This window comes from Mus caroli, unplaced genomic scaffold (genome assembly GCF_978045245.1).
Source record: "Mus caroli unplaced genomic scaffold, Mus_caroli_1 scaffold_3, whole genome shotgun sequence".
Lineage (NCBI taxonomy): Eukaryota > Metazoa > Chordata > Mammalia > Rodentia > Muridae > Mus > Mus caroli.
Window position 1 is genome coordinate 64903861 of NW_028227258.1, and position 108942 is coordinate 65012802.

General features: G+C 45.4%; 11 protein-coding genes and 2 non-coding genes across 13 annotated transcripts; 5 read left to right on the forward strand and 8 right to left on the reverse strand.

The window, feature by feature from the left end:
• Positions 1-5585: 5585 nt before the first annotated feature.
• On the reverse strand, positions 5586-5659 carry Trnan-guu (transfer RNA asparagine (anticodon GUU)). The gene has a single exon. It is a non-coding gene; the product is annotated as a tRNA-Asn (tRNA).
• A 3984-nt stretch (positions 5660-9643) lies between these two features.
• On the reverse strand, positions 9644-9714 carry Trnag-ccc (transfer RNA glycine (anticodon CCC)). The gene has a single exon. It is a non-coding gene; the product is annotated as a tRNA-Gly (tRNA).
• Positions 9715-25060: 15346 nt separating this feature from the next.
• Positions 25061-35130, forward strand: Fcgr1a (Fc gamma receptor Ia). Its single transcript, XM_021158147.2, has 6 exons — positions 25061-25128; positions 25680-25700; positions 26742-26999; positions 31987-32235; positions 33114-33398; positions 34656-35130. Exons 1-6 carry the CDS (start codon positions 25071-25073, stop codon positions 34994-34996), a joined length of 1212 nt encoding a protein of 403 aa, XP_021013806.1. The 5' UTR covers positions 25061-25070; the 3' UTR covers positions 34997-35130.
• Positions 35131-47730: 12600 nt separating this feature from the next.
• Positions 47731-49112, reverse strand: LOC110291049 (histone H2B type 2-F). Its single transcript, XM_021157993.3, has one exon. It carries the CDS (start codon positions 49046-49048, stop codon positions 48668-48670), a length of 381 nt encoding a protein of 126 aa, XP_021013652.1. The 5' UTR covers positions 49049-49112; the 3' UTR covers positions 47731-48667.
• Positions 49113-49653: 541 nt separating this feature from the next.
• LOC110291881 (histone H3) lies at positions 49654-50815 on the reverse strand. The gene has a single exon (XM_085835649.1). It carries the CDS (start codon positions 50114-50116, stop codon positions 49706-49708), a length of 411 nt encoding a protein of 136 aa, XP_085691775.1. The 5' UTR covers positions 50117-50815; the 3' UTR covers positions 49654-49705.
• A 4862-nt stretch (positions 50816-55677) lies between these two features.
• LOC110291270 (histone H4) lies at positions 55678-58689 on the forward strand. The gene has a single exon (XM_085835650.1). The coding sequence runs from the start codon at positions 55720-55722 to the stop codon at positions 56029-56031; it is 312 nt and encodes a 103-aa protein (XP_085691776.1). The 5' UTR covers positions 55678-55719; the 3' UTR covers positions 56032-58689.
• An 11573-nt stretch (positions 58690-70262) lies between these two features.
• On the reverse strand, positions 70263-72012 carry LOC147005514 (histone H3-like). The gene has a single exon (XM_085835651.1). It carries the CDS (start codon positions 71925-71927, stop codon positions 71382-71384), a length of 546 nt encoding a protein of 181 aa, XP_085691777.1. The 5' UTR covers positions 71928-72012; the 3' UTR covers positions 70263-71381.
• Positions 72013-72560: 548 nt separating this feature from the next.
• Positions 72561-73174, reverse strand: LOC147005515 (histone H2A type 2-A). The gene has a single exon (XM_085835652.1). The coding sequence runs from the start codon at positions 73101-73103 to the stop codon at positions 72711-72713; it is 393 nt and encodes a 130-aa protein (XP_085691778.1). The 5' UTR covers positions 73104-73174; the 3' UTR covers positions 72561-72710.
• Positions 73175-78310: 5136 nt separating this feature from the next.
• LOC115030641 (histone H2A type 2-A) lies at positions 78311-78924 on the forward strand. Its single transcript, XM_029475541.2, has one exon. It carries the CDS (start codon positions 78382-78384, stop codon positions 78772-78774), a length of 393 nt encoding a protein of 130 aa, XP_029331401.2. The 5' UTR covers positions 78311-78381; the 3' UTR covers positions 78775-78924.
• Positions 78925-79471: 547 nt separating this feature from the next.
• Positions 79472-86718, forward strand: LOC115030640 (histone H3). The gene has a single exon (XM_029475540.2). It carries the CDS (start codon positions 79558-79560, stop codon positions 80101-80103), a length of 546 nt encoding a protein of 181 aa, XP_029331400.2. The 5' UTR covers positions 79472-79557; the 3' UTR covers positions 80104-86718.
• A 5865-nt stretch (positions 86719-92583) lies between these two features.
• Positions 92584-96713, reverse strand: LOC110291269 (histone H2B type 2-E). The gene has a single exon (XM_021158312.3). It carries the CDS (start codon positions 96709-96711, stop codon positions 96331-96333), a length of 381 nt encoding a protein of 126 aa, XP_021013971.1. The 5' UTR covers positions 96712-96713; the 3' UTR covers positions 92584-96330.
• A 315-nt stretch (positions 96714-97028) lies between these two features.
• Positions 97029-97422, forward strand: H2ac20 (H2A clustered histone 20). The gene has a single exon (XM_021158311.3). It carries the CDS (start codon positions 97033-97035, stop codon positions 97420-97422), a length of 390 nt encoding a protein of 129 aa, XP_021013970.1. The 5' UTR covers positions 97029-97032.
• Positions 97423-97567: 145 nt separating this feature from the next.
• On the reverse strand, positions 97568-98024 carry LOC110291267 (histone H2A type 2-B). The gene has a single exon (XM_021158309.3). The coding sequence runs from the start codon at positions 97958-97960 to the stop codon at positions 97568-97570; it is 393 nt and encodes a 130-aa protein (XP_021013968.1). The 5' UTR covers positions 97961-98024.
• Between the last annotated feature and the right edge of the window lie 10918 nt (positions 98025-108942).

Here is a 108942-nt window from a genome sequence, read left to right on the forward strand (position 1 = left end):
GCCTCTGCCCTAGTTCTGGGATTAAAGGCGTGGGAGACCACGTCCGCTCCCAGTGAGCTTTTGATTAACTTGTTGATCCAATTAAGTCCTTTCTGTTTGCACAGTTAACTACTAAACAAATGTTGGTGGGGTGCTCAGCGGTTATAGAACATCTGCTCAGAGAACCACTGTTCAATTCCCAGCAAAGCCATGCTCCTGACAAATGGATCTGATGCCCTCTTCTGGCATGCCTGGGTGCCGACAGAGCACTCTTTTTTTTTTTTTTTTTTTTTTTTTAATAAACCATCTAAATAGAATTAGCAATCAGTTAACCAGTAATGGGCAACTTCACTTAGACAATTTTACTATTGCTTGATGAGATAACCTGTGGAGTGTCTTAATACTTGAGCTGTTTTGTTATTTAGGGGAAAAGAGCGAGAGATCTATTACGTTCTACTTTCAGAATAAGCGGGGGCCAATCAGGGGCACCGTTGTTAAGAGTGCTTGCTGCTCTTGCAGAGGACCAGAGTTTAGTTCAGTGCCCAGCACTTACACCCACAGCTCCAGAGGACCCAGCACCTTCTGTCCTCTGTGGGAACTTGCAGGCATGTGCACCTAACAGACACTCACAAATAAATAGTAAAAATAAATATGAAAAAGAATTATGAACCAGAGCAGAAATTCTAGTACACTAAAAACTGGTGAAATGAAGAATTATGGATAGAGCTGAGTGTGGTGGTGCAGGTCTTCGCAGCACTCGGGAGGCAGAGGCATACAGATCTTTGAGTTTGAGGTCAGCCAGGCCCACTACTGCAGTCAGCACAGCTTTGGGACCAAAGAAATGACAGACAGGCATACAGAAGAACTGGGATCAGATGGGCAGGGTGCTGGTGGAGACAGAAGCCTGGAAACTCAGCCCGTTTGTTGTACACGGTTGAAGGGGGACTAGCCCACATTAGGTTCTGAAGAGAAGCTAAGCATCGTGGTGCACACTCTAATCTCAGCCCTCTGAAGTGGAGGCAGGAAGTCTATGAGTCTGAGGTTGGTTGGATTCCAGAGTGAGATGGCGGGTAGGGGGTGCCTTAGGTTTCCATTGCCATGATGAGACATCCTGACCACAGCGACTCTGATAAAAGAAAGCATTTAATTGGGGCTGGCTCACAGTTTCAGAGGTCTAGTCCATTATCATCATGGCAGGAAGCATGCTGGTGGAGAAGGAGCTGAGAGCTCTATGTCTTGATCCACAGGCAATGAAAGAAAGATGAAATTTCAAGACCTGTAAGTCCTATATAAAGTACTCAGAAATTGCTGGTTGTTTGTGAGCCTAGAGGCTGCCTGGGGCTGAGAAAAAAAGAAAAACAAACCCGAGTATGCCCTGTAGTTAAAACATTCCTGGGAACACCTTGACCATTAAGATAAGAGGAATGTGAGGACATAACAGGGCAACTCACAGAACTCTGACACCCTGCACGTACATGTGATTTTTCTGCTGATGTTTGAATAAGCCAAGAGTGTGTCGCTATGCTGAATTCCACATAAGCCCCTTACCCCATAAAAGCCCCTAGCTTTTTTCGAGCCTCGTGGCCTACATTCGTTATCTCCTGTGTGGGATGCATGTCGGTCCTCATGTAATTACATACATGTAATTACGAATCGGGAATTGAGTGGGGGGTTTCCCCACTAGGTTCTATCAGCAACAGAAGGAGACTCTGTGTCACACTGAGCAGAGCTTGACCAAAGATCGCAAATCCTACCTCCACAGTGACACACTTCCTCCAACAAGGCCACACCTACTCCAATGAGACCACTCCCTATATCCCTATGGGCCAAGCATTCAAACACGTGAGACTATTGGGGGGGGGGGGCTATCAAACCACCACAGGGTACTTTTGTTTTGGTTTTTTTTTTAAAGATTTATTTATTGATTGATTATATGTAAATACACTGTAGCTGTCTTCAGATACACTCCTCACATGGAGGGAGTCAGATCTCATTATGGATGGTTGTGAGCCACCATGTGGTTGCTGGGATTTGAACTCCGGACCTTTGGAAGAGCAGTCAGGTGCTCTTACTCACTGAGCCATCTCACCAGCCCCCACAGGGTACTTGTTAAGTACAAAGCTCTGGGTTTTATCCTCAGCATAACAAGGAAGAGAAACTAGTTTCTATTTTAGACATTAGACTGCTGCCTAGGTGGCTGTGCCCATGGTCCAGGCGGCTGCTGATTTTGTGATCATCAGAAAGTGGTTGGGTTACTCACAGTAGTTCAGATCTTAAGTGTCTCTCAAAGGCTCCATGTTAAAAAGTCTTCGTCTCAGGCAGGCATGGTGATATGAGTTCCAGGACGGACAGAGGTACATAGAGAAGCCCTACCTCAAAAAACAGTCTTGCTCTTAGTTTCTAGCCGTGGTTTATGGGAGAGGAAAATGGAGATGAGGTCTTATGGCCACTGGAGATCCACCCCTTGATGGGAACACTGGATCTCAACCTCATTCTTTTTCTCTCGTTTTTGCTTCCACATCATGGAATAAAGTTTTGTTCGGACACACCTTCCCTCTAAGCAGTGCCTCGGCCCCGCTATGCAAAACCTGGAAGCAGTAGGTCGGCCAGATCATGAACAAACTTTGAAAAGTAAGCTATCTTCACTCAGAAACTAATTTATATTCCTCCAACAAAACCCCTTAAAATTAATGGGTGCTTTGAGAGAACTAATTGTATTAGTAACTAAACCTTCTCTCAAATTGTAATTAATTATTATACAAATGCTTGTTAATTCTTTGCTCCTTCCATAGCTGCCAGAAGCTCTCATTTTATCCTCTGGGGATCCCTGAGGCAGACCTTATATTCACTCACTGCCATATAATGACAGAGTCTCTCTTCCCTCCTTCCTGCAGCACACTTTAAACTATTGTAAAGTTATTCAAACACTTGGGAACTTCACTGTACTAACATAGTAGCTATTGGAAGCCAGGGGCACTCTCTCCTTTAAGATCACCTTCAGGTAGAGGGCTGTATTGAAGCTAGTGTTCTTAAGGGAGAAGAGTGTGACTGGAGAGTGTTCGTGTTATATATATACATATATATATACTGACACCTACTGGGCCCCTAGTGTGACTGGAGAGTGTTCGTGTTATATATATACATATATATATATACTGACACCTACTGGGCCCCTAGAATTTTTATCCAATATCAGATAAAATATGAATCACTTTTCTTTCTACACAGCAGAGTCAAATACCAGGAAGTACCAAAACCAAAACATAACAAATACCTCAGAACAAATCAACTGCCAATCCAAACAGACCCATAGATTGCCTTTAGCTGTCATGTGTCACCTAACAGAGAAAGGAACACTGCTAGCCACTGCTCAGCAGAAAGAGCATCCCTAGATGTTCATTTCATAAAATCAAACCAGAAATCCATATGTACACCACTGATGGGTGAAAAAGAATCTGCAGTATACAGGTAGAGATAAAAAGTTATTGTCTAATAACAGCTCTTAGAGTCGAAAACCCAAAGGCTCGGGGAGAGGGGTGGTGTACACCTTTGATCCCAGCACTCAGGAGGCAGAGACAGGAGAATCTCTGAGTTTAAGACCAGTCTGGTCTATAGAGTGAGTTTTAGGACAGTCAGGGCTCCACAGAGAAACCTTGACTCAAAAAAAAAAAAAAAAAGTAATGAAAATGAACTCAAATAGCTAAAAATCAACAGATAAAGGAACAAGTTTGGTGTGGCTGTTTCTACACAGGGTGTAAACAGGTGTGGGAGTCTATTGACTATCATCTGTCTCAGATAGAGAATTCATATAGAAACAGCACTCCCTCCAATTGAGGGATAACATAAAGACAATATCATAGCCAGCTAGACTGTCTAGGTCATCATATAAAGATTTTTGGTCCAACATGATGCTAGATGTTTTGGCAAAGGTATATTCAATTAAATTACTTACTTAGGTTTGTTTTTTGTTTGTTTGTTTTGTTTTTGTTTGTTTGTTTGTTTGTTTTAAAACAGGGGTCCTCTACATAGTCCTGGCCATCCTGAACTCACTATATAGACTAGGCAAGAGTGTATTTTAAATGAGATCAACTTTTACATTGGTATATGCTAAGTGAAGCAGAACGTGAATGGGCTTTATCCAATCAGCTGAAGGACTTAATAAAAACAGGTGGACCTTCCCAAAGAGGGAGTCAATTGTATTTATTATATAACATAATTATAATACTACGTTACCTGTTCTAGAAGACCCAGTTAAACCAAAATTCTTCCAGGACTCATTTGCTGGGATTCATACCTTTAACCTTTGATTTGCCACAATGATGTGAACCAACATCTTAAATTAAATATTGATTGATCAACATGTAGCTAGGTGGAAGTCTGCTCCATCCTTCTGGAAAATGCTGAAGAACAGAGCACATTCTACCAATTCTCTCCTGTTGCCCACAGCAGACAGAGAGGAGGCACAAACATCAGGGGTCAGCGAGCGAGGTTTTTCTCCTTGGGGGAAGATGCTGGGCACAGAGCTCTTTAAGAAGTCATTCTGACCAGGCCCCTCTATCCCTGGTTGACCAGGTCACCAGAGAAATAATCACAATTATATAAAATGTCTTGGAGATGTTATCTGATGACCAGACAGGGAGATATCCTTCTCACTTCACAGAAGAACAACCACGCCATTCCTGGATGTATTTCTATAGTTTGTAGTTTACCACACTATCAGGAGTATGAAGATTTTTTTTTTTGATTTAATGAAATAAATTGGTTCCACATTTCTGGAAAGTTATTTTATAAGGTTGATTGCTTAGAAGTACATATACTATAGTCTCCGATGCATAGCATTTGTAAGCCTAGGGTTCAGATTCTCAGCAATACTTGTACAACTGGCAGAGTATTTGTAAGAGAATGTCTGTGGTAGCACTGTGTGAGCAAAAGAAGCGCAGGAACAGCTGAATTTAAAAAACAACTCGTATAGGGATAAATAATGCGACAACGGAGGAAGAGAAGCGGAGTCACTAGACTTTTAAAAAGGGATTTGCATATGTGAGCACAGATACTACAGGTGACAGGCTGGTAAACCGAACTTGGTTCCTCTGCAATAGCAACACACATCTCTATCCTCTCAGCCATAACTCCAGTCTTGCAGTAACTCTCCAGGGATCAGGAGGGAGTTTAAAAGGAAAAAAAAATTTTTTTACTGATTTAATGAGTTCTATTGGGGCTGCCTGGGTGCTAACTTGACCTAGGTCCTACCTGCGCAGAGCCACGTGGCAGACCTGTCCCAGGGAGGGGCGGGGGAATCAACCTAGGACTCAGGAATATTAAGCAAGCATGATAATGATGAATTTTGCCTTTCCTGGTAGCATGGAATGGAGCAGTTACTAAAGCCAGTGTGTCCTGTGGATAATATAGTACGTATTATTATCCTCGCTTTACAGTTGACAAACAAAACCAAAACAGTATCGGTACTCTTGTCTCTGGTCCCCCTGCTCCAGATTACAGTTGGCTTCTCAAATTCCCTAGAACAATTTTTTGTTAGGATAAAAGACCATAAGAATGACTCGTCGTGGAGAAAACAGCCTCTGACATATATAATAAAAACCACACGACGTCCCTGGGTGGGCTTGAACCACCAACCTCTCAGTTAACAGCCAAACGCGCTAACCGATTGCGCCACAGAGACACAGAAATGCTGGTACCTGTATGCTCATGGAGAGTGAGTTGTTGGGCTAGCCAGTATCAGCCGTTGCAAAACTCCTGGGTCAGTTCCAGTGCCTTGAAAATCTGGAGTTTAGAGCGACGAATACAATTGTTCTTCTCCTTTGAAGCCTGTGCTTTGAGTCCGTCCTACTAAAACTGAACTGAACTGCGTTCTTAGCGCGCCCAGGCTCAGAAGCCTCGCGTCGCCCTGTGACAGGTCCGCCACCGGCTCTGTGCATGTATGACCTAAATCAAGATCTCTCTCTCTCTCTCTCTTAAACATTTTTTTGGTCGAGATTATCATGAAATTTCATCATTTTCCTATCCAAACTTTCCCATATAACTCCTTCTTACTCTCTTTTAAATTTATGGACTTTTAAAAAATTGTTGTTACAGATACATACACACGTGTATTGCATATGTACATATACTTCTAAATACATGAGAACAACCTGCTCATTTCTGGATAATGTTACTCGTTTGTATGTTTTCAGGGCTGACATTTGGCACGGGATAACCAATTGGCGTACTCTTCTCTGGGAAAGGATCTCAGAGCCCCAGAATTTCTTAGTCGCCTGTAGTTCTTTGTGTAGGGTCGGTCTTGTTAGCTCTCCTGTCCACTTTGGCATGTGTATTGGACTTGCTCAGCTCATGTTTGTGCAGTCATGTTGGTGAGATATTATGGGTCTAGCTTCTGACATTTCTAGGCGACACAATCTCACGGCAAGCTCCCTGATTCTCTGACTCTTCCAATCTTTGTGTTTCCTCTTCACAACGTTCCCTGGGCCTTAGATGTGAGAGTGTTTTGTGGATGTAGCCACTGGGACCGTATCCACTGGGCTCCACAATTTTGCATTTTGATTGGTTGTGATTTTTAATAATGGTCTTTGGCAATATTTTCATTACTTATTTTATTTTATTTTTTGAGATTATAATTGCATAAAATTTCCCTCCCCTTTCCTCCCCCGCAAACCCTCCCATATAGTCCTGCTTGCTCTCTTTCATATTCATGGCCTATTTTTTTTTCATTTATTGCTGTAACATGCATTTGTGTGTTTGTGTACATCTATACAGATGTATATATGTATATACTTATATAGTTCTAAATACAACCAGCTCAGTTTTACCGTAAGTTCCATCAATAACACACTTAAAAGGGGCCCTGCTTAAAGGGACTGTAGTGTACTATTCCCTTATTCGGCCACTTCATCCCCCTGAGGCTGACTACCAAGGCCTGCTATCAAAGTACTGAAGTCCAGCAATCAAAAGCTGGTTGTATTTAGAACTATATAAGTATATACATATATACATATGTATATATGTATGTAGTGTAGTTTGTGTATGGGAAACTCAGCTTTTTCTGATGTGTTGCTATTCTTTCATACCTCGAATTCCTATAAAACCCATCAGAAATCATTTCTGTGTCCAAAAGAACTCACAGTATTTTTTTTTCAAATAAAGATAATTTTAGACATCTGGAATTCATAGACCGCACACGGAGAGATGATTGCCATTTAAGTTTAGTGGCTGCCCACCTGCGACCATGCTCCTTGGAAGTAAGGCCGAAGAGACAGGATTTCTGTTCAACAGCGACTGGGCACTTCTGGTTTCCGAGGAGGCTGGTTTTAGCTTCATGGTGCCTGTTCTTTAGGACACACCACGGATTCCTGCCCTTTTAAGCAAAACTGAAAGGAAAAGTATTGGCTTGGGACCCCCAAGACTATGTTCTCAGCACAAAGGAGAGAGGGAAGCAGGGAATAAGACAGGAGACAGAGGATGAGGGAGAAGGGAAAGAGAACAAAGTAGAGGGGGCAGGGGTATTTGTCCTGGACTGGGACACAGGACTGCCTCTGGATAGAGAGGAGACAGATGTGGCACATAGGCAAATGGCAGTTTATAAAGGCACAAGAGGATTGGGCGTATGAATTAGGTGAGCTAAAGAGGGCTTTTGATTGCTGGACTTCAGTACTTTGATAGCAGGCCTTGGTAGTCAGCCTCAGGGGGATGAAGTGGCCAAATAAGGGAATAGACCATGGTGGCCAGCTTCAGGAGTGTAATCTAATGATTTTTAGCAAGGCGGAGAGAGTGGAGGAGAAAGACAAGGCCTGTCTGAGTCATGCTTACCACACTCAAGCTGGCCAGAGTCTCCTCAGAAACTACCACCATTCACAGTGGGGAACAAACCCATCACGTAGTCAAGCAACCCTAAGGAGGCAGCACTGGTCAGACTTGCATTAAATGTTCTAGTACAGAGACAGTGAACTCAAACGCAGTGAGGGAATTTATACCCACAGCGGCAGATTCGCCTAACACCCACAGTCCCACAGATGACATCAGAACCGAGTAGATAGCACAAGCAGTGGGCACGTCTGTCCTGCAGGAGCCAGCTTTACACTACAGCTCACTGGTTGTATCCTAGGAACACGAGGCAAGCGGGGCGTTTCCAAGGCTCAGTAGAACTAGACAGGCGGGCAAGAAACTCGCAGGAGGTGCTCAAGAATAAGGGCTTCCCACAGCAGGCAGAGAAGAGCAACTTCTGCCTTGGCTGCCAAGGTCTGGGTCAGATTGTGGCAACCGTGCCTCTGGGGCTTAGCGTGAAGTGTCAGAGTTCCAGGGCTCTCTGCCCTGGAACCTGCAAGAGGCCAGTCGGGTGTAATATCCCTGGCTTGCAATCTCTTTGCATAATGTCTGAAAATGCTGTTCCAAACTAGAGACAGAGAAACTAAAGTGGATGCCTTTCCTTTATGGCCTTGACCTGGTGCACGACTAAAGACAGAGAAACTAAAGTGGATGCCTTTCCTTTATGGCCTTGACCTGGTGCACGAAATTCTTTTGTAACTCCCCGGCATTGCCCAGAGGACTGGAGGCTGTTTTCTTTCTCTTAAAATCTGAATTTTACTGTATTGTCTTGAGGTTGGTTTTCCTGTTAGTTTGATTTCAGTTGCTGTGATGAAGGCTGGGATTAGGAGCCGGTCCAGGAGGGTTTATTTCACTCACATTACTTTGTTTGTTTAAATAAGAAAGCTTTTAAAATCTTATTTGTTGTTTGTATATGCTTGTGCGTATTTGTTTAGGGGCAGGTGAGGGAAGGGCAGAGGTCAGTTTTTGCCTTCCACCGTGGGGTTCCCAGGACTGAACTTAGATCGCCAACATTTGATGACAAGCTCCTCCACCCTACTGAGTCGTTTCACCCAGAACCTTATTTCTGTTGTTCACTTTTCATGAAGCCTCCCCAAGTTCTAAGAAGTATAAACAAACCTCAAAATCCGTTTTTTTTGTTGTTGTTGTTGTTTTGTTTTTTTCTTATTAAGAGTATAGATCTCGGGCTGGTGAGATGGCTCAGTGGGTAAGAGCACCCGACTGCTCTTCCAAAGGTCCGGAGTTCAAATCCCAGCAACCACATGGTGGCTCACAACCATCCGTAACGAGATCTGACTCCCTCTTCTGGAATGTCTGAAGACAGCTACAGTGTACTTACATATAATCAATAAATAAATCTTAAAAAAAAAAAAAAAAGAGTATAGATCTCGGGTCGACTCTGTTGGCGGGTATTGCTAGGAATATAGACTATTTCCTTCTTCAAACTCCAAAGGGCCGGAGAGTACAGATGCTAACCGTGGTGAGTGGCTTCTTATGTCCAGGGTCAACCTCCTCCCCAACCCCCACCCTCGACCTCTTGTCTGGGTTTCCAGGGCTCTGGATCTGCCCAGGTCCTCCTCCTGCAGCTGCTCTCCCATTGGCCAGCCCAAGGTCCAGCTGGAATCATGAACCTTCTAGCTTTTGGGATTTCTAAGGTTTTGTTGGAAGAAAACAATCATTTGAGGTGTCTGAATCAAGTTCTACTCATGTACACCATCGTAAAGTTGAACTCTGGTCTGGTCCAAGAGCAAATCTAATGGGCTGTTTTGTAAGTTGGAGACACAGTGCTGCTAATTGGAAGCTTAAGAAATTTTGAAAAGGGAGATTTTGCATTGGCCGGGAATTGAACCCGGATCTCCCACGTGGGAGGCGAGAATTCTACCACTGAACCACCAATGCTTCTCAAGTATCTAGCTTTGAAGGGCAGCATAATCTAATTTAACAAGATATGTGCTTTCCTATGATCTAAAAGCAGTTAACACATTAAAAACAAATGCTTTTCTATAAGAACTATACTAGAGAAAACCATAAGCGTCTGATTCTCCTGACCCTGTTCTACTCGGAAACCTGCTCTTCCAGGCTCTTCTTCACCAGCCTCTTATTTCTGATCCCCAGTCTTCAATTTTTTTTTAATATTTATTTATTTATTTATTTTATTATATGTAAGTACACTGTAGCTGTCTTCAGACACTCCAGAAGAGGGCATCAGATTTTGTTATGGATGGTTGTGAGCCACCATATGGTTGCTGGGATTTGAACTCAGGACCTTTGGAAGAGCAGTCGGCACTCTTAACCGCTGAGCCATCTCACCAGCCCCAGTCTTCAATTTTTAACTTCAAATGGTTGCTTCGGTGTTTGTCTCCGGTTTATGAGATAATCAGTCTGTGGGTGAACGAGGTAAAAGTCTAATTATGGAAGAAATAAGAGGAATTAAAATTAAAGACAATACAGGGGCAGAATCAAGACAGACACAATCGAATTTTGGCTTGAAGACTTAGTTTCTGGATGTTTCCATATATTAAAAACTCCAGTCTCAATACTGCAATTTCTGTCTAGTTTAGTTGTTTAGATTTATTGGACTCCTCTACAGACGCTCCACCTCGTCATCACTGTAGCTGTCTTCAGACACACCAGAAGAGGGCATCAGATCTCATTATGGATGGTTATGAGCCACCATGTGGTTGCTGGGATTTGAACTCAGGACCTTAGGAAGAACAGTCAGTGTTCTTAACTGCTGAGCCATCTCTCCAGCCCTTGCAATCCTATTTTTATCACAGACAAAATCACAATCTTTTTTTCCCCAGCTAGTCTCACTCTGCATATATACTGTTATTATTCAGCATAGGTCCAAATATTTTTAACCCTCCATAGTTTTGACCTTGAATATCTTCCCAAAGCCCATGTGTTAAGTAAGGACTTGATCCCCAGCCTGTGATGTTTTTAGTGGGCCCTTTAAGAGGTAGGACCTACTGGAAGGAAGTTCAAACACTGGGGTGTGCCCTTGATGTGGATACTAGCACCCTGGCCTCTGTTTCTTTGCTCCTCTGACACCATGGTAGACAGGCTTCCTCCACCAGCCCACTCAGTGTAGTCACCATGCCGTTGCAGGCTGAAGCAGCCAGGCTAAGTGACTGGAGAGAAAAGCCGGAGATGAACAACTGATAAGGAAGAAAATTGGTTTTGGCTCACAGCATTTTGTCACAGTGACAAAAAGCTAACATACACAAGAAAATTCTACATTTCTATATAGTTAATATGTGCTGGACAGTTTTATGTCAACTTGACACAAGCTAAAGTCACCTGAGTGTGGGGAATCTCAAGATAATGTCTCCCAAAAAATCAGGCTGTAGGTAAGCCTGTCGGACATTTTCTTAATTAGTGACTGATGGGACAGGCAGGGCCCAGCCCATTGTGGGTGGTGCCATCCATGAGCAGGTGGTCCTGGGATCTATTAGAAAGCAAGCTGAGCAAGTCAGTAAGCAGCTCCCCTGTCCATGGCCTCTGCATCAGCTCCTGCCTCTGAGTTCCTGCCCTGTTTGAGCTCCTGTCCTGACTTCTATGATGAACTGTGCTGTATAAGTGTAAGCCAACTAAACCATTTCCTCCCCAACTTGCTTTTGGTCCTGGTGTTTCATCACAGCAACAGTAACCCTGACTGAGACTTAATAGCAATTTAGATTTTTCCACATGGCTTTACTTCTCTCCTGCCCTACACTTCATTTTGTATCTCTCTCTGAGTGAGACTATTTTCCCGTTTTGTAAGAAGCAATATTACATTTTTTTTTTCTCTTCATGTTGGTCTGTTGTCTGCCAATGGTGAGTTGTTTCTGGTCTCCTTCTTCCCTGAAAGCATCATTTTTTTTTTTTTTTTGCTTTGATTATTGAAAGGTATGTATATTCTCTCCTTCAGCCTTCACGTGGGTTCCAGGGACTCACAGAGTTCTAAGAGACAGACAGACGGTTACTTTCAGCATACTGAAGCACTTGCACTTGGTGTTTGCGTTTACGAAGTCAATAGTTCTTTACCTGCTGACTGGGGGAGGGGGTTGGAATTATGAATTTCTCTCTATTTATGTTTGATGGGTTAGCCTTATAAAATCTGTTGACTTATATTTTCGTTTATTTTAAACTTATTATTATAACATGTGCAAATGCCTGCATGCATGTGTGTGTGTGTGTGTGTGTGTGTGTGTGTAGAGGTGGACTCAGTCCTCCTTCAGCCTTTATATGGGTTGTAGGGATTAAACTCAGATCATTCTGCTTGCGTCAAGCATCTTTGAGCTATCCTGTCAGTCTGACATGTACTTTCATATTGGTTAAGGACTGAGAAACACGTCTTCAGTGGGCCTCAGTCTCTTGTCTCATTCTTGCCCTGTTTGCTCCTTGTTAGGGTGCTGTCTCGGGTTGTCTTCTGTTTTATCTGTGTCTGGGATTTTTCTTTCTTTCTTTCTTTTTCTTTTCTTTTTTATTTATTTTTTTTAACACTTTACTGACTCTCAGGAATGGTTGCTCTTTAGTTAAACTCTTCCATTGAGTTGTTGATTTTGTTACTTTTATTTCATTTAATAATTTCTATGTGACCCTATAAATCTGTTTTTATAGTTTCCAAGAATTTGTGTGCACAGTATTAACAAAACCCTTTGACTTTCACAGTGTCAATCCCAAAGATTCAAGAAAGATGACGCACTCAAATCATCATTGGCAAATTAATTAAAGCACACTTTTTTATTCATGTACACAGGCTGCCTCCCACTAAGGCAGGGTGGCGAGGTCAGCTTTGGACAGGAGGAAGACAGGTGTTTATAGACAGAGGTTTCCAGATGGAGGATTTGGTGGGCGAAATCTGTGAGGCTACAGAAGCAGAACAGAACAAGTTAGTTGTAACAACCTCCTGAAACAAAGACATGGTTGCAAGGTGTTTGGAAACGTGGAGGTCATAGCAACGTTCTGAAGCAAAGGAGGGGATACAAGATGGTTATAAGAACTTTTGAGACAAAGGCACGGCTGCTGTTTCCTGAAACAGGCAGTACAGAGCCATTTGTGGTTAAGGTTATAGGTGAAGCATAGCCCAATCCTTGAGAAACAGATTTAATTATTAACAGTCAGAACCTAGTTTATCTTTACTATAAGATGGCTTTCAAGCCCAGATGGAGGCAGCTGGTTCATCTTATTGAGACTTTACCTCAATTGACTATGGATTGCACCTGACTCAGGGAAAAAGGAGCAGCCTCTGCTAAAAGGACATCATTAGAGTTTCTGACTCAGAGATTCCAATAACCTTGTATACACCTGTGCGGACATTGGAAGCTTCTTTGCTGTTAAGTCCCATCAAGAGATTATGGCTCCTGTGAAACCAGAGTACCCCCCTCAACCCCTAGAGCTCCCAATGCTGCCCCTCCCCCCTTTAAAGCCAGCTGTGGTTCTTATGCTGTTTCTTTCTAATAGACTGGTATCATCTTATGGTCCATAAGACTCTCATGATCCTGAATGTTTAGTGGATACTTAGGAAAACCTCTTTCACATCTGGTGATCCCAGCACTCAGGAGGCAGAGACAGGTGGATCTTTGGGAGTCTGAGGCCAACCTGGTCTACAAAGTGAGTGCAGGATAGCCAGGGCTTGTAATATACACAGAGAAGCTGACTCAAAAAGCCAAAAAGGAAACCTCTTTCTAGGCAAAACTCCTCCAGATCCTTATTGTTTCATTAGCAATTTTAGGTGATGTATTTTATGACTTTTCTGAATTTTTCAACACTGCTGACATATTGAGAATCAATTCCTAGTACCTGTGTGCTTGTTTTTAATCTTTGAGTATGCACTGCCCAGAACACATAAAGCGAAAGCACAGCTTTTCAGCAGGTGCTCATCTCTCTCAGTGTAGGCTTTAGGAGCTGGGTCAGCACAGGAAGTTGCTGTGCTGTCAAAGTAACTGCAGCTTGTACAGAATGCGGTAAGGGACGAGCACTTACTGAACTTTACTGTGTTTGTGACTCCAGTAAACCGGCAGGATAATTTCCCATTATATCCCGCAGATGCTGTGGGAATAGACCTGGGCCATGATATAATCCTGGGATTGTTCCCAGCTGTGAGGAAGATGTCAGACTATGACACATCAAGAGACCTATGCTTGGTCACCCCTGCCATCGTGGCACCTACACCACAGGGTCAGCCATAATTTATCGTTGGGTCTGGCAGTGATCATTGGGATTGTTTTCTTGGGGCTCACTATGTGGTCCCAGCTGACCTTGAACTTTCGAGGTAGCCCACACTCTTGACCCTTTGACCCTTCTGTTTTAGCCTGTTGAGTGCTGAGTGCCATGGCCAGCCATTGTTTCCTGGTTTGATGGTTTACACATTTCCTGTCTCAAAATGACATTTATGAATGTGCCTGTGGACCACACTACCATTTTAAAGAAATAATTCTATTTTTAATTATGTGTTTGTGTGTTGGGGCATGTGCACATGAGTGCAGATGCCCAGCGAGGACAGGAGTACTGAATCCTTCTGGAGCTACAGGTGGTGGTGGGCTGCCCAGTGTGGGTTCTGGGAACTGAGCCTGGGTCCTCTGTAAGAGCATGAAGCACTCTTAACCCTGAGCCGTCTCTCCAGCCCCTGCATTGTCATCTTTTAAGAAGCAGGTGTCTTCAAAGATACCAGATATTAAAGAATACTTGGGCATTGTTTTTTTTTTTTTTTGCAGAGTCTACAGTGTTTTAAGGTAAGCAGCGTCTATGAACTTGCAAGCTAAAGAAGAGTTCCTGAATGGTGAGTTACATCAACTGGAAGCCAAACCATGAAGATGTTTTCTTGGGACTTAGAAAGATAGAAATAAAGAGTCACTGAAATGATTGGACTCATCCCTCTCACATCCTAAGTGGGAGGACATTTTTAACTTATTTAACCAGAGAGCCCCTAGCAATGGAGTTATCAAAATGAAAAAATGAATTATAGCCTGTCTCAATTCCTTTTTAACCTATAGGCTCTTGAAACTAAAAGCAATTAGTTCTTTTTAAATTTTAGTGTGGATAATATTTTTGAAAAGTCAAAATAGACCTAATGGCATTTTCTAGAGAAATGGCTCTCAACTTGTGGGTCACAACATCAGAAAACACAGATATTTACACTATGATTCATAACAGTAGCAACATCACAGGTATGGAGTAGCAATAAAAATAATTTTATGGTTGGGGCCACCACAACATGAGGAACTGTATTAAAGGGCTTCACCGTTGGAAAGCGTGAAAACTATTCACTTAGAGGCTAGGCAAATAGCCCAAGTTGAAATGCCAAATTTTGTAGAGAAGGGAGGGTGAATCTATAGCAAACTCTGTTGTTCCACACTGTCTTGAGCCAGGGCTTTTGCTGCATCCTTGCTCAGCTCTAGTGATTTGACTTGACTGGAACCACAAGGGAGTGAAGAAAAGACAGACACACAGACACACAGAAGAGCTGGGCACAGGAGGAAGGGACTCTGAGGGAGAAACCACAGCAGCCTGGAAGCTCTGTGTGTTCATCAGTTAGAGGGGAACAGGAGGACAGGCTTATTACAGGCGATAAACAAAGAGGAAGGTTTGTGGCATACAGTTGGATCAAGGAGACATTTAGCTAATCTCAGTGGGTGCGGTCTCTGCCGGGAGCAACCCTCAGGCCATGAACAGGGGGGCGAAAGCTGGGGTGAACATTTTCTTCTCACATTATGTGGTCCACACCCAGATCAGGATGGCATTGTTTGTTGGGCTTTTACTCAAATCTGCAGGGGAATAAAGAAGGCTAGAATGGTTAGTCTCTTAGTTAGGACTCATCTCAGAAACCTGGACCAAATAACAATCATTTGGTTCAAAGGAGAAAGAAGGGCTGGGACAAAGGGAATCTATCTGAGCATGAGACAGAAATTGTTCGTAAGCCCAGGGGCTTGAAGGAGAGGGGTGTGGAAGGTCTTACATTTGTGAATTGTAAGGGTAGGAACCCTCCTGGGGGGTTCTGAGCTGAACCGATTGCTATAAGCAAGTGGGGAGCATGAGGATCCAGGCAGTCCTTGCTTTCACAGACTTCCAGTCTGTCTAATTTGGCAGCCATTTGTTGACTTCTGAGTCAGGACTTATGTATGGAATGTGTTACTTACAGCAATGCCTCCAAGGTAGAAAGACCTGGGTCTAACGGTGACTAGTGCCATGCGAAAGAGTATGAGCACAACCTAGGAACCACATCAGCTCTCCCCATCCCCTCATATGTGCTACGGCCAGGGAGAAAGGGTCCCACGCAAGCCTTGGGTCCCAGCAGTGGGCATAGATGCAGTTACACCCTTGCTTCCAGGCAGGGCTATTACTTTAGTTTGTCTTGTGTTGCTGTGATCAAAAGCAAGTTGGGGAGGAAAGGGCTTATTTCACTTTATAGTTACAGTCCTTCATGAAGAGATGACAGGGCAGGAATGGAAGCAGAAGCCGTGGAGGAGTGCTGCTTACTGGCTTGGTCCTCATGGCTTGCTCTGCCTGCTTTCTTATACCACTCAGGTCCACATGCCCAGGGTGGCACTGCCCCGCAGTGATCTGGCCCTTCCCACATCAATCAATTCATCCATCCATCCATCCATCCATCCATCCATCCATCCATCAGCCAAATGCCTTATAGGCTTCCTTACAGGCAATCCAATGATGGTATTTTCTCAATTTTCTCAATGTAAGGCTGTGGATAAGGTTGACCTTTACTCATGGTCTGACTTGTTCCTTACCGCCACCGCTCAGTTTCTCTTCCTGTAGTCTAGCCTCTGGACTGGTACTCAGATAACTCTGGCTTGTGTCAAACTGAGAAAACACTAACCAGAGAGTGGTGTTTCACTTCAACATAAGCTGCGTCTTACATTATACCAATATCGTAGCATTTTCCTGGAAGCAAGAGAGAAGAAAAACCTGGAGTCCTAGCTGTATCTCAGTCGCTAGATTCACCTCGTTGTCTTAAGCGATAGCTATGAAGAGAGTCCCCATTGGAGTGCAAGAAGGCCGTACTCAGCTCCTAAAAAGTCAGAAGACATACAACATCGACTGTCCTTAAAGTGCTGAGCCAGCAAGAAGATAGAAATGTCTTATTTCGTGATCCTCTTCCGGTCCCTACTGCAGAGAGTGCCCAGCTCTGACTGAATTCAGCCCACTTCTACTCTGCTTAACAAAGCTGCTGGTTGCCTGCGACCACCTTGCTGAACCTCTGTGTAGAAAGAAGCACGCTCAGAGTTAATCAGCAGGGACGTCTCTAACATCTCACAGCCGCGCTCGCTTTGGACCATGAGGAAGCTGCTTAACTTATTTATGTCACATAGGACATTGGCTCAATGAGAGGATGTAGTAAACCAGGAATGTTAGCGTTCCGCTTCCTTAGGATGGATTTGCTTTCGTTTCTGTATCCCTGACTCCCCGTTGAGATTCATTTTCACTTCCTGCTAAGTACCAGTCCAGAGGCTAGACTACAGGAAGAGAAACTGAGCGGTGGCGGTAAGGAACAAGTCAGACCATGAGTAAAGGTCAACCTTATCCACAGCCTTACAAAGTAAAGCCACCGCGGAGACCGCAGGGAAGTGCCCCGCTGTGTGCATTCCTACTCATGCTCTGAGTACAAACTTCTCCCAAAATAACTATTTCACAGCAAAGTCTTGCTGAATGCTTTAGCCATACTAGTTCTGTGAGCTGAGAGCGCTTTGGCCACAGGACGAAGGGTGCTTGTTGCCGGGATTGTTTGCTGGAGGGATTGTGATTGGGTTATCAGCGGGCTCACTAATGGAAGCTTTGAAATAGTTCTGCGCTGTAAATTTCGCTTCAAACAGCTGATTTCATTTACAGTGAAGTTCCCTCACGATTCCTCCAAGTCTCTTCCCATAGGTCGCTCTACAGAGAACATCATCAGCTTTATCCATTCATAAAATCCTAAGAATATTATGAAGGACAGAACTCCATTGCCGGCAGAAAATGTCTTAGAGATTTTGGGCTATGGTGTCTTAAAGCAGGTTATTTTTCTTGTATATACCATCCAATGTTGAACAGTTTATAATCATTTTGAATATACACATATATGCTAGACACACACATACACACACACACACCCCATAGCCAGCATTTTCACAGATGGGTTCTCCATAGTTGAGATCGTTTGAAGGGAAAGATGATTAAAAAAAAAAAAAAAAAAAGCCTCTAGTAAAACCAAACAACAAAAGCCCAAACAATGACAACAAAAACCAATCCAGGGGGCTAAAGAGATTGCTCAGTGGAGGACCTGAGATCAGCTTCCTGCACCCACTTCAGGTGGCCCACAGCGGCTGTAACTCCAGCTCTGGGGGCTCTGATGCCTTCTTTTGGCCTCTGTGGGTGCTGTACTCACACACACAAACCCACACACTTATACATAATTAAAATAAAGGATCAAACAGACATACTGAATCAGGTATGATGTTGCTCACCTGTAATCCCTGGACTCAGAAGTTCAAGGCTAGCCTCAGCTACACAAGGATCTTGAAGCCAGATTGGACTACCTGAAACTCTGTCTCAAAAACAACAAAACCTACATTAGACTTCCATGGCCAGGGACTCTGGGTAATAATCCTGTTGCCAGTATCCAGAGCTTGAACATGGCGGTGGGCTCCTCTCTGAGGATTTCATCCTCAGGATTACCACCATTACTAGTTCTTTTTTTTTCTTCTTCTAATTCTTATATAAACCATCCCTGGTGCACTTTTGGCAAAATCACCATAGAATAGTGTGTAACATTCTGAATGTTTCAGGAAAGGGAAGGAAGAGGGAAATGGAAATAGAAACACAGCATAAAGGGTAAGACCGTCTTAAGTATTTATATATAAAATGGTAAGAGAGCCTATATATAGATTATAGAATGGGTATAACTGAAACAGAAATTAAGAGGAAACTCATTATCATATTAGAAATGAAAGAAGATTAGAATTACCCTGTAAGTAAAGGACTGAAGTAGAAAAGAACCAGGTGGGTCAGGTTGCATACCTGTCATGCAAGCGTTTGAGGGGCTGGGGTGGGAAGACTGTAAATGTGAGGCTAACCTGGGTTTCATAGCAAGACCCTGTTGCGAACCAAACAAAACAAAAGGATGGGACAGAATCCCAAACAGAAGCAGGGACAGCCCAAAAAAGATAAAAGCAAAGTTAATTAAAACAGGTCATAAAACTGGAAAGTGGAGGTGGGGAGGAGTCTTGACTAGGAGCTAGAAAGGGGCAGGGATTGAAGAGACAGAAAGAGAGTAGCTGCAAGAGAAGCTGGTAAGGGAGCAAAGGGTCCAGCAGGAGGCGGCAGGAGGGAACCAGAGGTAGTGAGGAAAAAGAAAATGTGTGTGAAGATTTGATGAAGCCTGTTTCTTTGTATGCTAATTAAATCCCCAAGTGCTTAGAAATAGCTTTGTGGGAATACTGAGACTAAATGTGAGGAAATTATCAAAACCCCATAAAGAAAAGAAGAATTGACCAGATACAGACACGGCTCCACATACTTAACACAACCTACCACAAAGTCCACACTTCACAGCTCCTCGTACTTAGCAACACAACTTACGGCAAAGTCAGCGTTTCACATTTTAAAAAATTCTGAAGCTAAGCCAAGTGATATTTAATGGGCCTCCTAATTTCATAGAAGTTCAATATGTAGCCGGGTGTGGTGGCGCACGCCTTTAATCCCAGCACTCCGGAGGCAGAGGCAGGCGGATTTCTGAGTTCGAGGCCAGCCTGGTCTACAAAGTGAGCTCCAGGACAGCCAGGGCTACACAGAGAAACCCTGTCTCAAAAAGCAAAAAAAAAAAAAAAAAAAAAAAAAAAAAAAAAAAAAAAAAAAAAGTTCAATATGTAATAAAGATGGGCTCACAAATAGGAAAGTAAAACAGAAAAGCCAAGGTATAAAAAAATAGAACCTATTAAATCTAATGTTGATTCTTTGAAAAGGTATCATGAACAACATAGGTTGAAATGTTTTCACTTATCCGATTTTATTTATTATTGTGCACACACACGTGTGTGTGGGTGCCTAGGGTAGAGGTTAGAGTTCACTTTGTGCACACACGTGTGTGTGCGGGTGTGTGATGATGTGTCTAGGGTAGAGGTTAGAGTTGACTTTGTGCACACACACGTGTGTGTGGGTGTGTGATGATGTGTCTAGGGTAGAGGTTAGAGTTGACTTTGTGCACACACACGTGTGTGTGGGTGTGTGATGATGTGTCTAGGGTAGAAGGTAGAGTTCACTTTGTGCACTTGGCTCCTCCTTACAGCTCAATCTTATCCTCAGATGGAGCTTGGTGCAAAAATACAGTTATGTGAGATCGACTTTCTTTCTTTTCTTTTTCTTTTCTTTTCTTTCTTTTCTTTTCTTTTTTTCTTTTTCCTTCCCCCCATCCCCCCAAGACAGGGTTTCTCTCTGTGTAGCCCTGGCTGTCCTGGAACTCACTCTGTAGACCAGGCTGGCCTCGAACTCAGAAATCCACCTGCCTCTGCCTCCCTAGTGCTGGGATTCAAGGCGTGCAGCACCACTGCCCAGTTTGAGACTGACCTTTGAACCCCAGATTTAATAGCAGATGCTGGAGAGATGGTTGTGTTCCCTTTTCTGGGAAATACATCCTTAGTTTTTCCCCCTCTGTTGACAGGTCTCCTGTAGCCCAGGTTGTCCTCAAATTTACTGTGTAGCCAAGGATGACCTTAACTCCGGATCCCCCTGCCTCTACCTCCCAAGGTAGTGCTAGGATTTATAGCCTTATGCCACCAGAGCTGCCTATATTCAATGCAGTGGTTCTCAACCTTCCTAATGCTGTGACCCTTTAATCCACCCCAACCATAAAATTACTCTCATTGCTACTTCATAGCTATAATTTTGCTACTGTTATGAATTGTAATGTGAATATCTGTGTTTTCCAATGGTCTTAGGCAACCCCTGTGAAAGGGTCCTTTGGTCCCACAAAGGGTAGAGACTCACAGGTTGAGAACCTCTGCTTTAGTGAACTTGGGAGTTTTAAAAAAAATGCAGAGGCAGGGGGATCTCTGAGTTTTAGGCCAGCCTGGTCTACAGAAGGAGCTCTAGGATGGCCAGGGCTACACAGAGAAACTTTGTCTTGAACCTCCTGCCTCCAACCCCTCACAGGAAGGAAGGAAGAAAGGAAGGAAGGAAGAAAGAAAGAAGAAACTAGTCTCTGTGAACCCCCCCCCCAGACACCCCCAGTGCATGCTATACCAGTCTCCTAGCTCTCAGGCCAGTGGAGTAGACAGTCAAGAGAAACCACCACAACCCAGTTTGTTGATACTGATTTTGTTATCTGAGCAGCCAAAGTCCTAGCCAATATTTTAGAGCACTACCCTGTTTTCTACCAAGAGTTTCAAAATTTCAGGGCTTACATTATATATATGGTTGATTATTATGCAGAATGAGAGACCTGAAGCCCAGTTTAAATATTCTACACGTGACTACCCAGTATCCAGTTTGGTCCACACAAATGAGCTGATTGAAGTTGTGCAGACTTATTTCCTGGGTCTATATTCTTTCCCATTGGTTTATGTGTCTGCTTTTGTGCAATGCTGGTTTTGTTACCATGATTTTGAAGCCAAGTACTGCAATGCCTCTGGGACTGGTCAGGGTCGCCTCGTCAGGATCTTTTCTTTCTCCATAGAAATTTTAGGACTTATTTTTTCTCATTCTATGAAAATTGTCATCGCTTTGAATCTGTAGATCACTTTGGATAGCTCTTCCAAATTAACAAATAGAAAATAGCATGGCCCATCAGCATGAGAACATTCTGCTCACCGGCGTCTTTAATGTCTTTCTTCTTCTTCTTCTTCTTCTTCTTCTTCTTCTTCTTCTTCTTCTTCTTCTTCTTCTTCTTCTTCTTCTTCTTCTTCTTCTTCTTCTTCTTCTTCTTCTCTCCTCCTCCTCCTCCTCCTCCTCCTCCTCCTCCTCCTCCTCCTCCTCCTCCTCCTCCTCCTCTTCTTCTTCTTCTTCTTCTTCTTCTTCTTCTTCTTCTTCTTCTTCTTCTTCTTCTTCTTCTTCTTCTTAAAAAACACTTATCTGTAGCCGGACGTGATGGTGCACACCTTTAATCCCAGCACTTGGGAGGCAGAGGCAGGCGGATTTCTGAGTTCGAGGCCAGCCTGGTCTATAAAGTGAGTTCCAGGACAGCCTGGTCTACAAAGTGAGTTCCAGGACAGCCTGGGCTATACAGAGAAACCCTGTCTCGAAAAACAAACAAACAAACAAAAAACAAAACAAAAAAACCCTCATTTGTTCTTATTTTACATGTATTGATGTTTTGTTTGCATGTACGTCTGTGTACTGTGTATGGGCCTGATGCCCACAGAGGCTGGAAGAGGGTGTTGGAGCGCCATGAAACTGGAGTTACAGGTAGTTATTAACTACCATGCGAGTGCTGGAAGTCAAATACACAGCCTTAGGAAGAGCAGTCTGTGTACTTCCCTGTGGAGCCACCTCTTCAGCCCCTGCATTGTTTCACTGTAGAAACTTCTACGTTGTTAAGAGTCAATGCTCTTAACAGCAGAGCCATCTCTCCAGTCCCTCATTTCTTTTTCTTGCCTGACTGCTCTGGCTTGAATTTCTAGTTCCATATTCATTGTTTCTGATATTACAGGGAAAACTTTCTATTTTTCCTCGTGTTATTCAGAATCCTCTCAAGGAGTAGAAATGATTAAATGTCCATTAAAAGAGGGCTTATTGGACTGACTTCCACGATGCAGTCTGCGTAGTCCAGCAATGGCTGTCTTACACTGGAAAGGCCAAGAGCTCACTAGCTGTTTCTCAGCCCGTGGAGCAGGCACCGAAGGCCTGCGGGTTCCTCCAGAGCAGATGTTCTTTCCTGCTTGACGGAAGTCTAAGGCTGGGTTCTAATATAAGCAAATGAGTGAAGCCGGAGCAGCAGTGGAGTAGCTAAACTTACTGGGGAGAGTGTAGGCAAGTGGACAAAAAGAAAAATATTTCCCTTCTCATCTCTATTTGGGCTCTTCCCACTGTCAATAAACGGATCACAGACTGAAAGACCCCTGGAGGGCAGACCCTCACTCAAGCCTCGGGACAGCCGCGTACCCAAGAAGACACTGAGACCGAACTTAAGATGTAGAGAGTAAGATTTAATAAAGCAACAACAAGAAAGCACATAAACCAGAGCTCTGGGGTCGAAACTCATACACCCAGCATGGTGTAGAGGAGAATCGACGCCCGGCCCAAATTTTTCACAGGCTTATATAGGAAAAAGCCAGGGGGGAGCAGGGTAGGAAAAGTACAAGTTTTGCGTAACTGAGGGTTTTTGCCAAGGGTTTTTCCAAGGGGCTTTCCATAACCAAGGGGTCGTGTCCTATATTTTGGCAATGTACCCGATCTATTGGAACATTCTGAGGTGGTTCCAGGAGGCCCTTATCTCAAAAATGTTCTTGGAACAGTCCTCAGTTGGGAGGGGGTCGGACTCTGAGTTGAAGAGTTCAGGAATGTACTCTGGGGTGAAGAGTTCAGGAGTGTTCCGGGAACAATCTCCAGATGGGAGGGGTAGGACTCTGAGTTGAAGAGTTCAGGTGGTCAGTAATTTTCCTCCTTCAAGACATTCCTCAGAGCTTGCCTTTACTCTGATTTCAGATCCATCAGGTTGACAATCAAGGGTAACCACCACCTCCAACCACACACCCACCCAAACTCAGGATAATGTTGGCTGCAAGTCTGTCACATACAGACTTTATTATGTCGAGGTGTTATTTATTCAGGGATTTTTATCATCAAGGAAGAATTCCAAACATCCAACAGTCACAAAAACCATCTGCAGCTGGCAAAATCATGCCCCTGCTAGAGCATGAGGCAAATCACAGTCAGCTGCTATGGACGATCTGAAGCAGCCCCATGTCCAACACCTGGGGATTAAAATGAAAACATATTCTTATAGTATTTCTGTGTTTTTTAAAAAGAAATCAAAATTCCAAAATTGTCACTACAGGCATTGGTGAAGGTTTATTTCTAAAGTTGCTCTCATTTTGAAGATGTCCAAAACAGAAAAGATTTGATAGATACAGTGATAAGAGTAGAGAATTCAATGGTTTCTGGCAGGGGACTTTTTGTTAACATGAATGGTAGTCAAAGGAAAATATATCTGCTTCATGTGAATCTTCTGATAGAGTTCTTTTAACGTTACATTCAAATTACATTTCAAATTCCAAATAAGTTAAAAACTTATAAGACTGAGGGTATATAATTCAGCAGCAGATCACTGACCTTGTTTCAATTCTTAGCACTGTTAAAGCAACAAAACAAAACAAAGTTTACAAAGGGATTATTTGCCAACAGCCATCATTGAACTCATCCCACTTTCTGTCTAACCGTCTTTCTCTGCTGACAGAATCCCTGGAATTGTTAGCCTAAGTGCTATAAATCCATAATAATTTTCTGGACAATGGCTTATATGTTATTGACCCCACTTTTTCCTAAAATGGAAGGCTGATTCTTCTGTGTGTCTAGAGGAGCAGAGGCTTGTCTATGTTAGGGGGACTCTTTTCATGACTCTCATACAGACTGACGTCAGAAATCTCTGGATTCAAATGAGAAAACTCTCCAATCCTTGAATCGATTTCTAAAATGCACTTTTGCCATAACCATTCCCTAAGAAACAGAAATAGTAGGAGAAAATAACCAGAATAAAAACACCCCCTAAAGCGTAGATTTGATTTTCCATTGGACTCTGAGCATTCACAACTCAAAACAAAGGAAGCAAACTAATACAGCATTTAAAAGAGACAGACAGACAGACAGACAGACAGAGAGGGGCTGAAGGCTTTGAGAAACCATGCTTTGGGAAGCAGGCATGTAAAGCTGGGAACCGTGCTGGATACTTTCATCGGATCCTTTGGGAGGCAGAGACAGCTGGATCTCTGTGAGGTCGAGGCCAGCCTGGTCTGCATATGCGGTTCAGGCTATCAGAGCTACAGTAAACCCTGAAAGAGTGAGGTGGGAGGGATATGTAGCTAGTCACGGTAGCACAAGACTATAATCCTAGCGCTTGGGAGGTAGAGGCAGGGGGATCCGGAGTTAAGATCATCCTTGGCTACACAGTAAATCTGAGGATAACCTGGGCTACAGGAGACCTGTCAACAGAGGGGAAAAAAACTAAGGATGTATTTCCCAGAAAAAGGAACAGTACCAGAATGCAAGCAGGCAGAAATGGCAACTTCCTTCCTCTTTTCTAATCTTGGTCCCCAGCCCTGAGTAGAACCTCTCAGTGTCTTGCACGTTCCATGATGCTTACCAGCTTTGTAGATCACATGTGGCTTCTAACAACCCTGCTGCTTTGGGGTGAGTAGGGCTCAGAGAGGCTTGCTGGGGGATGCGGCTTCTGACCACGGCCAGTCAATACTTTTTGTCACTGTTTGTCACATTAGCCTGGAACCCTAGTTTAAAGGCTGTTCATCAACGATCCAATAGTTTATTGTTGCTTAATTTCCAAAGGATGGAAAGGGAGCCTCTGGTGGCATTAAGCCTGCGAGCCTCCATCAGAATAAAGAGAGCATCACGAATAACCATTCATTCTGCTGATGCTTGACTTTGGGAAAGAGGGACTGAGAGGGCTCAGCTGGTCCTGGGAGGCGATGGGACCTCTCTTCCTAGCCTGCTCTTTGTCACCACCGTCTTTTTTTTTTTTTTTTTTTTTTTTTGGTTTTTCGAGACAGGGTTTCTCTGTGTAGCCTTGGCTGTCCTGGAACTCACTTTGTAGACCAGGCTGGCCTCGAACTCAGAAATCCGCCTGCCTCTGCCTCCCGAGTGCTGGGATTAAAGGCGTGCGCCACCACGCCCGGCCACCACCGTCTTCTTTCACCACTGATCTCTGTCTCTCTGGTCTCTTGCAGTTCCAGTCGGTGGGGAAGTGGGTGAGTGACCTCTCTCTTATCCCCTCACCCTCCTCTACTTTCCTGCTTTGAAACGGTTGGTTCCCTTAGCTTGGAGGGAAGAGCACAGAGAAAGACAGGCCAGAGGAGGATTTCTCAGTTACACTCTCTGTATTTAGAGTGGGTTTTCTGCAAAACTGGTTTTTAAGGTTCCTGTCCAAAGTTTTCTGAGCAAACCCCGGCTGCTCAACTCAATGCCTAGCACAGTGGTTCTCAACCTTCCCAACGCCGGGACCTCACTGACACAGTTCCTCATGCTGTGGTAACCCCCAACCATAATGCTATTTATTTGCTGCTTCATAACTGTAATTTTACTGCTATTGTAATGTAAATGTCTGTATATTCTGATGGTCTTAGGTGACCCCTGTGAGAGGTCATTTGACACCCCCTCCCCTCAAGGGGTTTGCAACTCACAGGTTGAGAAACGCTGGCCTAGTGAGATTAGAAAAGCACAGAATTTTAGAAAACCAGAGGCAGCCCTATTGGGCTGGATTCTCAGTGCCCCCAAATCTGTCCCTTTCATAAGAAAGCAGAGACAGGTTTTTCTCCTCAGTAGCTAGGAAGGCTTCAAGGGCCTGAGTCTCAGTTTCCAATGGACAAGTGGATGGAGGTGCTTTACCCAGCCCCCAGCCCAGAGCCAGTCTAGCGCTGAGTGGAGAGAAACTGGCTTGAGGCGGTTTACTGTGGTTTGAGACCCACTTCATTAACTCAGGTGCTTCTGTCACTGGCAACCAAACCCTACCATCTGGATCCAAATCAAACAACCTAGAAAAGCTCCCAGGACAGTCTTGGTACTGAAAGGTGGGCGGCTTGCTTCCTGGGTTCTCACTTGCTAATCTTTTAAAACTAATGTAAAAATACATTTCCCTTTTGTGCTCCCGATAAAACTTCACCAGTGGCTCAGGTTCTGCCTTTAACTCACTCAGGGTTTTCATCGTCGTCATCATCATCATCATCGTCGTCGTCGTTGTTGTTGTTGTCATCGTTGTTGTTTCTTTGTTTGTTTGTTTCTCTTTTCTACAGTTAATGCCATCAAGGCTGTGATCACCTTGCAGCCTCCATGGGTCAGTATTTTCCAGAAGGAAAACGTCACTTTATGGTGTGAGGGGCCTCACCTGCCTGGAGACAGTTCCACACAATGGTTTATCAACGGAACAGCCGTTCAGATCTCCACGCCTAGTTATAGCATCCCAGAGGCCAGTTTCCAGGACAGTGGCGAATACAGGTGTCAGATAGGTTCCTCAATGCCAAGTGACCCTGTGCAGTTGCAAATCCACAATGGTAAGCATAGCATGGGGGTGAGGGGTGGGGCGGCACGAAGTCTTCCTGTGTGTGTGTTAGAGTCCCTCCCTGCCCCCCAGAGTGAATGTGAGATGTAATCTGAATGCACATATCTGCACTAAGAACCTACCAGTTCAAATCAGGTCAGACAGCTAGAACACCACAGCAAGGCCCTATTTGCCTGCAACATCCCCCTGCTGGACCAGTTTGGGTGACAGTGTCTCAAGAAAAATCCTAGGCTCTGATATTTTTATCTTTGCTCAAAGTTTATGCCCCCGCTTCTCCAGCTTCATCCACAGCGGTTCTTTCCTGCAGTTTTTATCTTTGCTCAAAGTTTATGCCCCGCTTCCCCAGCTTCATCCACAGCGGTTCTTTCCTGCAGTTTTTATCTTTGCTCAAAGTTTATGCCCCGCTTCCCCAGCTTCATCCACAGCGGTTCTTCCCTGCAGTTTTAGTTGTGTTGTTCTGACTATGTACACTGGCATCACACTGTGGTTTTAATTTATATTTCTTTGCTGATTGTGTATTGACCACTTTTAGTGTGTTTATTGCATGTCTTTATAAAACCTTTACAAAGTACCTGATGAGTCTTTTGGGAAATGTTTTTCTTTCTTTTAAAAATATTTTGTGCTGGGCAGTGGTGGCGCACGCCTTTAATCCCAGCACTTGGGAAGCAGAGGCAGGCGGATTTCTGAGTTCGAGGCCAACCTGGTCTACAAAGTGAGTTCCAGGACAGCCAGGCCTACACAGAGAAACCCTGTCTTAGAAAACAAAACAACAACAACAACAGAGTTTGTTTTTTACTTTAGTGTGTGTGTGTGTGTGTGTATCTGTATGCCACCCATGCAGGTACATAATACCCTTGTGGCCAGAAGGGGGTGTTGGACTTCCTAGGACTGGAGTCTCTGGTAGTTGTGAGCAGCCAGTCCTGGGTTCTGGGGACTGAATGCAGGTCCATTAGAACAGTGGTTCTCTACCTTCTTAATGCTACGACCCTTTAATACAGCTCCTCACGCTGTGGTGAGCTTCAACCACAAAATTATTTTCATTGCTACTTCATAACTATAATTTTGCTAGTGGTATGAATCATAACATCAATATTTGATATGCAGGATATCTGATATTCAACCCTTGTGAAAATCTTTTGACCTTCAAAGGGGTCTCGACCCACAGGTTGAGAACCCCTGCTCTAGCAGGTGTCCATGCACTCTTAACTGCTGAGCTCTCTCGCCAGCCCCTCTCCTCCCAGCACACCCCATCAGCGCACAGGAATTCTTTCTGTATTCTGGGCATTCTCAGGTGTTGGGGATTTCTCTGAGACAGCCTTTTCCATGTTGTAGTGTCAGGTCTTCTAACCGCCCCCCCTCCCCAGCCAAGGAACAAAAGTTCCCGACTCTCACCTAATACACCAGATTTTCTAGCTCTCCCTGTCCTATTTATAAAATGTTTTGCCATGATTAGGCAACAGTGGAAGATTCCATTGTGGTTACATTGATGCTCAGTCAGTTTTAGTCAGTCTGGGCATGCTAAGACACTAGAGTGTTAGACAATCCATGGCAGGCAGACAGAGAGAAGCCATCTATGTTATAAAGGTGGCAAACTTTCAAGATGGCTGGCTTATTCCTCATCCTCCTGGTCTGAGACAAAAGCCTTGAAGGTGAAAAAAAAATGTCTGGAGGACTTTATTCATTTTTTTTCTCACCTGTTGGGCCCTCTGCTGATGGACCAGCCTAGGAGTTCAACAGAATCTGTATAAGCTTACATAACAGTTGTGGGGCAATCAGCTGCCAGTCCTAAATTCGAGGAGAAAGACTCATCAAAGACTTAAAACCAAACAAAAACAAACAAACAGACAAACAAACAACCCTCCAAAAACCAAATCCCAAAACAGCTTTTGAGTAGAGACTGAATTTTTTAGCTCCCAAGTCCTACTCTGCTTTGCAGAGAGAGTCTCTGGGTAGACTTATTGTGTGTGCAGAAGATCTCTCTGTGTGTAGACAGAGGGTCTTTGTGTGTGCAGAGGCTCTCTCTCTGTGCTTGCTATATGTGGAGAAGCTCTGTGTGTGTGTGTGTGTGCTTGCTGTATGTGCAGAGACTCTCTCTCTCTGTGCTTGCTGTATGTGCAGAGACTCTCTCTCTCTGTGCTTGCTGTGTGTGCAGAGGCTCTCTCTGTGCTTGCTGTGTGTGCAGAGGCTCTTTCTCTCTGTGCTTGCTGTGTGTGCAGAGGCTCTCTCTGTGCTTGCTGTGTGTGCAGAGGCTCTTTCTCTCTGTGCTTGCTGTGTGTGCAGAGGCTCTCTCTGTGCTTGCTGTGTGTGCAGAGGCTCTCTCTGTGCTTGCTGTGTGTGCAGAGGCTCTCTCTCTGTGCTTGCTGTGTGTGCAGAGGCTCTCTCTCTGTATGCTTCTGTGTGTACATTTCCTTACCTGTAATAACATCTCCACAGCTGATGCTGTCTGCTGTGTTCACAAATTTCCCTGCTGCTATCTGTTTGTTGCACTCAAGCTATTGTAGCTGCCTGCGGCCACACTAATTGGGTTCCTGCGTGGGAGGCTGGAGCTGTAAAGGAGAGAACGGCGAGAGAGAAGTAAACAGACCAAGACAAATTTTCTTATCATGGCCCAAAGTTTACTACAAATCTGTGCTTATATAGAGGGAAAGCCCATCTCTCACAGATCCACTCTTGATGCCTGTGGCCAGCCTGTAAGCAATCTGTCTGGTAGTACTGGTTTGGCAAGAAGGCGTCAATCACTGGGTTGCTTGCTGTCTTGGGAATCTCTCAGGAATCTCTCAGCCTCTCAGCAGGTAGCAGTATCTCGGAGAAGAACAGTTCAAGTGACAGAACAATAGAACCATCTAGGTGGGAAGGCTCCACCCCAAGTGGTCTCATTCTCAGTGGCAGCAAGGTCTGAGCCAGCGTACTCAAGGCTGGGGGAGGCTACAGCTATTTCCTGCCTTTTAAATCTGTAATGGGCAGAACCTCACAGAGACCCCAGGACCAAGAAAATGAAGCCAGTTGATGGTTCCAGGTTCTAGTCATGTGACTCAAAATGAATGTCACTTTCCTACTCAGAGGCAGTGAGGACAAGGGACGGATATTTGAATAGGAAATTAGCATGTGTGTTGTTGAGATGGCTCAGTGGTTAAGAGCATGGACTGCTCTTCTGAAGGTCCTGAGTTCAAATTCCAGCAACTACATGGTGGCTCACAACCACTCGTAACGAGATCTGACGCCCTCTTCTGGAGTGTCTGAAGACAGCTACAGTCTACTTACATATAGTAAAATAAATAAATCTTTTTTATTTTATTTTTTTTGTTTTGTTTTTTTGTTTTTTCGAGACAGGGTTTCTCTGTGTAGCCCTGGCTGTCCTGGCACTCTCTTTGTAGACCAGGCTGGCCTCGAACTCAGAAATCCGCCTGCCTCTGCCTCCGGAGTGCTGGGATTAAAGGCGTGCGCCACCACGCCCGGCTATAAATCTTTTTTAAAAAGGGAAATTAGCATGTTATGTAGTACATATAGCTAAAAGCTGTATCTCATGTGTTTTTGTATGCAATACTCTCATTTAAGGTTAAAAAGCCCCACATTTCCCCTTAGATGTAGAATCTAGCCAAAAAATATGTAAACAAATGTACATTTGGGTGCAGTATAACATATAGAAGAGAAAACAAGAGAGGGTACATATTAGGGTCCAGGAAGGACAGACTGCAGGTAAAGGACATGTTGCATGACAGAGGACAGAAAGCCTATGGTTTTTCTAGTTCTAGGTCTTTCATGATTTTTTCACTTTCGTTGATGAATAGTAGCATAAAAAATACATCACATAGTGCATAGTTGCAACCCAGATGTGAATCCCCACAGCTGCCATTCAGAATGGCTGTTCTTGCTGTATAAACGTTCATTGAGATATTGAGACTTTGAGTCCAGCTAATTTCAGTGTATATTTTTTACTTGTGTTTTGGTAATTTCATATGGAGATATAAAAAAAACCTTCTACTGTGTTTCAGACATGAAGCAAAGACATGAGTGTGTCTAGACAGTGCAGGGTGGAGTTTCTTGGTTGGGGACAGGAATAGATACAAGAAGGAATTGCATTTAGAAGGAATGTAGCAGTGGCTGAGACCACAGAAATGGCTGCACACTGCCCACCACTTTTCTTAGATGAGTTCTGTGGAGTGAAAGGCCCCCCTTCCCGGAACACCTCATCTTTACTAACAGGGGCTTAGCAGTTACAGCACACCACTATCTACCTCAGCATAACAGATTGCCACAACCACACACATTATTATGTTTCAGTTTCCATCGATTTGCTGTAGAGTGTTTACTGTGTTCCTTTTGGGTCTTTCTTCAAATTTACAAAGTCATTGGCAGAATTCAATTCCTCAGGATTACAGGTCTAGTGTCCTCGTTTTCTAATTGTCTGTCCACTGGGGGACCACATGACCAGAAGCCCTTGCCATGGAACCCTCACAGGTTATGTGTCACATCGTGGCAGCTTACTGCCTCAAGGTCACCAGGAACGTCTCCATCCAGCCTGCTGAGGAAGAGCCAGATAGAGCAAATGTGCACCTGGCCTTTGTCATAGTTTCTTGGTTATAGAAACCAATCATAGGCCTTCGTCACAGTCAAGGGCCTAGGTATGATTCTCTGGGGGTCATCTAAGAATTCTTTCTATCATGCAAAGTAAACTTTGTACCAACCAACTTCTGAGCCCTGAGAAGGGATGATGTAAGAGGGGCCTAGTGTGAACAGCTATTGAGAAGGGACGATTAAGGGCGCTAGTGTGCACAGCTGCTGAGAAGGGACAATAGAGGGCGCTAGTGTGCACAGCTGCTGGCAAAAGTCGATTTTCTTTCACTGAGCGAGACAGGTGTGGGCCATAGTGGAGATTGGGGTTGGGATGTTTCAAGTAAAAGATATAGAAATCTCCAGGGCCAAGATTTGTCGGCCTCATACTTCCTCTGTTGCAAACACTGTGGGCCCTCACTTTTCAGATTGGCTGCTACTCCAGGCCTCCCGCAGAGTCCTCACAGAAGGAGAGCCCCTGGCCTTGAGGTGTCACGGATGGAAGAATAAGCTGGTGTACAATGTGGTTTTCTATCGAAATGGAAAATCCTTTCAGTTTTCTTCAGATTCGGAGGTCGCCATTCTGAAAACCAACCTGAGTCACAGCGGCATCTACCACTGCTCAGGCACGGGACGACACCGCTACACGTCTGCAGGAGTGTCCATCACGGTGAAAGGTATCCAGTCTAGATAGCAAGAGTTACAGCTGTAAGGACCGGAAGAGCCACTACAAAAGCATCCATGGTCCTCACTTAAACTTACAAAGGAGGAAGCTGAGTCCTACGAGGCAAGCAGCCTCCCCAAAGACCACTCAATGACCATTGGCTGGGTCTAGTGTCGCAACCCATTGCTCTTTGCAGATCTACAATGGCCCAACAGTGTCATGGGATAGTGACTGTCCCTTCATCAACTTATTTTAGCCCTAAAACCAGGGACTCAAATTAGTCAAGAGTTTGTTGTTGTTATTTGTTAGTTTTTTTTTTAATCCAGTTAAATCTCATGAAATTTCCATAGAAATAAAAACCAGAAAGGCATTAGGAACCAGTTATATTTTGTGTTTATATGTCAGGGACATGTGTCGTCTCTGGGCCCACTTCTCTTTAAGCATCTGTAAAGCAGTTTTCTCTACTCAAGTTATTCAAGGTCTTTGTTCTCTTTCCATAGCTTATCTCTCTCATCCTCTTGTTCACTGGCAAGGTGTTCCTGTCCTAAAAATAGTTTATTTCTGTGGGGAGGAAATTCTTGTCCCAGATTCTTTTTTGAATAGCACAAGTAATGAATGACCTTCCTATCTGGCAAGTGCATCTTAGTGCTGACTCGGGGTGGCTACTAACCTGAGGCTCTATGGCTTCATAATAAATAGAGCCATGCAGTGAAGCTCCCTTTTGCAATGAGAAGCCCCTCTGCTGGAGGCCACAGTCACGGCTTTTAGAAATTATGACTCTCTGCTGGCAATGGGGAAGACCCATTTTCTTGAGGATAAAGGGGAGGGAGTCTCATGAAAAGAACAGTGACACAGAATGAATACCCTGTCCCTTGTCAACTTTCTCTTTAGAGCTGTTTACCACGCCAGTGCTGAGAGCATCCATGTCATCTCCCTTCCCGGAGGGGAGTCTGGTCACCCTGAACTGTGAGACGAATTTGCTCCTGCAGAGACCCGGGTTACAGCTTTACTTCTCCTTCTATGTGGGCAGCAAGATCCTGGAGTACAGGAACACATCATCAGAGTACCATATACCAAGGGTGGAAAGAGAAGATGCTGGATTCTACTGGTGTGAGGTAGCCACGGAGGACAGCAGTGTCCTTAAGCGCAGCCCTGAGTTGGAGCTCCAAGTGCTTGGTGAGTACAAGGGAAGTGTTCCTCCAACCCCCAGGCTCACTCAGGGGTTTGTAGTCCAGCCTGGAAGAGGAACACCCCACGCCTCTTTCAGAACTGCAGTCACCCTCCAGCCTTCCCTGAATTTCCTCTTCTCTCTTCTCCTTCCTCCCTGTCTCTCACATTTTACTTTCTTTATTCCTTTCCTTTATCTTATTTTCCCTCCTGATGGTTTCCTTCATTTTGTCCCGCATCCCTCTCTTTAATCTCATTTGCTACCCCCACTCACTACAGAAGACACTAGGATTGTCTTAGGGTCTCTATTGCTGTGATGAAACACCAGGACCACAAGCAAGTTGGGGAGGAAAGGTTTTATTTGGCTTACACTTATACAGCACAGTTCATCATAGAAGGAAGTCAGGACAGGAGCTCAAATAGGGCAGGAACTTGCAGGCAGGAGCTGACAGAGGTCATGGAGGGATGCTGCTTACTGACTTGCTCATCGTGACTTGTTCAGCCTGCTTTCTTATAGAACCCAGGACGGCCAGCCCACCTTACCCACAATGAGCTGGGCCTTTCCCTATCAATCACTAATTAAGAAACTAGCTGGGAGCTGGACAGATGGCTCAGTGGTTAAGAGCGTTGACTGCTCTTCCAGAGGTTCTAATTTCAATTCCCAGCAAACACATGATGGTTCACAACCATCTGTAATGGGACCTGATGCCCTCTTCTGGTTTGTCTGAAGACAGCTACAGTGTACTTGTCATATATATAAAATAAGTACAATAATAAAATAAACAAATCTTTAAAAGGAAAGAAACTAGCTGGGTTTTATGGAAGCATTTTCTCAGTTGAGGTTCTCTCTTTTAAGATGATTCTGGCTCGTGTCAAGTGACATGAAAGAAGCCAGGACAAGGGCGCGCCTTTTGATTTGATGAACTTACATTATGGCTTTACAGTGTCCTCACACAACATAGTCTGCTGCCTATATCTGACTGGAGTGGAGGGTTCATAAGCCCAGAACCAAGACTCTGGCAGGGAAAAGTCCTCAAACCTGCTTCAAGCATTAAGGACACAGAACTAACCATGGTCTCTAAAGTTCACGAGTGACATTCCCAAGGAGCTTGCGCCACCTAGAGGGCTCATATGGAACTGCTGGAAGTTTCTTTCCTGTCCCTTGAATTTACTCTCTGGAACAGACAGCTTTGTCAGGCTCTTTTTCTTCCAAACGTAACTTGGCTGGGTCTCTCCGATGTCTAAAGGATTTCTTCTCTGTTTCAGGTCTCCAGTCATCAGCTCCTGTCTGGTTTCACATCCTGTTTTATCTGTCAGTGGGAATAATGTTTTCGTTGAACACGGTTCTCTATGTGAAAATACACAGGCTGCAGAGAGAGAAGTACAACTTAGAAGTCCCTTTGGTTTCTGAGCAGGGGAAGAAAGTTAATTCCTTTCAGCAAGTTAGAAGCGATGGCGTGTATGAAGAAGTAACAGCCACTGCGAGTCAGACCACACCAAAAGATGCGCCCGACGGACCTCGAAGCTCAGTGGGTGACTGTGGACCTGAGCAGCCTGAGCCCCTTTCTCCCAGTGACAGTACCGGGGCACAAGCTTCCCAAAGTTGACCCTGAAACTGTGGGACCATGGCATGCAACTCTTAAATAAAGCAAATATACAAACTGGCTCTGGCTGAGACAAGCTGGGTAATCAGACATCTGAAAGGAGACCAAAGCGATCTTGCAACACGTGGAGTCAGGTCACAGCGTGGGTTGTCGAATGTTTGACCTTATGGAGCAGGGAAACAGGAAGTGAATCCCGTAGGATCCCCCCCCCCCGCCCCCCAAGGCCGCCCGGGACAGGACCCAGCTCTGGAAGACTCCAGTCTGAGACGTGCGGAACCAGAGCAGGGGTGAGATTCCTGCCCAGAAGGGACAGCTGTGCCATCCCTTCACAGGGTGGATGGGTTCAGGGAAAGGCCTCCCCAGGGACGGCCTGTGTGTCAGGGGAGCAGACGCTGATACAGACAGCTCCATAGCCTGGGCTAAAGCTGGCTAAGTAAGACCCGGTGTTCATCCTGGGAGCATCTGAATTTGTGTTCTCCTTCCTACCGTCTCTCTTTATGCACCCTCCCCAGATTTGCTGCCCACACCCCTCAAAGGACATAGTGGCAGCAGCTAAAGAGTGAAGTGTCAGCAGTGATCCATCCATCTAACTTCCCTCAGGTCCAGATACCCCCAACCCCAAACTCCCACACTCTAGGGGCCTTTTCAGGCAGCCTGCATGTGGTGTCTTAGCAGAGCTATGGAACAAAGGCTTTTAGCTCTATCACTATCTGACAAGCAGACAGCACCCTCAGGTGCCCTCATTGGGTGGTGAGAGCTTTCTCCAGCCAGTACCACCTGTAAGCTGGAGAGTGGGGCGGGAACACTGGCCCAAAGCGTCCCTATTGGAAGGCATGGCTCACATGTGTGCCACAAATGCCCTTAGACCACACAGGAAGACCGAATTCTAGAAACAAGGAGTAGATCATGTCTCCACTTACTGTCACTCCTAAGGGCCTGCTGAAGGTCTTGGTGCTTCACATCCCTGGAACTCTAGGGTATGCCGTGCTAGAGGTCTCAGTCCGCAGAGTGGGTGTGGCATAGCCTGAGCCTCCCTGGATATGAACATTAGCAGATATCAAGGTATATTGGGACCTTTATAACCAGGGACCAATAGGCATGAGAGGGACCGGGATAATGGACCACAGTCACGGGAGGAGATACACTCTGTTGTACAATGCATGCAGAAACTGTTAAAAACAGTGTGGGAGCTGGAGAGATGATCAGGGGTTAAGAACACTTCCTGCTCTTCCAGGAGACCTGAGTTCACTTTTTGTAACTGCTTGTAAGTCCAGATGTCGTCTTCTGATCTCTTGCAAGCACCCACATGTGCAGGGTGTGCAGACACAGACATATGAACAAGAACAATTAAAAAATAAATTATAACTGCAGTAGCTGAGAGTTTACATCTTATTGACAAATGGAGGCAGGGAGGGGGAAGGGAGAGAGACAAACATGGGCCAGGCCTGGGCTTTTGAAACCTCAAAGCCTGGTCCCCAGCGACCTCCTCCAACAAGACCACATCTCCTAATCCTTCCTAAACAATCCATCAACTGGAAACCAAACATTCAAACATATGAGCCTATGCGGGCTGTTTCCATTTGCACTGCTCTTCCAGAGGACCTGAATTCCCAGCACCCACGCTGGCAGTGAAAGATCCTGACAGAATGTAAAAGGTCACAGAAGCCCTGAAATTGGCAAAATAGATTTCATTGTTAGTAGAACTAGCTTCACTGATTTAGAAAAATAGAGGTGCACAATGCTCTGGCCGCTCCTCGAACCTGTGTGTCTGCCAATGTTCTGACCAGGTGTGTGCCCACTGCTGCACCTCACTGCCAGGTGTTTGTGATATTGGTTGCTGGGAAAGAGTTGGGAAATCTCCCCAGCAACCATAGGACCAATCTGGAGTGCTGCACCTTCATTAGACTCTTTCCCTCCCATACCCATTTCTTGAGGAATCAATCATTTTAGAATAGAAATTGTTTAGATCTGGAAATCCCCTACTCTCCCCCTTCTCCTTTCCCCCTGAGGGCCTATAAAAACTGGGTCCTCTTTCCCCTCGAGGTCGACTCGTCTACCCCTGCATGGGATACGAGTCGTCCCCAGAGCTTTGGCTTTCCCTGAATAAAGCCTCATGTGGTTTGCATCAAGCTTGGTCTATCGTGAGTTCTTGGGTGTCCGCTATTGCCCTGAGGCCTGAGCGAGGGGCTCCTCTCAGAGTCTTTCAGCAGCTCTTAACAATAACCACCTGTAGCTCTGATGAGCACACATTCGACACACTGACACATAGATAAGCATAAATCTTTTTTTAAAAATAGCCTTACAAAACCACAGCCCTTGTCTCAAATGGGATGAGAGGTAGTTTATCGTGGAACCGGTCTGGGTGAGCAGAGTCTGGGAATACAATCTTAGGATACTCCAAATTCCATGATTCGATGCGGTGCCAGTTGGGTGAAGGGGCAGGCAGATCACAGTGAAGAGCTCTCTGCTATAGGTCTCATGCTGGGTGATGACAGGCATGCTGTGGGAACTAGGACTCTGTGCCTTTTGTATAAGTTAGGGTTCTCGAAGGTTACAGAACGTATGGATTGTCTCTATATTGAGGGAATTTCTTGTAATGACTTACAGTAGTCCAAGTAACCCAACGATGGGCAGCTGTGAATGGGAAGTCTGAGAATCTAGCAGTTGCTCAGTCCCACCAGGCTAGCTGTTTCAGCTGGTCTTCTGTAGAAGTCGGTTCCAACAGGTGCTGGCAAGTAAGTGAAGCAGGTGAAGAAGAGTGAGTCTGCCTTCTTCCAATTTCCCTATGTGGGCTTCCAGCAGAAGGTGTGGCCCAGATTAAAGGTGTGCACCACCGCTTTTGGATCTGGGACTTGCTTTGTCCTTGGCTGACCTTGAACTCAGAGATCTGCTTGCTTCAGTCTCCTGGAATTAAAGGCATGTACTACTTTGCCTGGGTCTAAGATTTTCATGGCCACTATACCTCAAGATCTCCATGTCAAGATCCAGGTCAGAAACTTGTGTCTTTCAGCCTCAAGATCTGGATCACAGGTGTGCCCTCCAATTCTGGATTGTAGCCCTTGAAGATGTAGTCAACTTGACAACCAGGAATAGCCACTGCACCCTTTCCAAAGGATTTATGTATTTGTCACAGAGATGTTATGTCTAAGGTTTTACAGCTGTGAACAGACACCATGACCGAGGCAACTCTTATAAGAACAACATTTAATCGGGGCTGGCTTATGAGTTCAGAGGTTTGATCCATTATCATCAAGGCAGAAGCATGGCAGCATCAGGGCAGGCATGGTCCAGGAGGAGTGGAGCGTTCTACTTCATCTGAAGGACGCTATAAGACTGACTTCCAAGCAGCTGGGATGAGGGAGTTGGATGGCGCACCCACTTCAACAAGGCCACACTTCCAAATAATGCCACTCCCTGCACCAGGCATATTCAAACCACCACAGTTAGATCACAGGCAATGAATGGCTAACAGGCCAAGAGCCCAAGACGATTTTGGCTCCCATCTAATGTTCTAGCTCTCCACAGCCAGCTAGTTTTGTAGACAGCTATCATGGGAGTGGCTTTTTTCCTAGGAACTTCAGTTAACAAAAGATCTTTTCCAAAGTACAGTCTGAAGTTTGATCCCCTTGCGCTCCTGTCTTGCGTCCTTGCTGTGATACACCGGTGTTCATTCCGATAAGTGGCTTTGCATCTCAAACACTTATAGCCCATTTTCAGAAAGTATGAGACAATTAAATAGCACAATGACTATTTATGAGACTGATGCGCTACTGAAAGAACCTAGTGGGGAAACCCCCACCCAACTCCCGATTCAGCATGCACCCAAGAATCACGAATAGAACACAACACCTTGATGTAACAACACGAGGTATTTTAATGGCGGAGCTCCGGGTCGAAACGTATCTCACACAGGAGACAGTGGATTCGACCACGAGGCTTGGAAGCTAGGGGTTTTTATAGAAAAGGAGTGGGGCTGGGGGAGGAATTGGCGCGGTTTTACATGATTGGTCCATTTAAACATCAGCAGCCTGAGGTCAGAGGGGTGGGAGATAGGGAAGCCATGGGCCTGCCCGGGCATGTCCTGGTCTGTTCTGCTATGTTCTCAGCCCCAGGTTTCAAAGCTCACAAACAACTCTTTGGGCTATTTGACATACATTACATGAATCACAGGTCTCAAGTTTTATTTCCTTTCACTACCTACTGCGCTAACGAGGCACCTACAATGACTATTTATAAAGCCTTTGGAGTCTTACAAGATCCCTTTGCTCAAATAAAACTTATAGGGACTGTTTATACATTTAGTGTAAGCATGTACATATGTGTGTGTGTGTGCACAGGTGTGTTCACCATTTGTGTGTCAAAGACCAGAGGTTGCTTTCCAGTGTCATTTCCAATCACTCTCCACCTGATCTTTCTCGACCGCAGCTCCCACTCGACCTAGAGCTGGCCAGCAGCGCCTCCTCCAGGATAACCCCTGTCCTTGCACCACTGGGCTACAGACATGGGTTACAGACAAGCCTTGCCATGCCAGTCTCTTAGGTGGAAGCATGAACTCAGTATAGCGAGCACTTTACCCATTGACCCTTCTCCCTGGACTGACAGTTCCTTTCTTCAGTGAGTCTGTAAGGTGGATGTGTGCGTGGGTGTGAGTGTGGGCGTGCGCACACCCTTTGCTGCAGGTCCTCACAGGGTCTCTGCTGTTTGCCCCCGCACACGTGAGGTATTCTGGAGACTCTCTCTCTCCACTAATGCCTTAGTGTAGGAAGTGGGAAATATAGACGCTCACCTCTATGTCTGCCTCTCTATGGGTTCTGGGGATTCGAACTCAAGCCTTCATGCTTGTGTGGCAAGTGCTTTTACCCAATGAGCCATTTATTTTATTATTTTAAAATAATTTATTATTTTTATGTACATTGGCATTTTGCCTGCATGTCTGTCTGTCTGTGTCTGTGTGAGAGTGTCAGATCCACTAGGGCTGAGGTTACAGACAGTTGTAAGCTGCCATGAAGGTCCAAAACCAAAAAACAACAAAAAACCCACCCACCCAACCAACCAAAAACATTCACATCTGATGCTATTTTGTACCAGAAAGCAAGCTCGATATTTCTGAATGATCAAATCTAATAGCTTGCCATATCAGGGGCTATACATAACTTATAAAGCAAACTTACTTTTCCTCTAATGTGCAAGGGGACATCTTTGTTTCTGATTGTATTTCTGTGAACTAGTTATTGTTGAGGAGTTTGGATCAAGTTGTTTTTCTGTCAATTAAAGAATTAAAAGGCACAAGAGATCTCCAGTACAACAGTTAGCAGCAAGGAGGATCCCAGACACAGCAGCAGAAGTAATGAGTGAAAACCACTTTTACTAGATGGGTTTTATTAAAACTTTTATTCAAGGCAAGGGAACTCACACACACACACACACACACACACATGCACCCACACCCACCACATGCATACACACACACCACACACACACCTCACATGCATACACACACACACACACACACACCCCATATGTACCACATGCATACACACACACCACATGCATACACACACACACACCACATGCACACATACACACATAAACACACACACATACCACATGCACACACACACACGCGCGCACACATACCAGCAGGGCAGCAAAGGTTCACACAGTCTTTGGTGGGCTAGAACTTGGTGGGAGTCCCCTCCCCTGTTTAGAGTTGCTCAGTTTAGACAAAGAAATAAAACCAGATTCTGGAGGTGCAGGTCGGAGAATCAGAAGTTCAGGTTATCTTAGGCTACTCCGTGAGACTGGGGCCACCCTGGGCTAGATGCTAATAAACTTTGGATAAATAGTCAAGGTCAGGCCTTTTGCTTACTTGAGCAGCACAGGGAGTGTGTGGAAACAGCTAGTGGGAGAGAGTAAGCCTGCTGGCCTTTTGTTTCAAGCTGTCGGGCCTTGGCCTCTGGTCAGAAGGAGGAAAAACAAGCTAGAAGTTCCCGTTTTGTTTTGTTTTTTTTTCAATTTTAATCTTATTTTATTTTTAAAGTCTGTCTGTGGCTCCTATCTATCTGTCCATCTGTCCTCCATAAAGACTTGCATCTTTAAGGTCAGGACTTAGAATTTCTCTGGTTATCATTAGAAGAAAAAGCATGCAGGCAAATGACAATTGGGTTAGCAGACACCTCATCTGTCCATCACTCCACCTAGTTGTCTGTTGCATGCAGGTGTGTTCAGCCTTTTGGACAATGTGACACCTCCCAATCAGGTTACAAAATAGAAAGGAAGAAAACAAAGAGCTAGGATTTAGATATTTGATAGACATGTGTGGGAGGTAACAGACAGTATGGCAAGCCACTTGCCTTTTTTTTTTTTTTTTTTTTTTAATGCTCCTGACCTGAGGCAAAGACTGGGTGGACTTTTTCTCTTGCCAGCATGGGCAGGCAGCGCAGTCCAAGTACAGGGCCAGGCTAGTACATGTTTATCCAGAAATGTGGGCCTATCAGTTTCTCTGTCTTTATTCAAACTGACAACTCCTAGACTAGGAGAAGATTCCCCTAAAAGATCCTCAAGCCCCCCACTCCTCCAGAAAAGGCCAACTTCCTGAGATCACGCTCAATCTTTCTGTGTGCTGTACTCTGTGTGCCTGTGTTTTCTCAGCCTAATAATCTTTCTTCACGGGTTGATTCTGTCTGCTGTGTCTGAGATTTACCCTTTGCTACCTGCTCCACAACATTTCCCCCCTGCCGTTTATTCTTTAACTGGCAGAGAAAACAAACTCCAATCAAGACCCCCTACCTAGATACATAGTAAAAGAAGAGAAAATAGGACTTTGGGGCGAAGTGACTCGCTGGCGCCATCGCGTGGTCATCTGTGTACAATGCAGGCAGCGTGCGGTTGGGTCATCATTGCCAAAGCTCGGAGACCCCCGTGACCCGAAACGCTCCTCGGCGGACTTTTTCAGTCTCCCGCAAACCTTACGATTAATTGCTTTCACCTAGCAGACAAGAGTGAATGATCTCTACTGAGTCTGCGGCAGCAGAAAGCCTGTGGAAAAGGGTGGTGCGTGTCCGATTCCCTCTGGTATAGGGAAGGGCCCCATTCCAAAGCAGACTCAGCTCTTGGTAATGATGGTTCACTTTGCATCTGCGCGAGCACAGCATCACGAGAGGCTGGCAGTCTCCGCGAATGCGCAGCTGCAGAACGACTCACCCCAGCCCGCCAGTCTGATCAGCGCGGTCGAGGACCCACATAGCGACCCCTGGTGGCTGCCTTTGGGGCTCGCAGCTGCTGCTGCCGCTGCCGGGAGAAGATTCAAAGTCCCGCCTAGCCCGAGGCTCTGGTGGGTAGACGCCAAAGAGCAAGCAGGAGGAGACTGCGACCTCTGCCTCCTCGGTGTCCAGCATACACGGCCTCCGCGCAGGTTCCAGCATTGTTGGAGCTAGTTAGGGAGGGTCAGCCGAGCCAGAGAGCGGGCAGACAGGTAGCTCAGTATATCCTTAGTGCAAAGTTTCCAGAGCTGAGAACGAGGCATCCCGAAGGGGTCTGATGCAGCTGGTGAGGAGGAGCGTGTGTCCACATGCCTTTTGGGATAGGAGTGGTGTGGTCGTGGGGAGTCTTCATTCCTAGAGCAGTGCAAGAAGCTTCCTGGATCGTCAGGGTCTTGTAGTTAATTACCAGGCCTGCCAGGCCTCAGTACAAAGTAGGCAATTAGGGGTTGTCATTTTCCAGGCTTGCTAATAGAGAACCGTACTCATTCCCAGGGGAGAATCTAGGCCCATTTCAGAAGGCTCAGCGATTTCTAGCCTGGTTTGGGGATAAAGCCGGAGTAGCCAAATGTATTTGGGGGCCTGCTATTACTTGGCATCTTTTGAATTTACAGATTGTCCCCTAGGAGGGGCCGACGATTAGCCTAGATCTTCCTACCCAGTGATGACAAGTCAGAAAAAAGAATGGAGATCTTGTGGGTAGCTGGCCCTCAGAGGTCTTACAGACTTTACTGCCAACCCAGAGACTAAGTCAGGGGACTGTAGGAAACTAATTAGGGAGCCGGAGTGGGAGGAGGGGCAGCGTGTGGCCGTGGGACTTCTGAGAAACGGTCACATTTACAGTATTTTGGAGGAAGGATCAACAACCCCTTCTAATTCACTAGCAGGAAACGTGGGAAGGTTAATGGTGGGGTCAGAGTTTTGGCTCAGAACATTAAAACTTGCAGTCCCTGCACTAAGGAGCAAGTTGGCAGGACAGGGCAGGGCAGGGAGGTGGAAAGAGCTCTGGATTAGTCTTATTACTTGAGATACTTTTTAGACATGGTCTCATGGTCTGGAACACACTCTAGAGACTGCTGAGCTAGTGCGGGGACTACAGATGCGCACTGCCAAGTGATTGCAGGTGACTGAGCCCAGGACTCCCTGCAGGCTAGAGAGGCACACCCCACGCAGAACTGAACCCTCAGCTCCCTTAAGACGCATATTAAACCTACACATTACTGTTGAGTCTAGAATGCTGGACTCCGGAATATGTGACAACCATCGGTTGAATGGACAAGTGCACATAGAAAGCTGAAAAATCTAAGCTTTTTGGTCAGTAAATTTGAGGGGTTGGGGAGAATCGCAGTGAAGAATTTGATAAGCTGCTGGGTGGTGGCACATACCTTTATTTCCAGCACTTGGGAGTGATCTCAGGGTGTTCAAGGCCAACCTAGTGTACAGGGAAGCCAGAACTACATAACAGAGACCCTGTCCTAAAACAAAACAAACAAACAAACAAACAAACAAACAAAAAACCCAAACTTCAAAAATATAAACAAAATGGAAAATATGTGATAAAGAATCGCCAGGGGGCTGGTGAGATGGCTCAGTGGGTAAGAGCACCCGACTGCTCTTCCGAAGGTCCAGAGTTCAAATCCCAGCAACCACATGGTGGCTCACAACCATCCGTAACGAGATCTGGCGCCCTCTTCTGGAGTGTCTGAAGACAGCTGCAGTGTACTTACATATAATAAATAAATAAATCTTAAAAAAAAAAAAAAAAAAGAATCGCCAGGGAGGGAAGAGGAAGCGGTCTCAAAACTACTGAAAATGAGGCTGGTTTCCACGAGATGATTTAATATGGAGGACTGCACTATCAGGGCGGGAGGGGGGGCGCTAGGGAAAAAGGACAGGCCTGATGTTGACTTTCCTACACATGCTAAAGTATTTCTGCTTACTCACTTACTTATGTAAGTATCTCTGCTTACTGTTTATATCTCACAGTAGTGCTAGAACGTTCCTTCTAGAAGTATTGTTAGAACCGTTCCTACATCTCCCATTTGTGTGAAGTGGCATAGGCAGAATCTTCAGAAGTCATGCCTCATAGCTGCAACAGTTTAAAGGCTAACCCTCAGAAAAGTTTATGTTAAGGTTGGCAATGAGAAGGCCAGTCTTCCCCCGTCCTTTCCCATACCTCGCAGAACACTAGTACGTATGTAGACAATTTGGGACTCCATAAGGTTTCAGGGTTGGGGAGTACTGAAGATGTAGTTCCACTGACAGCGTGCTTGCTCAGCATGCATGAACAGCATAAACCAAGCATAGAGACACATGCCTGGGATTCCAGCACCAGGGAAGTGGAGGTAGGGGGACCAGTAATTCAAGGTCCTCCTCGATACTTATGGAGTGTCAGGCCACCTGGGTAGACGAGACACATAATGTAGATTAGTCGGTCCAAAACTCATAGACAATAAAATTGCTCTTCCTCATCTTGCCCACTGGAAAGGTACAGAGTCAAAACCAAACCAAACCAAACCAACAATGAACCAGGCAGATGGCTCATTGATGGAGAACACTTGTTGCTCTTACAGAGGACCCAAATTCAGTTCCCAGCAACCACATGCGGGTTTATAACCATCTGTAGCTCCACTTCCAGGGGATCTGACATTTTTCTTCTAAACTCCCTGGGCACTGGATATGCATGTAGATACAGACAAAACACTCATGCACAGAATCCCAAACAAAACAAAAACCCAAGCCCCAAGTTCATACCACTTACAAGCATCTCATGCATCTAACTCCACCAGCTATATGCCTTTTCTCTTTCAATGTTGACTGTTCAGAGGCTATGTTAGGGAAGCCTTTGGTTTTATGGTTAATTCAGCCTTGGTAGACTGGGGAAGTCTGCTCTCCTGTTGCTTTTCTGATTTACCCTTTCGACTTTCCTTTTTTTTTTTTTTATTCCTTTTTTTTGTTAAAAGTTTAACCCATTCTAACCTTCCCTTAAATCCATTCTTCTTGTCTGCCTGTGCCTTCCAGTTCAGTGATTAAAGGCATTCACCACACTGGCCTTTCTTCAGTTCAGACTCAGCACATGCCATCCCCTGCTCACCTGTGGAGAGTCTGGCACACAGTGGTCTATCTTATTGTTATTCCCGATGAATGAGAAGATTTTATTTTGAAATCCCCTCTAACCTGTGTACTTTTTGGAAAAAGAAGAAGAAGAAAGAAGAAAAAGAAGAAGAAAGAAGAAGAAGAAAGAAGAAAGAAGAAGAAAGAAGAAGAAAGAAGAAGAAAGAAGAAAGAAGAAAGAAGAAAGAAGAAAGAAGAAGAAGTAGTAGTAGTAGAAGTCAGGTTGTGGAGAATTTGTGATTGGTTTGTAATCACTGAATGGGTCTTTTATGATTTTGGTCTCCCAAAAGTGGTGGTCAGTTTTGATCAATGTTCCCTGTGAGTTTGAAAACAATGTAAACTTTTCATTTTGAACACAATATAGTGTAGGTATCAGTCTTGTGAGATATGCTTCTCAAAATCCTTATGACGATGGCGGTTTCAGTCAACTTGGTCACTTCCTGAAGATTGTATAACTATTACTATTATTCTCAATTTGAAGATGAGAAAATGCATATTAAGAAACATATCCAGGGCTGGAGAGATGTCTCAGTGATTCAGAGCACTGACTGCTCTTCCAGAGGTCCTGAGTTCAATTCCCAGCAACCACATGGAGGCTCACAACCACCTGTAATGGGATCTGATGTCCTCCTCTGGTGTGTCTGACAGCTACAGTGTACTCATGTACATAAAATAAATAGATCTTAAAAAAGAAACAATAACCAATCAGACCTCAGCGAAAGCCACACAGCAGCTAGTTTGTTGCAGTAGTGTCTGCATGGTACCCTGGCCCACGCAGGTTTTAGGCATTACCCTTCCATATCTACACTGTTTTTCTATAGTGTCAGGGATGGTCTATGATGTAGCTTTATTGACAACTGCAAGTTGTATGGGGCTACTCAATCCTTTGGACTCAATCAATGCTTATAATCTCAAATACAACTTCTGGGTTGTTTGTGAGGTAGGGATCTGTCTTAGAACTCCAAATGAAGACTAGACCAGGCTGGCCTTGAACTCATAGAGATCTACCTACCTCTGTCCCCCAAGTGCTTGGACTAATGGCTTGTGCTACCAGACTCAGCCAAATACCATTTCTTCCTGCTAGGAAGAATTGTTACAATTTGTTTTGGTTTGTGTTTATAATCTATGCAACCTGGCTTTTCTCCTCAGAACAGAGCCAGAACTTCTCAGTTATGGTCTTCTTCTTTAACCGCCCCCCACTCCCCCAATCACAAATAAGATAGTCAAGGGAGCGGGGTGGGCATTCTTTTTCTTGAAAGCAAATGATTGGAAATCAAATTTTACGGTGATGAACTCTCCTAATTCTAAGAATCATATTTGCTTATTTATTGTGGGGTTTTTTTTGTGTGTGTGTTTGCTCCCAGGACCAAACTCAGGCCACTGGGCAAATACCTCTACATACTGGGTCATCTTGCCAGCCCTAAAATGGTATTAACATACTTTTGTTTTATTTTTCACTGGGGGATAAGGAATGGTCATTTAAGTACAATTTCTATCACCTAGTGCCTGGAAATCACTATCAAAATATGAGTCATTGTTTAGATACTTAAAATGACTCAGGAAACAAGTCCCCAACAAAGGAATTGACAAGCAAATCCTTCAGAGTTTCACAGTGTAGACACCGCAGAAGACCAGGTGCCCCTGCGTGATTTAACCCCAAGCCTCATATGTACTAGCACATTATTCACCACACCCTTTTCTGCTTATTATTCATGAATCCTGACTAAATAAACAAGCCAAGCTAGATAGAATACAGACAGTATCAATCAGAAATAGCAGAGATGAATTATAGGTAATTTCTTTTTGCTTGGCTCCCTTTTGTGTTAAATCATCAAAACTCAGAACTGTCAACTAAAAGCTGGGAAGGAGTGTTTAAATGTACTTTTCCCCTAAGGGCACTGATGTGAACTGTTTTGGAGACAAGATTTCTTTGTGTTGTCTTAGTTAGGCCATAGCCCTGGAACTAGTTCTGCAAATGAGGCTTGTCTTGAACTCAGATGTCCATTTGCTTGGCTTCCTGGAGTGCTGGGCCACCATCATTTGATTGTAAGCTATAACCAAAAGTCATGCTGGCCTATCTCATTAAGAATCTGCTTCCTAAGCCGGGCGTGGTGGCGCACGCCTTTAATCCCAGCACTCGGGAGGCAGAGGCAGGCGGATTTCTGAGTTCGAGGCCAGCCTGGTCTACAGAGTGAGTTCCAGGACAGCCAAGGCTACACAGAGAAACCCTGCCTCGAAAAAACCAAAAAAAAAAAAAAAAAAACCAAAAAAAAAAAAAAAAAAACCAAAAAAAAAAAAAAAAAAAACCAAAAAAAAAAAAAAAAAAAAGAATCTGCTTCCTAGAGCGCTGGGATTAAAGACATCATCAAACCCACTTCAAGTGTCTACAGAATGACGCCCTACAGGTCTAGATGTCTCACCGCAAACATGTCTTATGCAGTAAGGAGGTCAATGCAAGAGCTTAGAGAACCAAATCTGTACGCACACTTGTTGGGAAAAGGGTGCGGGAACCGCCGAGGTGGCTGCATGGCTTCCTACCACAGGATGCACTGTTAGCTGCTTGTTACAGCTGGTACCACTATCTCATCTAACCCTAACCAACCTAGAAAGGGCTCCACTATTTTTATTGGCCAGAAAAGAATCAGAGAAAATGTTTCAAGAGCATTCTGCCTTGAAGGGTAAGACTCCAAGCAAGGTGAGCCTCATTCCCGCTGCGTACACCTCACTTTGGGTGCTCAGAAGATTTAGGAAAAAGCTAGTCAGTGCTATGAAAACTGCAACTAGAGCCGATGCTGAATAAAAGCACGGATGTAGTTAGGCAGCGAAATGGCGCAGCAAATAGGATTTACCGCCAAGCAGTCTTCACTCAGCAGGAAGTGGAACGTGAGTTTCCTGAAGATAACCCTGCTCAGCATTGCTTGGGATACTTATGTTTGATGGCAATAGCTGACCGGTTAATAATGATCTAGGCAGAGCATAGATGCTCAGGGCAGTGAGACTGGTCTCAGCTTTGAAACCATAGGAAATGGTGAGGTGGTCTCAGATAAGTGGGAAAGATACGTTCCCAGCCTTAAATAGACAGATCACCCCACTAGTGATGCGATAACCCTACACCGCGCCCTACTCGCCCAACACTTTGAAACGCTCGATATTGCACCAGAGCGCTGCAGAGTAAGACTCATGGCTTAACCTTACCTGCTAGATCATAGACCCTTAGTGCTTACAGTCTTTTTTTGAGAACTTAAGTGGCTCTGAAAAGAGCCTTTTGGGTAAAGCCGATCAATCACGTCTCTGCTGCACTTCACTTGGAGCTGGTGTACTTGGTGACGGCCTTGGTGCCCTCCGACACTGCGTGTTTGGCCAACTCTCCCGGCAGCAGCAGACGCACGGCCGTCTGGATCTCCCGGGAAGTGATGGTCGAGCGCTTGTTGTAATGCGCCAGACGGGAAGCCTCACCTGCTATGCGCTCGAAGATATCATTCACGAAGGAATTCATGATTCCCATAGCCTTAGATGAGATGCCCGTGTCCGGGTGCACTTGCTTCAGCACCTTGTACACGTAGACAGAATAGCTCTCCTTGCGGCTGCGCTTGCGCTTCTTGCCATCTTTCTTCTGCACTTTCGTGACAGCTTTCTTGGAGCCCTTCTTGGGGGCAGGAGCAGACTTCGCTGGATCCGGCATTTTCCTCCGCGTTTAAAGATGTAATGTAAGGTAGACCGAGAAACTACGGACTGTTGCAGCGCGGCTTGCTATGCGGTACTTATAGAGCTTGTATGCAAATGAGGTTTCACACGGTATTCCATTTTTATTGGTTAATTTACAGCAGTGTCAGCGTCAAGGAGGCGGAGCCTACTCAAACCGCTTCTGGTTGCGCGCCTTGGTGGTGCTTAGAGGAAAGTCTTTCTAGCCAATCGCAGCCTCCCATTTCATGTTAGCCAGTTAATGAGAGCGGCAGTTTTGCCTCAGCTGTTCTTTATGTTCCCTTCGCTCAGATCCTTAAAACACCAGGTTGAATTAAGTTAACTATCGCTCTTAGGTATCTCGCTTAGAATTATGGGGCTACTTTTCAGGTTCACAGTTTTGAGAACCTAATTAGAACTCCTTTTCTGGACTGGCCCATATTTGAGTAGTGAGCCCAAGACCAGCTCTAAATCGAACGAACCTGAGAATGAGGTTCAATGTTACTGAGTGATTACTGGCAATTGTTAGGCCTGACACACTTGAGGGTGTATTTGAAACATTGAAAATACAATTGCAAAGGTGACACAGCTACTCTTACTGACAACGTAGGTGGCTCTGAAAAGAGCCTTTGTGGGGGGTGGATGGGAGACGGGGCGCTCAAGCGCGCTCCCCACGGATGCGACGGGCCAACTGGATGTCCTTGGGCATGATGGTGACGCGCTTGGCGTGGATGGCGCACAGGTTGGTGTCCTCGAACAGCCCCACCAGGTAGGCCTCGCTCGCCTCCTGCAGCGCCATGACGGCCGAGCTCTGGAAGCGCAGGTCCGTCTTGAAGTCCTGCGCGATCTCGCGCACCAGGCGCTGGAACGGCAGCTTGCGGATCAGCAGCTCGGTCGACTTCTGGTAGCGCCGGATCTCGCGCAGCGCCACGGTGCCGGGCCGGTAGCGGTGCGGCTTCTTCACGCCGCCCGTGGCCGGGGCGCTCTTGCGGGCGGCCTTGGTGGCCAGCTGCTTGCGCGGGGCCTTGCCGCCGGTGGACTTGCGGGCGGTCTGCTTCGTACGGGCCATATTTTCGCGACTTCGGCTTGCAGACGCCAAGTGGCCATACTTATAGACTTATCTTCGTCTTGATTGGGCCCAGAAAGCAGGAGTTTCTGGACTTGCTGTCTGATTGGGTAGAATTCGATCCTATTTGCTGAGTTTCAAGATGGTTACACTATTCCTTCTCTCCTGATACTTTTCCTTCTTGTATTTATGAACCACAGACGGTTTTAAAAAGATAGTGCTTTTCAGTTGATGTAACTTTCCTAAATGCAGTGTTTAAAGTGTTTCTCACGCAGTGTGCTCTTCTAACAGGTTTCTTTGGAAACAAACTTGCCCTTTTCATGTTCTGCGATTCACTTTGTAGCGAGTCACCAGATACTGTAACTCTTCCCCGACAGTTAGCATTTATTTAACCTCAGGCATTGTGCCCAGCGATTTGAACGCTTTGTACCACGGCTGAAGGATGACATAACGATGTATAGTGAAAGGAACCAAATGCAAACTTAAGTTTTACCTACTTCGAAACCCTACCCAAGCCGGTCTTACATTTACCGCACACTGACTATCGTTATGTATGGCGCTCCCGCCTTTCCTTCCGTCTAGAGTGCGTTCTTTCCACCTCCCTTCTACACTAACGGCCAATTAAGTCCTGCAGATGAAATGTTTATATAACAGAAGGATAAGACTAGAAGTATTAATACCGCCTTTCCAGTGGAGAACAGTTACTAAATAGTTAAACCTGTCACCTAGATGTCAAATCAAAATAACTTTCAAAGCAAATGAGCATTTACTTATTTGATTCTTTTTCCTTTTCTTTTCGAGACAGGGTTTCTCTGTGTAGCCCTGACTCTTTGACCTCACTCTGTAGACCAGGCTGGCCTCGAACTCAGAAATCCGCCTGCCTCTGCCTCCCAAGTGCTGGGATTAAAGGCGTGGGCCACCACAGTATTTCTGTATGTAGCCTTGGGTTCCTGAAACTCCATCTGTAGACCAGGCTGGCCTGTTTCTGCCTCCTGAGTGCTGAGATTAAAGGTGTGTGCCACTATGGCCTGGTTCAAAGTAAAGCTTTTAATAGCATGCCTGATTTTTTGGTAAAAAAAAGCATTGTATACCAACCTTCTTAAAATTCAAACCCGAAAGTAAAAATAGGCCCAAGATATTTAAAACTTTCCTTGAGGTGACAAAAATGTATTATCTTTTCGCTGAAATCCAAGTAAAATGAAATTGATTTTAAGGAGATTCCAAAATACTAAACACAGGTAGAAGTTTGGCAGTTTAATTAATTTCTTTAAGAATCCTTCAGGAGCAGAAGTAACCTCCAAAATATGGCACAAAAGTATCACTGATGGGAACTGTTACTTCTTCCTGTGGTCATTTCTTAACAATGTTTTAAGCATAGTCAGCAATGCTTCCTATAGAAGTGGATCTAGGGTGAGATGGATCAGTCGGCAAAGCCTTGAAACACAGAAACATCTTCTTCATATCGTACAATCAAACCATTCAGGGCTTCTCAAACGCTGCTGACCTTTCCCATCAGAAGGGGACCTGCCCTGTGGGGATGGATGGTGCCCACACCAGGTATCGTGTTTCCTGGTAAGATTTTCTTTGTAATGTATGTACTGGAGCACAAAGCATGTGGGTGTTTATTTAAATCAGAAAGAGATTCTCAAACTTCAGACTCTACTTCCCTGATCTGAGATTTTTATTTCTGCCCTCATCAGTGTTTAGGTAATAATAAGTGAAAAATTCCAGAAAAGAAGTCAGGAGTTTTATTTTACATTGTAAGCCTATCCTCTCATGCCCTCTCACCTGGACATAAATCGTCCCCTTGCCCAGCATGTCCTTGCTACACATGACTTATTTACTTAGTAGCAGCCTCCATTCAAAACACCTGTCAAGGCTTATGTTCAGGTAACCTTGATCTTATGCAATAAGGGCTCCAAAGTGCAAACAAATTTCACTATTATTGTCTGCTTTTATAGCTTTGACCTATTTATTGAGCCAAATTTATAAGTTAAAATTTACCATACGTATTTACACATATACTAAAGGAGACATACAGTGCTGTATATGTTTATGTAATGTACAGCATTGTCTGTATACTTAGCCACTGGCTGGGGATCTTGGACCACTTCCTCTAAGAGGAAGAGAAAGCTGCTGTATTCAGACACAGAGTCCAGGAGTTGTAGGGTTTATTTTAACAGACAGCAAAAAAGTCAAGAGTCTTCCTCTTGTCTAGCTTCTACAATTATACTTGTAAGAGGTTTGTACTCTTCAGAAATGAGGATGCCATTGTAGATGTGAATTCTATGGCACGAAACTAGAAATCAAGAAGTAAACTTTGAAGGTTATCAGTGTCCCTTCCAAAAAAGATAATCCTCGCTGCCCAGGCAAATTTAATCTGTATTCCTTCTGCTGCACATTGACTTCATCGACAATCCAGTCATGTCCCTCCGCTGTGCTTGGTCTCTACCTGACACTAGAGTGATATTCATGGGAAATTCTGGATCGAAACTTTGACCAGAACAGGGGTTATGATACAGAAGAAACTGTTTCTCTCCAGTTATTTCTCAGAAATGTCCTGAAGTTTTTCATTAAAAATTAGCCCCCCCCCCCAAAAAAAAAAAAGGCCAAGCAAGGTATAATGGCACAGAGGCAAGTAGATCCAGGTGAGTTCCAGGGCAACCTGGTCTACATAGAGAGTTCCAGGATAGCCAGAGCTACACAGTAAGACCCTGTTTCAGAGAAAACAAACCACATTGCCAGGGCCTAAAGTTTAGAGACAGAGAACTGGTATCTTATTAATTGGGGGTGGGTACAAGAAGCTCAACTTTTTCCATACAGTGAAAAGCAAACAAAAAAAATTAAATGAACTATTAGGCATGCAATATTTTATATGTACTTATATAAACAAATATATATGTATTTTATATATTTGTTTTTAATACAAAAGCATGGACTAAGTTTTGTGTTTGGGCTCAAGAACCCCCAGAGTTAGAGTCAAACACCAACTTGGACCAGGTGAATTTTGGTCTGTTTACCTGGTTTGCTTTGATTTTGAATGGTCTGAGACCTAGGACCAAACTAAGAAACCACAGGTATTTGGGACCTTTTTCTTACTCCTTTTTGAGGTGGGCCAGTACCTCCAGTATCCTGCCACTGGATAGAAATCAGTTCAAGTCTCCTTCCTACTGATCAAGTCACCATTACTGCCTATACATGACAACTTAGTATAATTAATAGTTCACCGAATGTTCTCAAGTGTAAAAGTATAATACAGTATTTCAGAGCTGTATAAGGTGTTGGAGATCTGAAGAAATGTTATCAGTTATATATTTTAAGGGCATTTTTTTTAATTTAGGGATTTGTTGGTTTGTTTGTTTTGTTTTTTGCTTTAACCTCCATATTTCTTTTCTGTTTTCTTTTTTTTTTTTTTTTGGTTTTTCGAGACAGGGTTTCTCTGTGTAGCCCTGGCTGTCCTGGCACTCACTTCGTAGACCAGGCTGGCCTTGAACTCAGAAATCCGCCTGCTTCTGCCTCCTGAGTGCTGGGATTAAGGCATGCGCCACCACGCCCGGCTATTTCTTTGTTGGAATTGAATCTGACAAGAAAAGATAGGTCAAACAGTTGTTTCCTTCTAAATATGTGTATTGAACATAGACATGGGAATTCTCAAAAACTGAGTAATTCAAAGGGGGTGGTTAGAATTTGGGGTCCACATACCTAAAGTAGGGGAAAGAGAATGGAAGAAGGGACACTTATGGGAAAGTCAAATGACTTTGGGAAAATAAATCGCCCTTAGGAGAATAGACAGGGACAGGATAGTCCTGAGACAGTGTCTACTCAAGAGTGGTCTCAGGTCTCACCCCTGAAAAAGAGAACAACGTTATTGTTGCCCACTCCTGTCCACACCCCCTTCCCTATCCTCTTCCCATCCCCTTCCCCACTCCGGGGATTTTCTGCAAACAGGATAAAATGTTGATATCTTTTGCAGGGTCCACTCTTAAACAGATCTCAACCCTTCTGCTCAAAATGATTCTCATGTCTGAAGTGGGAGAATATTCTTGATTCCCTTCAACTGAAAAGATGGTAGACTCTGAGTCTGCCTCAGGCCCTGGTACCAAAGCCCTGTCAGCCTGGCACATGGTTGTTTTATTTTACAAGGAAAGAGGCAAAGGCAGGAACTGTCCACCCATAAACAATTATTGAGCCTCTACTGCACTTCACCTTAAAAAGAAAGAAAACACAGAAATCACATCCCATTAGGGACATAGTCAAGGATGTGGAGAAGTCCGCACAATACAGAGATGTGAAGCAACACAGCTTCCAGGGGTCGCCATGGGAATCAGAAAACAGTGCCTGCGGGATGGAGAGGCTCTGAATTCTAGGGTGCTAGTTTGGGCATGGAGGCATGTCTATGCATTGGTCCACAAACAGGATCTATCCATCAAGAGACCTGTATGACTGCCCGAGGTTACTGGGGTAGGAGGGAGCTCTCTTCCCTCTAAGATGTACAATTCACAGGTCTTAGGTTTAAAACATTTGAGTTGAGAGGGGGGTCTGAGCCCCCAGCCTAAGGTGACTCAAAACCTACATCTATCTACATGTCTGGAGCCAGAAAATCTGGATAGAAAAAAGGTGGTGGTGGTGGTGGTGGTGATTCATGAGCACATATAGATGTTAGAATAAAGGAACAGTCAGAACAAGGCCTATCAGATCACTTTAAAAACAAGCCCCAACCAACCCACTACGGTTCTGATGCAGAATGCTTTCTCATGATTCTTCCATGGGCGGCCCTGGGAACGACAGACATACTAGAAGTACAGACTCCAGTTCATTTCCCAGAGCGTGACTGTATGAAACAGACACACACTTGAAAAAAGTGAATTTTAGCCTACTGCATAGTAGAGACAGTTTGGGATAACTGAAAACAATGGGCGGGCCTCAAAGGACTTGTGGAAACGAGTTTAGCAGCATTCCCGGGCTCCTCGGCTTGTCAGCGGGCCTTTGGGTAGAAGAGCATGGAAACCCACTGACCTCGGTGAAAAGGATCGGCGGCATCCTCAGTTTTCCTATGATCTAGTTTCTGCTTGATCTGAATACTGTGTCTATATCAACGAAACAGGCGACTGTACGCAGAAACGCCCGCGACCTTTCTCTTCCACACACATTCCTGGGTCCGCTGCTTTCGATTGTCACGCTGGGTATTGGAACTTTTGCTGCGGTTTTTATCTAACAGGAGCTCCGGGCCCTTCAGTGCAGCGCTCTCCCCCCTCATCTCTAAATTTCTCTTTCTCCGGTCTTTTGTCTTTTTAGCGTCAGTGCTTTCCAAAGTCTGTGTCATCTCTAAGTTTTATTTGGAGGAATCTGAATTCTCCGAGGGACTTCGGCACCATAATTTAAGAAAATCGAAAATAAAAAAATAAAGGCTTGAGACTGTAAGGAACCGGTAGAGGGCAGAGAAGAGAAAAGAAAAACAGGAAGATGACGCAACATCCAGAGCCGGGATAATTTAGAAAGGTTCCCGCCCGCGCGCTTTCAGTTTTCAATCTGGTCCGATCCTCTCATATATTAGTGGCACTCCACCTCCAATTCCTCACTAGCTGGTGTTTCAGACTGCATTAGCCATGTCTGGCAGAGGAAAGGGTGGGAAGGGTCTAGGCAAGGGTGGCGCCAAGCGCCATCGCAAGGTCTTGCGAGACAATATCCAGGGTATCACCAAGCCCGCCATCCGCCGCCTGGCTCGGCGCGGCGGTGTCAAGCGCATCTCCGGCCTCATCTACGAAGAGACCCGTGGTGTGCTGAAGGTGTTCCTGGAGAACGTCATCCGCGACGCAGTCACCTACACCGAGCACGCCAAGCGCAAGACAGTCACCGCTATGGATGTGGTGTACGCTCTCAAGCGCCAGGGCCGCACCCTCTACGGCTTCGGAGGCTAGACGCCGCCGCTTCAAACCCCTCCCGCATCCCTAACGGCCCTTTTTAGGGCCAACCACAGTCTCCTCAGGAGAGCTGACACTGACTTGGGTCGCACAAGTATAACCGTGGGTCTAGACTCTAAGGTAAAGGCGCTAGTTTTCCTTGTGACTCAACGCTACTAGGTGTTGCAATGGCTATGTGGGTGTGTCCCTGTTTCCAGTGAGTGGCTGTGCTTGGCCGGATATTTGGTATTGTTTCTATGGCCCCACAACCCACCTTCTATCCTTCCTCATCTTCCCAAAAGATTTTCTCAGGCCATGTTAGAAAGCTAGCTGCCTAGGTGGAGGTCACGTAACCCTCTGCGCCAAAAGGCTACGTAAGAGAGACCGGGCGTTGTCCTGCTGCTGATTGGCTCAGTGGAAGTTAGGCGTGTGGCCTCCTGCAGAATAAAGAGCTGGCAGCAAAAGCTTGGGCAGGACAGGCGGGAGACAAGCAGGGACAAGAACGGAACAGGGATTTAAAGAGACAACGTGGTGGGACACAGTGGCAAGAAGTCGGTCGGGCTAGGTAGATGGGTTAGCTGAGGGACTGTCAGGAAACAGGCCAACAGCCTTATTGTATCCAGATGTCTCCGGTGTCTTTACAATTAAACACCAAGCAGGACCCCCAAAAGTCCTCGCAAAACTCCTCAGTTTAGGCAAGGATCTAGGAAATAGTGGACTGGAATCGAAGCTCTGCAATTGCAACGACATTTTAATGTCCCATAACAGAGGCAAGCCAGGTGGTGACAGCTATAATCCCAGCAAGTCAGGGAGGAAACAAGGGTTAGAGGTTCAAGGACCACTTATGCATGATTTGGGGGAAAGCCTGAACCACAAGACCCTGTCACAAACAAAACAACAAAACAAAGCAAGCAAACAAACAAAAAACCCTCATGAGGGTTGGAGAGGTGGCTCAGCACTGACTCTTCCAGAGGTCCTGAGTTCAAATCCCAGCAACCACATGGTGGCTCACCATTTCTAATAGGATCCGATGCCCTCTTTTGGTGTGACTGAAGAGAGGACCAGTGTATTCGTATACATAAAATAAAATCTTAAAAACAAAAAGAAAAGAATGTATAGTCAAACAAACAAACACAAAACAAAAACACCGTGAACAATGAGTGGAGGCACACTATATTATTTAGTGGAAGAAAATCTTAGAAGTCACTCAGGTGTGTGGTGTGTTGGGACCTGTTTAGAAAGAGACTTGCCAAAACGTGTGTACCATTGATCAGATGGTACATTTTAATTTTGATAAGGCAAAAGCAAATTCTCAACATGGCCAAGAACGCAGTAAGCCATTCTCTATGTATGCATCTATATTCTGTAGCACGCTGATTTGGGTTGAACATGTTATTGGCTGTGGGCTTGTTTTTATTTTATTTTGGCTATTGCATATTAACCTTTTACTCAGGTGAGATGACGTGCAGCCTCTGCTGCATTCCGTTACACAATCACTTATGAAAATCCAACTTCCAATCAGAGAAGTTGGATTTTAGTGTATATCACCTCGGGTATACTGTGAGGATCACCATAGGAATATAGTTGTATTGATCCGCCTATAATTATTGTGGTTAAAGGAAATACATTTTAGATAACTATATGCAATTGTAAGAAGCATAACTCAGACCGTGTTTAATGTGCTCTTCCCCAACGGTAATGTTTTACAAGACCATATGAGGCAACCAGAAATTGTCTCTGGGAAGAGTCAAGGTTCGGAAGCTGGCATCGGCCTTTGCTTATGAAGGAAGAGGGGAAACTGACTTACTAGAGAACACTAGAGTCCCTGGTGAGCCAAGCAACAACATCCTGATTGGCTCTTTCAGCCAGTGGGACCTTAATAGGGAAATTGGTGAAATGCAATGAGTTTCTCCTATTGTACCAATGTTCATTTATTTGGGTTAAAGGCAATGCGTTACATCAGGAGAATTTAAGGGAACGGGAGAGAGAATCTCCTTTATTATTGGGATACTTTTTGTAGGCATAATTTTTTGCAACCTACTTTTAATAAGGGTTCAATCTCTCTTCTAGCGACCACCCAGCAGAGGTAGTGGAAGAGAAAAGTTATTAGGATACGGGGGAGTGCTCAGCAATAGTTCTTTGGGGCGAGCTTGAACTTCAGTCCCATAGCAAACACCAAATAAGACTCAGCAGCTATAGACCAGTCCTCTAGGCAGGCAGACACCAGACAACTGTAGTTCAATCCTGAGGAAACCACCAGGCTCCCCAACTGGCCTGAGGTGAGGCTGCTGAAGTGGCAAGCTGCCCAGGAACCTCATGAGCAGTGAGTGGGTGAGTTTCTCTCAATGTCTCACAAGGCGAATGTGTGTGTGTGTGTGTGTGTGTGTGTGTGTGTGTGTGTGTGTCTTTAGTGAAAAATACTGAGGCGGAGCAAACCAAACCAATGCTCAGTGCCTGTCTTCCACTGTTTGTGAGGTCACATTTATACTCCTTCATCAAGCGTTCTTTCACGTGTTCCCTGTATCCAAATATCCTTTCACCTGTGTCTGCTTCAGGAAAACAGTCTTTCATGTGTTTGCTTTAGCAAGACGTCCTTTCACCTGTGTGCTCCCTCAAAACATCATTTGGCATAACTAACTTTCCAAAAAAAACTAGAAGTTTTCACTTCAACTTTTTTTCCCCACTCTTTATTCTTTAAATTTTTCATGCATATATATATATATATATATATATATATATATATATATACACACATACATACACACACACAATGTGTCTTGGCCATATCCACCCACTTCTCCTCAGACCAACCCCCATCTCCTCTCCGTGCCAACTTGATATCTTTTAATCATTCTTTCTTTTGAGGTGGGTGGTTGGGCAGCAGAAACGTTGACTAAGCTCTGGTTAGCAAATGGTTTGGGACAGATGATCAAGGGGAGCTGGGTGTCTAGGCAGGTGGCCTATCTGGGCAGCTAGAACTTACGCTAGATCCCTGAGGAGGGATGGCATATGAAGAAGCGAACCTTGTCTGAGTTTGGAGATGGAAGATCTCAGAGGAGCAGAGGAGCCTTGGCAGCAAGTGAAAATAAGATCCCCAGAGAATCCATGAGACCTTTGAGGTAATGTAAAAGTAATTTCTATTCTGATATAATTGTGGTTTGAGAGGCTTACTGCCTCTGGCTGCTGACCTAGATCTACTCCTGGAAGCTTCTAGCTTCCATACAATCTAATCAAGGCCTAGAATGTTTTCAGTGTCTGAGACTTGCTGTTGAATAAGCTCACCTCTTCCTAATTCTTTCTGAACTTTGGCTGGCTGGTCCACTCAGCTGTTCTGGCTCCAACACCTCTCCAAGCTGACTGATTCAATCTGGATTCTCTCAGCCTCTGATCACTCTGCTTTGCCTCGTACTAACTTGGGCAGTCTGTTCCAGTCCTCTGGCTCCTCCTCATTCTCTGGCTTGTTCTCTCTTTCTGCAACCTGTCTCTATACAATTATCCCAGTAAAACTGTCTCCTCTCTCTCTACCCCACCCCTTAAGTAACTTCTCTTCCCTTTCTTCTCTCTGTAAGAGCTGGGCACATCCTATTCTGTCAAATCTTTCTCTCATTCACTACTTTGTCTGCCACATGACTTTCAAACTTGGTGTTTCCTTCTACAAACTAACTTTACCTATATTGTTTGAGATTAAAGGTGTGTAAAGGGTGTGTCTGTATTCCAGCCAGAGGGATTAAAGGTGTGTGCTAAGAAGGTCTGAGCCACACCATAACACAGCCTCAGGGTTCACAGTGTGATCAAATATCCTGCAGCAGGGTGAAGCAGAGGGGATAGGTGCCTACTGAGGGGGCTCCCAGCCTCCAGATCACAGAGAAGCTGGAAAGTCTAAAGGGTACAGCCTGCCTGATGGGTGGGGAAGTTGACTGGAGGATTCTCTCAGGCCTGTAGGGTAGGGAGGAGCAAGCCCTGCTTGGCAGCTTGGGGAATGAGGTCTCAGAGGAGTGGGCCTATGCGCTGGAAAGGAGCAGACTGACCTGATTGGCTCAGGATGAGAAGTTGTGGAGGAGTTTAGGGGTGGGAAGGAGTGAGGCTACGTCTTAAATACAGTTTTCAATTAAATTTGAGTGCAGGTTTGTTGTTTGTTTGTATTTTACCTTTGCATTCTTTTGAGGTCTTCCTGACTTAGTATAGCTGTAACCCACCAGCTATTCATATTGTTACTGTAATGTGTCTTCCAGTCACTGCCACAGAAAAATAAGGACTCAGAGCAGGGCCATGCTGACCACATACCCCGTTATATCCTGTATGTTTTAAGGTTTGTTAATATTAAGAAATTCCACAACTATAAGCTTCCTGAAGGACCCATCAAACTAAAGGGCAACATAAAGTTATGAATAAACTGACCCGAGTCGGGGCCGCCACCAGGCAACACATCCTGCACCTGTGTTTGAGCTCATTGTGACTTTTGTGGTTTTAGCCTTTATAAGCTGACACAGAAAAATATTCCTGGTCATGGCCTCAGACCCCGAATTCTGAGCTATAGCCCTGATCGATCAGTGTTAGGGTGTGCATTCAATAAACCATCCCTGTTTGACTGAGATCAGTGTTCATGTGGTTTGTGGGCGTCTCCTGGACCCCAACACATTCTAGTTTTTATTTGCAAAATTTGGTGATATGTGTAGGTTGGAGGAAAAATAGTAGGCCTTCCCCTCAATAAAATGAACTATATTTTATTGGTCTTCACTTTTGGTGGCTCTCAACAGCATTAAGTACTACTATAGAGTGAAGTAGATTTAAGCACAATGCTTAATAGACATGCTGTCAAAGGAAGGGATCAAGACTTGACCTTGACCTCCAGAAGAAATAGATGTTGTACACACACACACACACACACACACATAGAGAGAGGGAGAGGGAAGGGGGGGGGGGAGGCTCGGCAGTTAAAGGTACCAAATACTGAATACGATGAGGAATCTAGATACTTTTCTGAATCTCAAACTACAGAAGTCAGTATGTTTTGGGGAATTAGGGGAGTTTGGGCAGAAGGATTGAGCTTGTGTCAGTCTTTGGGAAATCCAGAGTGCCTGCCATCCTAGCCAGTTAGGTATTCAGTAACCGAGAAGCAGGGACTGAGGGGAAATTGCAAGGACAGCATTTGTGACCCTTTGAGCTGAAAAAGAAATGGGCTTCCCTTTACAACCTCACCAACAGCTTGCTATTCCAGTTCATGTCATGCTGTAACTCTCACTGCTAAGGGCCTTGCAGATAAACACATCTGATCTTGCTCAACTGCTCTCAAACACTGGCTCACAAAGGTTTAAAGAGAACTAAGCAAATAAAAGAAGCAGAGAACATTTCCAGACTGAAGTCAGTGGTTATGGAAGTGAGATCTTACACCGTCAGCACGGGGCACCTGAGCCTTGCTGCAGTCTTACTGAGACTGATTTGGAAAACCTGGGTTTGTGGCCCAGCGATTTGTGGTTTAAGTAAAAAGATGGAAAGGGTTGCTTTATTTGCCAAGCATTTGAGGCGAATGTAGAGGATGGAGGGATTAGAAAAGTAAAGGCTTCTTTTTTTGTTTGTTTTTGTTTTTCCAAGACAGGGTTTCTCTGTGTAGCCCTGGCTGTCCTGGAACTCACTGTGTAGACCAGGCTGGCCTTGAACTCAGAAATCCGCCTGCCTCTGTCTCCCAAGTGCTGGGATTAAAGGCGTGCACCACCACGCCCGGCAAGGCTTGTTTTATTAAATCTTCCTTTGTGCTTTTTATAACACAGAACTGAATTTAATAATCAATGAATATGTTTTCTTTTCTTCCCAAGTTTTTCCAATATCCTACCTTTAAACCATTATTATACCTTTTCTTTTCTTTCCTTTCCTTTTCTTTTGGGAGAGGGTCTCAGTATATATTCCTGGCTGTCCTGGAACTGTAGGTACACCAGGCTTGAACGTACAGAGATCCACCTGGCACTGACTCTGGATTGCTGAGGTTAAAGGCAGTGCACTACAGAGCCCAGCTGGGTGACACCTTTATACATCTTTCCAGAGAGATTCCTTTGGATGACCTTGATGGTGACCTTTGCCCACATCTTGTCAGTCTCACTAGTACCATGCTATGGCATGACTGAAGCATTTAAGCTATGCTGAGTCTGTGAAGATCAAACCAGAGAATCAGGCTTCCCTTTGCACGAATACATTTCTTCTTTATCACCTCAGCTATCTGTAACAGGAAGGCCCATAGAACCCTGCTCAGCCACTATTACCAACGAAGAATGTAAGATGTAATCATACTTTGGAGGGGGGAGGGGCTTGCTAGCAAAATAGTTTCCTTTTCATTTCCAACCCTGAAAATTCTCCAAGAGGTAAACTCTAACTTCTCTTTCATCTCTAGAGTAATTCAAAACATCCACTAGAGATAAGTACAAAGGACTGTGGGTCTATTCTATGGTTCTGCTTCTAATATAATGGCGTCAGGGAGCTCTCCTGCCCCCCCAATCACATACATTTCCTGGAAACCAGTTACAAGTCTGACTTCTCCTCTCTAGGCTCTCTCCTCTGACTTGCTGCAGCTTCCTCATGAATAGCCAGCTAGCCACCTTTGAGTCATTGTTCTCCTCTTTTGAAATCCTCTACTTTACGGTAGCTATTAATTTTTTTCTAGTTGAGCCAAAAGACCAGAGTTTAAACAAACAGAGACTAGTACACATTTGTATGGATATACAGAGAATTACTAAGAATAGTCACAAAAAGCTAACAATGACTCACGGGTGTAAGTTTTCCCAGCTTTTGATTGTCTGAGTTGTTTGATTTCCCTACACTGTGCATGAATGAGCTCCTTCCCCAGATAATAAAGCTGAGAGTCTGCTGAGAGCAGCCGTGGGGATCCTAGTTTGTCAAACTTAAATGTCCTCATCTTTAGTGTGGTGAAAGTGTTTTCCTTCCCAATAGGAATACTTTAGAGAGCAAGTTAAAATCTATGCAAAGTCAAGCTGAGGACGTGAAATTGCTGGGAGGTGGGGGGGGGTGGGGGGTGGTTCATGCCTTTAACCCCAGCACTTGGCTAGGAGGTGGGCAGACCTGAGTTTGAGCCAGCCTGGTCTACACAGCAAGATCCAGAACAGCCAAGGCTACACAAAGAAACCCTGTCTGGAGAGAAAGGAGAGAGGGAGAGGGAGGGAGGGAGAGGGAGAGAGAGAGAAAGAGAGAGAGAAAGGGAGGGAGAGAGAGAGGGAGAGAGAGGGGAAGAGAGGGAGAGAGAGAGGGGGGGGGAAGAGAGGGAGGGAGGGAGAGAGAGAGAGAGCAAGCAAAAAGTGGTGAAGTGATGTTTATTTTCCATTTTGGTTTTCCCTTTGGTTTTAGGGTAAACATCTTCACTAGTTTCCTGTCACCAGATACTTAGGTGGCACAGATGTCTGCAAGGCCATTCTTGTGTCCTTGAGCCTCTCTGCCCCAGCACTGCCTGAAGCTCACCTGCAGCCCATCTTCCAGGCCCTGAACAATTAAAGGCCATAGGCTCAGAGTTGGTTTTGATCAGTTTCTACCCATGCAGGTGAGTTTTATTTTAACTTGGCACAAGCTAGAGTCCTCAGAGAGGAGGGATCCTCAGTAGAAGAGATGCCTCTATAAGATCAGGCTGTAGGCAAGCCTGTAGGGTATTTTCTTAATTAGTAATTTATGTGGGAGGCCCAGCCCATTGTGGGTGATGACATCCTTGGGCTGGTGGCCCTGGGTTCTAGAAGAAATAAAAGTTTTTCCCGCCTTGCTTTTGGTCATGGTGTTTCATCACAGCAATAGAACGTAAGTTCGCACCACAGCCTTTCCCTCTGCCAGGTTCAGGCAAGCCTGAGGCAGCAGTCGCTGTGGCTGCTCATCGATCTCATCGCCAGACCCTCATCTGCTATTGTCCCGAAGCCTGAGACTAGGCCTCCTACCTCGGAAGCTCCTCGGGCCCCTTCACACCGCCGCCTGCTTACTAATCTCCATGGACAGCTTGATTTCTCATTTGCTTAAGCAACTCGTTTATTCTCTTTACACTTAGTTCCTAAACTCCCACCCTTGTAAAAGGCAATTTTATGTTTAAAATGTCTTCTCTCTGTATATTATAATAAATTATATTAATAAAATCGGATTTTAAAAGATTAGTTTCATTCTTTTTTTTTTTTTTTTTTTTTTTTTTAGATAAGGTAGAATTCCAGAATGGTCCAAGCTGGCCTTGAATTTGTAATCCTCTTGCTTTAGTTTCCAGAGCACTGGGATTACAAGTTGGTACCACTTCACTTGGCCCAGAACTGTGTTTTTAAGGTCTACTTCTGTTTTTAGGTGTCGTTTTCTGAACATAGTATCCTCTTTCCCACACCACATACCTGGGTAAATGTGCATATTAAGACTTATTAGCCAATATGATAGTGGTGGGGGGAGCTTTATAAGGTCTCCTAGCATTTCTATGTTGGGTTCTATAATAAATAAAACACCAAGACTGAAAGCAAGCTGGGAAGGAAAAGGTTTATTTCATCCTTGTAGTCCACCATCCAGGAAAGTCAGGGCAGGGACTCCAATAAGGCTGGCATCTGGAGGGAGTCACATAAGCAGAGGCCATAGAGGAGTACTGCTTACTGGGTAGTCCCCAGGGCTTTCTCAGCTGCATCCTTATCCCAGGACCACCTGCCCAGGGACAGCATTACCTCCAACTGGTTGGGCCCTCCAAACAAATCATCAATTAAGAAAACACTCTAGAGCACCCGACTGCTCTTCGGAAGGTCCAGAGTTCAAATCCCAGCAACCACATGGTGGCTCACAACCATCTGTAACGAAATCTGACTCTCTCTTCTGGAGTGTCTGAAGACAGCTACAGTGTACTTACATATAATAAATAAATAAAAAAAAAAAGAAAACACTCTACAGGCTGGTCTCACGAAGGCATTTCCTCAATTAAGATCCCTTCTTCCGAGATGACTGCCTTATGCCAAGTTGGCATAAGAGCCAGTACCAGAGACAGTTAAGTCATGAGAGTGGATCCCTCATCGATGGGATTAGTGAGTCAACTGTTTACCCCTCATTCCATGCTGAGGACTTTTAAAAGCACCATCCATGACAAATACCCTCACCAGACACAAATCTGCTTGCTCCTGCTCTTCTGAGCCTCTACAGCTACCCACAATGCACTTCTGTTTATAAATTACCAAAACATTTTATCATTGCAGCCCAAATGAAGACAGTGTATCTATATTTTGTTGGGTTCCAGGAACCACCCCCAAAACCACACAGACATGGATCTCAGTCAGACAGGGAGAGTTTACTGAGCATACACCCCAGGACTGAGCAAGCAGGCTCAGGGTCCAGATTCAGAAACTAAACCATGACACTGAGTTAAAGTCCTACAGACTTTTAAGCCTGATATCTACATCTGTGCCAAGTTATCCTGTCAATCAGATCTAGAGATGGATTTCCTTAGGAATATGTCTTTGTCTATATGTATCCTCCCATTGGGTTATTCAACTGTGGTAGGGGACTTGCCCTTGTCTAATATTTATGTCTTGTCTACCAGGATAGGACTTGTAACGCTCATGTCTTAACTCGCCAACTGGGATGTCAGTTACTCACATAGATGTCTCTTTCTGCCAGGTAGGATGTCAGCTCCCAGGGAGGTTTTGGGAACTTAAACTTTACTTGACCACCACTCAAAATGGAAGTCTTATTCCAAATAGTTCTACTGACTTCTATAGTGACTGGTTTCTAAGAGCACAGAACATAACAGAATATGTAATCAACTTGGTATTAGAAAGTTTCCTTGTAACACCAGAAACATGAGAAATTTTCCTTTTAATGGCAGGCTATCCAGACAACAGTTACTTAGGCCTTAACCTAACATATATGTCCTTCCTCCTGATGAGGAATGCCCACATTGTTTCCAGTGTCTTACCATGCCTTCTGATAAACTTGCATGAGAATTTCTTTTGAATAAATATCCAGGAACAGAATTTCTGGATCGATGTAAACTTGTCTTAAGCACCAGTGGCTGCCTTGCATGATGGCAAGGTCTACATGCTGCCAGGGCAGCCTCAAGCATACACACCCTCCATCCTGGCCATCCCTGCACATGATTCAACTTTGCAAACTTCAAGTGATATCCGTTACTGGTTTAACTTGCCTTTGTCTGCGTTCTAGTTTTATCTTTTTTTTTTTTTAAAGATTAAATATATTATTTCTGTCTCTGAGGGTGGTGTGGGAGGTTCCTATGGAGGCCAGAAGAGGGTGTCAGGTGTATATGAGCATATCTTTCTTGTGTGTGTTTGTTATAATTTGCACTTTCTGTAATGAATCGTTCATAATTCTCTTATCCTATTGACAGAAGAAAGCCAGCCCTAGTTAGCATTCAGGACCCTAAAGAACCCGCCCTACCGAGAGTTCATCTCTTAGCACTGCCTCTACCACACACTGTGCCCTGGTCACCAGTTACAATTTCTCCTTTTATCCTACTGAATGAAACGGTAACAAGTTCTTATATGCGGGCTGATTTTACAGTGTTCTTAGTGATTTTCTCTGTTAATTTTTAAAAAAACTTAAAAATAAAAACTCTTTTAAAATACAATTTTACAGCCTGGTCTACAGAGTGAGTTCCAGGACAGCCAGGGCTACACAGAGAAACCCTGTCTTGAAAAACAAAAAACAAACAAACAAACAAAAAAACCATTTTTATTTTCTGTGTGTGTATACATGCTATACCCAGTGCAAGACTGGAGGTGAGAGGACAGCTTGCTGGAGTTGTTTTTCTCTTTCCATCACATGGGCTGAGGGATAGAACTCAGGTCACCAGGCTTGGCGGAAGCACCTTTAACCACTATACCATATTACCACATGTGAAACTCTTAAGTATTTAGTCTGAAATTTAATTATAGCTCTGGGATGTTGTAACCTATTAGCTCATGGTAACTTCCTCTTAGAAAATGGAAAGCAGTGTCGTTTTAAATTTTCTCTTCCATGAAATAGACTAGGATTGAAAATAAGCACTTTGTGCAATTTGTTTCCATTTTAGATCTATCTATCTATCTATCTATCTATCTATCTATCTATCTATCTATCTATCTACCAGGTAATAGAATGAATATTTTGCTATAGTTTTATGTCAGCAGGAATCAGTTATGGCTGATTCCAAGTTGCACTAATGTAACCTCCTTCAGCCTAGACAGGCTGGTTCAGACCGTTTGCCACTGAGGCAGAGCCACCTGCTGTGCTGCTTCTCATCCCTTTCCTCTGATGTGACACTGCCTGCTGCCTGCCTGAGGCCGAACTGGTTCTCCAAGATCTTCCGGAGTTAACACCAAGATCTTCCGGAGTTAACTGTGAATTTGGCGAGTTCCTGCTAAAAGGCTGTTCTGACAACTTCACAAGAAACTTGGTGTGACTGGGGATGGGCTCCCCTCTTTATAAGCACAGATTTTATCATTAAACATTGAGCCTTGATCAGAATCCTGTCTTGGTTCCATCTCTCTCTCTTCCGCCTAGTTTCCCTTTCTTTCAGCTCCAAGATGCCCCCCAGGCTCGAACCCAGACATGGGAGCCGCAGGCCGGCCCCAACACACTAAGATATACTGTAAGTCATGTAATATTTCATGTCCAGTTTTCTGAAACCATGAATCAATGCAAAAGAAAAGCAAAACATGAGACCCAGGCTTCATTGGCACATACAGTTTCTGCACATGTTCAACAAAAATAAAACAGTCCTCCCCTGTCTAGAAACTGGCATATTTCAAATTTTCCATCGATTATTTTGTTACCATTGTTTTTCATGATCTAGTTATAATAAGATTTACAATAATACTTGTGGTGGTTCTGTGAAACAAAACAGGAACCACATTATTGGTAAGAAGCCACATTGTTTAAAGTCTCCATATCTTCTTGAATAAGTTTCTGCTTCCTAAGCCTACCTACCCTGAACTTGTAACCCCGTGATGTTGGCCCGGCCCATTTGCCTTGCTCAGCTGCTGAGCCTGTGACACGTGACTGCCCGTTAGCCTTATGAAGTTGTGTCTTCTCAGATCCCTTGCTGGCTCCCCTTCCACATGATGTAGACTTGAATTTATTTTATTGCCTCCTCTCTAATTGGCTAATTATCCCGACAGCTGTTTTCTATCCAGTTATCTACCCCACAGGCAGCTGTGAGCCTCTGTTCAGGTGCTAACAGCCAATTATCTCAAGAGCTGTTTTCTATAAACCCCAGTCCTTCCCCATAAAAGGGAACCCAAAAGCCAATGAGGGGCCGTTCGCTGAAACCCTGTTTTAGGGTGAGGCAGTTGTCTGGTCAGCCCCTTGTGAATAACACTTGCTTATTCAGACAGTCGTGGAGATGTGTTTTTCTCAGGTCTAACAGTCTTTCTTGTCAAGTTGACTGGATTTGGAATCATCTGGGAGGCACACCTCTAAGGCTGCCTCTCCATGAGTGTGTGTCTAGACAAGCTTAAGTGAGGCGGGGAGGTAGGCAGGACCATCACTGGGTCCCAGACGGAATAAAAAAAAGCAAGCTGAGCACCAACTGCTGTCTCTTGACTGCAATGCGATCAGCCCCGCTCCCCCTCCCAGTCTTCTGCTATCCCCCCACAGTATCACCTGCCCCCCCCCCTTTTTTGAGACAGGGTCTGTGTTGCCCTGGCATTCTTTGAAGTCACTATGTAAATCAGGCTGGCCTCAAATTCAGAGATTCCCCTGCCAAGTCTTCTGAGTGCTAGGATTAAGGGTGTGTGTGTATCACCATGCCTGGTTTCCGCTACCCTTCTTAAACCAAAGTAACTCCATCTTCACTTGAATTGCTTCTGTTGGCTATGCTGCTGTTATTAGTCCTAATGATACCATTAGCACCTGTTATTGTGACCACGATGCAATGAAACCACCATACTGGCTCACTCCTGGGCCAGAGAGGCTTACTGGGGACCAAACTTCAAAACTATCTCTCATGGGGGGGGGGGGCAGAGAAAAGAGCAAAAGGGTGGAAAACCAAGCAGATTTTATGACTTTCAGTGGGGTGGGTCTCTGTGCTAATACAAGCTGGATTGATTGGGAACTAGATGCCATTGCCTGAGGTACCTGACCTTTGGGGTGTATTAAGGGAGGCTCTTGACAGATTAAGAGATTCCTAGCAAATAGAAATATACTTTTAGGCCTGTTTATCTACCAACAATCCTGTTTACCTGGCCAAAGTTCTGTTTAGGACACTGTCACCAGCACTTGCCATTTTGGGGAGTTAACTTTGGACCTAACAATTATGTTCTACCCATGTTGTGTAAATTGTAACTATCTACATCCTTATCCCAAGTTATGTGGGTACAATTCTATTCAGGTGAAAGAAACTGGGATCCCTGTCTTTTCCTGTGGCGCCTTCCCCAGTTAAGAGTCTGGAGTTGAGTCCTGCCTCTCCATGAGCCTTATGTCCCAATTCATAGCAACGAGGTTCTTATCCCTTCTGTCCACCTTCCCTCCTCTCTGCCACTCTTTAGATTGATTTTATTTGTTGATACTTTGGGGAGGTCCCATCCTGAGCTCCCACCCACATCCCAAAGAAATGTCTCTGCAGAGCTGACTCCTCAGTGATACAAAGAGGGGCCTTTTCCTTGGCCACCAGCCCCCTGGTGCTCACGGGGTGGGGGTGGGATGCTATTGAGGGTACCCCTGCTGAATTCTCTTCACAGTTATTGTTACCAGAAGCAAGCTAAAGTCAGAAGCGAGGTCACTGTCAAAGAGCACCTGGGCTTCTCAGGCATTGCTTCTGAGCCATTTACTGCTTCCTCCCCTGATTTGTGACCTCAGAAGTTCTTCCCAGAACTCCAGCACAGAGCTGTTCGTGCTCTGTAAGTTCAAAAACTCCAAGAGATCTGGCTCCTTGAACCCAACAGCACACTATAAAGCAAAGATGGATCAGGAAATCAGGTCCATCAGTAAATATTTCCTGCCCAATGTGGTATCTCAGACACTGCTTGGATGTTAATACTATGAATATTGCTGGCCCCATGCTGAGGGTGAGTAGAGTACAGGAGAAGAGAGGAACCCAAAGAAAGGAAAGGGAAGACTTTAAGATAAACCTTGAAGCATGAGGGATTCTGGGAATTTGCAAAGGGGAGGCTATTGTGGACAGAAGAGACAGAATGTGAAGACACTTTACCCACAGGTGTTGCACGCTGCTATTTATTCTGCTGGGAGAACATCTAAACCTAGGAAGCAATAAAAAAAACAAACAAACAAACAAACAAACAAAAAAACCAGAAACTAGCTGTGTGCTAAATTTTTATTGGGATTAAAAAATAATTAAAGTGGCTGAAAAGATGGCTCAGCAAATAGCATCTTTGGTAAGGATCAGGTTTCAATTCCCAGAACCCACACAGCATCTATAACTCCAGTTCCAGGGGATCTATCAGCCTCTATTGGTCTCCTCAGGCACCATGATACATACATACATACGTGCAAAAAGCACTCATACATATAAATCTAAATTTTTAAAAATTTAAATGGATTTTCAAGATTCTCCTTCTAGATTGTTACTTAGTGACAGTGAGAAACCTTCCTGAACATGTAATCTTAGACTAGGGTTGTTGAGAGCATCAACTAAGGGAAGAGTCTGGACAGATGAATAGCATTATACAACTCAAAAGCATTTGTAAAGTATTTGGTGATTTGTGAGTTTTGAGCAAAGGACAAGGGACTTCTAACTGATGAGGGGGAAAGGAAAGTAGTCTATCAGTAAAGTAGATAATCTGAAAGAAATAAAGGTTTGGGAAGCTGTATGGTAGTAGAATGGTATGGAAACAAGATGAATTTGACATATCACTAATGCCAAGAGCTGTTTGAAACACTGGTGTGTGCACCACTCAAGCTGGTTAGACATGGAGACGGGACAAGGATAATTAGGACAATTAGAATGGAACCAAAGGAACGTTGTTTGTAGGTCAGCCTTTTACTATGTGGTACCTCTAACACACACACACGCCTTACATACCATCATAGTAATTGAATCTGAACAGAGTAACTCACCTGATAGCAGGCAGATAAAAGATGCTCATTTTAAAAAAAGAAAAAGCTCCATTACGTCAAATTACATTAGAAGAGAAGGAAAAATATAAAGGAAAAAAGTGAAGACTGATGTTAGAGGCATGCAGAGGTTGAGCACCTAAATATTTTAGTCACCACGCTTCGCAAAGGAGCCTGAAATTAGCAAATTCTTAAGCGACTATAGGCAACATTTGAAAGAGGCTCCGTGGGTAATAAGCACCAGCCACTGCGGAAAGCTATAGGAAAAATGTAATTAAAAGACAAAAAGCTTAACAGCTCTTTCCGGGGAAGCTGTGGTGGCTCTGAAAAGAGCCTTTGTGGGGGACGGATGGAAGACGGGGCGCTCAAGCGCGCTCCCCACGGATGCGGCGGGCCAACTGGATGTCCTTGGGCATGATGGTGACGCGCTTGGCGTGGATGGCGCACAGGTTGGTGTCCTCGAACAGCCCCACCAGGTAGGCCTCGCTCGCCTCCTGCAGCGCCATGACGGCCGAGCTCTGGAAGCGCAGGTCCGTCTTGAAGTCCTGCGCGATCTCGCGCACCAGGCGCTGGAACGGCAGCTTGCGGATCAGCAGCTCGGTCGACTTCTGGTAGCGCCGGATCTCGCGCAGCGCCACGGTGCCGGGCCGGTAGCGGTGCGGCTTCTTCACGCCGCCCGTGGCCGGGGCGCTCTTGCGGGCGGCCTTGGTGGCCAGCTGCTTGCGCGGGGCCTTGCCGCCGGTGGACTTGCGGGCGGTCTGCTTCGTACGGGCCATGGCGGAGACGGAAGACACCCAGACGAGGAGCACTCGGGGACCTGATACCGGCCCGAGCCGGCCGCCTTTATAGGCGCAGTCTTCCCCGCGGCGGGGCGGAGACAGCGACTTGAAACTCCCGCGCTGCCGCGCCATTGGCCGGGGCGTCACCGGCCCCGACCTTGCCCATTGGCTCGGGCCCGCCACGCCACCTGACCCGCCCCCACCCGCCCCCCACGTCCAGCCCCGCGCTCGGCCCACTTGCCAACGCTCTGCGAGGGTGGAGCCACGTCCGGCAGCTGCCCGTAGAGGGCGGGCCCGGCTCTGCCCAAGAGGAGCTCGCGCCCCCGCCCGCCGGCCGTCCATCCAAAGTCCCAGGGCAGAACTAAGCTAGTGTGTGTTCAGCACCGCCCAGCCCCAGCCCCAGCCCCAGCCCCCCATGATCCCTAGAGCCGGCCGCGTCCAGTCCTCGCGCGACACCTCCTCCTCCTAGACATTCCCCAAGGACCGGGCGAGAGCGCGGCTGAGTGCGACTTATGTCTAGACTGGCCTAGACGTCCTAGTCGAGTCTCAGTCCTGGGAAGGGTCAGGCAGGTGGGCGCTGAGTGAGGGACAGTGTTGTGTATGACAGGAATGTGGGCAGATAGGGGCTGAATGCTTGGGACAGACAGTCAGCGAGAACCGCGTATCCGCTCCGCCGAGGCAGGGCACGAACCGAAGAGCGACAACAGACACTAACTACCAGGGGGACCACGGGCAGAATGGGCAAGGAAGCAGAGGACGACACTCTTACTTTTGGGGCAGGGCCAGGAAAGGCCACCAAGACCGGCTACAGTGACACAACTCTTTATCTGATTCAGTGGGTGGCTCTGAAAAGAGCCTTTTTGGGAACTCGCGGGGGTTATATCACGGAGACGCGGGCCGGCGCGAGCAGGGGCCTCACTTGCCCTTCGCCTTATGGTGGCTCTCCGTCTTCTTGGGCAGCAACACGGCCTGGATGTTGGGCAGGACGCCGCCCTGCGCGATCGTCACTTTGCCCAGCAGCTTGTTGAGCTCCTCGTCGTTGCGGATGGCCAGCTGCAGGTGGCGCGGGATGATGCGCGTCTTCTTGTTGTCGCGGGCCGCGTTGCCCGCCAGTTCCAGGATCTCGGCCGTTAGGTACTCCAGCACCGCCGCCATGTACACCGGCGCGCCGGCGCCCACACGCTCCGCGTAGTTGCCCTTGCGCAGCAGCCGGTGCACACGCCCCACCGGGAACTGTAGCCCGGCCCGGGAAGACCGCGACTTGGCCTTGGCGCGGGCCTTGCCTCCTTGCTTGCCACGACCAGACATCACGAAAGCGCAAACAGACGAACGGCCACAACCAGGAAACGGTACCCCGGCGCCGACGCCTCACCCTTTTATAGACGCAGACCCGATTGTCCGCCCGACGCTCTCATTGGCTCACACGCGTCCTGACGCCGTGGCCAATAGGAGCGAGCGGACAGAAGCCTCTCATTTACATAAGACCGGCTCCCTCGCCCCGGCGCCGCCCTGGAACGCGCGAATCACGACGCGCGTGCTCCGTGGCTTCATTTGCGTGCGGCCGTCGTTGCGACACTCCGCGGGTCGCCGGGCCGCTGGGCCTGCTCGCCGTTTCTCCTGCTGAGGAAGCTAACAGGAAGAGAGCCGGTAGCACGCGTAAACGTGGCCACAGGGAGTGGTGTACCAGGTGTAGGTGACTGGCACAGGCTGTGAGTTCTTTCCTCAGCTCCATCTTTGTGCACAAACTGGCACGGCGTCGCGGCAGAGCCAGGCGGCCTTAGCCTGTTTCTTGTATGAAATCACCCACCGTGTCTTTGCTGCTTCCTGGGTTTTGTTGGTTTTTATTTTTCTCCTACCTCCCATTGATATTAGAAATCATTTCTACTCAAGCTACATATGTGCCCTTGAATGAGGAGTATTAAGTGTAGGGGTATCTTTGCAGGGGAGTGGCATAAAATTAGTGCTAATAGATTTTCAGAATGTAGGAAAGCATTAGGCAGTCCGCTTATTAAAGTATCACCATCGGGGTCGTCAGTGAAGTAACTTGTCTTTTGGGTCAGAAATCGCTTAGCTTAGATCTTTTTTAGTTGCAGTTTTCAGTTTACATACGGTGACTAAATTTCCTTTATCAGGTCACAAGATTTAAGATGGAGTTATGTACAGTTTGTTAAAGATTGAAATCCTAATAGCACTTTGTATGTTATTTCGTTGTAGTTTGGCATATTTTGGGATGTAGGTCAATGGCACAGTGCTTTCCTAGTTATATACAAGGTCTTAAGCACCACACCAGAAATTCAATCAGAATTGTTTAGCCACACAGACATTGTTGCTTGTTTTCTGTTTGCCTTAGTTTCACACACACACACACACACACACACACACACACACACACACACACCCCTGCTTCCCTGACTGTCTCCAACCTGCCTCTGCTGCTCTTCAGTCAGCTCTGCCTCTCCTTTGGCCCCTGTCACATTGCTACTCCCGTAGTGTCAGTGCTCTTCTCCCACACAGTCCCTGCAGATTAGGTCCCAGGCTACCTTGGGTATTTCTGCTCCAAGTTACCACATGCTTCTAAAAACAGAAAGAGATGCACTTGAGCCAGACTCTTGTATAATTAACTCACAGGGAAGGTCCTAAACAAGTATCTACCCAAGGGTATGGAAGTGGGTTGGCTCCACACTGCTTGGGAACATTGTCCCTAAAGAAGCAGGCTCTTCTGAAAAACATAAATAGGTTAACTGAAAGCTGACGAAGTGTGGTCTCTGTCTTCGCTTGATGTCTGTCTGCTTTGGCTAAAGGCAGAGTGAAGTTACTGTTTTACCTTTCTCTTGCATCAGAGCCAATGAGGGCCATTACCCCCGGGTCAGGGCCACTCCCTAGAGTACAGTGAGAGTCAGTGATGTCTTCCCATCTTGCAGGTTCAAACCGTAGCACTCACCAGAGAACCGTGCATCTGCCCCTAGGATTCCTTAAGTTTGCTAACATCTTGCCTGCCCAGGTTCCTCCTCTACTTAAGACTTCAAGCTCATTGTCAATATCTGTAGATGGACAGATTTGCGGGGCTGGGGGTGGGGTTTGCTGGGCCTGTATTCTTCTCAATATAGCTTCTTGACTAAATCTCCGATTTTTTTTCTTTTAGACAAGTGGTTGAGCCTTGCCTTAGGGTGTCTACAGCCCAATCCTTTACCCTCAAACCTTTGGCTACTTGTTCATTTTGTTGCATATCATGAGGACACTGGCATAGGTTTACAACTTCAGGCTTTGTGGACGGGCTGAAGTGAAAGCTATGTTGGTTGACAGTACTGATTTTGTTACCCTACCAGGTGAAGGAATAAACCTTGGAACTAAGTTGATAATGATATATATATGACAATACCTTCGAATGGGGGGAATGCATTTGTGGGGTGAGATTGTGGAAAGGTTGTGAAGAAGCAGTCAGTGGCAGAATGTGTGGCCATTTCCACAGTGAAGTGTGGCAGCTCCAGCTGCGCTAGGATTTCTGCAGCTCCTGAAGCTGGATTTATTTTAGCAAATAGGAAATGGCTTCAGTGCAAGAATTAAGTGGATCCTATCTTTCATCTGTGTATCAAGTGTCAGTGGGAAGTCAGTGTGCCTTCGTTAGATATAGTCAGGGTATTTAGGATGTGTAAACATGTGCTTTGAATGAATGGTAGCTCAGTGAACGGAGCATTGCACCATGGTATACTTGACCTAATATGACTCCTATATTGTAATAGTTTTATTCTTTTTGGTTTTTAAAGACAGTTTTTGTGTGTAGCTTCTTTTTTCTTTTTCTTTTCTTTTTTTGGGGGGGGGTGTAGGCTGTTTTGTTTTGTAGGCAAAAACTCTTAAAAAGTCCTACTTAGCTAGCAAAGGTAGTTTTGAAATAGATGTGATGGTTGTTTTTGGTTGACAACTTGAACACATCGGAATTAGTTAAAACCCTAGGGGCTGGGAATACCTCTGAGGCATTTGAAGTGGGAAAATCCACATTTTAGGACAGTGTGTGAATGCCTTCTACTACTAAAACTTTTTTCGACTATCTCTGACCGGGACTTTGATGATTATATTTAGGGCTTATTCAGAAGTTAATCCAGGATAACCTCTCAGAATTGAATAGACAAGTCCTTTTCCTCTGAAAAATTAGACTATTCACAGCCTACCATAGACATTAACTACTGCTATGGCTTGAACTGTTTCCACACAAAAGATGTTCTGTTGCTTCAACAAAACCAGCATGAACAAAAAGCAAGTTGCAGAGGAAACATTTCCATTATTGGAGGAAGTCAGGACCAGAACTCAAGCAGAGCTGGAACTTGGAGACGGGAGCTGATCCAGAGGCCATGGAGAGGTGCTGTTTAATGTCTTGCTCAGTCTGCATTCTTATAGAACCCAGGACTACCAGCCCAGGGATGGTATACAACCCACAATGGCCCTACCCCATCAATTGCTAATTGAGAAAAATACTTATAGTTGGATCTCAGAGAGGCCTTTCCTTCACTGAAACTTCTCTCTTTGAGATGACTCTAGTTTGTGTGACGTTGACACACAAAATCAGCCAAAACAAGTCAAACCCATACATAGCCTCACAGCCTGTTCTATTAGCCTGTGTGACTGAGAAAACAGTATGGTGCCTTACTATGGCAATCTTAAGAATGCAACTGCAAAAAATTCTAATTATTGAAATTTATAAATAAACTTTCAGGTTAAAAGAAACTTATACATTTTTGTTGTGGACATATTAATCTTCAGCCCTGATAAAATGATGACTTTTAATATTTGCAGATTTGGCCCAAATGTGTACTTGTGAGACTCTATTTTTCCTTATCATCCTATTTTGATATGTTTAACTTCAATCGATACAAAAGTTCAGGGCTGGAGATGGCTCAGGGTTTAACAGCCCTTGCTGCTCTTGCAGAGTATCTGGGTTCCTTCAGTTCCCAGGACTACATGGTTGCTGACAAGCCTTCAGCTCCAGGGGATCTGACTCTTCTGCTCTCTGAAGGCACTAGGTATGAAGCACTAACAAAGAAATAGAAAAGTCAATGCTATAACATCCTTTATAGGAATAACACATATCAGGAATAACACATACCAAATTATATTTCAAGACTCAGACCTAAGGATCAAAAGTATATTCTAAGGTCATAGGACGCCATTCCCGTGATCTGCAGTCAGTCCATAAATGCAGGGTTGTGGAGTCTTTGCTGAACCCTTGATCCACCTCTCAAATTTGTGACTCCACATATGCACATAAATATCAATCTATCAAATTTAACCAGAATGCTTGATTAAAATGCTTTTCTGCACTCCATCCTAATAACACTGCCTACCTAAGCCTGGTGGTGGTGGCACACACCTTTAATTCCAGTACTTGGGAGGCAGAGGCAGGTGGATTTCTGAGTTCAAGGCCAGCCTGGTCTACAGAGTGAGTTCCAGGATAGCCAGAACTATACAGAGAAGAAACCCTGACTCAAAAAAACCAAACAACAAAAACAAAAAAACACCAAAAAACAAAAAAATCCACTACCTATCTAGCTTCAACCCAAAATCCTAGTTCTACACTCTTGCCTATTCCTCCACAAGACTAGAATTCCAGCTCCACAATATTATGTTACAATGTAAAATATAAAAATTGTAACCATGTTACTATGTAACAATATACCTGTTACTAGAGCTAAGCTTCCACTCAATATGCCTATTCAGTGATTCTAATGCTGCACATTAGAATCGATAACGAAGCTTATTACAAATTTCAGAGGTTAAAAAATGCTGGCTGTATTTCACTGAGTATAACTGATGCTATGCTAAAATAATGGCAGTCCGGATAAGGCACTCCGAGTCACTCTAGCCCCAGACACCCTGGAAGGCTCCTAAAAGGAGCTTCAGAGAGCCATCAGGACAAATGATCGACAAAAGCAGCAGCGTAACGTTTACTTTTTAAGTTATTTCGATTCCTTATGTACAAATCTGAGTAGCAAAAAACCAATAATTTCAGTAAACTCCAGGCGAATTGTACTTGGTCTTTTCAAGCACTCCCAGATGTGTATGGATTAAGAAACTAAGCATTGTTACAATTGTATGAAAATAACCTTTAAATTTAACGACTTTAAAGTGAGGCTCCCAGCAAGAAACGCTTAAAATGTAACAAATAGGTTTTTCACTGTTTCAAGTAGAAAAATAAACAGGCTATCAGAATTACTCGCTACTCAAAGAAAAACATACACATGAATAAGTAGGCCCTCTTGGATGCAGGGCACACTTAGCCAGCTTCTTTAGCAGGAGAAACGGCGAGCAGGCCCGGCGACCCGCGGAGTGTCGCAACGGCGGCCGCACGCAAATGAAGCCACGGAGCACGCGCGTCGTGATTCGCGCGTTCCAGGGCGGCGCCGGGGCGAGGGAGCCGGTCTTATGTAAATGAGAGGCTTCTGTCCGCTCGCTCCTATTGGCCACGGCGTCAGGACGCGTGTGAGCCAATGAGAGCGTCGGGCGGACAATCGGGTCTGCGTCTATAAAAGGGTGAGGCGTCGGCGCCGGGGTACCGTTTCCTGGTTGTGGCCGTTCGTCTGTTTGCGCTTTCGTGATGTCTGGTCGTGGCAAGCAAGGAGGCAAGGCCCGCGCCAAGGCCAAGTCGCGGTCTTCCCGGGCCGGGCTACAGTTCCCGGTGGGGCGTGTGCACCGGCTGCTGCGCAAGGGCAACTACGCGGAGCGTGTGGGCGCCGGCGCGCCGGTGTACATGGCGGCGGTGCTGGAGTACCTAACGGCCGAGATCCTGGAACTGGCGGGCAACGCGGCCCGCGACAACAAGAAGACGCGCATCATCCCGCGCCACCTGCAGCTGGCCATCCGCAACGACGAGGAGCTCAACAAGCTGCTGGGCAAAGTGACGATCGCGCAGGGCGGCGTCCTGCCCAACATCCAGGCCGTGTTGCTGCCCAAGAAGACGGAGAGCCACCATAAGGCGAAGGGCAAGTGAGGCCCCTGCTCGCGCCGGCCCGCGTCTCCGTGATATAACCCCCGCGAGTTCCCAAAAAGGCTCTTTTCAGAGCCACCCACTGAATCAGATAAAGAGTTGTGTCACTGTAGCCGGTCTTGGTGGCCTTTCCTGGCCCTGCCCCAAAAGTAAGAGTGTCGTCCTCTGCTTCCTTGCCCATTCTGCCCGTGGTCCCCCTGGTAGTTAGTGTCTGTTGTCGCTCTTCGGTTCGTGCCCTGCCTCGGCGGAGCGGATACGCGGTTCTCGCTGACTGTCTGTCCCAAGCATTCAGCCCCTATCTGCCCACATTCCTGTCATACACAACACTGTCCCTCACTCAGCGCCCACCTGCCTGACCCTTCCCAGGACTGAGACTCGACTAGGACGTCTAGGCCAGTCTAGACATAAGTCGCACTCAGCCGCGCTCTCGCCCGGTCCTTGGGGAATGTCTAGGAGGAGGAGGTGTCGCGCGAGGACTGGACGCGGCCGGCTCTAGGGATCATGGGGGGCTGGGGCTGGGGCTGGGGCTGGGCGGTGCTGAACACACACTAGCTTAGTTCTGCCCTGGGACTTTGGATGGACGGCCGGCGGGCGGGGGCGCGAGCTCCTCTTGGGCAGAGCCGGGCCCGCCCTCTACGGGCAGCTGCCGGACGTGGCTCCACCCTCGCAGAGCGTTGGCAAGTGGGCCGAGCGCGGGGCTGGACGTGGGGGGCGGGTGGGGGCGGGTCAGGTGGCGTGGCGGGCCCGAGCCAATGGGCAAGGTCGGGGCCGGTGACGCCCCGGCCAATGGCGCGGCAGCGCGGGAGTTTCAAGTCGCTGTCTCCGCCCCGCCGCGGGGAAGACTGCGCCTATAAAGGCGGCCGGCTCGGGCCGGTATCAGGTCCCCGAGTGCTCCTCGTCTGGGTGTCTTCCGTCTCCGCCATGGCCCGTACGAAGCAGACCGCCCGCAAGTCCACCGGCGGCAAGGCCCCGCGCAAGCAGCTGGCCACCAAGGCCGCCCGCAAGAGCGCCCCGGCCACGGGCGGCGTGAAGAAGCCGCACCGCTACCGGCCCGGCACCGTGGCGCTGCGCGAGATCCGGCGCTACCAGAAGTCGACCGAGCTGCTGATCCGCAAGCTGCCGTTCCAGCGCCTGGTGCGCGAGATCGCGCAGGACTTCAAGACGGACCTGCGCTTCCAGAGCTCGGCCGTCATGGCGCTGCAGGAGGCGAGCGAGGCCTACCTGGTGGGGCTGTTCGAGGACACCAACCTGTGCGCCATCCACGCCAAGCGCGTCACCATCATGCCCAAGGACATCCAGTTGGCCCGCCGCATCCGTGGGGAGCGCGCTTGAGCGCCCCGTCTTCCATCCGTCCCCCACAAAGGCTCTTTTCAGAGCCACCACAGCTTCCTGGAAAGAGCTGTTTAAGTCGCTTAAAGCTTTTGTCTGCACATTACCCTTCCACATAGCTCTAGGTTGCTATTTGACCTTTTTTATACCTGTTGTATGTCTACATAGTGGTTTCTTCCAAGTAAGATTTGCATACCCTTGTGATATTGTTTAACGTTAATTGCGTTCTTATTCCGAGCCCTCTAATTTACTAACCCAAAGTAAGTTCAGCACCTCGGTCTAAGGGGAGGCGATGATCTTACAGAGGGTTGCGGTTTGGTGGATACTATGTAATGTGTCTACCCAGCTGTAGCAGAGATTTGCTTTGTAAGTAGCTGAAGTCTGGGTCTGAGATCTAGCTTACAGCTCATAACTACATCACCAGACTTCTGGACGACTGAATATTGTTGCTCCTTATTCTAAGGCAATGTCTGAGGCTTACTGGGCTCATCTCGGTGGTAAGTGGACTATGAGTAATATCCAATGATATTGCTTTGTTCTCTTGACTAGAAGACCTGCTAGCTACTTGGGACTCAGCATCTATTGCTATGATATGGCTCCATGGCAATTCGTTAGTTTCTCCTTTTTTTCCTATTTTACTTCAAAATATCAACTCAATTCCCTCCCCCCTTCCCCCTTTGGCAGACACCTTTCTGGACAGAAATACACTGGACATCAGAGAGGAATCCCTTTTCAATTCCTTAGGGTGAGGACAGTCTTTACAGGGGTGGGTGTTGGACCTGAAACTCAAAAGAGCACAGTAAATACCTTATGCAGATCACTGTCACGGACCTTCCTTCAGGTTTCTGCCAGTAAATACCTTATGCAAATCACTGTCACGGGACCTTCCTTCCGGTTTCTGCCGGAAACTTCCTGAGAGCAAACTAGCAATAGTTAAAGTTGTGTGGAGACAGCCCGTTTGCTCCCAGCCTCTTACTGAGCTTTGCTTCAAAGGTTGGGCCCAAAAGTAGATAAGCAGACCCCCTCAGCATGCAGATTTACACCATGAATTGAAACTAAGGCAGATTTAAAAGCAAGATATCAACCAATTTAAATACAAGAGTTCTGGATGCTGACAGTCTTTGTATGTCATGAGTATGTAAGGCAGTCAGGGGTCCCTAGCGTAGGAGGGAGAGCTATGGCCTCCCTTTGCTGTTCTCACTTTTAGGGTTGCCTTATTCTCTCGTAGGACTTGTGAGTACTCATTAGCCAAACTCAAAGACTCAAAGGACATGGGGGAGAATGGGAAAAGGAAAAGGAGGGGGCAGTTTATACTGGGCAGGGCAGGACCTGGCTGCTATTAGAGGAAGTCTTCTAGGTTAATCTCTGATTTCCTATCAAAGGTAAGCCTTTGATGTCAGTGACTTGCCTGCCTCACAGTCTCCCTCCCAGGGCTGCTACACAAGAGTTGTGCACCTTGACTAGGAGTGAGTTAAGTCAGGTTCTCCTCTAAGTTGCCCTAAGCCATCTTTCACTGGGGAAGAAAACCAGCTGACAGTACAAATCAGTGTGCAGAAATACAGATTACTGTGCCAAAACTCCTCTTAACCAGCCTGGAACCAGGCCTCTCCAGGACACCGCTGCTTAATGCAGTAGCCACCTTAGGGACGACACATACATACATACATACATACATAAACTTGTAAAAGAACATTATCATAATCTCAGGTGTTTCCAGGAAAAGTCAGCCACAAAACTAGCATTATTAATGGATTGTGGGGGTTTTTTTATACAGCTGATGGTAACCTCACCTTGTAGGACAAGGGTAGACATGGACACAGAGTGAGGCTGAAAGGGACTCTTAAGAGTTTCAGTTAAGTAGATGTGGTAACTTGGCCATTTGGAGAATGGAAGAGAAAGGAGCTTTAGGCCTGAGTACTTCCCAACCCATGGGTCACAACCGTTCCTTTGGGGGCCAAATGGTTTCTGGTTTGCCCAAGACTATTAGGAAACACAGAGATTTACATGATTCATAACAGTAGCTAATTTACAGCCAGGAAGTATCAATGAAAATAATTTTGTGGGTTTTTTTGGGGGGGGGTCACAACATGAAGTGTATTAAAGGGCTGTAACATTAGGATGGGTGAGAACCACTAAGCTAGAATAAGAGTAGATTTGAGCAAGGCAAAGTGATTCAGTGGAAAGCAATTGCTTCTAGAGCCAAGAAGATATACCAAGTCCCTCCTGACCCCAAGACTGAGATTCCTCGTATCTAGAGAACACTATTGTGGGAGTTGGGAATTTTAACATATTCATCTGGCTTAGCCAGACAAATCTGTGGAGAAGCTCAGCAGATAGCTAAAGGGATAACAGAAGCAGCAGACTAGAAGGAGTCCCTCCAGGCATTGGAAGAGGAGCCGAACACACGGCTCAGCCGTGAGAAGCACACACTGCCCTTGTAGAGAGCCCAGTCCCAGCATGCATGCCAGCCATCTCTCAACCACGAGTAACTCTAGTTTTGGGGAATCTGACACTCTCCCCTGGCCTCTGCAGCCTTCATTCACACACACAAGACAAAGGTTTAAGTACTCGGTCCACATTGAAAAAAATCAAACAAAAACCGATGGGGAATTCCTAAACTAAGAAGGATAGCTGGAGAGAGGTGAAGAACTCCAGGAGAGAAGATGGCTGTAGGAGGCAAAGGTGGCATCAGCCACGTTGTACACAGACCCTCAGAAATGGGAACAGCATGCTGCTGCACCTCCGCGTCTGCCAACTGCTGGATTATAATCACAACAACTTTACACAACAGACAAGGAAAAGTCTGAGTACTTTGCCCAGTTTCCCACAACTAGCATCAAGGACAAAATATTTAAGTGACCCCAAAGTTCATATACATAAGGAGAACACCTTCCAACAGTCCATATTGGAAGCTCAGAAGGGAAATGACGAATATGGTGCCAAGGGCTAAGGTGGCTCTACTTCTGTTAACTATTTGCTTATCTGCTCAACTCCATAAACACGTAGGGGACATGTTTGTCACTCCCATGCTTTAAAATCTTTCCAGGTTCTCTTTCCCTTTACAATGAAATCTTCACCATGTGCTGAGGTGCAGAGAATCAGAAACTCGGTGGACAACACAGGCTCTTAAGCCCTGGCTCTGCCTCCTACCCTGCATGCCTTTGGCAGAAGCTACATCCTACCAGATTCTCATCTCTAAAGTGGAGGCAACAGATGGGACAATGGTGTGTGGAGGTAGTTAAGGAAATAAATTCCATAGTGACAAACAGGTTATAAAACACGTCACCCGTTGTTAAATATTCAAAAAGTAAAGTTACAAAGGTGTGCTTCGTTTTCACCGTAAATCACATGATTACCTCCTTCTGTCCTCCACCCCTGACTCCCTATGCTGGCCTTTGACTAGATAAATTCATAACATATTCACCTTTGAATGAATGTAAAACTCACATTTCAACTTAAAGGGAGTGAGAGGTAGTTTATTCTGGAGATATTTTGAGCAAATATGGCCTGAGAACATGGGATTAGGTTACCCCAAATTCTATATCCCAATGTGGAATCTGATTCATGAAGTTTTATAATTTTACAAAACTGTCATAAATCAAGGCAAGTTAAAATACATTGGTCAAAACATCTAAGAGGTAGTTATAGATAAGATGGGGAAGTTTTCTATAGGTCCAAGACACTGTCTATTGTGGCCTCCCTTCCCCCAGCCTGGAACCTGCTTGCTCAAGGGTGGAGCTACCTGCTCATTCGTCCTGCCACGCCTACTGCTGGACCCTGCCTTTGCTGCCTGGAGGCACAGACGTGTTCGTCCTGCTACTGGACCCTGAGTTACTTGGCGGGAAATTGGGTTCCCTCCCCCTTCCTTTATAACTGAGTGTCTGAAAATAGTAAAATTGAGCTTTGATCAGAATGTTGTCTTAGCTCCATTCTTTCTTCCGCCCCGTCTAGATTCCTCTCTTTTCAGCTCGAACTGCCATTCTCAGTTGAACCGTTCGTGTTGTGGACTGCGGGCAGGCCGCAACAGTCTATGGTAATCATCCCTTTTGGGTTGACAGAAGACGGTGGGTCTGTTAAGTCAATAGGTCTCTTCCAAAGGTTTTTAATCTATTAGTCAGAGGATGCTAGTTCTGACACAGAGGTGAGCAAGGAACAGCTGTCCTGGAGGCTAAACAACATGGTAACAGACTCTGGATCTGAGCATTCCAATCTCTCCAAAGTACTCCAATTCTGATTGGTCAGTCTTTGCAGACACAGCTTCTTTCCAGGATTTCTTGTTCACACATCTGTTGACACAACCTTGGCCTGGCCTGGCCAATGTCTGCAATTCCCAGCTAGGCCCACGACTTGGCAAACCTCTTCTGCATGCTCAGGTCTCTCTAGCTCCTTGGTAGGCTGACTTTGTGGTCATCCTGTGAACTACCTCCTGATACCGAATCCCCGAGAAGCTCAGCTCACACATCCTGTTCCCCCCACCACTTAGACAGCACCAATGGACAACAGATAGCATTCTCAGATTCCAAAAAAGCTTGCCACCTCTGTCTTATCATTTTCTCCTGCATTATAGCATTGGCCTGGCCTAGCAACCTTGGCAAGCATGCCTCCTGTATTTTTCAGGTTAGAGGCCAGGCTCCTGGGGCACAATGGCCTTCCAGTTCCTGAGAGAAGGAAGCACTCCCTCAGGCAGTGAAATATCCAGACCACTGTGTTTCTCTGTATGCTTCCCTAGGAAACAGGGAAACTTGACAGGACAATTGGTCTTGGACATCAATCTCGTGTACCCTGTAGAGCTTACAAACACTGTATACTGGCAACTGCTACTATATTGATCTTGACAACTGCCACTATATGCTATTTCTAATAAGAGTATAAAAAGTCTGATTGCTCTCAATAAAATTGCCACAGCTGGACACCCACCCATCCTGGTTTAATTCCTGGTGGCCACATCAGGTAACCTTGGCCAGTAAATAAGTCCTGGCACTTTCATGGCCCAAGATCAGGAAACGCATAGCTGTCCTGGAGTAGTATGCCTTACCCACAAATAGCTAAAGTACATATTGTGGCATTAGCTGAAGGCACAGTTCCTAACCAGCACCCCCTCAATAGGATCCATGATTGAGTGGTGGTGCTATAGGAAGGGGTGCTCATTTGTGGTGGATTGAAAGATGCTCCCCCACCCTTAAAGCTCAATTTCAACCATATCTCAGTTCCTGGAGTATATAGAAATCATCTTATACAGCTAAGAGATTTTGTAAACATGGATAAATGAAGGACCTTGAGGTGGGCTCTTACCCAGGATCATCAGACTGGGCCCTACATGTAATCACAAGAGTTCTCATTAACGGAGGCAAGAGGGCCAATGGCAGAGAGCACAGCTGCAGAGACTTGGAGCATTGTGTCCAGGAGTCCAAACCTGCCGGGGATTTCCAGCTGCGGAGCTGAGGAACCGGTTCTTCTGCAGCCTCCACCAGGAAACAGTTCTATAGGCTCGTGTTTTAGTAGCCAAGACTCATTGGGGCTCCTGGCCTCTAAAAAGAGAATAAATCTGTGTTGCTTTTTAAGCCCCTAAGTTTATGGCTAGTCATTAAAGCTACAGGAATTACAGTGGCCTTGTGACGTCCTCAAAGAGATGTTCCTTCTTGTTTTGGATTAGAATCTGAAATACGATTAGCCATGAAGTATATTTGGCAGCCAAGAAGGGGAGGAAAGGTGTCAGCCAAGGAGGGGAAAAACCACTCAGTGATCCTTGACTGGCCACAGATGGCTCCCTGATGGCTCCTGCCCTGCCTCCCCCCACCCCGACTTGCTCAGTCAGAGTTTCTCAGGCGATCACTATCTCTGTGGGTGCTATAAATGGTATGGATGATATGTAGACTCCCCAGCCACAGACCTCCATTTGGGTCCCCAGACCCAGTCCAGGCCGAGGGGCCAAAAACTGACTTTAGGATGGGCCTGTGACAGCCAGAGTGGCAGCCTGTTTGTACAACGAGGAAAGCTCACACCACTTGCCAAAAGGATACTGGAGTCATTTTCTCAGTACTATAAATAGCATCAATTTACTTTTTCATAACGTACCGACTACTTTTATGTCAACTTTGATATAAGCTGTAAGTTATCTGAAAGGAGGAAACCTAAGTTGAAAAAAATTACTCCATAAAATCCGCTGTAGGGCATTTTCTTAATTAATGATTGATGGGGTGGGCTCAGCCCATTGTGGGTGGGGCCATCCTTGGGCTGGTGATCCTGAGTTCTATAAGAAATCAGAGTTCTATAAGCTAAGCAAGTCGTGAGGAGCAAGCCAGTAAGCAGCATACCTCCATGGCCTCTGCATCAGCTCCTGCCTCCAGGTCCCTGCCCTGCTTGAGTTATGGTCCTCACTTCCTTTGGTGATGGACAGGGATGTGGAAGGTTAAGCCAAGTAAACCCTTTCCTTTTCAAGGCACTTTAGCAATGGTCTTTCATCACAGCAATAGTAACCTTAAGACACACAAGTTTGGGGGGCTGGTGAAATGGCTCAGTGGGTAAGAGCACCCGACTGCTCTTCTGAAGGTCCAGAGTTCAAATCCCAGCAACCACATGGTGGCTCACAACCATCCGCAACGAGATCTGGCACCACTCTTCTGGAGTGTCTGAAGACAGCTACAGTGTACTTACATATAATAAATAAAATCTTTAAAAAAAAAAAAGACACACAAGTTTGGAGATTAGGCTGAGATAGAATTGTCATGTGACCTCCAAGGGCTCTCTCTCTCTCTAGTGATAACCCTTCCTTGCTTCTCTCAGTTCCCAGTGACTCCTGGTGTCCCTTGGCTCCGAGTGACAGAACTCCAGGCTCTGCCTTAGGTTTTACACCAACTTCTTCCCTGTATCTCTGTAGACCCAAACACTATCTTCTTTCTCTTGTATAACACCAATATTTTACTTTAAGGCCTAAATCTAGGGTTATTTCATTTTAAAAATCTATGCCTAGTTGTATATGTAAAAATTCTATTTCCAAATTGAAAAAAAAAAAAAATCAATGGACATACTGCAGTAGACCTTAACTGGGCCAGTAGATCTAAGCTACATGTGAAAAAAGTCTTATCTGAGGTAGGTGGTGCAAAAACCAACCTTGTACTTGAGTCAAGAGGTCGAGTGGAAGGCCTCAGGGATGGAAGTACTTGAGAGGATGGGGATCAGCCATAGCAACGGAAACCATTCACACCACTACACACTAAGGCTTGTCTGAATTTGGATGGGGAAAAAGCAAAAAGGAACTCCTGACAAGAAAGGTAATTAAAGGTGACTCTGGCCCTCCCTACCTGAGTGGCTGGTGACAGGGTACTTCACCATGGCAGGAATTTGGGAAAATGACCTGAATCCACAAGGTCACCTTGAGGGAGGACAGGGGATAGATAAAAAGGTAAAGAAGACAGAACGTTTGGCATCAGGTCTTGCATGAGCTGATGGCTCATGCTAAGCAATGTTATTAAGAACAGCATCTTATATAATGTTTGCAGGGGGAAAGTGGGCCAAGGTCAATAGAAAGCTAAATTAACAACAACAAAAAAATGCTGGCAAAGAGAATACAGGATACATCAGACACAGCTGCCCAGACTGATAACCACAGCCTTCAGGAGAGAAAGCCTAGAACCAAAATCTTAACTCCTTGGTAGCCCTGGCTTCATACTGAGACAGGACTTTGCCAAGTCTGCCTCTGAGGAAGGACACAGAACTAATGGTCCCTTTGTACGAATTTCATCAGGGTCTCTGAGAAAGTCTTGGTTCAGCCTGGCTCCCAACAGGAGCTCTTGACTGGAAGAAACCTAAGGTTGTGACAGAGCTCAGCTGTAACTGGAAAGGCCAAATAGCACTGTCCTTCAGGCAGCTGGGACTGTGGATCTGTGAAGAGAGCTAGAGACCCAAGTGGCTTTTCTCAACTCCCCAGAGGAGATATAGCAGGTTCTGGGAGTCCCTGGGGCAAGTTTATGCCCCAGGTTAGTCATCTGGGGAATACCTACAGCAGTTACAGATCTGATGGAGACAGGAAAGGAAGGCAGAGAGTCTTATCCTGAGACCAAAGAGGAAAATACAGAAATGTGATCTCTGCATGTGCTTCTCAGCAATAATATTCTACATTTCTCTTAAAGGTGTGTCTGACTTCCACGAATGCACCATGATATGTACATACCCTTACACACAAAATAAGTAAATGTATAAAGTTAAAGGTAAATACATAAAAATATGTATAGGGGAGTAGATGAAATCCTGAGGGAGTGTGTATTATTGGCATGGCCATGCCAAGGACCCCAGTACCCCAGATGCATAGAAATGGCAAAGCCTAGGTAAGGCTCAGAGGTGTGGCAAAACCTTCCTCTGGTCCGAATATGAGCGTTTATGAATGCTCAGTGTATGCAGAAACTATCCACCACAGCTTCCTCCTCCCAGAAGGAAACAGCAGGAGACCACTCCCCACAGTGACCAGCCACTGGCCCTAGCTAACCCCACCTCCTTGTGCTATGCTATGCATAATAAACACACAGTTCTGGATTGTGTAGTAGGTGCCCTCCCTCAAAGAGCACTGTCCACCCCATCACAGCTTTTTTGTCTGTCTGTCATTTCTTCATCCCCACATCAACCAGCCAAGTCTCCATGACCAAGGCCTCCAGGGGAGACACATGTATGAACAGCTCTTCAAATGATCATGTGCAAGCAGTTTTCTGTTCCTTTTTATTTTGTATTTGTTTATGTCTTTACTTATTTGTATATTTGTGACACTGCTGGATTAAATTCAGGACCTTGCACATATTAGATTATACTCTACCAAACCCTTGATTTTTAAATTTACTTTTGGGGTGTGTGTGTGTGTGTTTGTGGGTGTGTGTTTGTGTGTGTGTTTGTGCATGTTTGTGTGTGTGTGTGTTTGTGTGTGTGTGTGTTTGTGCATGTTTGTGTGTGTGTGTGTTTGTGTGTGTGTTTGTGCGTGTTTGTGTGTGTGTGTGTTTGTGTGTGTATTTGTGTGTGTGCTTGTGTGTGTGTGTTTGTGTGTGTATTTGTGTGTGTGCTTGTGTGTGTGTGTGAATATGTGAGCACATGTGCCACGGAGCATGTGTGTCAATCAGAGGATAGCTCTCAGGAGTCAGGTCCCTATTTTCTTCACGTGAGTCCTGGGGATTGAACTTGGGCTGTCAGGCTTGGGAGCAAGTGTCTTCACCCACTGAGCCATCTCAATGGCACAAGGCCTTGTAGTTTTGAGACAGAGCCTTTCTATGTAGCCCAGGCTAGACTCTGGTTCCCCTGCTTCTGCCTCCCAAGTGTTAGGCTTGCAGGCCTGTGCCATCACACCTGAGGTGATGTACAATTTTTGGGTGGTACTAGGACTTGAACCTAGGGCCTCCTGTGTGTGAGGCAAGCTCTCTGCCTCACACAGCCCCAAAGCAGACTGAAAATTGAAATTGTGTGTCGGGAGCCCTGGCACAAAACAACTGACGAGCACTGAACTATTTTCCTTTGTGTTTCTTTGGAAAGCAGAATTCTGAAGTGGTCTCGGGGCTGCTGGCCTCTGCCAGCCCTGTTCAATCCTCTTCCTCCCCTCAGAGGCGGAATCTGAGACTTATTTGTAGTTAGGAAAAATAGGACAGGAGCTGGGGAGATGGTTCAGAGGTTAAGAGCACTTGCTGCTCTTACAGGGGACCCAGGTTCAGTCCCCAGCACCCACATGGTGGCTTCAAACAGTGCAATAACAGAGGAGCTGGCACTGCACATGTGTAGTGCAGGAAAACACTAATACATATAAAATAAAAACACGTCGAGTGTGTGTGTGTGTGTGTGTGAATTGATTGTGGTGGAATATTCTTGTATCCCTCAGATTCTGGATTTAAGAAGCAGAGTGTCTTAGTATCCTATGGCTATGAACAGACACCATGGCCAAAGAAACCATTTCATTGGGGGTGGCTTACAGGTCAGAGGTTCAGTCCATTGTAGTCACGGTGGGAAGCCTGGCAGCATCCAGGCAGACATGGTGCTGGAGAAGAAGCTGAGAGTTCTATGTCTGGATCTACAGGCAGCAGCAGGAGAGACGCCGGGCCTGCCTGGGGCCCTTGAAACCTCAAAGTTCATGCCCAGTGACACAGTTCTTCTGACAAGGCCACGCCTCCTAAAACCACTCTAAGCTTTCAAATATAAGAGTCTATGGGGCCATTCCTACTCAAACACCACACTGAGGGAAAGTTTGAAGACAATCTGGCCTACATAGCAAGATCTTAAAAAAAAAAAAAAAAAAAAAAAAAGACAATGTGGAGATGGGGTGGGGCTGAAGGGAAAGCTAGTAATTGACAAAAACCACAAGCCTTTCCTGGTGTAAACGGGTGCTGGGATCGAAGGCCTGTACCACCAGACCCAGCTTGGTGTTCACAGTTACGACTAATTATGTTTTTAATGAGACTGGGGATAGTGGAGTCCCAATCCCAGATCTGTAGGTGAGTCCTCTAACCCCAGGGACTTTCAGACTTTTTGTTGTTCTTGTTCTTGTTGCCTTTAATTTAAATTGGTTGCTGTTTGCATTATTGAGATATTTTTTCCTAAACTATCTCCTCTCAGAATCAGCTGCAATGCATTGAGAGTCTCGTAGGTTCTAAGGTAAAGGTATTGTGAAATACATTGTTGTGTTAGGGTTGGATTTACTGGTTTTGTTTTATTTGATAGTTTTGTTTGGTTGATTTTTGTTGTTTATTTGTTTTGTTTTGTTTTTGGTGGGGTGGCCTTTTAAGACAGGACATCACCTTGTAGCCCAGGATGACATCAAACTCCAAATCCCCCTACCCCAGCTCCCACGGGACTCAGTTACAGGTGTGTCCCACCACACCGGACTGCTGTTCTGTCTACTTCTATTTTATGGATTTTTATTTTTATTTTATTTTTGGAGGTTGTTTTCTTGTGTTTGTTTGTATTTGAGACAGGGCCTCACATTGTAACACATGCCGGTCTAGAACGCACTATGTAGTCAAAAATGGCCTCAGGTTTGTAACAGCTCTCCTGCCTCGAAATCCTTAGGGCTGAGAAGATTTCTGAGGTATCAGAGAGAGAGGTGAACTGGGAAGAGAATGAAAACTCAGTTCAGATTGAATCAGCAACTTTGATCAAGAGTTTTCTTAAACATCTGGTATCAGGCAGTTTATTCTCAACATATTTAAACCCAGTATAATTTGGGGGGGAAAAGTTTCCTGGTATAATACAATCCCTGATGTTCAACGGGGCATAACTACATTGAAACTTAGGATACATGTCATGTCTTTCAAGGAGATAGATAGGTTCCAGAGAGGCTACCTATAACTTAGGAGCCTAGGGAAGGCTCTGGCCTGGTCTCTGTCATACAGATTGCATAGAGGTCATTTGAGCTATTAGTTACCTCTGGTCCTGGTGGTGGAAGTTTGGGGGTACCCCTGGCTATAAGTTAGGTATCACTGAACCTGGTTGTGGAAGCTTGGTGAGCCTCTGGCTGTAAGGACCATTTAAATTACTAGCCACCTCGGGTCTGCAGCTTGCTATGACCTGGCCCAGCAGGTCACCGGGCTATTACTCACTTCCCATTTCCAGCCTTCTGGATGGAAAAACAGGTTTTTCTCGTTGGAAAGACAATCACGCATGTTTAGCATTCCTGGTTTCTCTGGAGATCTGTGGGGTCAGGGACTTCTATGCCACCCTCCCAACAGTGCTAGGGCTCTGTCTACCAGACGTAGAGCTGGAGAGTAGCTGAGGGTTCTACATCCAGATTCTCTAACAGCAAGAAGAGAAACTTCTAAACCCACTCCCAGTGACACACTTCCTCCAAGAGGGCTCCATCTCCTAATCCCTGCCAAGAGACACCACTCCCTCATGACTTTCAAATCTGGGAGCTGACTGGGCCGATTCTAGTCAAACCACAGCAGCAATAGAAAAGTAACTGTTGAGGAGGTTGGTCTGTTGCTATGTGTACAAATGCTAAATTCCGAGCCCCAAGATCTGGATGCAATCCAGACAAGTGCATTTTCACCTATGATGGCCTCTGCTGTGTAAACCTTGCTCCCCAAACTTAAAACTAATTAGTTAATAAAAGGCTAGAGCCTGTGATTGGGAAGTAGAGAGAGGAAGGCAGGACTTTAGCATCGACTGAGGGGACTCAAGAGAGACCAGGGGGGAGAGGAAGAAAGAAAGGAGAGGATGAGGTCACCGTGAGACAGGATGGATCATGATCACGTGGCCAGGAGAAGTGTACCCTGAGGACAGGCTGATGGAGCGGAAGTAGCCTGAGCAGACTCAAACAGCAAGGAACAAGAGGCATAAGGTTTGGATAGAGGTGAGAACAGCATAGAACCTGCCCAGTCTAGGCTTACATCATGTAAATAAAATACCAGGTTTCTGTGTCTTTTATACGGACTAGCTAGAATAAATATTTCATTTACAAGTAACTAAGGCAGCGTCCTTCCGACGGTAAATGAGAGCGCCTTCCATGACACTTTCTGTGTCAGTACTTCCGTCTTTCAGTATTCACCACTATTTATTATGGTCACTGATTGAATATCGTTCTTTCCTTTCAGTTACTAAAAGTCTAAAGAGCCAGAAACCACTCTGCTCTGTTTAATCTGCATCATCCCTGCCTGGGAGGTTGCCTGCCGTCTAACAAACAGGTTTTTGTTTGTTTGGTTTTTTTCTCAAGACAGGGTCTATGTAGTCCTGTTTGTCCTAGAGCTCCCTATGGAGACCAGGCTCACAGAGATTCTCCTGCCTTCCCAGGGCTGGGATTTTTAAACTTGTGCTACCACAGTTGCTTGGAACCATTTTCTTTGTCGCTATATGGATTAAATGAAAGCTCTCACACATGGAAAGCCAGCACTCTACCTCTTGGAGCCACCTCAGTTCTCCCTAAGGTTTCCAGGCAGGTTTTGACTTTGTGATCCTCCTGCTTCAGACCCTGGTTAAGCCAATTGCAGGCTTGCTTGTAACACAAGGCCCAACTCCAAAAATTCTTAAATTAATTAGTGACACTACACCTGATAATGCTTCTGAGTGTAAGAGAAAGAAATGGCCTAGAGGCCATTAATGTTACTATTGAGAGACACTTATAAATGTAGACATTCCCAATCAAACACACTAAAGCTGATTGAACCTAGCTGCCCTAATCACAATGGCAATCTTTTCATTAAAGGGCAATTTCTGAAGATAAATAAGGACTAAATAGAATAAAAATAACACTGGAGGGTAGTATAGAAGGTGAAGTGTGGATACTTCAACCCCCTCTACCCAAATGAAGAGAGGTGGGGTCAAGGTTTTCAGGGAGCAATCCTACCTTCTCAAGTCCTGTAAAACTAAACTGGGGACTTGAGAAAACTAAACTCTCTAAACAGTTTATGAGGAAAAGCAGTGTCATGCCTGTTCCCTTAGCTATAAAACGGGAGATAATAATGGAACTTACTCCATAAAGTTCCCAGTGAAGATCAAATGAGCCAATATGTTGAAAGGGCTTAGAACACTCCCTAGCACAGGTGTTGGCTAAACTACAAGGGATTCTATTTCACGTTCTCTTGTTTGTAATACTTTTTATTTGTGGTCATTATTTCTCAATCTCGAGGCATTAACAATGGCCATGCCATAGATATTCCAACCCCAATGCACCTCTGAGGTAATGCCCAGCTAGAAGCAGGTGTGTGCTTTAATGTACGGGGGGTTGAACCTAAGGCCTCAGTGCATTCTGGCCAAACCTTCCAAGCTACACCCCTAAGCTCTGACTAATGGCTTATAAATCCTTCAAATCAAAGGCACCCAGCTTTTCCACAAGCCCAACCACAAATGGCTATATCTACTCATTTTATTTATTTATTTTTGAGAAAATGAATTGCATAGAAAACAATCCAGCAAAGATTTGAAGCTAATCAGTAACTTTATTAATGATAATCCCAGTGTCTACCCACTTGAAAATGCACATGCAGTGAATGGATTTATTCGATCTATGACAATGTCTGGAACTCTCTTTTGGATCCACAAAGCTCCTGCAATCAGCTCCAATGACCCTTACCACAAAGCTCCTGCAATCAGCTCCAATGACCCTTACCACAAAGCTCCTGCAATCAGCTCCAATGACCCTTACCACAAAGCTCCTGCAATCAGCTCCAATGACCCTTACCACAAAGCTCCTGCAATCAGCTCCAATGACCCTTACCACAAAGCAGAACTGAGAAAGCGATCAGAGCATCAAGAATCTTCACCAAAAAAAACCCCAAGACTTCAAAGGAAAAACTCAGTATGCTACACTCCCCACAAAGGAAAACCAAGGCCGTTGTCTTCAGGTAGGAGACAAGAGTGGATGGTATTGGCGCAAGGGTTGGCCTACGGACCAACCTATTTAGCTTCTACTACCTTCACTATTCGCTCCATAACCTACCTATCCTGTAGACCCTCTGAAATGTAAATGATTGGGACAATTGTAAATTGGAAGTTCATCTTAGTAGAGGATAGAAAAATTAAGAATGGGGATGGTGGTGGCAGTAAAATGTCTCTCTCCCAAAGGCCAATGCTCTCCATTTAATACAAACCCAAGAGCTTCCTCTAAATTGTCAAAATTAAGGGAACTATTATGGCCAGTCCCTAGTAAACACACACACACTCGAGCATAAACACATGGCTTACGGGCTGGGGTTCAATGGCTGTCTACCAACGGAAGGTCCAATAATCCAGTAGTTGTTCAGTCCACAAGGCTGGGTGTCTCAGCTGGTCTTCAGTGTATGGCAGAATCCCAAGTAAGTAGGGCTCTAATGCCAGTTCAGGAACAGACTTGCCATCTCCAGCAAGCAAGCAAAGAACAAGCTTCCTTCTTCCATGTCCTTAATAGAAGCTGCCAGCTGGCGTGACCCAGATTAAAGGTGGAAAAGAACCAGATTAAAAATGGTTCTTCTCATTTCAAATTATGGAATTAAGAAAAAAAAAAGTCCCTCACAGGTGTACCCAGCTGCTTGGGTTAAGAACCAAGAACAGCGACCACAGTAACGATAACTAAAGACAAATTTGGGGGAAAAAAATCCCCAAAACATTTCCTTTCCAACATGTCTTCACATACATCAAATGGACAAGGTCTCTGCCACCCCCACCTTAACATAAAAATTAATTCAATAAGTAATTTTAAAAAGCAGTGATATAGGCCCCTTGGTCTTGCAAAATTTATATGCCTCAGTACAGGGGAACACCAGGGCCAAGAAGTGGGAGTGGGTGGGTAGAGGAGTTGGGTGGGGGAGGGTATGGGGGACTTTGGGATAGTATTTGAAATGTAAATGAAGAAAATACCTAATAAAATATATTTTTTTAAAAAGCAGTGAATTCAATAAGTAATTTTAAAAGTAGCATCTGCTGTGGTTGAGGCACTGATGGGCTCTGGAGGTATAAAACTGTCAAGCCCAGCTTGATCAGCAACAGTGTAAACAAGAAAGCAAAGGGAACTTGAGACAACTTCTCCTGGAGACAGGACAGGAGGGAAAGAGCTGATTCCTGCGTGTGTGGATTCGAAAGAGCGCTTCATGGGCCCAGAGAGAAAAGCAGCAATAGCCTGCGGTAATCTCACTGCAGAGGGTAAAGCAAAGAATTAAAAGGAAAAACAAAAACAAAAACAAAAACAGAACAAAACAAACCAAGCCAGCCACGAACAGGGATTCTAAAGCCTGAGAGAGAACCAGAACCGACTTCTACCAAATCGGCAGCAACGTGGAACATTCGTGTTTGTAAGTCAGTAAATTAGAGGGACACCACCCTAAGTACCCCGTAACCGCTGGTGCCCAGGACACAAGTAAAGGGACAGAGCGGTTTCAGTTGTAGACGGCTGGTACCCAGCATTCGCTGACACAGACTTAGCTGTGTCCTGGAGCCCTCTAATATCCAGGGTAAGGAAACCATCTCACTTTAAGTCGACAAGTAAAAGGTACCCCGACACAAGAGCCTAGAACACGGGAACAGGACCCAGAGACCCACCTCCATTATCCTAATTTAAAAAGAACACCAGGAAGCTAAGTAGGGTGCAGCAAACTGCAAACAGATACCCACAGGGGAACTCAAAACCACAAAGGCTTAAAACTTCTGAAGTATACCTTTTTCAAGACCCTTGGAGTAACTTTGAAATAGGAACTAGAAACTAATGCAAGTGGACAAAGCTCTCTCCTGATTTGAACGGGCGACTGACTAAGAGACTTTAAAGATCAAAAGGGCCAGCGAGCGCCTCATCCAGGGAGGCCTCTACTTGGCGCTGGTGTACTTGGTGACGGCCTTGGTGCCTTCCGACACGGCGTGCTTTGCCAGTTCTCCGGGCAGTAGAAGGCGCACCGACGTCTGGATCTCCCGCGATGTGATTGTAGACCGCTTGTTGTAATGCGCCAGGCGAGAAGCCTCATTTGCTATACGCTCAAAGATGTCATTGACAAACGAGTTCATGATGCCCATGGCCTTGGACGAGATGCCGGTGTCCGGGTGCACCTGCTTCAGCACTTTGTACACATAGATGGAGTAGCTCTCCTTGCGGCTGCGCTTGCGCTTCTTGCCATCTTTCTTTTGCGCCTTGGTGACAGCCTTCTTGGAACCCTTCTTGGGAGCCGGGACAGATTTGGCCAGTTCAGGCATGATTAAAAGCAAACAATGGAAAACAGTCTAGTAAGTAGAAAAACAACCAGGGACCCGGAGGACTTGAGCCCTTTATGAACGCCTTATGCAAATTAGGTCTCAAAGTACTTTTAATTTCCATTGGCCCATACGCGAAACTTGCGTTTTCAGTACAAGCCTAAAATTTCAGATTTCATTGGACTTCTCTGGGGCCAAATAACCACCAATGAAAAGCTCCATCCTGACCCCACCCCTAGGAGCGCCTATAAAGGCCTTAGAGACAAACCAACCTAGCTTTACAGAAGTTGTCACCTCGGTTTGTCTTACAATATACTTTAAGTTATGTCTGGTCGTGGCAAACAGGGAGGCAAGGCCCGCGCCAAAGCCAAGTCGCGGTCTTCCCGGGCCGGGCTGCAGTTCCCGGTGGGGCGTGTGCACCGGCTGCTGCGCAAGGGCAACTACGCGGAGCGTGTGGGCGCCGGCGCGCCGGTGTACATGGCGGCGGTGCTGGAGTACCTAACGGCCGAGATCTTGGAGCTGGCGGGCAACGCGGCCCGCGACAACAAGAAGACGCGCATCATCCCGCGCCACCTGCAGCTGGCCATCCGCAACGACGAGGAGCTCAACAAGCTGCTGGGCAAAGTGACGATCGCACAGGGCGGCGTCCTGCCCAACATCCAGGCCGTGCTGCTGCCCAAGAAGACCGAGAGCCACAAGGCTAAGAGCAAGTGAAACTCAACACGAATCCAAAAAGGCTCTTTTTAGAGCCACCAAGTCTTTACAAAGGAGCTAGCTAACGCGCCAGTTTGTGACCAGCCCTTTGGGTGACACTTTGGTGGCTCTTAAAAGAGCCTTTTTGTGTGAAAAGGGATAATAGTTATTTGTTCTTTCCAGGCTTATGACTCTCCGTTTTCTTCGGTAGTAAGACAGCCTGAATATTGGGGAGGACCCCGCCCTGGGCGATGGTGACTCCCCCTAGTAACTTGTTGAGCTCCTCATCGTTCCTCACTGCTAGCTGCAGATGGCGCGGGATGATGCGGGTCTTCTTGTTGTCGCGGGCCGCGTTGCCCGCCAGCTCCAGGATCTCGGCCGTTAGGTACTCCAGCACCGCCGCCATGTACACCGGCGCGCCGGCGCCCACACGCTCCGCGTAGTTGCCCTTGCGCAGCAGCCGGTGCACACGCCCCACCGGGAACTGTAGCCCGGCCCGGGAAGACCGCGACTTGGCCTTGGCCCGGGCCTTGCCTCCTTGCTTGCCACGGCCAGACATGGCGGGATCGGCAATTACTGCTGCTTTTTCCAAGGGAAGGATATGGAAAGGTGAAGCAATTTGGTGTCATTTATAAGATCTATAGGGAGGGGTGAAGGAAAAGTAGCTTGATTGGCTTAAAATGGAGCTGTCTCCAACAGCCAATGGGAAAGCAGAAGCTAGACTCGGTGGTTTACATCCTGCAGTACAGGAAATGACGGATTTTTTGAAAAAGGAATTTACCAATCGATGAGAGCCACATTTAAAGGCCCCTACTTACATCGTAGGACATTTAAGGGCAGAATTTTTGCGGAGCTGTTTACTGTGGTAACTTATAGAGGTTTGTTTTATTTGCCCAGTTTAGAGCTGAAAAATCTAAACAACCAACCAAGAGCACAAAACTCGAAACACTCCGCTTGAAGTATTGGATTTTGCTCTGTCCCCACTCCCACCCCGGAACTTTAAATTACTCTCCATGTCTCACACAAGCAGGCTCCGTAAAGGAATTAGGGAAGTCGCTTCGCTTCCTTACCCTTGACAGTGGCTTCCCATCATTGCCCCTGAGTCGTTTGACCAAGGGCTAGATGACATTGTATTCATCGTCTTTGACCTCTAGGAGGTGTCTGCCACCACCTTTTCCCTCTAGCTTTTAAGATGTCCTCTTTTGATCTCCTGGGGTTTTCTTTACCCTGCTCCGGTTCTCTCACCACTTCTAAATCCGCGAGTTCAGCTGAACTGTCCTATCCCAGCTCTTCCCTCTGGCGAGGCTTACAAGCTTCCAGCTAATTCAGATTCGCTTCACAAGCTCAGACTCCGGTATCGGGCGTTTACTAGATGTTTAACTCGTTTGTCTCAACAAGCATCATATTAGCATCTGAAACATGAACTCTGCATTCCTCTGCCCTATCCCAAGAATTGCACCCAAAAACTTTCAGGTACCAAGATAAGACGGTGCGGGGTGAGCGGTGAGGGAGCCTGTTAAGGGAACTGTATCTAATTCTAGAAGTTACAGTTACATTCTAAACTATTTTTAAGTTTGCAGGGTATTTTGTTAGCATTAGACAGCCATTCTGCTATGCAAGTTCTAACAACATTAACTTTTGAGGCATTTGGGGCTGAGAACAAAACCCAGATAACAGGAAAATCCCGTACACATATCCCTGGCACCTTGTGAGGCTCTGCTTGAAGAGTCAGTGAACCCCCTCACCTTGACCTCTGGTTTTCTTCTCAGTGATCTGAGTTGTGAAGAAGGCTAATGGGACAAAGATCGCTGAACCCAAGTGTGATTCACCCTGTGATATAGGCCATCTACAAAGTGTTTTGTGGATAAAGAAAAAAGGGCTCAAGGGGATTTAGACCCTTGTTAAAGGGCATTGTAGTCCCTCTCTAACCCAAGTGTTTCAGACTCAGAATATACTCTTTATGACTTTATTCATAATCTTTCACTAACCAGATATTGGGCATAATGAAGTAACTTGTCCACCATTACTTTCCTCTATAAAGGAAAATTATTTTGAGATTTTAAATTTCATACAAAATCTTATTAGGTAAGTCTACATAGGCCAGTATGTAATTGTCTATTGCTCCCTAGAGCTCCCTTGCTTGAATTTTAGCCAGAGCCTTCCTAGAAGAGACAAACTGCTACGCACTCTGGTCGAGTCAGCTTGACAGGCCGAGAGGCCTGGAAGCCACTCCCAAGGCAGAGAGTTTCAAGGAAACTCACCTCCTAGAGTCTGGGGTTCTCTCTAACCCATACACTCATATTCCATTCCCGCGTTAGTCTGGTGTATGGATCTCTTTTAAGACACCTTTAGTTACTAATGGTCATGACATACACATAAATGGGCTGAACTTGATAAGTTAAACTTGTTAATTCTATTATTTATTCATTCATTTTATTTATTTTTATTTTATTTATTTATTTTTGGTTTTTCGAGACAGGGTTTCTCTGTATAGCCCTGGCTGTCCTGGAACTCACTTTGTAGACCAGGCTGGCCTCAAACTCAGAAATCCACCTGCCTCTGCCTCCTGAGTGCCCAAACATTTAATTAAGCAAACATTTATTTAGTGCTCGCCCTTTGTTCCAACCACAATCCCTTCCCTCCCCTCCCCTAATGCCTCTCAAAATCTTGACCTGCCCAAGACAGACCTTTCAGCAAATAAGAGATATATTATTGCAACTATGATTGTATTATCCTATTATAAGTGCCTTTTAAGATTGAATTCTGACATAGCTAAGCCTTCACCAGTGTTCCAACGTCCTAGAAAGTCCTTGAGCTGACCATGGGCTTGGAATTCAGGAAGAATGTTGCTTATTCAGTGACATTCAGAATTGCCTCTGGTATTACACTATCACTTTGAATAAAAGGTAGGTCACTGCCCTACACAGGAATTTACCATCTTCTAGGAAGAAGGAAGTTTGAGACCAAAAGAGGAACCAGAATAGATACTTAGAACTATAGATAGCTGAGTTACACCCATACACACGTATTTACAATGGCCTAGGGGGAAGGTGGACTATACAATAGACTAAAATAGGAACTATGGCAAGGGCACGAAGCCCTTGACCCTAGCTTCTAAGATTAAGTGAATCTTGGGTGGAGCTCTTGTTGATCCCAGTTGTTAACAATGAATTCTATCCCAGGTGGTTCCTGTTAGACCTTCTGTGTTTGTATTCCTCTGTTTTGTGTAAGAATCCAGTAACCTCTTTGTACCTTGTAGGTGTGTCACCCAACTTCCCTATTTTCTTCTGTATAAAAAGTTTGATGCTCGATTTGACACATTACATTCAGATTCTACACAACCTCTCCTGTGTCATCTGTCTGTCATTCCATCCAACACTTTGCCCACCTGCCCCAGAGACCCGTTCCACGCAGACAAAGGGATCCAGAGGGTCTGCGGCAACAAACAGGCCATTTGTAGAGTGCACACCATCACTCACCAGTTGGCTGGTATTTCCTCTGAGACCTCTGGGATTGTTTCCCTAAGGCAGCAGAGGTCCTACCCAAACATTTAATTAAGCAAACATTTATTTAGTGCTTGCCCTTTGTTCCAACCACAATCCCTTCCCTCCCCTCCCCTAATGCCTCTCAAAATCTTGATCTTCCCAAGACAGACCTTTCAGCAAATAAGAAATATTATTGCAACTATGATTGTATTAAGAACAAAGATGGAAAGCTTGCTATATACAGCTTGCACTGAATAGCCGGGCGTGGTGGCACATGCCTTTAATCCCAGTACTCAGGAGGCAGAGGCAGGTGGATTTCTGAGTTTGAGGCCAGCCTGGTCTACAAAGTGAGTTCCAGGACAGCCAGGGCTATACAGAGAAACACTGTCTCGAAAAACCAAAATAAAAATAAAAATAAATAAAATGAATGAATAAATAAATAATAGAATTAACAAGTTTAACTTATCAAGTTCAGCCCATTTATGTGTATGTCATGACCATTAGTAACTAAGGGTGTATATTTAGATATATTTGTTACATCTTTATGTTTCTATTTAGTTACCTATTTGTGCTACTTTTACTCATTCGTTCTTATTGAATGACTCTGGCCATTATATACTTGTGGTCCTAAAAGTTAAGTTTACCTTCTAAAGTACTAGCATGATCCAGTGTCCTAAGCCTTTATACAAGGAAAGCTCTGTACACGCTCCATAGAACTTTTCTTGCAAATGTAGTAATAATGATATTAATATAATATAATATAATAGCATAATAATAATGTTGGCTCCTTCCAGCTGTGCTTTTGGTTCCTTTATTCACCCAATAACTTTTTTTTTTTTTTTGATTGTTAAGACAGATGTTGCTACAGTGCCCAGTCTGGCCTCAAATTCACAGTCATCTTACCTTTAGCCTTTCCTAGTCATTACAATCCTAGATGTGTGCCATCATGTCCAAGGTATTTATTTCATGTATTATAGCTTATAGAACACCTGTGTATGCTAACCATGAATTTGGCTTCACACATACAGAATATAATCAATGCTATGTCCTCTACTTGGGGGCCTCTTTCCACAGGGCTGGTTGTCTATGCCCATTCACATCTCCGAATGTCATCTCCACAGCAAGGCTTTTCAGGACCACAGCTTCCCAGCATTCCTTGCCACTGTGGATTAGCAAATCTCCAGCCCGTGACCCAATGATTGAGCCTTTCTATGGCCTTTGGATCCATGAGTGCCTCCCTCCAGGATGTCTTGCCTTCACTCACGTTCTTCAGACCTACAATATTCACAAAGGCTTCTCATGTCCCTCTGTTGTGTCAAATACACTCCTCACACACTAGCCAGAGCTGTCATTCAAGTAAGCATGGTCATTCTTTATCTATTCCTTCTTTGTGACTCTGTTATGGGACTGGGGTCTTTCAGAGATTCACCAGTCTAACCATGAGTGAATTTTAACAAGAATAGGCATTTACACAGATCTACATTTGTGGGGCAATGGACTATGCACAGACAACCTGGTCTCCAGTTGAGCTGAGGTCTTGAACCCCGGTAGAACCTGATGGGTGGTAATTCCCACCTACATGGGACGGAAGGTGTTCCCTCATGTCTCCTGGACCCCTGGATCCTGTCAAAGTTACCACCCCCCACAGCCCCTACAGAAGCATGTGGCTAACAGTCAGGCAGACAATGTCTCAAGCTTCTGACTTTCAGGCTAGACTCCTCCCAGTTACCTAGCAACAGCAAGATAACAAGCCCACTATAAGAGGGGCTGCTTGGCCCCACCTCTCTCTCTCTCTCTCTCTCAGCTTTTACCTCTCTCTAACTTTCACCTTTCTTATTCTCTAGCTCTTTTCTCTCTTTCCCTTTCTCCCTCTCTCCACATGGCCAGGACTGGTCTCTCTCTCTCTTTTACCTTTTCTCTTTCCCCCTGCCTTTCTATAATAAAGCTCTAAAACCATAGACTGTCTCTGTTCATCAAGGCCCACCATGCTTGGACGATGGGATAGGCTTTCTTCTAAGGAGCCACTTCTAACCTCCTGTCAGAAGGCCTTCCTATGCTCCAGCCACGGACCAGAGAAAGGACTCTCGCCTGCGTGGGAACCTCTCTCCCTCTGCCCTCTTCCCTTATCTCTGGGGCTGAGAGTGTCACCCCTGGGCCCCTATTCTGTTCTCAGCTCCTCTGCCGTATCCAGTGTGGAATGCCAGAGACTGAGAACCTGGTACAGGGGCTGCTCCTTGTCCACCCCCTGCCGTGTTAGGCCAGTGGCTTCACACAGCCAGATGCCCACCCAGGGCCTCGTGGAAGACGGCAGTCCTCCCTCGTCCACCGGCCCAGAGCACAGGAACTCTGGCCAGACTTGGGCTCTCTCCCTCCCTTCTTCCCCTACACTCACAGCCCCGCATACATCTGCAAGGGCCAGGTCTGCACCTTGGACTTGAGATTCCCCAATGTAGCCCTGAGCCACATTAGTCAGGGGTTTATATAGGCTAAGAACATAAAGTTACATTCTGTTTACATGCAAGCAGAAGGCTGCATTCCGTTTTGCAAAGTCTTGGTTATCTGGAACAAAATAAGCTTCTGTGTACAGAAGCAGAAATGGCAGTTGACCTAATGACCTAGTAGCGTGTCTTGCATAAACAACTGTCTGGTTAAAATGTACAAGGCGAGACAATTGCAAAAACAACCCGTCATAGACGTTACCGTTTGTAGTCCAATTTTGTTTACTAGTTCTCTAAGCACAGTAATTTTAGACTTTTAGACATAAAGTTTGCCATCACAGCTCTTTTTTGACCATATGCTTTCTTTTCAGGTGATTTCATACACACCACACAGAACATGCACCTATCTTGGCAATTGTCTTTTTAATAATTCCTGACTAAAAGCCACCTCCAGTATGCTTCCCAAGTACTAAAGCACAAAACAATAGTAAAGAACAAAAAAGTCACATAAACTCAAAACACAGTGTTCCTCCCTATTTCAAAAGAAAAGCATCCCAAGCTGCTTAGCTGCTACACGGGACCTCCGATAATCCAGACCCTCTGAACCCACTCATCCCTCAAGGGATTGGTTCTAGTATGGGTACCAATACAGCATGGCTCAAGTGCCTTGTGAGATAGTGTAGTGTTTTTGTCGCTTTTTTTTTCTATTGTTTTGCAGTGCTGGAGTTGAACATAGGGCTAGTGGAACATAGCAGTTTCTCCCATGATTGATACATTCCATCTGCAGGGAAACTCTTAAGACAGAAGGTGAACAACTCAAAATAGCGTCAGGTAGTCCCTGAGACTGATCTGATTCTCTAGATCCCTCCCTCCCCAAGAGTATACGGTGAAGACTGCTAAGAGTTGTAAGGTCTGAAAATTACTGAAGGAAGTCCCCAGACTCAGATAGTATACAAAACCAAAGAGCGTTTATTCTGCAAAAACAACCAGCATTTGGGGGTCAACCATTCTTTGAAATGGGAACAGGGAACTCTCTAGAAGGATTAGGTCATCTAAAATGTCATTGGTGGGTTCTAGGGAGTCATAGGTGGTCAGTGGTCTGCATTCCTATGTCACAAACGTTCAATCATGTGATGAAATAGGGCTGGCTGCCCAGCACGGATGGCCCATTCTGAGATTTTCTTCCCCGTTTTTGTGGTCATCCCCAGGCTGTTCTTTGGGAGGGGGATTTATGATCTTGTTCTGGAATCTATTGTCTGTTCCTAGAGCTGGTGTCTTATGACTTAGTTTCTGAGACTGTTGGTCTATGCCTGAAGATGGTGCCTTACAGCCTTTTTTTGAAATCAGGCCTGGTCCTTAGAATGGAGGCAAATGGAGTTTAACGTTGCCCTTTCAGAGTGACTCTCAGAGAAGCCAAGCTCCCTGAAAAGTTTAGACCAACTGAGTTACTTGGGAAAGATATCCTCTAGTCTGTTGAGCTGCTATAGGCTGTGCAGTGCACTCCAGACTCCCAGATTTTGTGAGCTGTTGTCCATCCTGAGGTAGGCTTTGGTGATGCAGCTGTTTGAGTCATTTCTGTTCCTGTAAGTAACCCCAATGTTGGACTCAGGGTGGAAGCTAGGAAAATTCACTTTAGAGACGGAAGCTTTAAAATGAAGGTTTTATTTTCTGAGCACTCAGGGAGGTGGGCAATTCAGGATCTGAATGAGTCCCCGAAGGGAAATTGTACAATCTTTTTAAAGGATGAGAACACAAAGTTGGGAGGAGGGAGCTGGGGAGAGCTGCAGTGTTATGCAATTGTATGTTAACATTATGGGTTAAACAAGGGAGTACCACTGGAGACTGGGATGTATGCAGGGGGCTTCAAAGTCCTTAATGCATTTTCCTAGATGTTAGGTCCAGAGCTCTTAGGAGGACAAAGGAACAGGTCAACTGCATGTAGTCAATTAAGACATAACAGGTGACTGGTTATGTATTTTTATAGCATGCACCTTGGTGTAGATAAGAGTAGTTTTTATAGTCTTTACCTGTTAGTAGACAATTAAGAAAACATTTGGAGAGGTGGGATGGGAGTTCATTCCTAGGCCTGGGAACACGAACTTGTTTGACCCTGCCAACAAGATAGAGTTGCTGTCCTTGAGATGGCTGGACTCAGACAACTGTCTCCTTACAAGGTGTCTCTGAGATATGGGCTCAGATAACTACTTACAACAAGAGCTATTTAGCTATGGGGAAGTCCCCAGCTCCCCTAGGACCTGGGACCTGGAATTTATGTTTCTCCCTGGGATTAAATGGAGTCTGACAATGAAACGGTAGCGCTTAGAGTAAGTTTCTTTTGCTTGTTCACAGCACCCAATAAAACTCATAGGTTCACTAGGTTGGACTTTGGTGGCATCACCACATGGTTCTGACACAGATTCCCTCGCTGGGGTAAGAGAATGTGTGCAATGTGTTTCTCCAGCTGGTTATTGTGAAACCAAAGCAGGAACTTCCTTGTTGTCAAAGAGCCACATTGTTATACATTGTTACTAAGTCTCCATTCCTTTCAAGAGTAGATTTCTGCTTCCTAAGTCTAAAGTATCCTGCAAACCTTGTTGTTCAATCTCAAATGAACTTGTAACCCCATATTTGCCCACCCTCTTGCCTTGCTAAACGTCGGGACCTGTGTGGTATATGACTTCCCGTTTGCTTAGGAAAGTGTCTTCCCAGATCCCTTGGTGGCTCCCCTTCCACATGATGTAGTCACCAACTTGTTTTTATTGCCTCCTTTCTAACGGCCTGGATAACATGCCCAATTAAAATTAAACACCTCATCCTAACACAAGGTTTCCCCTTGTACCTTTATAAATGGCCGTCTGCTTGGGGAGGGTATGGGGGACTTTTGGGATAGCATTGGAAATGTAAATGAGGAAAATACCTAATAAAAATATTTTTTAAAAAATGGCCATCTGCTTATGTGCCATGTCTGTTTCCTCTCTCTCCCTCTGGAACAAACACCCCTGGCCCCTCTCCCTTGTTCCTCTTCCCTTCTCACTCATCTTCTATTTCATGTCTTTGCCTCTTATTCCCCACCCTTTCTCCCATTGGGGCAAATAAGTCTCCTTCGTGCTGAGAAAGTGGATTTAGGAGTCCTGAGCCCTTTTACCTTGTGCAACTCTAAATACAGCTTGTTTTAATTAGACAGTGATGGAATTGGTTTTTTCCTCAGGTTGAACATTATATATCAACTTGACATACGCTAGTTATCAGAGAAGAAAGAAACTCAATTGAGAAAATGCCTCTATGAGACTGTGGGCAAGTCTGTAGGGCATTTTGACAATTAGTGATTGATGGGGGAAGGCCCTGCCTATTATGGATGGTGCCATCCCTGGGCAGGTATAAGTAAGCAGGCTGACCAAGCCACGAGGAACAAGCCAGTCAGCAGCAATTGTCCATGGCCTTTGCACCAGCACCTGCCTTCAGGTTCCTGCCCTGCTTGAGATCCTGTCCTGACTTCCTTTGATACTGAATTGTGATGTGGAAGTGTAAGCAGAAAAAAAAACAAAAAACAAAAAAAAAAAAAACAACCTTTCCTCCCCAAATTGTTTGGTCATGGTGTTTTTATCACAGCAATAGTAATCCTAATTAAGACACCAGGAAAAAATCTGTCACACGGCAGCTAAGCAAGCACTTTAACACTGAGTTATATTGCTAACTCTTTTTATTTTTGAGACAGGGACTCACTTAGTTCCCAGGCTGGGCTTGCACTCACTATGTAACCCAGGCAAACCTTGAATTTGAGATCCTCCTGCCTCAACCTCTTGAGTATCTGGGGTTCTAGGCCTATGTCACTAGAGCAAGTTCTTATATCTAAATGTAATCTGTTTACTTTGAGTCTAAACTACTTATAATGTCTAATACTATGTAAGTGTCATGGAAATAGCTGTTATATTGTGTTGCTTGGAAAAGAAAATAGTCTGTGCCTGGTCAGTATGGATGCAATGTTTAGTTCAGCTAAGTTTTTTTTTTTTTTTTTTAAGACAAAGTCTCTCACCTTTAATTTCTGCACTCAGGAGAAAGAGGCAGGCAGATCTCTGTTCAAAGCTAGCCTTGTGTACATAGCAAGTTCCAGGACAGCCAGGGTTACACAGAGAAACTCTCTCAATCAATCAATCAATCAAACACTGCAACAACATAAACCCACCGGGGGTCGGGTGGGGGAGCAAGGTCTCCTACTGCCATGCACTCTGGTGGAGTCAGCTTGACAGGCCGAGAGGCCTGGAAGCCACTCACAAGGCAAAAAGTTTCATGGAAACTCACCTCCTGGAGTCTGGCGTCCTCTCTAACCCATACATTAATATTCCACTCCCGAGTTAGTCTGGTGGATGGATCCACCTGCTCTCTTTTAGTATTATCCTATTATAAGTGCCTTTTAAGATTGAATTCTGACATAGGTAAGCCTTCACCAGTGTTCCAATGTCCTAGAAAGTCCTTGAGCTGACCATGGGCTTGGAATTCAGGAAGAATGTTGCCTATTCAGTGACATTCAGAATTGCCTCTGGCATTACACTATCACTTTGAATAAAAAGTAGGTCACTGCCCTACACAGGAATTTACCATCTTCTAGGAAGAAGGAAGTTTGAGACCTAAAGAGGAACCAGAATAGATACTTAGAACTATAGATAGCTGAGTTACACCCATACACACGTATTTACAATGGCCTAGGGGGAAGGTGGACTATACAATAGACTAAAATAGGAACTATGGCAAGGGCACGAAGCCCTTGACCCTGGCTTCTAAGATTAAGTGAATCTTAGGTGGAGCTCTTGTTGATCCCAGTTGTTAACAATGAATTCTATCCCAGGTGGTTCCTGTTAGACCTTCTGTGTTTGTATTCCTCTGTTTTGTGTAAGAATCCAGTAACCTCTTTGTACCTTGCTGGTGTGTCACCCAACTTCCTTATTTTCTTCTGTATAAAAAGTTTGATGCTCAATTTGACAAATTACATTCAGATTCTACACAACCTCTTCTGTGTGCATCTGTCTGTCATTCCATCCAACGCTTTGCCCACCTGCGACCAGAGACCTGTTCCACACAGACAAAGGGGCCCAGAGGGTCTGCGGCATTGTATTATAGTCCTGGACAGCCTGGGATTTGTAACTGGGATTTGTAACATAGAACAGGCTGGTTTGTCTTAAACTAATAGAGATCTACCTGCCTCTACCTACCCAATACTGGCAATATAGGTGCACAACCATGTCACATTTTTATACACACACACACACACACACACATACCTTTTTAAAAAAGATTTATTTATTATTATGCATAAGTTCACTGTAGTTGACTTCAGACACACCAAAAGAGAGTGTCAGATCTCATTATGGGTGGTTGTGAGCCACCATGTGGTTGCTGGGATTTGAACTCAGGACCTTCGGAAGAACAGTCAGTGCCCTTAACTGCCGAGCCATCTCACCAGCCCCATATATACCTTAAAAAAAACTCACTACAAACACACACACACAAGAACTTTCCTTAATAAACTTCAACTTTTATTTCATACTGATTGGTCCTAGAATTCTATTCTACAGCACAAAACAAGAATCCTAGCTTAAAATGAATAAGAGAAGTCACAGATT

Excerpts from the sequence above, each read along its gene's own strand:
- Fcgr1a (XM_021158147.2), top strand. The coding sequence starts at position 25,071 with ATGATGCTTACCAGCTTTGTAGATCACATGTGGCTTCTAACAACCCTG. Across the intron at positions 25,129-25,679 it reads AACAACCCTGCTGCTTTGGG|TTCCAGTCGGTGGGGAAGTG; the intron begins GTGAGTAGGGCT and ends GGTCTCTTGCAG. Across the intron at positions 25,701-26,741 it reads TCCAGTCGGTGGGGAAGTGG|TTAATGCCATCAAGGCTGTG; the intron begins GTGAGTGACCTC and ends TCTTTTCTACAG.
- LOC110291049 (XM_021157993.3), bottom strand. The coding sequence starts at position 49,048 with ATGCCGGATCCAGCGAAGTCTGCTCCTGCCCCCAAGAAGGGCTCCAAG.
- LOC110291881 (XM_085835649.1), bottom strand. The coding sequence starts at position 50,116 with ATGGCCCGTACGAAGCAGACCGCCCGCAAGTCCACCGGCGGCAAGGCC.
- LOC110291270 (XM_085835650.1), top strand. The coding sequence starts at position 55,720 with ATGTCTGGCAGAGGAAAGGGTGGGAAGGGTCTAGGCAAGGGTGGCGCC.
- LOC147005514 (XM_085835651.1), bottom strand. The coding sequence starts at position 71,927 with ATGGCGCGGCAGCGCGGGAGTTTCAAGTCGCTGTCTCCGCCCCGCCGC.
- LOC147005515 (XM_085835652.1), bottom strand. The coding sequence starts at position 73,103 with ATGTCTGGTCGTGGCAAGCAAGGAGGCAAGGCCCGCGCCAAGGCCAAG.
- LOC115030641 (XM_029475541.2), top strand. The coding sequence starts at position 78,382 with ATGTCTGGTCGTGGCAAGCAAGGAGGCAAGGCCCGCGCCAAGGCCAAG.
- LOC115030640 (XM_029475540.2), top strand. The coding sequence starts at position 79,558 with ATGGCGCGGCAGCGCGGGAGTTTCAAGTCGCTGTCTCCGCCCCGCCGC.
- LOC110291269 (XM_021158312.3), bottom strand. The coding sequence starts at position 96,711 with ATGCCTGAACTGGCCAAATCTGTCCCGGCTCCCAAGAAGGGTTCCAAG.
- H2ac20 (XM_021158311.3), top strand. The coding sequence starts at position 97,033 with ATGTCTGGTCGTGGCAAACAGGGAGGCAAGGCCCGCGCCAAAGCCAAG.
- LOC110291267 (XM_021158309.3), bottom strand. The coding sequence starts at position 97,960 with ATGTCTGGCCGTGGCAAGCAAGGAGGCAAGGCCCGGGCCAAGGCCAAG.